General features: G+C 37.2%; 1 protein-coding gene and 1 non-coding gene across 3 annotated transcripts; both read right to left on the bottom strand.

The window, feature by feature from the left end:
- Positions 1–14,707: 14,707 nt before the first annotated feature.
- Positions 14,708–14,778, bottom strand: Trnag-gcc (transfer RNA glycine (anticodon GCC)). Its single transcript has one exon. It is a non-coding gene; the product is annotated as a tRNA-Gly (tRNA).
- A 10,532-nt stretch (positions 14,779–25,310) lies between these two features.
- On the bottom strand, positions 25,311–143,867 carry LOC134527622 (ABC transporter G family member 20-like). Of its 2 annotated transcripts, XM_063360468.1 has the most exons (16): positions 143,798–143,867; positions 84,531–84,668; positions 82,765–82,924; positions 81,557–81,711; positions 61,593–61,794; positions 57,049–57,183; positions 55,110–55,181; positions 52,030–52,133; positions 48,351–48,570; positions 45,133–45,310; positions 42,304–42,419; positions 40,345–40,415; positions 38,256–38,344; positions 35,392–35,568; positions 30,641–30,727; positions 25,311–27,528 (listed from the first exon to the last, which is right to left on the bottom strand). In XM_063360468.1, the coding sequence occupies exons 2-16, from the start codon at positions 84,653–84,655 to the stop codon at positions 27,314–27,316; spliced, it is 2,106 nt and encodes a 701-aa protein (XP_063216538.1). In that variant the 5' UTR covers positions 84,656–84,668; positions 143,798–143,867; the 3' UTR covers positions 25,311–27,313. The 2 variants fall into 2 exon arrangements, with proteins under 2 accessions (XP_063216538.1, XP_063216539.1); XM_063360469.1 differs by lacking the exons at positions 84,531–84,668; positions 143,798–143,867 and having other exon boundaries at positions 57,049–57,179; positions 82,765–82,862.
- Between the last annotated feature and the right edge of the window lie 312 nt (positions 143,868–144,179).

Raw genomic sequence — 144,179 nt, 5'->3', positions numbered from 1 at the left:
TCTAATAGAAACTCAACCAATCACGAAACAAAGACGATGCTCAGTTACTTACCCACATCTGGTCTCGGAATTTTACGCCATGAATAGATGTCTTTAGGTAACGTCCATAGATTAGCGTATTAACTAAGCAAAATTCTTTTTCGGCAGTCCTTTTTTAAATGTTTCGAATACTAATACATCGGACGTAAATAGCATAATATAGACTTTTATTGAAATTAATTTTCAGTTTATATATTATCCATGTTTCATATATTTTTATCAATCGATTACACTCATACCATTAGGTACATATATCCGAAGTGCCATTTTTATATATCTTTATAACGAGGACATTACGCTTTCCCAAAAAAAGTTAAATATTATATGATTGTCTAATAAAAATGTCTGAAAATAATGTGCTAAAGTTTCGTAAATAATCACTACTACCAAATAAACCTGAAAATAAATAAATTTGAAACAAATGTAAAACTGGCTCTCACGAAAATTAAAAATTTAGTGGAATGGCATCCTATACCTCCCGGGTACAGATAGAGTCTTTGTGTCAAATGTGTTAATTTTTTTGAGATCTAATGACCAAAAACGATAAACTAGGTAGAAATTTTCCAAAAGTCACCTCCTGTTCAGTACTGCGATAAGTATTACTTTATTTAATATAATTTCTTGGACACGCGCTTTTTAAGTTTTGCACTGCTTGTCAGGGAAAAAATTCACGGACGCAAATTAAAGAATAAAAATGAAAACTTAAACCAACGAAGAACAAGCCTGATTACGGGAACTGATGCCAATTCCCTAAATGTTGCATCTGTTTTGTCAACGAAAAACTATTACCTTCAACCGTGTTTTGTTGTTGAGTTGTCCATAATAACCGTTTATTTTCTTCGTTTTGTTCGTATATATGCTGTGTTGTCCAGGTTTTGTTTTCTGCCTGCATTTACTGTTCCTGTTGAAACTGTCACGTCGTTGTTATCCCACGGTGTTCGTATGTACCTACTGTTATTATTTTTTTCATGACTAAATTCCTTCCACGGAATTTTGTTGCTGTCTGATATTTATGTTTGAATTTGTAAGTCTGTGCTGTCGTTGTTTTTTGGTCCATAATACCTGTTTAGCTACATCGCTGGGTTTATTTGTTTGTCATGGCTGTTTTGGATTTGTTCTCTGTGGGTCTTAATTTTCGTTGTTGAATTTTACCATGATAAACCGTGCAAAACTGCAATGGTGTATGCCCAAGAAATTGTATTAAATCGAAATACGCCATTGCATGAATCATATGAAGAACGAGTTAGTATTCCTTGTTCCTTGTGTTGAGGAGATGATGAGCCGGACCGCAGACACCAGCTGGTCCTCGCCGTGCGGGCCTTCCTGGCCTCCTCGATGCAGTGCGTGGTGACGACTACGGCGACCCTCCATGAGCCGGCGCTCCCACGCGGCGTCCTTGCCCACGGGGGGCTCGTCCTGCGCCAGGACCCCCGGGTCCTGCAGCAGCGGCGCGGCGAAGGACACGCGCCTCTTCCGGCCGCCGCTGCGACCACAGCGCGAGCCCAGCTGCAGCGCGCGTGTCTTCCGAGCGCACCAACACCATCAGCCTGTTTGGACTGGCATCTGCCAGGAACCACTCCATATAGCCTCAGTGAAGATGGTATACAAGAACTGATAGAGTGATATGTAATATATATAATCGGCAATGAGCAAATTCATGTGTTCTCATGTTGCAAATACGTACACTTACAATACTAGACCCTCACAAACGTATAATTCCTAAAAATAGTGCTGAGCATGAAAAACATACATAAATTGTGTTTTTAACTACATTTCTTGATGCGAAACACACGTATTTCCCACATCCTCCCCTAGAATTCACTGCCGGAGCTGCTACGTCGAATGTCGAATCATGCGATTTGCAGAGCGAAATGTTAAATTATATATTGAAATGGCTCCGATAAAAGTGAAAAAGGAAATTTAAAAAATACCTAACCTCAGCTTTGGTCCTGATTTGTGACGGAGAATTTTATCATAATACTCTCCATCTTGTTAAAAATTCATCAAACAAGTAATACTATAAACTTTTTATTTGGCTTTGTAAACTTTGGTTCTCGTTATCAACCACACATAATAGCACCGTGGTTACACATAAAAATATACAAATACTGACCAATTTATATTATTTGCAATGACTCACTCGTTTAACTTCAATTGTAAGACATCATTTATATATTTAGGTAATTTTTATCTCCTAGCACCGGATAGGAATACATTATTATATTTTCTATACTAAATCTATAAAGTCTATAATTAAAAAAAATAGATATCCAAATACTTTCCAATCGTTTTAACAATGGCGCTATTTGTTACACTTTTTATATTACATTTAGTGAATATCTGTTTTTAAAAAAAGATTGTGATAGAATAGCAAACGAAAGGGAGGTATTTTGTTAAAAATTTCAGAAGAAGTCCAATATCTTTTTAATAATATTCATGCAATGGGAAATATTACTTTAAAAGAATTATAAGAACATACTACATTTATATATTTCACAAAGAATTTCAAGCAAGAAAGATGGATTCACAAACACAAAGAAAAACCAACCAGAAACAACCGATGTCAAATAGTAACTGCTAAGAAAGCATAGAGAATACCGGAGAAAGAATGAGTCGGAAAAAACATCGTGGCCTAAGCAAACACAGTCGTCATTTTGTGTAGTACCATCTTTCTTGTCCATTCCTGTGGTTCCTCAATGACATACAGTGCAAACCAGCAATAGTATATGCACATATTATTCTTTTACATTGTAAATAATAGTAGTTATGGAACGAGAATATGATAAAAAAAATGAAGTTTGCGTTTGAGATCGAACCATAAATTATTTTTCAATTATTTTTTTTATATAAAAATATATTAATTCCTAACTACAAAACATAAACAAGCGTTGAGTAGTTTAAGTACTTTATAGATAAGATAGTATCGTGATAAACCTGTGACTGATATTTGCCATCTAATTAATATTTAGTTTTTATAAATTACTGTAAAATCTAGTGGCATCCGTCTGTTACTTTACCAAAAAAATAATAAATTGTTGAAATTGGGTTTGATCATAGTTTTAATACTTGGAGAGAATATAAGTCTATAGCCATTTCAAAAAGTTTCATCGTGTCTTGATGGTGGCTTTTTAAATGGCTTGCAGTAAAAACGTATTATGTTACTAGACGATATTTATCGTTGCTACTGCTAAAATGTTTGTGAATATTAATTCACAGGTCGTTTTAAGTAACTGAAAATGAATAGTTTACAACAATATATGTATATCTTGCAGCTGCCAAGATTAATACGGTATAGCGCTGACTCAACTTCAGTTCGCCTCAGAACCCAATTCTACCCGGTGCGAAGTATATAATGTAGACCTCCATTTAAAGTGCCACTTAATACGTCCATGCTTCTGGGTTTAAGTTATTTCCGTATAAATAATGGTATTCCCGATGTTTTGGTATGGCTTGTTGCGTGCATCTTCCAGGGAAAGAAGCATATGAGCCCTGGTGTTCTGGCAAAGTATTTACATAAGGTTATTTACAAACGAGCTTTGATTGGCCCCTCTGGGTGACCATGATTAAATAAGGGTCTGGCCAGTCAGGACGCGTCTACTTGGTAGCTGGAGCAGCTTTGATCATGGATTATTCACAGCCACCCATAGCTCAGCTTAAAATACTGTTTAAGAAGAACCAAGCCTTAAGTTTTTGAAAGCCCACAAAGATGGCCAAGCTGTTAGAAATTACAGTAAATTTACGTACATATGAAATATGAATTCAGCTGAAAAAAACTAAGAGCTGTCCGTAATTTCAGATAGCTGCAACTTCGTAGAAACTATGCTGTATTTAGGCTTCCGAGTTCTGATTGTCGGTATAAAAAAAGTGAGGACATTTGTGGAAAAAATAGTTGTATTTTTCCAGTAGTCTTAACCAGTTTTTGAATATTTGCCCGTTTATCAAGATTATTCTTGTGGGTTCACGTTTAAAGTAAGTGAACTTAGTACCCTTAAATTTACGAAGATAACGATAAATGTATGATGATCACTGGATAATCTGTAACAAGAGTTCTTCGTCGATTTAAGGTGAATTTTTTTTATTAATGTACAACAAGGCCTGTGGGAACGTCGATTACAACATCACTTCCTCGGATGTGGCTTCAACCCAAGCAGCTAAGAGGCAACTACTGAGCGATGTCATTGTCGTACCTCATATTCTTCACCATCTGCTCTGCGCCCGACATCCCCAGCAGGACCATAAGCTCTTCCATCCGTGCCTGGATCTGGCTGTCGCTCATCCCGAATATCCAGCCGCAGTACTTCAGTGATTCTTTAAGAGTGAAGTTCATGTGTACGGCCATATCCTGCATTTACAATAATGCTTGAGTAAAAATGAAACTAAAGTACAATTATTTCAGTATACAAGTTTTCTTTTGCTTTAAATATTAATTTTTTTAATCATATGGACGCAACTGAGAAATTAATTCCAACTTTAAAAAATCATGAATTTTTCGCAAAATGTTTTAAATAGTTTTGGGAAGTTTCTGTGAATAATTGTAAATGGTGGCAGCGAATGCCAAAAACAAGCAATTTTGGTTTTATACGTATTTGGCCGCAAACACAACCCTAAAATGCTGGGCTCAGAAGTTTATGGTTAGCCATACGCTCATGCAACCTGCAACCAGCAGTCTGGTCTCTGCCACTAATTAAAATGTGACCCGTGTTGTCAAAATATCCTGTACTTTACGTGAGTTCTTCGAACTTGACATTTGGTTATCTAAAAGAAATATTTTTAAGGATAATTAAAATTTAGACACAAGAAAGAACTTAAATGTGTGAAGTTATGTTAAAAAAATGTAGAACAGCCATATGTTTAGTCAAAAGTATCTATTACATATTAAAAGGTATTAAATAATTTTATCTAAAGAAAAAATCTGAAGAAACAATGGAAGCACCGAAACAACAGTATAACATTGGACTCGCATTCAGGAGAACTCGAGTTTGACTTCCGATCCATCTGTACATAATTATTTCAATTACCCTTGGTTTTCCCGGATCACTCCAGACATATACGGTAGTGATGCCGAACTATAAACTTTACGATCTGATATTTAATCACCGTGTATACCTACTTCTAAATATTTTTTTTGCATTCCTAATTGTTTTATATATTTTTAACATCTCTGAAAATAATGAGAATAGCTAACATGTTTATGGGACATACATTGCTCCAAAATAGGTAAGGATTAAGCCCTTTGAATGGAGGTAACGTCTCAGGAGCCACCCTGTATGTGTATATCTCTAATGGATTAGTCGTTAAAAATAAAAAATTATAAAACAAAATTGTCAAATCTATTATTGTTTGAACAAAATCAATAATTGTTTGACTTTTTGATAGTGTCCAAATTCAAGTAAACTTCATTAAAATGTTTTAACGAAAAATACTTTTGTCATACATAAATATGAATTGCAAGTAATATGATATAATTATTTTTACCAAGCATTTTTTTGTTTTAAGAGTGAATTTATACACTAAAATACACAATTTTAAGACAGTTTTCTTAATGCATACCTTGCTTTGTTTATACGATCGTAATATGTGAATATTTTGTTTAACCTTTAATAAAATTTGAGTATATTTTTTATAAAATATGATTTTTATTAAAAACTAGCAGCCCGACCCGGCTTCGCACGGCTATACTAATGGAAAAAAATTAAGCCACATCTCCCATTTACAGTAATGGTAAATAAAAAAAAATTAAGTGAAAATTTATTACTATGCTGTATATTATACCGGAGAGAAAATAAATAGCACAGATGGTTTCCCGACTCGTGCACGCAACGTACAACTGATGTACCCGTACTTCGCTACAGCAGTCTACAGGCAGATCACTCTTGCGCCGCTCATTATACATGCCCCTCCTTGTGGGTACGCCACTGCCACGCGATGCCTGTTGCCATGGAGACGCAGAAGGCATGAACAATGCAAAATCCTGTTCTCATGCAGACAAAGTACCCACTGTGGCCTGGTTTTAACCACCCATGGGATCTTATTTTCGGAAAATGTCATCTTGCGTAACATAAGGTACATTACTGTGAAGTTTCAAGTCTGTAAAATATATATATAAACTTGAAAAAAATGGCAATTTTTGATATTTAAAGTACCTGCCAAAATATCAACGGTAATGAGGAATGCACTAACAATGACATAGTCGTTGCCATAGAGACGAATGAAGCATTAACAAAGCAACAGCCGTTGCCATGGTGATTTCCTACCAAAAACTGGAAATTTGTATATATTAAGCCCCCAAAACTCCCCTTGGGATCGGATTTCCGCAGAATCCGTTCTTAGTGAGCGTCTACATCACAAAATGAGTAACTATGCTAAATTTCAAGTCAATCGGGTGTATAATTTTAGAGATCTCGTGATGAGTGAGTCAGTGAGTGGTATTTTATCCCCTTGGGGATAAAAAATCAAAATCCTTTCTTAGCGGATGCCTACGTCATAACATCTACCTGCATGCCAAATTTCATTCCGATCCGTCCAGTAGTTTGAGCTCTGCGTTGATAGATCACTATGTCAGTCAGTCAGTCACCTTTGAGTTATATATATTTAGATATTAACTAAACATTATTTCTCACATCTCTCTAGATTACTTTAAAATGTTCAATTACAATTAAAGTCTGTTTAACTCGAAGCATGCGAGAAGTTTCAAAAACTTTTAGATAGTAGGCTTACCAAAGAATTATTAAAATTATAGCTGGTGGCACTTACAAAGCATATGCTTCCTGATTGGCCATTCCATCCGCCAATCAGAGCCGACCTCCGGTACTAAATAAGGCTCATCTGCATTCGTGACCTGTATAAATACAGTGCCAGAAAACCAGGCCTTTATGTTAATAACTAATTATAATGTTTGCAAATTACTGATGTCCATAAAAGTATGCCCCAGTTTCAATGGTATATTATAACAGTTTAATTTAAACTATTTATAACAAATCATAAATCAATTAAAGGTAAACTAACATTGATTTAAAAAAGGTTCAGTTAGTGCAGATTTAGTTATACGGCAAACATCCAACCTAAAGTCCAATTCTTCCCACAGATTGGTTAACACACTTCAAATCTGTATCTCATCTCTGACAAATCATTACGGAGCGGCGGAACGTAGTAACAATATTTTATAAAGTCCCAAAAAAAATCGCATGGCGTTATGTCAGTTCAACGTGGAGGTCAACGAAAAAGAGCTATGTCGTGACTACTATTACGACCACTCCGACGGCCAGGAATTTCGACGTTCAACCACTCTCGTACAAAGAGATTACAATGCAAAGGGGCTCCATCCTGTTGCCAAATAAAGTGAACAGCTTCAGACTCCACTAGTAGGGTGAGTGAGAGTGCCATTCTTTCGCGCTGCTAGACGGAAAACATTAAAGCAATATTCTCGCATGCGCTTTTACTAAATTTATTTGAGTTACTCTTTAATTGTGACCTTGAAACAACACACTACAACAATTATAATTGATACTTTAAAATGTAAATAATTATCTGGGACTTTTTTTTACTGACATTCAGTAGAACGTGGAAACATCAATCATTTAAACATACAAATGATCGTAACATAAAGGTAGAAGCACAACAGCAGATAAAAAATTTTATTTATATTATACTTGCGTAACTGCATAATACACTTTCAGTTCACAAGTCCCGCTCCTAGAAACAAGCTAACACAAGAATGTACATTAGAGCTATTCGGAAAAGCCCTGGGTGCTCGCCGTGACATAAATACCAGCGGCATGAAGCCTATTCTCTTCCCACGGACTATGCTCCCTCTGGTGCCGGGCTCAGCTAACACCACGCAAATCTCTCCCTTGTGCAAGTGTCGCCGCCCCACCACTCAGCTCAGGAGGGTCGTCTTGCACAGCCGCTCGCTCCCAGCAGGCCGTAGCTGTACACAACAACACAGCACAATCGTATATCTCCCTTGTCCAGGTGTCGCCGCCCCACCACGCAGCTCAGGAGGGTCGTCTTGCCACAGCCGCTGGCTCCCAGCAGGCCGTAGCGGTACACAACAACACAGCGCACTCGTATATCTCCCTTGTCCAGGTGTCGCCGCCCCACCACGCAGCTCAGGAGGGTCGTCTTGCCGCAGCCGCTGGCTCCCAGCAGGCCGTAGCGGTACACAACAACACAGCACACTCGTATATCTCCCTTGTCCAGGTGTCGCCGCCCCACCACGCAGCTCAGGAGGGTCGTCTTGCCGCAGCCGCTGGCTCCCAGCAGGCCGTAGCTGTACACAACACAGCACACTCGTATATCTCCCTTGTCCAGGTGTCGCCGCCCCACCACGCAGCTCAGGAGGGTCGTCTTGCCGCAGCCGCTGGCTCCCAGCAGGCCGTAGCTGTACACAACAACACAGCACACTCGTATATCTCCCTTGTCCAGGTGTCGCCGCCCCACCACGCAGCTCAGGAGGGTCGTGTTGCCGCAGCCGCTCGCTCCCAACAGGCCGTAGCTGTACACAACAACACAGCACACTCGTATATCTCCCTTGTCCAGGTGTCGCCGCCCCACCACGCAGCTCAGGAGGGTCGTCTTGCCGCAGCCACTCGCTCCCAGCAGGCCGTAGCTGTACACAACAACACAGCACACTCGTATATCTCCCTTGTCCAGGTGTCGCCGCCCCACCACGCAGCTCAGGAGGGTCGTGTTGCCGCAGCCACTCGCTCCCCGCAGGCCGTAGCTGTACACAACAACACAGCACACTCGTATATCTCCCTTGTCCAGGTGTCGCCGCCCCACCATGCAGCTCAGGAGGGACGTCTTGCCGCAGCCGCTCGCTCCCAGCAGGCCGTAGCTGTACACAACAACACAGCACACTCGTATATCTCCCTTGTCCAGGTGTCGCCACCCCACCACGCGGCTCAGGAGGGTCGTGTTGCCGCAGCCACTCGCTCCCAGCAGGCCGTAGCTGTACACAACAACACAGCACACTCGTATATCTCCCTTGTCCAGGTGTCGCCGCCCCACCATGCAGCTCAGGAGGGACGTCTTGCCGCAGCCGCTCGCTCCCAGCAGGCCGTAGATGTACACAACAACACAGCACACTCGTATATCTCCCTTGTCCAGGTGTCGCCGCCCCACCACGCAGCTCAGGAGGGTCGTGTTGCCGCAGCCACTCGCTCCCAGCAGGCCGTAGCTGTACACAACAACACAGCACACTCGTATATCTCCCTTGTCCAGGTGACGCAGCCCCACACGCAGCTCAGGAGGGTCGTCTTGCCGCAGCCGCTCGCTCCCAGCAGGCCGTAGCTGTACACAACAACAGAGCACACTCGTATATCTCCCTTGTCCAGGTGACGCAGCCCCACACGCAGCTCAGGAGGGTCGTCTTGCCGCAGCCGCTCGCTCCCAGCAGGCCGTAGCTGTACACAACAACAGAGCACACTCGTATATCTCCCTTGTCCAGGTGTCGCCGCCCCACCACGCAGCTCAGGAGGGTCGTCTTGCCGCAGCCGCTCGCTCCCAGCAGGCCGTAGCTGTACACAACAACAGAGCACACTCGTATATCTCCCTTGTCCAGGTGTCGCCGCCCCACCACGCAGCTCAGGAGGGTCGTGTTGCCGCAGCCGCTCGCTCCCAACAGGCCGTAGCTGTACACAACAACACAGCACACTCGTATATCTCCCTTGTCTAGGTGTCGCCGCCCCACCACGCAGCTCAGGAGGGTCGTCTTGCCGCAGCCACTCGCTCCCAGCAGGCCGTAGCTGTACACAACAACACAGCACACTCGTATATCTCCCTTGTCCAGGTGTCGCCACCCCACCACGCAGCTCAGGAGGGTCGTGTTGCCGCAGCCACTCGCTCCCAACAGGCCGTAGCTGTACACAACAACACAGCACACTCGTATATCTCCCTTGTCCAGGTGTCGCCGCCCCACCACGCAGCTCAGGAGGGTCGTCTTGCCGCAGCCGCTCGCTCCCAGCAGGCCGTAGCTGTACACAACAACAGAGCACACTCGTATATCTCCCTTGTCCAGGTGTCGCCGCCCCACCACGCAGCTCAGGAGGGTCGTCTTGCCGCAGCCGCTCGCTCCCAGCAGGCCGTAGATGTACACAACAACAGAGCACACTCGTATATCTCCCTTGTCCAGGTGTCGCCGCCCCACCACGCAGCTCAGGAGGGTCGTCTTGCCGCAGCCGCTCGCTCCCAGCAGGCCGTAGCTGTACACAACAACAGAGCACACTCGTATATCTCCCTTGTCCAGGTGTCGCCGCCCCACCACGCAGCTCAGGAGGGTCGTGTTGCCGCAGCCGCTCGCTCCCAACAGGCCGTAGCTGTACACAACAACACAGCACACTCGTATATCTCCCTTGTCCAGGTGTCGCCGCCCCACCACGCAGCTCAGGAGGGTCGTCTTGCCGCAGCCACTCGCTCCCAGCAGGCCGTAGCTGTACACAACAACACAGCACACTCGTATATCTCCCTTGTCCAGGTGTCGCCACCCCACCACGCAGCTCAGGAGGGTCGTGTTGCCGCAGCCACTCGCTCCCAGCAGGCCGTAGCTGTACACAACAACACAGCACACTCGTATATCTCCCTTGTCCAGGTGTCGCCGCCCCACCATGCAGCTCAGGAGGGACGTCTTGCCGCAGCCGCTCGCTCCCAGCAGGCCGTAGATGTACACAACAACACAGCACACTCGTATATCTCCCTTGTCCAGGTGTCGCCGCCCCACCACGCAGCTCAGGAGGGTCGTGTTGCCGCAGCCACTCGCTCCCAGCAGGCCGTAGCTGTACACAACAACACAGCACACTCGTATATCTCCCTTGTCCAGGTGACGCAGCCCCACACGCAGCTCAGGAGGGTCGTCTTGCCTCACCCGCTCGCTCCCAGCAGGCCGTAGCTGTACACAACAACACAGCACACTCGTATATCTCCCTTGTCCAGGTGTCGCCGCCCCACCACGCAGCTCAGGAGGGTCGTCTTGCCGCAGCCGCTCGCTCCCAGCAGGCCGTAGCTGTACACAACAACACAGCACACTCGTATATCTCCCTTGTCCAGGTATCGCCGCCCCACCACGCAGCTCAGGAGGGTCGTCTTGCCGCAGCCGCTCGCTCCCAGCAGGCCGTAGCTGTACACAACAACACAGCACACTCGTATATCTCCCTTGTCCAGGTATCGCCGCCCCACCACGCAGCTCAGGAGGGTCGTCTTGACACAGCCGCTCGCTCCCAGCAGGCCGTAGCTGTACACAACAACACAGCACACTCGTATATCTCCCTTGTCCAGGTATCGCCGCCCCACCACGCAGCTCAGGAGGGTCGTCTTGACACAGCCGCTCGCTCCCAGCAGGCCGTAGCTGTACACAACAACAGAGCACACCCGTATATCTCCCTTGTCCAGGTGTCGCCGCCCCACCACGCAGCTCAGGAGGGTCGTCTTGCCGCAGCCGCTCGCTCCCAGCAGGCCGTAGCTGTACACAACAACACAGCACACTCGTATATCTCCCTTGTCCAGGTATCGCCGCCCCACCACGCAGCTCAGGAGGGTCGTCTTGACACAGCCGCTCGCTCCCAGCAGGCCGTAGCTGTACACAAAAACACAGCACACTCGTATATCTCCCTTGTCCAGGTGTCGCAGCCCCACACGCAGCTCAGGAGGGTCGTCTTCCCGCACCCGCTCGCTCCCAGAAGGCCGTAGCTGTACACAACAACACAGCACACTCGTATATCTCCCTTGTCCAGGTGTCGCCGCCCCACCACGCAGCTCAGGAGGGTCGTCTTGCCGCAGCCACTCGCTCCCAGCAGGCCGTAGCTGTACACAAAAACACAGCACACTCGTATATCTCCCTTGTCCAGGTGTCGCCGCCCCACCACGCAGCTCAGGAGGGTCGTCTTGCCGCAGCCGCTCGCTCCCAGAAGGCCGTAGCTGTACACAACAACACAGCACACTCGTATATCTCCCTTGTCCAGGTGTCGCCGCCCCACCACGCAGCTCAGGAGGGTCGTCTTGCCGCAGCCGCTCGCTCCCAGCAGGCCGTAGCTGTACACAACAACACAGCACACTCGTATATCTCCCTTGTCCAGGTGTCGCCGCCCCACCACGCAGCTCAGGAGGGTCGTCTTGCCGCAGCCACTCGCTCCCAGCAGGCCGTAGCTGTACACAACAACACAGCACACTCGTATATCTCCCTTGTCCAGGTGTCGCCGCCCCACCACGCAGCTCAGGAGGGTCGTCTTGACACAGCCGCTCGCTCCCAGCAGGCCGTAGCTGTACACAACAACACAGCACACTCGTATATCTCCCTTGTCCAGGTGTTGCCGCCCCACCACGCATGTTTGGCCGAGGTCGATGCAGTCTGTCGGAAGTCACGCCAAGAATTCCCTGGTATTGCACCTGTGTCGCTTAATTAAAGTCTGCGCTTCACTTTGCAAGAAAGTGGGGATACTTCTGCTTCAGGGCCGAAAGGTTCCGAAGATGTCCGAAAGTGGGGTCAAAAATACAGATTTCGAGAACTCGGCGTTGCTGTTGGCGCCTGATTGCAGCGCTTTCTACTGGAGAGTGGCCGAAATAGAGATCTAGTCGACTCGCACATCTCGAACGAGACTACTTCAAAGGCATGGGGTTTATGGAGGAGACTGGTGGAGCGCTCTGGTGGCTCGGAAGAGAATGACAAACGAACTTTTATTGCGTGGCTTGCTAGAGGGCAGGTGTGTTGAGCAAAAACTCGAACACCCAGGGAATTAATAGACAATTCTGCCACTAGAGGTCAGAGGCGGTATGTTTGAACACCAGTGTCCAGTCCTTGAGACAGGCCATCGCTAGCCGGGGTTAAGCACCAGTCAATGCTCTGAGTGGTGATTCGTGGAATAGTGGGGAGGGGCGGGGTACTGTCTCGTGAGAATTGTCGTACCCGGAGTGTCTATACATGCTCGACAGCCCCGGAAAATTAGAATGGGGCATGATTGTAAGTGCTTACCTCTAGTGAGCTCTGAGAAATGGGCTGTCCTGTGAAGCTGCGGACACTGGCAGTCCTGGTCATGAAATTTGGGGTGAATTTCAATCGCCGATCGTGCACTGTGGTGGGGAGAATACGAAGTAAGATGCTAGCCTCGCAAAGGATCGGCAAAGTCTCAAATACTGGGAACGACTCGAGGAACTATCTGAACAAAAATTATGTGGGAGGTAAGAGTGAGCTGAAGAAGTTTAAAATCAAGCTCTCAAATAAATGTTAAGATGATAATTTAAAATTCAAATTTGTGCAGAATATAACTTTTGGCGGCACAATGCTTAATTAGATTCGGAGCTATAAATATTTATCTTGATACCATTTCACACCTATTTCACCCCTTAGTTTTTAAATTTCGCAAAATGTCACAATTATTGTGTATGGTAGTATTTGTATGTTTATTATTGGTATCCAGTATATTTCCTTATTATTGATTAGATTTGTATTTATACTTATTTATCTAAAACCCACTCGTTATCCTTTTGGTCCCTTAAGGGTTTAGGTAATTTCTTAAATGATAAAATTGTAGTTGTTTTATTTTTGTCGTGTTTATTATTTGTACTCAATATATATTCTCTTGTTTGTTTAGCTTAGGAGCAATAGTCATTTTAAACCATGATTATACGCATTTTTTTATCCCCTTAGGGGTTGAATTAAAAAACGCAATTTTTTTGTTTGTTTTGGTATGTTTATTATTGGTCTAATATTTTTTTCTTATGCTCGATTAGATTCGAAGATATAATTATTTATTTTTAAAATAAAAAAAATAATTGTTACCCTTTTTTACCCTCTTAGGGGTTGAATTACGAAATTAAATCAAGTTTGGATTCAAGTTAGTCAGAGACCTTATTAATGACATTAATTCATGAAAATATATCAGTAAGTTTTCAACAAAAATGTTACAAAATATATTTTTGTGTTTCCAATAATCCTAATAACCATTTACAATAGCTTTTTATCATCTCATCCAATGTACAATTTTTACCCGAAATGTTTTACTATTAGTATAGATTATATTTATAGTGGATGGCTGCTGGATTTTTGATATTCAAACTGTTAGCTAACTTTAATATAAATTGCAATCGTTTGAATATATGGGCATTCCTGAAGAAATTTAATATATAATATAAGATGTAAATATCGTTTTCCTTTTTTTCTTTAATGATTATTATGCTCGTTTCTATGACGTAACTCTGTAGGCGTTTAATATAGTCTTATGGTATTAAATTATTACGGCGCATTTAGATTCCAAAGGATAATGATTGGCAAGTTAACCTTCAGTTCGAGGTAGTACAGCAGCAATAATGGCACATTTTATGAATTCAAAATTTCACTAGGAGGCATCAACAAGCAATAGCCGTTGCTAGGATACGAAGAACGCATCAATAATTCAATCCTTTATTTTTTTTTCACATGCAGATGATGGAAATATCAACAATGCAACAGTCGTTGCCACGGAGATTACCGGGAAAACCTGATCGAATAATAACTGAAAACAAATTTCAAGCGAAGGACGTAAAGCTACTTCCACCAAACCATCTTAGAATCGTTGGTAGACTATCGGCTATCTGGTACAACATCGGTGAGTGGAAGGCCTTGAGTGGTTTTACAGAAAACTGAGAATTCACACAAACACCACTTTATAATATAAATTTCATTAAAAATAAAAAGAATAATTGCATCGGCCGGGAATCGAACCCGGGCCGCCCGCGTGGCAGGCGAGCATTCTACCACTGAACCACCGATTTTTTTTTTTTTTTTTTTTTTTTTTTTTTTTTTTTTTTTCAGTTTATTAGTTTATTGTGATATCATGTGCATGTACATAACATTACAGCTCACATCAGATTACAGTCAGCACAAATGGGTTACACGATACTGATACCTCGCCCCTGCGGATTAACACAGTCCCACACCATCTGTACAAATTTCAAAACATGAAAAGGTAATGTCCAAACCTCCTTCTTAACGTATTGTTTTTTACCATAGACCATCTGTCACGTCGTAGCTGGGATATGAAGTCCCGCATGAAGTATGGCACTCGAGTTTTGAGCACAAAAGCTATCAAATTCGCCATCAGCCACACAGCCGCCCGCCTCTTCACGGTAGGGAAGGCCGTGATGTCGAGGTAGCACATGCGATCCGCGCACACGTCTCGTGGAGGTAGGCAGAGCAGTCTGGAAAGTTTGGTTTTACACCACTCCCACAAGGGGCGCGAGAATGAGCAAGCACATATGCGATGGAGGGCGGTGTCACGGTAGCCACAGAGTTCGCAGTGGTCATCCTGGGATAACGCAATGCGTTTCTTGCGATAAAGGGTGGGTGTCAGGTCGTTGACAAATGTGAAAGCTTCGGCACGGAGATGAGTAGGTAATTCAGGATCAGAAACGTTTTTCCATATGTTCAGCCAACGCAAAGAAAGGATCTTATTCTGAATATTCGGCACAGCGGGTGTTGCTCGTCGCTGGAAACCATACAGTTGTCGTGTGGAGACATGCGTACCTTCGGGAAGTTCGGAAATCGTCGTGCGAAGGTGATCGGCGGCGGACTTGTAGTGTCGGGGTAGGCGCTCCCTGGCGCCCCATGCGGCTGTGTACAAAGCCGAGGAGCGACCACCCTGTAAGACACGTTGTATGACGCATTTCTGGAACAAGGCTCGTGCTTTTTGCTCATGCTCAATGAGTCCGAGACCACCTTTACTGACAGGCATCGTCAGCTGATCGCGGCTGACCTTGAAGAGGAATCCTTTCCAGATAAACCATCCAATGTATTGCCTGATTTGAGCTGCAATCGCAGCTGGCATGGGGAACACCTGTGCCATGTACCAGAGTTGTGAAAGGGAGTACATGTTAACGATATATACACGTTGGATGATGTTGAGGTTTCTAAGGTGTGACTCAAGCAGGCTACCACGAACTTTCCGCACCACTCCGTCCCAGTTCTCTTGAATGGTATGACCGACGTCACCCGTGAAAAGTATTCCAAGTGTCCTGATCGCATCCGTAGACACGAATGAATGCTGTGGCACAATCACATCTGGCGCTGCTTTCAGATTCAACACTTTGGTTTTCGCGAAGTTGCATTTTGCATGCGTTGCTTTGTGGAAGGCCTCAAGAATAGCATGAGCGGCCGTGAGTTCATGGTCACTACGCACAATGACCGTAACATCATCTGCATACCCAATGCACGTTAAAGGATTCCCTTGAATACTCAGTCCTGAGAGAGTAGAGTTAAATTTCCTTATAAGGGGCTCAATATAAAGGACGAAAAGTACCATCGAGAGCGGGCACCCTTGTCGGACAGAGGAGCGAATCGGAAATTCGTCACCAAAACAACCATTGATGGACATCTTCGAGGTTAGGTTCTCACGGAACGTGCGTAGGACAGCTCGAACTGTCGGAGGGAAGCAAAGGTGCTCGAGCACCCTGTCGAGGAAGCTCCATTGCACCCGGTCAAAAGCCTTCTCAAGATCAATGTTCAGGAGGGCGACAGCGCCCGGCGTTGTGCGCGCCAGGAGCTGCACATCGCGGAGCGCAGAAGTGCCATGTGTGATGGACGTCCCCTGCACAATACAATGTTGGTCCGGCCCGATGACATCAGACAGCGCTGATTTAATACGATTGGCATACACCCGTGCGATGATTTTGTAGTCAGCACACAGAAGCGTGATAGGCCTATAGTGGGCTACTTCACGTGGCTGTGGTACCTTGGGTATGAGCACAATGATTCCCTCTGTTTGCGTGCTGCACAGACGCCCTCGTCGAATGACCGTGCGCGCCATTTCGCAAAATTCCTCTCGAATCGTTGGCCAATAGTGCTGGTAGAATTCGTAGGGGATACCGTCCACACCAGGGGATTTAGTTTTTGGGGCCTTCCGAACGATGTGTGTGATCTCTTCGTCAGTTGGGTCGGCCTCCAGATGGTGCTGTGCTATGTCGTCAAGGCTGCTGTCATACACATCGAGGAATGACGTCCCTTCATCATAGTCAATGTCGTGGTCCGCATAGAGTTCCTTGTAACTACTCGTAAATGCTGCGAGGATGGTTGTGGAATCCCTTACGACCGTGCCATTCGCGTCCACAACCGAGCTGATGTGCCTTCGTGTACGCCTCTTCCGATCTCGCATGAGGGAGTGAATGCTAAGCCTTTCTTGCTGTAGCGCACTCTTGGTGTTATTGAATACAATGCGACTTTCCATGTTCGCTCGGTGTATGGCGATGATCCGTTCCTTAAGGCGACGGGCTTGATCCCTCGGATTGGTAACTGCGGTTGGATGCGTACTTAATTCCCGCAGGGCCCTCTCGTGCAAATAGAGAAGGGAGTCCTGCTCCCGTCTACAACGCCCGCCATGGTGCTTAAATAATTTGGCCAGACCTGGTTTGACGCAGCCATCCCACCAATCCGCTGTGTCCGCGTACCTCTGTTTACATCGCAACCAATGAGACCAGCGCCGATGAAAATCATTGTCCACTTCAGTTTGACCCAACAAGCGTGTTTGTAGTCTCCAGTAGTTACGCCCAGGTGTGGGTGAAACCTCCGGAGCAGCCACAGTACAAACGACCATGTAATGATCTGTGACAGCCACTGGCACCACATCATATGATCGCGCGTTGTGTCGATGCGTGCGGGACATATAAAACCTGTCTAGGCGCGAACTAGATGAATAGGCATGAAAGGTGTAATGTGGTGTGGGTACTTGAAGAATGTCGACCATGTCCTCCACATCAATGGCAGTAACGAGCTCATGCAGTGCCGTGTTAATGGGGTAGTGTCCACCAACGTGATCACTGGGTGTAATTATACAATTGAAATCTCCACCTAGAATAAGACCCGTGCCATCATTCCTTATAAATGGAAGGATTTCCTGGCGAAAAAATTCCTGGCGTTCTGTTCGACGCTGAGAGCCAGAGGGGGCATAGACATTCACACATTGTCCGATGATGCTCCTGCCAGTAGCGCTGGAGGGATTGAGCGCTATGAGTGTGCCAGAGATTATTCTCCCAGATGCGTGCGCTCTGATGTGCGTGAGTTCAAGATGGTTCTTTGTGACAACAATGGTTCCTCTCCCTTGAGGGCCGATGTTGGGGTACACATTATATTGGTCAAAATATGGTAGCCGCTCTAGCGCACACTCTTGTAAAAATAGTACGTCGATAGCGTGCGCACGTACAATGCTGTGTAAAGCATGAAATTTGAAAGGAGCTTCAATTGCACAAATGTTGACAGTGGCAATTGTTAAAACTCTAGTCATCCGCTACGTCTTTGCTACTAGCTACGTCATTCCCTCCCCCACTCTGTTCCGTTATGCAGATTGCGCCCCCCTTGATTTGCTCGATCGCATGCTGGGCAATGCGGAGTGAATATTCACGTTGTGAACGCGGGCTGTCCGGTAGGGCGGTGTCGCGACTTGGACTGCGACTCGCATGACGGGCCTTTTTGTCCTTGCGCCCGCTCGGGGGCCGTTCACGCCCACCGGACTTTTTGCCTGAGCGGGGGTTGGTGGAGTGCGCCTCCTGTGAGCATTCGGACATTCCGTCATCCTCCATGTCAATGGGCGTATCGAGTCGTATATCCGGGGCGGGCATGTCCTGTTGAGTCGGAGCAAGAGGTGATGCGGTAATGGTGGACAGCAGAGTTTTGAGTGGGACCGCCTCATAAGGCCTCTCCTCCCTGTCTTCTGACGTCAGAGTTTGTGCCGGCGGATGTAAGCTCGCCCCAGAGGTGGTGGGCCGGTCCCGCACTTCGTGCGGTTCTGTCGAGCGACTGCTCTGCGCGCCACTCTGCAGTGTCTGCGCCCACGTGCGCGGCGCGCCCGACCGCTCGCGCGGAAGAGTGGGGCAGGCCGCGCGGTGGTGTCCCGCCTGCGAGCAGTGACTGCAGGTCTGGAGTTGTCCGTCATACACTACGAACCCGTGATGCCCATCGACTACCAGCTGTGAGGGAATATTTTGATTGAGTTCCATTTTCACTATTCGTACCCCTGTCTTGGCTTTGAACTTGCGATACACCCCCCACATTTCGTCCACGCACGTGTGTATCTTTCCGTACGGAGTGAGCGAGTAAACAATCCGTTCATTTGGTACTTCCACGGGAATGTTTACGACCCGGACGGTTTTCAGGTTGTCTAGCGCCAGTTCTATGTCTACTTGTAGTGACTCACCGCTCGCTGCGTGTATCTGAGACGTTCCGCCGGTCTCTCGGATGATCCTCTCGCAGTGTAGTAATGATGTCAACTTCACAAAGACGCACCGTTGGCGTCCGTCGACCTGTACAGCAATCACTTCGTCATCCTGCAGCCCAAGGGTCTCGTCGAGCCATCGGAGTAAGTCCAACGCGAGCGGTTTGGTTTGACACTTCACGCGAAGGGTATCCACTCGTGGGGTCGGTTGGCAAGTCGCCATGATGGTCCTGCGAAAGTCAGTAAGAAGCCTTTAGAATACGTAACGTGTAAGCCGCACGACACTTAACTCGCTCTTGCACTAAACCAGGAGAGTAACAGCGCACGAGACACGTCGCGTCGCACACGTCCGCGCACCACGCGAGCACGGGGCGGACTGTGCCCGATGCTACACTATTGGTATATTGTTAATGTAGTTTCTTGTTAATGTTTATCGACAGCACTTAGCACAATCCTAGTTTTTTGGCGCGTTAGGGCGCGGTTACACGGGACCCTGAACTACTTCAGGTGAACATGTTTAAGTAAACACGTTTACAAACGTGAAAGTGTACGGTTACACGGTAGTTGCTGAAAAGTGTGTTCAGCTCTCAAACCGATTGTCTACTGTCAACGAATGAATGTGTTGTTGATCGTCTCTATTTTTTATCCAGAAAACGCGGGATTTTCTCACTTGTTTATAAAGTATTATCAGCAGAAATGGAATGTGTTTTTATATTGCTCAATATTTTTTTACAAATCGGGAATTCATACAACGTGCACAGTAAAATTTTACAAACTTATTTTTTATTATTTTTTGAGCGAGATTACCTATCTCAGTGTTAAGAAAATTAAGGTCAGGATCAATTAATATATATATATATATATATATATATATATATAATTACCTGCTGATTTTTTTTGTTGCATTCGGTAAAATATTTCTCGAACTTGTGCCAGGAACACTTTCCATCTTGAATTTCTGCAAAGGACTGTTTATATTCTAAACAGCCAATCAGAGGCTAATGTGGAAGATATGTCGATCTGAACTACTATGCCAACCTGTTTAAGTTAAATGGGAAATGGCCTCGAACGAAACATGTTCAGACTGTGTGTAACCGCACTCAACAGCTGAACATGTTCACCTGAAGTAGTTCAGACTCCCGTGTAACCGCGCCCTTAGATTGGAGGAGACATGATGTTTTTAGCTCATGTGGTTTTAGACATTACTGTAATTTCTTTTTTGTGCTAGCTATGCTCAAAGACTTGTAACGCACTAAAGCTGGGGTAGTGTCCAGCTTACGTGTTTTGGTTATGCTGGCGTCTGCAAACAAAAATTGTTGAACTCGGTTCCATGTTGTGGAATTTAACACCACAACGCTAATCATGCACCATATAATGGCGACACTTTCCGTGATGCGTTAATTCAAGTGTATCTGGCTTCACATTCAAACGAGACAATTCTGTTAATGAAACTAAGAAAGAGCATCGCTTCAATTTTTAAAATTGATGATCCAAAATATATTTGGGTGATGTATGGACTATACTCTCATAAATTAATTTAATTGATAAAATTTACTATGTTTGATAAGCCTTATACAAATATAAACAAATTTAGATGAAATGATAACGTGAAAAACTAAATAAAAATACGTGTGTGGGACTGACAAGCAAATTATAAGGTTCAGTTCACAAAACAAACACATGCAGGCATTACACCATACACTGTAACTATCGAACTCTTTTACAGTAAAAATAATAAAGTATTCAACTATAATCAACTAGTGTGATGTTGAAATAAAACATGAAAACAAATTAAAATTAAGTCAATTGCCCCAAAATTTTTGGGATTTTGAAAACTGATTTTGTATGGCATTTGAAGGAATTTATATAAAAAAAATATAATTCACTTGTTACAATGTAATAAAATCTTTATAAGTCGATTTTAACCTACTTCTAATGGTCGTGACGATTTGAAAATTTCCTTTTATATGTAATCCGGATGACAATACAATTATTTCATGACTATAGCTCAAAGAGATAAGGAGAGGGGTCATAGGTGCAAAAAACACTACTTTCGATCTGTGGGCAATATCCATGCGTATTGTGTAGGCCTATCTATAAGGCTGGACCATGTTGGCCAATTTGCCCGGTAGTAGGCTGCCCAGATTTCTACCCCCACCCAAATTTCGAAAATTATAAAATCGATTCCTTTTAGATTTGGATTGTTCCAGATCCAATGTGCCCGGGGGTTTAACAGTCCCCCTTCCACGAGGGGTGGTCACTTGTCCCCGATTTTTCGAAATTCCGGAAAATTGAAGTCCGTTCATTTTGATGTGTTCCAGAGGTCTTCAGGCACCAACCATCCGCCACCCTCGAATAAGCGTTTGGAGGGGGGGGGGGGGGGGGGGGGAATAAATTTCAACCATTTTTTTGGGGATTATGAAAATTGGTTTTTGTGATGCATATATAGGAGTATTACGAAGTGGGACGATGGTATGTTAAACAAACCCCCCCCCCCTTCCATCACCCCCCTGTTTATCAGGGGATTGGGTACTGGACCTTTTTAACGAAATGTTTTTTTCGTCAAAAAATGGTTAACTCGGTCATCATTTGGAGAAACATATCACAAAATTTATATAGTATTGACTTTTAGTTTTATCATAGATTAATATTATTTTCCATATAAGAATGATTAATAGCAATATGAGTATCAGCATGGTCTTTGTAATTTATTGTTATATCCATGCTTCTGATTACGCAAATTGATCCTGTGGTGCATTTAGAGGAATTTATAAAAACATTAATCATATATGAACCAAAAAGTTAAAAGCAAAATCATATTTTAGAAAACTAACAAATTACGCCTTCTATGTTGTATGAACTAAAATGTAAAAAAAAAAGTTATCTTTACATTTACGTAATTAGTTCAAAAGCTAAAAAATTAACTACAACTCTCTATAAATTAATTTTAAATGAGCATAAATTAAGAATCAATTACTAAAATAACCAAATATTTAAAAAAGAAACTGGGGTGCTTTATATCAGTTGTCTTAAATTTTATAACACTAATATCTATTCGTTATCAGATATCTTAACTTTTCTACTACAAATTGCTATTTTTAAGGACAGAGTAACTGTGAAAATGAAAGTGAGAGCCCCCCACGCTTTTTCTTTATTAAAATTATTTTTTTGTACTTGATTCTTATTTTAAACTTAGTAAAAAATACGTTATACGGAGCTGTAAATCATTCTTTCACTATTGAAAAAAATTAATTGAATTTAATGATAATTTTTGTCTTTTTAGTTCACACAACATAAAAAGCTTGTTATTTTAGTCCTTTAGGGCCCTTTAGCCCTTTAGGGCTAGAATTTCGGAAAATATAAAAATGGTTCTTGGTAATTTTCGAATTTTTGAAGGGGCTTACGCCATGATGAGCAGACTGTGTCGCAAGTAGCACTTATTGTTGAGACGGACTCCTTGCAGGTGTTTTGGTGGATGTTTGTAGCATAAGCCCCTCCCCTAAGTTATTTTAAGAGGCTGTCCTCAGCCTTGTGCGAAGGTTGGATTTTTTTTTTTGACATCATCTTCTCGACAGTAGGGAAATGTGTTGGGTTGTAGCATCTTAAATACGGTAGGAAGATGTTACATGGATGAGATTGCGGGGTTACGAAAGGAAAATAAGTTTGGTACTGCATTCTTCACTACAGGTTGCTTTTGTGCATGTTACGTGATATTCCTATTGATCGTGGTGCGGTTGTGCTGTCTACTGCACACACTGCTCTGCTTTCACGAGCCGCGGCCAAACACCGTTGCTCTAGCGTCTGGCTGTCTCTTAATGTCCTTTAATTACATAACTGAAGTTCACAGATAAATTTAAACCTAACATTATGTACTGATACATATTTCTACTGAAGTTATAGTAAAAAACCAAACAAATTTTATAATTAAATAATGTGTTAATACCTATACTTTCTTTAAAAAATAAATGTATCTTAAAAGTAAATCTCCGCTCGTCATTCTCAATACAAACAGCCATTTTCAATAGTTTCTCCTGATTTCATCTAATGTACATACATGTTTCCTTTAACATATTTTTTAAATATTATATACCTACGAGTCTTAATAATTAAGTGAAACTTTTTCTGCACGCAAACAAACTATGTTTTTAATTTATTACTGGAAATTATTAGAGGACTAGTAAAGTGCCGAAAGGCATACATACTATATTGGCGTAATTATTAACTAATTTTATTTGTGGATTTAATTTATATGTATATGTATAATATTTGTATTAGAATTTTGTATTATCTTTGGGGTCCATATTAATGAAAGATAAATTTACTAAAGTTTGCAATAGTGTTATCACGAATATCTAGGAAAACGTGCCTGGGGTTGCTGAAGTTTTTAAATTGGTTAAGAGCTTGAATATGACGTATTTAATAAACAAATATTGTGGTTGGACTTTGTTTAGCTTTTTTTCCATAATGACTCAACTCTTTTTTCTTCAGTTTAGTTAAGGTTCTCTGCACATTGCTACGACGGCGGTATAGATTAAGTTCGCTAGTGTTAAAGTTTTTTTTTTTTAATTTTATGATGGTTTTTGATTTGGACTTCAGCCCGAGCCGCTGGCAATGTTTTCAGGTATGCGGTGCATGGCTGATTGCACGCCTACCAGCAACCTGGTACAACTCCATTGTGCTAGCATAAACGGTAGGTAATTAATTATGGTATTGCTGTAATGAAGGTTAAAATACATTTAGAATAAAATAAGATTGGGCCAATAGAGGTTAAGGTTTTGGAGGTTTTGGAGGTTTTGTGTGAAATTAAAAACATATTCACAATCACTCCATTAAAGAAAATAAACAATCTTACCATAAATAAAATAATAACTTGAAGTGTGTCCAATACCCATACAAATCAACATATTTGAATTAATGGTGATATGTATTTTTTTATAGAGTAAATAAAATACAAATGCAGAATGAATATTTGCTACTATTGATTGTCTGATATTTTCTTAATATTTGCTCTACAAGATCGCTTACTTTACAAACAGGAAATTGGGTCGGTCGAGGTTTTCAATTACGATAAACTGTTCGTAAGAAAATAAATGAGGTATGTTAGTAATAAAAAATATCTATTGGTGAGTATAATATAAGAAATTAAAAAGTGTGTCAAATGTGTGTGTGAAAACTAATGAATTTTTTTTGTTTGCATGCCGAGTAGCACTCTATTTCGGGGGCTTTGTAAAACCTTATTTTGATGCTATAAATATAGGATTTTGAAGAAAATAGCACTAATGTTGTGCAGTCTCTGTGGTAGGTAAACATAACGTTTACGCATCTTTCTCCAAAATTCCAATCTCTAGATGAAATTCCTTGAAGCGAGCACAGCGATCACCATCACCACGCCATATTTGCTTATTCGTTTTTCCAAGATCCAGCATGTGCAACACGCAATCAAAATTTATATTTAAAAATTTTATATTGAAAAATAATAACAGGTTGACAGTTTCATAAATTTGAAATTAATTAATATAATTAAAACTCCTATATTTATAAGTAACATAAAGTAGCTTGTAAAGAGTTATTTTTTCCAAGGTTCTATTAAGTGAATCGACTAGGGAATAACTGTTCAACCTGTGTACTTTATTGCCCTTGCAGGTTCTAAAGTAGTTAATGCGTGTATAAACATTAAATGAATATTTAATAAAATTAATTCTATCATTATTTAAGTTGAAAATAGTAAAAATATTAAATTGAAATAAAAATTATGAATTTTTTTAATTTATGTAAAAAAAATTCGGAATTTGCGATTATTAAGTATGCATTTATTTTTTGTAAAAAATTACTTATAAACATGCTCACATATTTATTGTGATTCAATAATTCAATTTTCTTATTCCATTAAAGTAAAAGGAAATGCATGTGTGTTTCTGTTCCCATAATCTTCTGGCATACATAAACTACAAAAGCTTTTCTAAATGGTGACATATCTCCACCGGGTAGTTCACGAGAAGTAAGCAAAACCTATACTTGCGTATCTGCATGTTTCCCTTCCAGTTCGAAAAGTTCTCATTATGTCACTTCCCGGTACCAATAAATACAAGTATGTGTTAACACATATTTGCTGTTTCCTAAACATTTATTTCGCCATGAAGTTTACATGTAATTAGTGAACTATTAATTTAAAAAACACAATTCTGACATCACAGAAGCAGGAATAGAACTTGAACTCTTGAATTAAACTTATAAAATTAGAATAAAAATGTTTTATTTGTTTGTTTTGCGTTAACTTAGTATTTAATTATTTTGTTTTATTTTGTTAATACATTCCATAAAGTGCACATTACGGCAAAAAAATATTATTCTTAATCCATTTAATGAAGAATAAATAAACAAGTACAAAATTAGTTTTTTCACAACATTTTAAAATATAAAATCATGACATGTAATAACGTAGAATATAGCGAAATAAATTAAAATATAATCAAGGTATGTTACAAAATATACATGAACATTGCAAACGAAAAAAGTAATTTATAAAACAGTCTTAAAATAGTGGCACCTATATATAAACAACTCCGGAATTTTCAGTAATTTACACAATATTATGCTTAAAATTTTCAATTGATTTTAGTCTGCATATTAATATTTTGCTTGGTAATTTGTGTATAATAAAATATTTGCAGTTCTTGGATTTTTTCACTAAACTGTTCTCTTGCATTTACGTACACTTTTTAAAAACCACAAAGAAATACCATCCATAAATAAATTTTTAAGCAAATTTTCTTTAGTAAAGTATATTTCTTTTAATAATATTTACATGATACTGAATAATTCATGCTTTTCCTATTTTAAATATGAGCAACAATTTGAATGTGACATTAATTATAAGTAAAGCGGAAATTCAATATTAAGTTACTAAAAAAAAACACACATTAAAATCGTCGTTGTAACTACTAATTACGCAAACAAATAAAACAATAAAAATATTCTAATGACCTCAAAAAAATTTGAATGTGACATTAATTATAAGTAAAGCGGAAATTCAATATTAAGTTACTAAAAAAACACACACATTAAAATCGTCGTTGTAACTACTAATTACGCAAACAAATAAAACAATAAAAATATTCTAATGACCTCAAAAAAATTATTTAAAAATACAATAAAATTATGAAATATAGTTGACTTGTCCACAAAAGTTTAAATCACACTAATCATTGATATTAAAAGAGATTTTCACTGTAAATGAGGATTTTCTGTGTCAGAATTGATGTTGCATGATCTCAACTTAATTTTTGATTTCTTAGAGTACTATGTGTCAAATAATTTATGATCTGAAATTAAATCGAATCCACGCCATCTGAAATTCGCTAGAAAAACAAACATATTTTCTTCGTCATGTGTCTTCAGAGGTCTGAACCGCTAACCCTGTCTCTCAATTGACGAGAGTCATAAATAGGGACTGGAAAAATGTGCGTATTCAATGACCCTTAAAATTGACTCCACGATACTCTGAATACTTGAGCAAATGTTGCTTGTTCATTGGCTGCTGACTTTTGAGGTGTCTCAACAGGGTAACTAGGGGATTCATTAAATTTTGTTTGAAGGTCTTTAGCCAAGATTACTCTGTAGTAATAGTAAACTGACAGCAGAAGACGCACAAAGGTATAATAATTTGAATTTTTACCATATCACCAATTTTTTTCGGTGTCTAATCATGAAAAAAAATCCCAACACACCTACACGAGTCTAATTCAAGAGCACTTTGTTGTTATCCAAGAAGTTCAGAGCCCAATTCCATTGCAGCCACGGAGCGTCCATCGCCTCAAGCTTTTGTGCACAACCGTGAGATTCAAAACCAAAACAAGTACCAAAATAAAATCACAGCCAGCAGAAACCCAACACGATTCATCTGTAATGTGACTGGTCAGACGACCAAGTCACTTAATCAATTTTTATATTCCGTGTCCATCATGAACAATGAAATCGTATCGATCACTTCGATTCTACCCCACATCACCATACTCATTTGAGGAGTTTTTGTTTCGTCACCGCTTCCGTGGGCGAGGTGTAGGGGAAGAAAGACACGAAGTGACTCTCTGTGGGCGCCCTCCCGCGCCTCAGAGCTTCTTGAACCTGAAGATCACCAGGCACGCCAGCCCGAACACCACGGTCCACGCGAAGGTCATGAAGAGGCCGGCGTACACCTCGAAGTCGAGGATGGTCCAGCCGCGCGCCATCACGGCCCTCAGTCCCTTCACGGGCATCGTCAGAGGCGAGAGGACGCTGACGATGCGCACGGGCGTGTCCATGCCTTCCACGGGCCAGATGATGCCTGCAAGCAAGGCAGGAGGTTGTCCGACAGCTGTCCAACAGGTGGTGTGAATCCAAGCTAAGTAGAGGGAGCGCGGGCGTTCTGCTTCACTTTGGGAGAAAAACCAACACAAGTGACGTTAGATCAGTGGAAGTCTATTTCCTAGTGAATGCTTGTTTCTCCACATCTAATTGCTAAAAACAATTATTTGAATTTATTCTGTACACATTAGGCACATAGTTAATGACAAAATATGACATCAATGTATACCAGTATAAATTTGGTTGTACTTTGGAAGAAAGTGATACAAGAGATAATAATACATTATTTATACAAAATGAGACTGACAAAAGAGTTTTATTCGCAATACTTTGCATCCAATAAATTTAACAACTATCAAAACTCATGCTGGCCTTGCTTTCCAGAGGACTCCGGTTTAAGCCATGGTATGGTAAATGTGGGAATGGTTTCTTGCTAGTGGTAACATGGCTGATTTCTTATGATACATAAAGTGTAGCCTAACCATCTCTAATCAGGGGCGTACACAAGAAGCAGGATGGGGATGGGAGGGATATCTCACGCAATTCTCAAAACAAACCCATCAAAATCAATCATTCCCACCAGCAAAACGTAAAACTTGAAAGCAAACACAGAGCCAAGGGTTTCTACCAACCCATTTTCCTCTCCGCCATCACCCCCTCCCCCCCCCCCCCAGAATTGAAACACAGCAAACTCACTCCTGTCTACAGTAATATCATCGATGTCAACAAAAAGTTAAAACAAAAAATTAAATCTATTCCTGCTTAATTTTATTTTAAAAATACACTACTTTTCTAAAAAAAAAAAATGTGCCAGACTTTCAGTACTCGCCAGTGATGTGTAAAATGTGTAAACGTCTAACCTTGGTTACGAGCCAATTATTGTATTGTCATGAAGCAAAAAAAATTAAAATACAAAACTTGCATACGAAATTTAATTTTTTAAAATAATGCCAATTGTGATAAATAAATGAAAATTAAAAAAGGGAAAAATAGGTAAAAATGTATAACCTAAATATAATTCTGTTTAACATGCTAGTACTATTGGTTTCTCATGGTTTGCCTAGCAACAGGGGTACCGAATGCTGAACCTGTGAGGTTTTCCCCCTAGACCGGAATTATTATCACCTGCGTTTTTGAGGTTAAAATTTTAGTATGCACTAGAAATGCAATGAAAATAGAACGCATTAAACAACGAAAATTTAAGAGGTTGAAATCGCAAAGCACATGGTTGTAGAAACTGCTATAGCCACGTGTGGAACATGCAACCGTTCATGTTCCACGAAAATCTAGGGATATACTAAGCGTATTGCTGTCCCGAAGTAAATGTGGTAGTTAAATTATTTTGGAATATTTTTTTTAAACTATCAATTTAAACTAAAATAGTAATAACAGTAAATATTCGCAACTTTTTAAATACGTGCCTATAATTTATTTTCTAGGAACAGTGCATCAATGATATTAAAAAAATTTGGTTGGTTATTTAAAGCATTATGGACGCTGCGCTATATTTTCGTTATTTCACAAACCAAACGTTTCTGTCTATTAAATATAATAAAAAATTATTTTAAACAACTAAAAACACTGATTATAACACTAAGTGTAAGTATGTATAATTATGTTTGGTTAAACAAGAGAAATCATTTTGTAAATACTTACTACAATCCAAACTTAACATTATTGTGCTGATTAAACATTAAAGAGGTATTAATTTAATCACGAAATTATTTTATTTAACATGACGTCGAAGATATGTAGTCTAACAGTTCGTTGTCTATACAATATGATGATCGTTGCACTATCACTACTTTTCATTGTTAACTATGAGTTATAAAAATTGTAATGCCAGCATTTCAAAGTATTTTTAAGCTTCATTATTTATGTTTGTGGAAATAAATTATGACATTAAGTATTAAAGCATAGTTTTACTATTATAAAATTTAATTTTTTGTATGTATGAGTGATACAAATTCTGCAATATCCACGAAAACATTATGTATGGAAAAATCACGCGGGTACACCATCTTTTCCAGATTTCTGAGACTACCACAGATGACAGCACTGTGTTTACACATTTCCGTTATGGGCGACTTCCATTCCCATGACGAAATTACTCCTACCAAATGTCGTATACCGAGAGCTTAGATGTTTACACATTAAACCAACATACTAAAAATTTCCCAAATTCACCATATCCTAATTTATCCTTCCTAGTGCACTTTTTATTTTGTTTTGCATTACAATTCTTTTATTACGTTTATGTTAGTGTCAGATTTTTCACAAAATGTTTTTATTTCTTAATTTGTATTACTATTTCAATGAAAATGATTTTGCATTATTATTTACATACACACATTTAGGACTTTTTTCTGCTTTTTTGTAATGAATATTTAACTGCGATTCTCTTTTTAATCTCTTTTGAGAATTGTTTTGTCCTATAAGTTTAATTTAATTGTGTTGGCCTGAATTACATTATTTTAATGGATTTAGATTAGGTAGTCAGAAACTAAGGTTAATTTATTTTTAAGATAAGAGATTTACTATTGACATCTTACAGTAAATATAAAACAATATTTATTTCTCAAAATTGCACTTTTTTCAATTTACTTTACCAACACTTCATTTAATTTATTTCATTACATTTGGGTACATTTCACATCATTTCTATTGATAAATTCATTTAGTGTGATACATTATGATTCAATTTATTTCGTTTCATTTCGTTGTATTTCATTTAAATTTGTTTCGTTTCAGGTAATTTCGATTATTTCACTTTGATATGTAGAGGTAGGTAAAATTTCAATACATTTTAGTTTATTTCTTTGATTTATTTCGTTACATATCAAAAATTAGTTTCATTGAAATTCATTTCATTTCATATCGATTTATTTCATTTCAATGGTATTCTTTTGACTCACTTTCATATAGTTTCACTTTATTTCATATATTTCAATCTCACTTAATTTCTATTGATAAATTCATTTAGTTTGTTAGGATTCAATTTATTTCGTTTCATTTGGTGTTAAGTGTTGTTAAAACCAAAATTAATTCTAATAAAAAATAACAGTTCATACCCGTACTAAATTAATACTTACCACAGAATAACAGCAAAGGTACGAGACTTCCAATAGCAAGATAATTTGTTGTCTCTTCTCTATCACATGAGCACGAGATGATAAGACCTGTATGAAAAAAACCATCCTATTAAGGCAAGCGAAACAGCTAATAATATTTTATGTTTATTGTAAATACTCTTAACATGTGCTATATCCTAACTCAAAAAAGATTTAGGACAATTGTATCATGTAATAATTTTACTTATTTACTGACATCTATTTACAATACGTAAGTGTGTGTACGTACATCTATACGTATAATTTTCATAGACTCGTCCGTATGAATAACTACACTCTGTGTATTAAAAAGTGCAGTACACAGTGATACAATATCACGTCAAAAATAACGTAACATTCAGTGATACTGTAATATTTAATCTTTAAAACATCATTTGTAGTATAACGAATTTAATTTTTGCGTTATAAACAAATAATTATGTCATATTTTCATTCGGAATATATCTCAGAGGCTTGTTAAGCATGACAATTTTCAAAAACCACTGGTTTTCCATTAATCGTAGGTACCGTTTCTTTCCACTATATAACAATTTATATATACAGAAAACTATAAAATCCTCTGGTAAATTGATGGATAATCGTCCACAGATTAAGATTTACCCCAGTTAATGTCCTATGAATTACTTATTTACGTGTAATCGATGTGGCGTCACTATACCATAGGAGTTTAGTTGGCTTACCTTAATGGCTGCATTTACAAACCTATATAAAAGACTCCTACGTAAGTTATTGTGTAATTAATTATTATATATTCCGTTTTACTGCAAAGTATTCCTAGCTATATTTTAAAATAAGCTGGAATATACAACAACGAAACTTGATACACAATATTGACGCTTACCAAAAAGAAATATTTTTATTACTGTCTTTTTATTAAAAATAACGGTAACAATATCAACGATCGTGACGACATTACTTTAAACAATTCATCAATAGAAACGATCAGAATTTATTAAACAGTAAAAAAATAAACTTATAAACTTAAACTATAAACTTATAAACTTAAAATAAGAATTTTTGTCATAAATATCTTTCACATAAAAATTTTACATAAATATTAAAAGTTATTTATGTTAACAGAACTCCATATATGGCTGTGACCATACTCTAGATTGCGTATATATAAAATAACTGTTGCTTTGTTTATTGTTTATGGAGTCATTTAAAATTTGTACTTTTATTTTTTATTTTTTATTTTTTTTGGATTATAAATAAAAATATTAACGTAACAGTTAAACCCTATATTCGAACGTTCTGTGGGGTTCAACAAACACTATTTGTTTAATATATATTTCAAACGTATAAATACAATTGGTAACAGGTAACCTTTCCAAAAATTACCCAACTATAGTATATTGATTAAGTTAATCAATGATGAAGGAATTAACATTCTGAAAATAAAATATTTAATGTATTATTTTTATTTAATTTGTCTTAAACAGCCTTAGCCAAACTTAAAAATGAAAGCCAGATAAAAAATAATTTTAATTTACCAAATCTATTTGTATCTTGTATGTTTTTGCCATTGTTGCCACAAACACAAGTATATTCCTTTATTTTTTTATTTTATTAGTTATATTAGTTTTAAAACGTAAGATTAACAACTTAGCATTATAGCATCAGTAAAATCACAGCTCTCGTATACATGACTTAATATAAAATTTTTTTTTTTTAGAAAAGTCGTTATCTTCTTGTTTTTCATTCGTATACAAAATACAAATAACTTTATTTTGGTGTAATAAGATACTTCCTAAGCCTTGGCAAAAAAAATGACAGGGCGAATAAGTGTTGGCTGCAACTTGTATTAAAAATACTATGTTGCGAATTTCGGAAAATATTAATTTTTTTTTTGTTTCATGGTCCACAGACCTCAAAACCATTGTCAACTCAAAATTGTATATTTATTACTTTTTTGTGGACACGATAACTGTCGAAAATTTTTATAAATCACTTCCAAACTGATACATTATATATAATCATGGAAAATCTCGGTCGAGTTCGTTAATGGGCAATATCCGACTAAAGTGGTAGAAATGTAGGTTTTTTAAAAATAAAAGAAAAATCGCTGTAACTCCCATAATATGGAGTATTATATCTCGTAGGAGTAATGCCAAAGTATTTTGTATGAATAAAATTTTGATACGACCAACACTAACTGCAATGAGTTGAAAAAAGAAGGGTTGGAAGACAAAAATTATCGTAACTCCCTTCATAGGGACAACATCGAACTCATGTGAATTTGATATAAATCTTTAAGTGTTTGTCTAAAACTTTTGTCCGAAACAAATTTTCTTAAAACTAACCATAATTGCAAGGTGTTTAAAAAACTGAGGTTGGAATGAGAAAAAAAACTTTCCTACTCGGTAAACTATCGAATTCATTCCTACTTTGGTGTAAATGTCTAAATATTCACTACAACTATTCTTAAAATAGTTTTTGTTTACCCAACCATTATTTCAAGGGGTGGAAATAAAAGGGTTTACAAGTAAAAAAAAAATCATTATTTTTAATATAAATGTACTATCATATACGTTATAACTTATTGTCTGAAACTTAAACTTCATTTAAAACTTTGCCTGAAGAATGTGCCGTAAGCAATTTTTTTTTATATTTTCATCTATTTATAATTTTTTTCTTTGTACAACATTAGTAGGTAAGCTTAAATTTAACTAGAGAAAAAGGGACAGATAAAATTATAAGAAAGTAGGCAAGTGAGAGAGGTTTATTTCTTTATTGTTGTCTGCTTGATATTTATATTACCGCTGAACCGTTTTTAGAAATGTTGAGTTCAATATGGCTGATTTTTTGTAAAATATTAGTTAATGAGTGTTCCTTATTGCATATCCAGTTCATATCAAAGTTTAGTAATTAATATTTTCACAAATAACTAAAAATATTTGACTAAGGTAAAAATTCACATCATAAAACATTAAAATGCTTAATTAATTTTAATATTTCAGATTAAAAGACACTTGAATACCGATCCTTACACTGAAAAATTGATTCCGGGGACAATGTTGCTTACCGTGTATACAGTTTATAATGCATATGCTTAAAATAAACCAACATTGGAAATTGAAGAGTTTCAAATCACAAACACAATCAACTGCCTAGATTACTTTAATTTTTTTACGTTAAAATACAGTTGAATATGTTAACACAGAACATTTTCTCGTCAAAATCTTATACATATTTGCAAAAAAAATACATTTAGGCAATTAATTCTACAAATTGCCTCACAACGCTCCACCAATTCCTTTCCTTATTTTAATATATAATTTTGAAATACAACTGGATAGTAACGAACAGCTACCCAGAACATCAAAATGGTGGAGGGATTCATTTTTAAATAGCCTTTTAACCCTGAGCTATGTCCCTAAAATATTATCGCTGTATTCATGTACCTCCTTCAAGGACCCTTTAGCCCAGAGCATCTATGAAAAGAGCCTCTTTGAATATTTAGGAAATTTGTTTGAACTTCCGAATAGTTACGACGAACCTTTCAGAGTCGTCGTGAAATGACGTAACGTCGACTTCTACTTGCACCCTTGTGATCTTTCAGGGATTTCTTTGACTGTGTTTGGTAACAATTTAACAATCATAGATTGCTCATCCATTAAACTGCTTTCTACGTCTACTTTTATATTGGAAAAATGGTGAATTCGAGACTTAAAAAATTGAAAAATTAAAAAAAAGAGCGTGAAAAGTTTATTTCATGCATCCGAATCCTCGCTGGAGTCACAATCCCAAGAAGAACACGACACGACAGGCCCGGTACGCTCAGTAGCCAATGAAATACAAGGTCTCTGTGACGTCAACACGACAAAATACGCGCCCCGATGGTCCGCAAGAAGTTGATTCTGTTTCTAATTTCGTCCTGTGCCTCGCGACTGAAAGAAAAAATCAAAACTTACACAGCTGAACTTCAAAAATATTTACCTGTTTGGTAAATATTCATGCTGGAAAATGAAATTTCGATTTAAGTTTGGCTACACTTTAACATTTGAAATGCGACTTCTACCGTGTATTATGTTCATTTTCAATGTTTGTCATGTATGGCAGTGGAGTCATTGAATTAAAATAAACCTAAACTCTTTTTGTGGAAGAGACGCCTAAATATTATGTCAGCTATCAAAAGAAAATTAAAAGATTCCTATAGGGGCTACAATATTTTTGGCGCATTTGATACTGTATTTTATGGACGCCCCTTTGCTTGGAATGGTTTTCCGACAGCCATATAATGTTGTCATGGTATTGTGAACCTGCGCTATTAAATATGTCATGCTTAAAAATGTACGACGCCAAATGGGATTTGTCGTGTAATGTTGGTAGTGATCCAAACCGGTGATCGTTTACTGATCATAACTTTCAAAAACTGATGTCATGCTAGAGTACAGAGATTTAAAATTTTTCCCTGACTACAAAATTAAAATTTTTCTATTGTGAATGTGTTTTGTGGTTGCCATTTCCTTAAACATACAACAACCAATCCAAAACATAAAACTTTTGTTGTAAGAAAAATTAGTGTAGACAAACGTAAATTGAGTTTCTTACATTAAGTAATTAAAAAAACATATCCTCTTTTCACTTGGATGTTGGGTTGTACTTGAATGATCATTTGGTTATGTCTGCATCGGGAAAAGGACACAACGTTTCTTTTGAGAAACAGCAGATGTCCTTTCCAAATTTCAAACAAAGGGGTGGTTTCTGACCTAGCAGGATGCCGTTGATCCCTTGCAGGTAGATGATGACGATTGCGAGCGCCGTGCTGCCGATGCACTGGAACTTGTAGACGAACAGCGACAGGCTGACGAGTAACACGGCCTGTGAGGTCATTATCACGAACTCCGACATCAGGTAGCTGAGCAGCACCTCGTAGGACCTCACGCCTGTGGCAGCACGGCACAGCACTCTCTCTGACACAGGGAACAGTGATGAAGAGACAGGAAAATTTAGGAGAATCGATTTTGGTGTTCTAATCGGTTTTTTGAAGGTAAATCAATTTCATCCTATAGAAACACAACAAACCTGACACAAAACAAAACACACTATGGCATGATTAATAGTGACGTAGAGAGCCAATAAGAAGAAATAGAGGTAATATGCTTTTGTTGTAAAATAAATATTTTCAAGCAAAATCTATTTATAACTAATTAAAAAAATATGTGTCGCATCACATAGTGAGCATCGGTATAAATAAATCGGAGAAACGGTGAGAGATAGAATAAATCGATTTTTGAAGCAAAATCGATTTACCTTCATCCAAAAACAACACGGCACTGCTTGGAATCTGGCAGAGGTAACATTGATGCGGCAAAACAGTACCAAACGATTGATGTTTCGATTTTTGCTGCATAACTGAATCATAGATACTTATATCTATTATAAAAAACTATACAATTCGGAGAAGCAATTAAATGCGGTATGTAAATACGATGAACCTAGTTACTTCTTAAAAGTAAATAAAAATGTTTTCATTAAAACATTTTTTTAAGATAGAAAATATTAAAGCTAAAAAACTAAACGAAAAGTCTAAATCCAGTAGTATAGATAGTAAACACATAAAGATAACTCAGGTAATAACAAACCATTTCTAATTATTTACAACTGCTCTTTAAAATTCACCTGCCAAAATATTTATGGCATTTAGAAGTTAAAACTACAATTGATAATAATGCAATATATGGCAGCTTGAAAAGTGTGGTTAATTTAACATTTTAATTTATTCCTTTTCCTTGGATTCTGGCTTAATGCCCCCCCCCCCTTCCTCCCCAAATTAGCCGCAGCTAGAGCTGCAGGTACTACTAAAAATACTCATTTTGATTGGCCAGATTTCACTCCAATAATTAGCGCCCAGGACCAATCTCAGCTTGGCTGTGAATAACGCAATATAAATACTTTGCCAGTACTCCATTCCTGCAGTTGTTATTAGCCATTAAAATGGCTTCAATATGACATGACTAAGGTCAGAGAGCTTTTCATTTTTACATAAGTGAATTCATTCCAGGATAAAAGAAAAATGTTTTAACTATGGCTACTAAAACATATTATTAACGAGCAATTTTAATAACACACAATTTATAATTAAGTTGAAAATATTTGTAATATTTTACATTAAATAAACTAAAAAAACAAACTCTTCAGAAATCATTAAAATTTACACATCTGTATGGCCAATTTATATGTATATGAAATAGAATGTTGGTATGTATGACGTCGATAAACTCCGACACCGTTTGACCGATCACCATGAATGTTAGCACATCGAAGTGTTTTTTTCATGGAGAAGGTATTAATGCTAACCAATTTTTTGTAACTCACCACTAGATGGTGCTGCAGTGCATCAACTTATAAACCGTTTAACTTATCGCAGTGGATAAACAGAAAATCATTGGTCATAGAATTTCAAACAGCAATCGTATGCCATTTATCTATGTCCACCACAGTCCTATAGCGCTATCAATTTTGCTTTAACACGCAGACATATCACCCTGTGTTCAGCCCGGGAAACACCGGGTACTGCAGCTTGTATTGATATACGCTCATAAGAAAGAAGAGATTTAAAAAATTATTCCAATTAAATGGTCTTGTTTTGTTCGCATAAAAGTATGTATTTGGATTGAAAATATTTTTGGAAGTTAAATGTAATTTATATGCCAGCTATGCTGCTAACTTTTTTCTTCTTTAGTAATTTTTTTAGTTGTCAGAGCATTTTGATAGTAGTATTAAAAATTTTCTTACTTTTATTGGTGTTTGCACTTATAATTTAAAATGCTGAAAAAAAAACCTTACCTTGGGAGTTATAACAGTAACATGGATCATTAGATGGTTGCATTGAAATAAATGTTTATACTTTGAAAAGTTTTCATTTTAAATAAACCAAATTTTTTTTTTAAATATTTGCAATTTTTTAGTAACTTTAAAACATTGATTTTTATACTTTTTCAATCGGTTAATGGCCCCTTAACTCACGTAAGTACGAAACTATTAAATATTTAATTCATATTTTTAATGCAAAGAAGATATTATTTTAAAACATTGATACAAATCCACTAAGATGCACTTAATAGTATCGTACTTATAAGAAGTTCGTATTTATAAAGTAAAATATTATTGTAATTTTTCGTGAAAAGTACAATGTTGTTAAAACACAAAAATTTCCTTTTTTAATTTATGAGAGCTGCCCTTAAAAATCTGTTGAACACGGTAAAATAAAACCACAAAATCATATAACAGATTCAAATTATATGAATACTAATACAACAACATTATAAGTAATTATTGTGGTGATTGGTTGTATTTAATTTTATTAATATAGGGAAACAAAATATTTAATTAATGCTATGAAGTCCCCATCAATAATGTTCTGACTACATAGACAAAAACCTATTAATAACAACAGCTTTAGTAGAATATTGTAGGCCCTTGTAATAATTTACAATTCATATACGTTTTTAGTAAAATAAAAGCCACCTGCGTTCAGTGCTCCTAAAATATTACAGGCCTCGGGAAATGTTTCGTAAATGACGAAAAGGTTTATATACTAGTATACAACTTCCTGAACTATACAAAATACCTGCGACAAAATTCCTGTTAACCAGCCCTTGTCTTCGTTCCGCTGTTATGGCCCACACAGTCAATGCGACACCAAAGAAGAACATCATCCTGTAAAACAAAGCATGTTAAAACATGAAATATTTAAAATTAAGGTATTTAGTTAGGAACTAAATACGCCAATTTGGTTTCAGAAGTTACTATGAAATTACTATTACTTATATTTTTCTTCGTAACAACACAGTATATAATTAAATGTAATGCCTCAAATGCCTAATTGCTTCAAATAGTTTCACTTGAAAAGAAAGTGGCATTAAATATTGATTTATTGTCTTTAACGACCACGACTCTAATAATACTGTAAATACTCTCCATTCTGTAGCTTCATAAAATCTTTTAATCAGTAGTGTTCGTTTTAAGGAAGAAAAATTTCCAACATTAATAATAAAAGAAAATTGTTATGGCATAAAATTAGTAAATGTTGGCCTGTCCGGCCAATTATTTGTGCATGGGATGAAAAATAGTGTTTTAATTATTAAAAATTCATCTACGTTGGAAGGCACAATAGTAAATTTGATCTAAGCTTTTCAATGCTAGATGCATTGAGTTAAAAATATTCAAAATAATTTTCTTCAGGAAACATGAGAAAATGTTTTATCAATCATTTTGGAACATTGGACATCATTTGACATGCCATGTAAAATAGGATCTTAAATATATTCATAAGTTCATAGAAAATTCACCATCGTTTCCAGAAGAAATTGGTACTTCAAAGTTTGCCTATGGCTGTAGGCTGTGTCAAAGAGAATTTTTAAAATTTAGAAATGTGGACATTAGGGTTATAAATAAAATTCAGTTGTTTCCGCGTTATTTCTAGTTCGTCAATAATGAGAATCAAATAATTTAATATTATGTACCCAGTTAGTAATATAATTAAGGGTTCACTAATGTCTTAACTTTATAACTGAAGACGCAATGCCTTAAAATGTGATATAATTAAAAAACATGTCAAAACCATTATGAATACATTCATATCTAAGTTATTATTAATTTAATTTTTTTTTGCTTTAGGAAGTTATTTTAAATTTATAATTTTGAAAAAAAAAATTGTTTTTACTTATGTATTAGCCTCCATTCTATACCGTTTCGTTACTTCGTATTTGAAATTTTTTCGTGATGTAACTTGTATCGCAAAATCTAGTATAAGAAATACATGTAAGTGAGTCATTTAGTACTCACCAGTGATTTGTATCTAATATCTAACCTCGGTAACGAGAAAATTCATATGTTCACATGTAGCAAACAGACTTATAATATTATGTAAACGCGGGCACAAAATTTAACGTAACATTTTTCAAAATAATGCCAAGCTTGATAACTATACGATGGATGTATTTTCAACTTATTTTTTATGGACGTGAATCATACGTAGTTATTGCACCCACCACTAGAACTCGCTGAAAGAGCAGCTAAGTCGACTATCGAACCATTCGATATGTAGACCAAAATTTGAACTACATAATTAAACATTTTCGATAAAAGGGAAAAAGACTTGAAAAAATACTTAACCCCAGCTTTTGACCTATTTTTAAAACGAATATTATTAAAATACTGCACATATCGTTAAAATTCACTAAACAGTTAATGCTGTAAAGTTTCTTTTCGGGTTTGTGAACTTTGGCTCGCGCCATCCACCACAGTTGGCAGCACCGTGGTTACGCCTTTCCTTTCAACACAACTTCCGTTACATTCACAAAATTATTTCTACTTAATGCCTTATACCAAGAGTTGTGATGTTACACACTAAAACGTCCTTCATATTTTTTAACGTCTATCATGTTTACTCAAAGGCCGTTCATACGCCACAAATTAACTACAATTTTAGATTCACAGGGAGGTGTGTACAAAAAAAGCCCCGAATGCACAAGTCTTAGAAAATTTAAAGGTACTTTCTTACCCACGAGCTAATAACTAGTCTTTTTTTATACTTTAAGAAAAATAACATTATAAAAACGCTAAAAAATAAAATAATTTGTATTAGTTTATGTACAAATCTGTTTAATAATGTAAAATTCAAGTGTTATTTTTCCTTAATTCTTATTAGTACTTACACAATTAATGTGCCCGGTGCTGCGAAATTCAGAAAATTAAGTGGGTAGCTGCCATATACCGGATCATTAATCTGAAAATAAAACAATTTTTCAACCCCAATTTTATTTACATGAACTGGAAAATATAGCATATTTTTATTCTATGACAAACTTTCTGAAATTGTTTAAAACGCTGCAAAATTTTAAAAAAATACTACATTAGTCAATTCCATTACTAAGTTATACCAGAAATCTTAGTTATGCTTTCAACATATTATTTAAGAAACTAGAATTAAAACCATTTAGTTCTTTTCAGTAATCAAAGTATCAAAGAGAAACATTTAAAATTTGATCTTAAAAAAATGTGTTACGAAACGCCAACTATTTCATTCATTACAATAAAATTATTGTTAGAGTTTTACAACACTTAAAAATCAATCTCTCTTAAAGTTGAATTGAAACTTGTCATTATGTAATTTAAATTCAAAGGTAAAACCATTAAAATATCATAAAATATGTTACAAAATTTCACATAAAATAATTTGCGATTGGAAAGGCCAGAGTGCTCTGCAGGGTGAGTTAATTTGACTGACAAAATAAGGCTGTACGTTCATCAAGAAAAAACCATTTTAAATTTAAAAAAGACATATGTCCTTTAGTGCTTCCCTAGGCAGAAGACATTTCTACAACAATCGCAAATACTTTCTGTTGAAAGATTATTTTATAATTTTACTAAACTACATTTGGGTACCATCCACACACCCATTAAATTTTGTGACACAAATTTAAATATTCTTTTTAATCACTCAATCTTCATTCACACGTCAAAATTAACGTTTGGTAATAATTATTTTTTTCTAAATCATCCCTTAATGCGCTTGTACCTCACTCAACTGATTTGAAGCTGCTCTAACATGCTGGATGTAGTGCATGTTGCATACATACCAGGCGCTGCAATTATTTGTACTAAATATGACGCTAACATTCTTCGAAAGTGTTAAGAGTAGTAAAACCCATGCAGCCCCTTTTTTAAAAAGTTATCATCCAAACACTTAGAAATGCATATTTAATAATTTCTCTATTTTCAATTAGTAGTTGTTCAGCTACCATTTTAAAGGACTTCAGACCATAAAACAAATATGACTTAGTCTTCTTTTTTTCGTGATGTTCATGCGGTCAACGTTTTTCCGTTGAACCCAGACTAACTTACAATGCAATACAATAATTAACACTTTATCAATTTTCAAACATAATTATCATAATATATTCAAATTATGATATTAAAGTTTCACACGTTACACTTACACCTGCAACCTTTTTTCGTTCGTACCTCAGTTGAACAAAACCAAGTCTGTGTTGACAGTTATGATTCACTCAGGCAGTGCCAATCTTGAAAAATTAAAGCGTCTTATTTAGGGTAGTGCCGGTTAAATATTTGAACCCTTGCACACTATTATCTATAGTTTTTGCCAAATGTGAAAAAAAAAAGTTACGAGAAAAATTGATGGAAATGTAGTAACTTAAAAAATTAGAACATTACTACTGCACTACACTAAGTGCAGGATGAATTTAAGGGTTATCATAAAAATGATATTAACTGTAAATTTTACAATACGAAAAACAAATCATTATCTCATCATATGACTTGATTCATCCAAAGAAATAAATATTTTAAATTAATTTGTTTTAAAAAAATATTTGTTAAAATAAAACCAATTCATACATTACTAAAATTAACTTTCTGAAATCTTAATAAATAAATATTCTTTTTGGAATAAAAATGCTTTGCTTATTTAGCAATATTTCCCTTCCAACCAAGAATTTATTCAAATAACTTTAGTTGATCGATTCCCCCATAAACAAGCAAATGGCTTTTTGGCACACATAAATATTTTCTTCTCGTTACACAATATAAAACCCATTTTTATAATCATTGTAAAAAGGTTATTAATTAGAATCCATTAATAGCACAATACTCACCCTCACGGGGTTGTGTGCCAGCTTAGTGCTGTATCCACAAGATACAAGCATAAGCTCAGCAAATCTGTCGAATGCCGCTAGAATTTCTTGTCGAAGTAAAAGTCCAGTCGCATAATCTAAAAACATAAACCAAATATAAATTTCATATGTATTTTCGTCTCTCTGTAGCAAATGATTTAATTTGGAAACCGTTGAGGATTTTTAGTTGAAATACATACAATTCATTAATAGTAACTCGAGGGTATATTGGTATTTTTTAATATTTTAAACAGTACTAAATATATAAAGATATTTACCACCATATAATAGCAAAATATTATTTTTATTTCAATCGTGAAGTTAAAGAAGGGGATTTTTTATCAAAATGATAAATAAATTCGATGCACTTAAATATTATCTACAATCGAATTGTAAGTTTTATCCCGCTTATGGAATTCTTGTAAAAAACCTCATCACCTGCATAAACCACAAACCGTTGTGCCTCTGGGGTGATTGTGAGAGAAACGTGTAAAAAAATGTTTGTGGAACAAATCAAGCTTCCAGACAGACCAATCCCTGAACACCGGCATCAACCAAACACTGTCCCGCGTCTGGAGTGATTGTGAGGGAACCTAATCGCCAGCATCAACCACAAACCGACCCGCGTTTCAAGTGATTGTGAGAGAACTGTAAAACCGAAATGAGAATGGCTGGACACTGGAGCCAAATCCCGGGTGCTCACGACTGTGAGTGTAGCTGCCAACGTAAATTTATTTTTAAAACGTGAATTTATATTACTTATTACATTCTTGCAAACCATTTTAGTTTTTTTTTAAATTATTCTTGTAATGGGGAAGATTGATTTAACATCTTTTTCTTAAATACTTATGTGCTGATTTACACTGTATGTAATACAGAAACCTGAATAACTGACGAAGTGATGAATACTCAAACACACAAAAAACAAGCCAATATTAGCCGATGTTAAAATTTAACTGCAGGAAGAGAGCACTGAGAATTCCGTGGAAGGAATTTATTCAGTGGAAACCAGCAATGAGTTATGTCAAAATAACCCGCGTGTGCTAATACACGCATTATCAAACTGTTTATCTTTGATCTTTGATTTATACATATTTTAAAATATGTTTCATTATTTTCTGCTGAACGTTAAGTAATTTTTAATTCCGTTGTTCTGGTTTTTCTTTGACTCAAGGAAACATATTAATAAAGAATAAATGTCCATTTAGCAGCAAGTAATGTTTTCTTGCTTATAAGATAGTAGACACCTGCTACCTCACCAACGTTGGCGTGCCTGACTCAAAACCAGTTCCGTAAAAACCACGAGGCCCCTAGCCAGTTGCCCTTGGTCACCGCAGGAATAAACTTGCCAGACCAGATTTGCCATTTGCGTCAGTCACCTTTGCGCGCGAAGTTTGGACAACAGTGAGTAATAATCCTCTATCGGCACACTTCATCCACACCTGGACTAGATACGGATGTTGCAAAAGACTCTGCACAGATGTAATTAGCTTTACATCATCGATTACAATAGAAGGACTACTGTCACATTTCTACAGGTATTTCACTGATGCGCGTGGAAGACAAAATCATAATTCAGCAATTATTTTCAAGCCGAGGTTTTTTGGCTGGCTTAAAAGACGCTATATATTTTACTTAATGTTTAACTTTCTTTCCAGTGCTAGGACATAGTTTCATTTCTTCTGATCGTCTTTTTGGGACGCTATAAATGCACCAGAAGAGTGCTCGTAGATTTTTTTTTTTTTTTTTTTGCAAATCAAGACTCATAGTGAAATTTAGTCACCGTTTTCCCATGTTGGAAAGAAGGTGCCCCAGGCATACAGGGAATAAAACACGGCGAAGAAGCTTTAAGATTTCTTTTACTAATTTTTTTAAACCTCCCAAGGAAAGACTCCTAATTCTTCATTCTTAGTGCTGCGTGAACCATGGTATTATATTAGTAGTGTTGTGCAAAATATTTCTTGAACCCTAAAGTGAAAAACATCGACTTATAATTAAAACCGATTGTATTCTGTGTTCCTTTGAAACAGAATATATTACTTATGTAAAAAAACTGTTGATTTTCCATTTTGGTAAAAGCTGGACAAAATTAGGAGATCTCAAATTCTAACACGATGATATCTCCCGAAGCGAAAAAGAGAGGCTGAATTAGAGGATTAACTTGAACGTGGTATGATGGAAGATGCATAAGAAGCTTGATAGAACTTTAACCAATAGAGAATGTTCTTAATCCAGCATTATTTGTCATTTTGACATTGAAACAATTAAGAACTGATATATGTTGTTTAAATATAGGTTTTTTCATTATTAATTATATTTATTTTTATGCATGTCATATTTACTTTATTTTTCTATCTCTCTTGCATTGTTTTTATTTCAAAACTAATCCACCATTTTGCCCTAAAACGTCTTTTGATAATTTTTTTATAATTATTTGTTAGCTACAGTGAAGTTCTAATAAGACAATAGTGAAAGTATAGAATTTTGATGATATAAATAGAAAACATAAAAAAAATTACTATTTTGGAATAAAGTTGAATTTACCGTTTTTTCTTGCTTTTTGAAGGGAAATAGTAACTTATTGCAAGACATATTTTTACAAATAGTCTTATCGTGTGTAATGGCTTAGTATATTTGAGATATAATCGTTTATTTTGGTTCGCCGCACGGGTGAACGCCACATTTATACAATAAAATTAAAATTTTGCTGTCGCCTCGCATCCCTCCGCGTCGTCAGTGTCGCGCTGTTGAGGTTCCGTCGTCACCGAAACACGCGGGCGAGGGCTGCAGGAGGAGCGGAGTGCGACTCACTCGACATGTCCAGCCGCACGTATATGTTGGAGTCCTCCAGGGCCCCGTCCGACGGCCTCGTGCTGTTGAGGGCCCGCTCCACGAGGGCCTCGGTGAAGTTGCTGTGGAAGTGCAGGACTCCCCAAGCCCGTCCCTTGCGCGTGGCCTCCACCGCCTCCTCGGTGCTGTTGTAGAACTCCTGCGGCAAGCACCGCTCTCGCTCGCTCTCCTCGACAGCCACACACGGCGACACATGCCGACACACGCCACACACAACACATTACAGACATGTTTGAAAGTTACACTCAGGGACACATCGCATAGATGTTGGGAAAGTAACAGAAAATGACACATGTCATATGTGTCCTGGGAAAAATAAATACAGTGGCACATACCACAGATGGTGAAAGAAACTCTCAACGACAGATATAATCGATTTTGGAAAAAAATACACACATTGACACATACCTACCAAAATGTTGGGAAAGTTACACACAAGGACACATCCCGGAGATGTGAAATTTGCACACAACGGCATGCCCAGAAATGTTGGGAAAGTTTAAAAAAGTGACACATGCCGGAGAGGTTGGGGAAGTTACACATATTGTCACGTACCACCGGTGTTAGGAAAGTTACATAAAATTACACATATCATAGAAGTTGGGAAAACGTACACACAATGAAAAATCCAAATATGTTTTACTCATGTGCATGACCAATCAGCCTAAGTCCTGTCAACTTTTAAACACACTGATCATAAATTTTTCGTTGAGCCTAGGTGGACTTCTCTCTTGCCCTTTACCTCTTTCTCAATTAACCAAGAACGAGAGGGAGATCGGCAGAAGTTACGTGTTACGCACGCCAAAAAAAAGGGTCATTATCTTGTAAAATTCTATTCGTTGTCTATTTTTTTTCTTTTAATAGCGCTTAAATTATATGTATGGTTTTTATTATTGATTCGTAATAATATCCATTTTTAAAATATAAGTATATTAGAAAAATTATAATTGTCGAAATTTACGTTCATGTTTAGCTTGAAAGAGAGAAATAAGAAGTATTTTTGTGAAATTTTTCAATGAAAGGTATTAGATTAAACCACTGTCCTTCCCCTGACCACTCATTAAAGCCGTTCTATAAAAATATAACGTTACCGCCGAAGTAAATGGCCCAGGGCATCGAAGAGTATATGGCGACCTCTGGTTGGTGGCAGTGGCGCACCCGGGGGAAAGGGGATTCCTAGGAATCCTTAAATGAAGCTATTATTTCCACCGAAATATGTAAGTGATTTGAAATCAATAAGCGGGCAAAGTGGTTCTATCTCCTCCCCTCCATTAAAATGAAATTCTTCGTAAGCTCCTTATTGTTCGTCGAATATAACGGGAACTAATTGGTAAAGACCAGGAAAATTCACGCATTTATTTCACAGTTGACTGGAAATCAAAATATATATATTTATTTTTGATCTGTTTCTATGACTGACAACAATTTATGTAAAAAAAACTCTGAGCCAATAAGAAACCTTCATAAAAATGTTTTAAATCACAAGCAACAGATGTTATAAATATTCCAATGACCAGAGGAGTTTTGCCCAAGTGTACATATGACTGTGGAGTCTATCCTACAGGTAATTCGAAACGTAAATTTTTCCAGCCCCTGCACTGTAATGTTTTATGTTAAATGGAACAGAAATCTTCGTGTAAAATAACAGATATTTTTAGATTTTTATATTTACACAAAAACAACTGTATAACTACAAAATAACATTTGCAGTAATTCTGGGATAGGATTCTTGCCTAGGCATTTATGGTTTGTGTTGTACGAGTACCTCCAATATTCATTGTTATTTGTAACCCTTCCATCAATATATTTGCAGTATTAACTCCTCTCATTAATAGGCATAATAAAACAAAATGAAGTACAAATATTGATAAATCAATTATCTTTTTCATGGTCAAAAATATAATGCTTCAAACAAACATCAAATAAAATATAAAATGTGGCGCTAATTTTTGTAAGAAACACTTAGTATTTTCATTAAAAAACTTTTTAAAACATGCAAAAATAACCATGCCCACGTGTTGTAAAAAGGTTACATTATCTTTATTGTAATTTAACGAAGTATTCCTTGACAACTGGTTTCCAAAAGATTCTTTCTAAAAGTACAGAAAATTTTTTATGTGTGAACATCTTAGCTTTCGGTATACGGCATTTAGTGGGAGTAATTTCGTGAAAATGGACCTGGAGACGATGCACGGAAATGGATAAAAAGATGTCGGACCCACGTGTAGGTACATAAACCCGTATACAGTTACTTCGTAAAAATAAGGGGTTATAACAAAAGTATTGGTGTGCCAAATGTTACTACATGTTGGTGAAATTAACTTTGAATATATTTGGTAAATCAAACTAGTCATTGTAAATTAAACTTAAATTTTTCGGATACGTAGAAAAAATGGCATTACAATTAGTATAATACAAACTCTTCTCAATACATACAAGATTTAATAGCACATCTCACAACTGTAAAAGTTTTGTTTATATTTTTAAAAACATATTTCTGTAATAAGAATTTCAGTCAGTTCAATAAGGTCATTGTTTGTTTGTAGGACGCATTTATAGATTGATTTAATTCGTTTGGGTAAAAATAAATATACAAAATGTACTTAGTTTTATAATATGTGTTTTATAATGTTTCAGGTTTATATATTTTTAATGCTAAGGAAATATAAATTCTAACGTGTGTAGGAAATGTATAATATTAGCTTTTTAGTGAATTTTAACAACATCGACAGTATATTAATAATAATGCTTTGCAAAAATCAGGTCCACAGCCCGGGTTTAGGTTTTTCTTCAAGCCTTTTTTCGCTTTTATTGGAGCCGTTTATAATTATTTAAATTTTCTGATTGTATCGTCCTGCTATTTGTGCACGGTTGTGGCAACTCAGGTAGCGAATTCTAGTGGCGGTCGCAGAAATACCTACTTGTGTGATTCGCATCCAAAATATTTGTTACTTGAAATAGCGATTATTTTATTCAAATGTATATTAATGACCCTCTGCGTTAATTTCTAGATTTCTACGTTAAATTTCCGTGTCTGGTTTTCGTATTGTAAGTTTATTTGCCACATGGGAACTCGTGAACTCGCTCGTTACCGAGGCTAGAGGTTTACACATCACTGCCGAGCACTGAAAGCCTCCCCTGTGTAACGCTGGGGCCTGAAAGCTGGCCGCGGTACTCGCCTTGAGGATGATGGGCCCGTGCAGCTGCGCCAGGAACCTGCAGCTGAGGTCGCGGTAGCTGCAGCCGGCGTCGCCGAGCGCCGGCCCGCGGCAGTCGTGGCGCGCCGAGCCGCGGTCGTGGTTGACGACGGCGAGCCGCAGGTCGCGCGGCGTGGGCCCCAGCCCCAGGTACACCGAGGACACGGCCACGACCAGCAGGCCGAACGCGAATAGCACGTGGCTGCGCACACACGCACACGCGCATCAACCATTCCTGTCACAATGCCACGACGGGCAAACACGACAGGCGCGGCGACGTCACCCCGTCAAAAAGCCCGCATGGAATAGATTCTCTTACTAATTTTGTCGTGTCGTGCTGCCCGACAGAGAGCGAAACGGAAACCTTACAGAACCAAACTTCCAAGATATTCACCTACTTGGTAAATCTTCATGCTGGAAAAAAAAAATGAAATTTAGTTTTACGTGTGTGTGCATTTCAATATTTATAGCTTCGTTGCTTGCGTTCATCTGTTTGTACTTTTTATCGGATATCATAGTGTGTATGGACAATGTGGTTATTGTAGATTGGTAAAGATTAAATTTAATAATGGGCGAGCTCAGCGAATAACTATCAATTAATAAATTTTAGACTCATAGTATTCTATATGACATTGTTTGGAAGGATTACAGAAATCTGCCCAAAAAAAAAGAGCATGGGCTGAGATAGTATTTTCTTTTTCCCTAATACACTATTTTAAGTACATTCCATACTGCATTTTATGGAAGTATTTGACTTGGAACGATTTACTGACAGCCAAATCAGAAATCATCGGGTTAATGTCGTCATGACAATGTGACACAACGCTATTAATATAAATCGATACGACAAGAATGATACTCTAACTTAGTTTTCAAATATTAAATACGTTTTGCGATATAATACAACGTGTTTCTTATGTAGAAAAAAGTGTTTCATTTAAGCAAAAACTTTTTTAAACCATGGCAAGATAAATTTATACTAATATTATAAAGCTGAAGAGTTTGTTTGTTTGTTTGAACGCGCTAATCTCAGGAACCACTGGTCCTATTTGAAAATTTCTATCAGTGTTGGATAAACCATTTATCGAGGAAGGCTATGGGCTATATTATATTATCAATAACATTGGGGATCCTTACTAAAAGTCCAATTTAGAATCAAATGCGTTGGAGGGGGTTAGATACAACATGCAATACACGTACGCAGCGTGTGTTGACAATGCCGCATGCGCTAGAAGTTTATTTCCTATTGCCTATTTACATTGTTGCCACGCACTAGATGCCTTATCATTCTTAATTTTCCCATACAAGTAAAAAAACACCCGTGTGATATTAACAACGAAGCAATCAGTACCCTCATAAGAGTTCGATTAGTATTTAAATATTTTTTATCACTTTAAATCGCAAACCTAAACTATTGTGTTTTTCCTCTCTCTGTGTTTAATTTTGTTTTTTTATTGCCCTTTTTTTCAAGTATATATATTTTACAGATTTGAAACTTCACAGTAATGTTCCTTATGTTACGCAGGATGACATTAGATCCCAAGGGTGGTTAAAACCAGGCAACAGTGGGTACTTTGTCTGCATGAGAACAGGATTTTGCATTGTTCATGCCTTCTGCGTCTCCATGGCAACGGGCATCGCGCGGCAGTGGCGTACCCACAAGGAGGGGCATGTATAATGAACGGCGCAAGAGTGATCTGCCTGTAGACTGCCGTAGCGAAGTACGGGTACATCAGTTATACGTTGCGTGCACGAGTCGGGAAACCATCGGTGCTATTCATTTTCTCTCCGGTACATTATACAGCATTGTAATAAATTTTCACTGATTTTTTTTTATTTACCATTACTGTAAATGGAAGATATGGCTTAATTTTTTTCCATTAGTATAGCCGTGCGAAGCCGGGTCAAGCAGCTAGTCGAATATATTAATTGGACTTTATTTTGTTTTACTGTACGTATTATCTCGCGCAGTTTATACAGGAATGCTTTTCAGGTACTGGGACAAAACCAAACATAAATGCCCATGTACGAATCTGAACCCAAAATAACTGCGAACACTATTGTGTAGAGATACAGCGGTTTTGATGTTAATGTACAAATTTACATATATCTGTAATTTTACATGAATATTTTTGTTTCATTAACAAAAAAAAATACAATGTGTGAGTGAAATAAGAGTTCGCATTAAGTCTGTGTCACATACCTCATCTTTGAGTCTCTTAGTAGGTACGAGAGTAACCAGATCGATATCAGCTATTTTTTTTTTGTTTTTGCGAGCTTTTTAGAAATAAACAACATTTATAACTCATTCACGACGTGCCCTTTTAAAAACACAATATTCTTCGGCATTTTCCTTTTCAGTTCGGTGTTTAGTACATTATTATTCTGACATGCAAATTTGAAAAAAAAAAAAAAGAAAATATTGTTAAAATAATTACATCTACATTACATTCCAAACATCTTTATCAAAAAATAGTCTATTGTTTGTTTCCAGCAAAATCAAATCTTAATGGATACATTACTTACTAAAAGGAAACTGTGGCTAAAACACTTAACTCATATTTGAGTTGACGTTTTTTGGAATTCCATTCTAGACAATGTTACTTGGTTGTTTAGTGATTGATATCTCTGAACAACACCAGGCAAATTCAGGGAATGTTCCTTGAAAGGACAATTTATATCCCTTCTCTAAATAATTTTTTATCGTGTGTCCTTTCTAATATCTTCACTGCTAAAGATAATAAATCTATAAAATAATATTTGAATGAATTTTGTAACTTAATCGAGCGCTGTTTTTGTTTTAATCTTCGATGAACTATATAAAATATAAATTTACCTAACAAAAATTTTACCATCAATAGTTCGGTAGGGTCTTACTTATTATTCTACATAATCATAAAAACGAGTGAGGCATTTGCCATATCGTTACACAAGCTTCACGATGCCTTCTCCGAAGAAGTTAGCCACCAATGAAGAGAGATAAAAGGGCCAGAACCTGTATCTCCTTATTCCTCATGACGCTGCTGTGAGGTGGATGGACTAATCACGCGGCGCATTGTACCCCTCTAATCGCATCTCTTGCGATAGATATGTCTTAACGCGGGAGCCAGTGCGCCGCGTGATTAGTCCACCCGTCTCACTGCGGCGTGGATTGGGAGAGGAAGATACAGGCGCTGGCCCTGTTATCTCTCCTATTTGCGGCTAACTTATTTGAAGAAGGCATCGAGAAGATTGTGTTTCGATATGACAAATTCCTCGATCGTTTTGGTAACTATGTAGAAAAATAAAGACGACTCTGCTGAACGTTTTGGTAGTAAAATTATTATGTTATGTAAATTTGTATTTTTTTATAACCCAATGGAGGTTGAAAAAAAGCACTTGGTTAAATCACTTGGCAATTATGATACTGCAAAATGCAAACAAAGTATATTCCATGTCATGTTACTTGTCTTTATAGTATTTGAAAAGTTTTAAGAAGATAGCCAGTGGTACCCAAAGCTTTGAAGTTTGTATACGAATAATGACAACCACAGGAAGTTGTAAAAAATACTGTTGACATAAAAAAGTAACAGAACTATTCAAAGATTAGTAGTAGGTACTACTATTTAAAGAAAGGTCTAAATTGTGGTATGTAACATGGCGTAATGGTTGTATTACTTACGTTATATCTCTGCTGGCAACAACGAGGTTCTTGAAAATAAGAGCTCGCATATTGCCCGAGGAAACTAGCCCCTTTGACATCAACACGTCACTTCTTCCGGAACCCTATAAACAATTTAAATATCATGTTTTAACAATTTATTTTTTATCTCAAGTCATACAAAATGCACTTGTTTCATGGAAGAATATTAAAGATAAAGTAATTGAATTATTTGTTGTTAAATTTTTTTACTAAAACTGTATTTTAATAAAAATATTTTGGTCCCGAGCATATATTACTTTAAAACACGCAAACCAACTTATAATTAATTTTCAAAACAATGAAAATGTCGATGTCCTAAAGCCTGTCGTTTGCTAAGAGAAGAAAGACTTAATATGTTTATTAATCGTGCAAGTACCGCTATTTTATTTTACTATATGATGGTTTGGATATATTGCCTTTTTATTGTAAAATATATAAAAAAACATAAAAAAATAAAATGTAACAAATTTAAGTGATGAAATTGAAGCTAAGTTTAAAGTCGAGTTTTTTAATTTTATTTAATTTAAAGATATTTTAACCAAACTAACTTTTATTTCGTGGTTAGATTTCGGTTCTGTAAAGCATATCTAATTCTGTTAGTTTCAAAATGCGTTACCCTAAGGGTTTATTTAAAGCCATTAAAAAACTAGCATCGTGTTAGAAATTATAAACTGCAAGTCATCATTACACTGTTGAAAAAATTTAAAAATTGAAGATTATAATTTGCCAAATATAAACCAGTATAATTTATCTACGAAATGATATTCACTTTATTTTTAATCTTTTATCCTGAAATTTATTTATGATTTCAGGCACCTCGCGCTAAGTCTAACAGATATTTTTATACACATATTTTGTTATTCTATATGGCACTACACATTAAAAATTTCAGGATAGTGGTAATATAGTCACACAATGTGTTTACTAGTAATGACAGTGATCAATTATGCAAAAATAAAATATTAACATATAAAGTTTACGATTACCTATTCAGCAGTTTTGGCGTGATGCAGTAATAAAGCGACATACAAAAATGCAACAAAAATATTACTTGTCATATGAACGATTTATTTCTTGGTTGGTATAATCTGTAAAATATTTTGAATGGTTGTGACTTTTATTTATTAATTTAAATATTTATAAATAATTATAGTAATAAATAATATTATACAATATGTTAGTTTTCTAAGTGGAAAACATTCAGAGGGAAACGGTTGCTTAAAAATTAAGTAAGTTGTATATTTTTATAATGTAAATTAAATGTGCTGGTATATTATATACTACTTCAGTGAGTACAGATATATATTTACCTATACCTTCTAAACAATTGAATGGAATTTTTAATTTGAAGAAGAAAATATCAAAAACATGCTTTTTCCTTTTTCAGTATAGGTTAAAGATATTAATTTTTTCTCTTTACTGTTGCACTGAAGAAATGCTAAAAATGTTTTAGATTTTTTCACAATTTCTAAAGTAAAATTTAAAAAATTAATTAATTAAATTTAATAACAAATATTACAAAATTATTTACAGCAGAATCAGTGTACAGTTATAAATGTATATATTTAATGAGAATTGAAACCAAAAATCATACAAACATGAAAAGTGATAATTTATGTCTATAATTATTGATTGGTTTCTGGCCCCCTGCTTTAAGATATTCGGAGGTTTGGAATTTCTCTGTAACACTTAGTTTTACGCCCTTAAATATCCGAAACAATAATATTTATAAAAGGGGGAAAAATATTTTTTGTGTACTTTATTATTTATAAGTTTCTTTCCTCCCACTACAGTAAGCGATTATTTTCAATAAAATACGTGAACATTAATAACAATATATTTTCCTTAAACTTTTTTTCTTTGGTCCTGTTTTAACCTCTTGATTTAATAGAATCATTGATACATTTTTAATCTTTGTACAACTAAACTCTTTCTCCTTGATCTCACTAGCGTTAAAATTTTGACATTATAAACGTTAAAGTTTATGTTAAGTATACAATTATTGTTTCATGTCCAGTTTCAAACGAAACTTTTAGTTTATAGAGGTATAAATTTTCTTTGAAGAAAAATAATGCATCCTAATATTTCAGTATAAATTATAAAATTTTGAGGATTAAAAGATTAAAAGTATGCATGTTTTTAAGTATTTATATTATGCCCAGTTTTTTGCACTTGTTTTATTTTTTGTTGTTAATTTTTTTATTGGTGTAAGCAACCCTATCCATTTTCCACAGATAGCAAATGGAATTCCGAAACTTTTTTAGAGTTAATTTTAGGATTTGTATTTATATAAATAACTTCTAAAATCGAAACCTCTGATTCACTAAATTTGCAAATATTATATACTTACAAAAATAATTTTAAAGTTGTTTACACCTTTGGGGGTACGATTTTGTAATGACCGTGATAAAGTCTGCAAAATACATTACTATTATATTTTTTTTATTGTATTGCATTGCAGATTTGGCGTGATGCCATAATAAAGCGAAAAACAACCAAAAATGCAATAAAACATTTTTTGCACTCTGGATTATTTTATTGTTTGTATAGCTATAATCAGTTTAAAATTCCCAATAATAGTAAAAACATGTTGTTTATCTCAAATAAGACAACGCTAGTAGAAAGTTAAGTTTATTTGAGAATACTGAATCAAAGAACCAACAACATTTTGTAACTCAGATGACTCGCAGGTATGACACTTATCTCGCCTTATAAAATACATTTGTGGTAACATATTTTAATTGTGCCATTAAAAATAATAATAATTGAAATTTTCTTTATTAAGTACCAAGTGTTAATAAACGGAATGGTGGACAATATTTATAAAATATACATATGTGTATTATTCTTTCTGGATGAGAATTTTACGCACAGAAATTATATAAAAATTATATACTTATACTGTCCCATAATTCGTGTTAAAATAAATTTTTGCATTATTTTGCATTGAAGAAATAAAGTGTAAGGAAAGTCCTTGAAAAAAATTATGTTACACTGTACGATTAGTAGCAAAGCTAACATAAGTAACTTGTAAGTACAAATGTAGAATGTGTACTAACTTGATGGTTAGTTTCTTCAACGGCCAATTCCAAATTAGAATTTTCGATCTTCTGGTGTTCAGTTGATGTGTTCTGGAATCAAACATAGAAAGTTTTACCATTGTTATTTTAATACTTTAAAAAATCACTTTCTTAGCCCAATAAAATGTTCCCTTGTTTGTGTGTCACTTTAAAGTAATGTGTTTGAAAGTGTACCAATGTACCAATGCAAAGTTATGCTGCTGGTAACAAAAAAATTACGTTTTAAATGTAAATTTACATTTCAGGTACCGTTACAGTAAACAAAAAGTTTTGCATTGTCAATAAAATAGTGCAAAAACTTTCTTAATGACGAATTTAGTTATAATACTATAAATAAAAGTTTGTGTTGCAAACAAATATTTAAATCCTCAAAGAAATATTAATTTCTAATGAACCCCAATATACAAATATAATTTCCGATCAATAATTATAATAAATTATATTTAAGCTTAGATTTATTTAATTACAAACAACATTATTTAAGATATTTTCTTTATTATTCACGGTATACGGCAACAAAATATTGTTATTTACTTCTGTTTTCTTTACGATGTAACTACGTTGAAAAATAACTCAAGGCTAACTGTCGATATTATTACCTTTTTGAGAGAAATGCAATGGGCACTTTGCTGAAAGAAGTATTTTTTAACAAAAAACTTCTTTAAATCAGACCTAAATATATATAAATGATTACCATTTAAAATTTATTTATAGATAACAAACATAAAATTTGGTTTTACTATATTTTTCATAAAGTAAGATAATTTTGAAAATTATTTACTAATAATTTTTAAAAAAATTAATATCGCAATCGTAACACTTACATCATTTAAAAATTAGCCAAGAATACATTCACATGTCAATAAAGATTATTATTTTATTATAGAAGTATAATTGAACAATATTTACAAATAGATAACTTTTATGCATTTTTTTTTATTTTGGCTTTCTGACGTGTACTTCGCTCACATTGTAATAAAACTAAAAGCATTCATAGCTGTTCATAATTTATCCGTAAAAAGGGTTCCAATAGGATGCAATAAAATAATTTCTAGAATAATACCAGATGGTGGCAATTTGAAAAAAAAAATTGTTATACTACAATAAATATATTGTAAATAGGTACAACACGTAACTATGGATATTTCTGCATGTATGAAATACTATTTTTTAAAGAAAATACAGAGTATTTTTTACGAAAGTTAATGCACTACTATTTTAGGGGGAGCTGAATTGTTGCCCGTTGGATGGGCAGCCTTTCAGGATTTTTCTGGCAATGGTTTGTTTGTACAGTGACTGGAAGGGCAGCCCATCCAATTTCTGAAAACATGTTTCTTTAAGTGTTTAAATAATCCTGACAACTTGCCCCTTGGATGGGCAGCCCATCAGGATTTTTCTTACAGTAGTGTTTTTGAAAGGTTGTCTGAATTGATGCCCATTGGATGGGCAGCCCATCAGGATTTTTCTGACAGTGGTTAGTTTAGGTTAGGTTAGGTTAGGTTAGTTTAGGTTAGGTTAGGTTAGATTAAGTTAGGTTAGGTTAGGTCACTTTACAAACTAACCAATGTCAGAAAAATCCTGAAGGGCTGCCCATCAAAGGGGCAACAATTCAGACAAGCTTTCAAAAAACCACTGTCAGAAAAATCCTGATGGGCTGCCAATCCAAGGGGCAAGTTTTCAGGATTATTTAAACTCTTAAAGGAGCGTGTTTTCAGAAATTGGATGGGCTGCCCTTCCAGTCTCTGTAAAAATAAACCACTGTCAGAAAAATCCTGAAGGGCTTCCCTTCCAATGGGCAACAATTCAGTCGCCCCCTATTTTATACTTGAACTGGTGTTTCATTCAATATGAATGGAAAAAGAAAATGGACCGTGCTCGTGCACGTGCTGTGGAGCTGGTGCAGGGAGGCGGCACCCACCGGCAGGGGCTCGCCACTCTCCTGGCGCAGGCTCAGCAGCAGGAACACGTCCTCGAGGCCGGACAGCCCGTGCTTGCTGACCAGACTGGCGGGCGAGCCCTCCTCCAGCAGCCGGCCGTTGCGCATCAGCCCTATCTGGCGGGGCACAGGCACACCCGCTCGCATCTCCTCCATTCTGACCACTTTCACTTCAATCCTTAATAACTAAAGCGCCCGTTTGGAAAATTATGAACACAGCAAACACTTTAATAAATTCAATACACACGCAATTATTATGGAAAAAAACAAACAATATTTTCAATATTGCCCCAATTTTAATGATTTCTGATACGTATATGATATAATCTATACTAATATTATAAAGCTAAAGAGTTTGTTTGTTAGTTTGAACGCGCTAATCTCAGGAAACACCGGTCCGATTTGAAAAATTCTTTCAGTGTTGGATAGTACATTTATCGAGGAAGGATATAGGCTATATTATATTATCAATAACATTAGGGATACTTACTTAAAGTCCAATTTAGAATCAAATGCGTTGGAGGGGGTTAGATACAACATGCAGTACACGTACGAAGTGTGTGTTGACAATGCTGCAGGCGTTAGAAGTTTATTTCCTATTGCCTATTAACATTGTTGCCACGCACTAGATGCCTTATCATTATTATTTTTCCCATACAAGTAAAAAAACACCCGTGTGATATTAACAACGAAGCAATCAGTACCCTCATAAGAGTTCAATTAGTATTTAATACTTTTTATCACTTTAAATCGCAAACCTAAACTATTGGTTTTTCCCCCCTCTCTTTGTGTTTAATTTGTTTTTTATTGCCCTTTTTTCAAGCATATATATTTTATAGACTTGAAACTTTACAGTTATATTCCTTATGTTACGCAGGATGACATTTTCCGAAAATTAGATCCCATGGGTGGTTAAAACCAAGCAACAGTGGGTACTTTGTCTGCTTGAGAACAGGATTTTGCATTGTTCATGCCTTCTGCGTCTCCATGGCAACGGGCATCGCGCGGCAGTGGCGTACCCACAAGGAGGGGCATGTATAACGAGCGGCGCAAGAGTGATCTGCCTGTAGACTGCCGTAGCGAAGTACGGGTACATCAGTTGTACGTTGCGTGCACGAGTCGGGAAACCATCGGTGCTATTCATTTTCTCTCCGGTACATTATACAGCATTGTAATAAATTTTCACAGAATTTTTTTTTATTTACCATTACTGTGAATGGAAGATGTGACTTAATTTTTTTCCAGTAATATAGCCGTGCGAAGCCGGGTCGGGCAGCTAGTAAAATATATATGACGAAAATGATATTAATATGTGCAAAAAATAAATCTGCGTTATTTACTGATAATTTTATCAGCAGGAAGTTAAGTAACCGCAAAAGAAGATTATAATACAAAATGTAATTACGATACAGCAAATCTTTCAAAAATCTTTCGGGCATACAAACATGAGTAAACATACACAAAAAATAGGTTGTCTGTAAATTCGATTTACGGACGATAGTTTAACGTGACGTAATAACAAAACATTGAAGCAATGATTGCATACTTTTATGAATAAAATTGAATCATTTTTATTGAATTATCACTATTTTGTATGGATACAAAGAAAGAGTGAAATGAAATCTACAATTTAATTGATAAATTTACTTTTATTTGCACTCATTAATTCAAATATGTTTATAACTTTAACGAAGAGATTATTTTAAATATAACTTTTATACATGTTTGCTATTTAACTTCTTCCAATCTGTGTTATTCTGTTAAGGATACGACGATGATGGGAAAAGTATGAAACGAATGGGAGTGTTTGAAGTTTAATGTGCCTCGAAAAAGTCAAAACAATGGTTGTTCCAATCGAGTGGAAGAGAGATAGATGCGGTGCAAGCGTACGATGAGCGTAACGGGACAATGTGCGTAACGGGACACTTTTTCGTGCGTGCAGCCGGCGTTCATCGATTTATTAGACGTCACGTCAAAAATAACAGCAAAGTTTTTGGAAAGGAAATTAGTACAAAATTCTAAACATCATCAAAAGATTGCTAGTGACTGATAGATTTACAAAAAATGTGGATTTTGCACCCTTTTTCGTTTTGAAATGAACTTTCTGGGGTATAAGACTTTTTGGTAATTTAGAGTATATATATTAGTTAGGCACCTAAGACATCCACTGAAATATGGTGAATACACTTTAATTTAATAACCTAGGTTATTTCCCCTTATGTAGTTGTATTTCAAATGTAACTATATTGTTACATTTACAATTTATATTTAATACACATCTGTATGGAGAAGACTAATATTTGTGCTTCAATATACTTCTGTCTTCAAGGCATACATATCTCTTTAGCGTTACTTAATCAGTGTGTCAATGATGAGCGTTACTGTATATAGAATGATTGCCAGTAGCCGAATATCCTAACCCCAACTCCAATGTTGACAACACTTTTGTACTCTTAGATTTTGTAACTGATAAGAATTATTTTGTCGGGTCACTTGCGTGGCCAACATTTTATAGTAAAACAAGTGAGAAGCCTTTTTGCAAGTACTAAGTATTTGTGTCAGTGTGGCTTCAACGTAAGTCAGTGGCAGTTCAGTTAAAGAGACTTTTACTGGAAGACGTTTAAAATGAGAATTTAAGAGGCCACTCCAGTGTTTCAGGGGCACTACGCAACCCGCGTTAACATCATAAGATTCAATGCTATTTTAATTTTTCTTATAACTAATCAACTAATATAGATTTAGAAATGATGCTTGCTTGATATGTAAGACAACGATGCTCTTATCAAAGCCCCTTTCTTCAAAAACGTGGATAAATTATGGTTAAAACCTAGACAATAAACTTATGCATATTAGTAAATATTAGTACAAAACCATAATTTATGCACGTTTTTGAAGAAAGGGGCTTTGATAAGAGCATCAAAGTCTTACATTTCAAGCAAGCATCATTTCGAAATCTATATTAGTTAATTAGTTATAAGCAAAATGAAAATAGCATTGAATCTTATGAGGTTAACGCGGGTTGCGTAGTGCCCCTGAAACACTGGAGTGGCCTCTTAAGAATAAACTTTAAGCAGTTTAAAAACAAATGCATAAAGTGATTGTGCCTTATATGGCTCTGTTATTAATATTATTCACCAGTTGTTATCTTCATAAAACTATCATTTCCACTTAAGATCGCCTAAGACTACTCTCAGGTGTTTCCCTGAGTCATCTTCATTTATGTTAGTGGCCAGGGGTAAATTAAATTCTACATTTTATTCGCGCCATATTAACCCACAAGCTCCTTACATCAAACAACATTTGATCAACTTTTGTGTTCTTTATTATTAAATTTAAAATATATAAAACTCTCTTGTTTGATTTTATTTTAAATACAATTCTACTGTTTTACTCCGAGTTTGATTAAATTTCGCTTATTTTACCTTTAAAGCAAGAGGAAGAAAACACCCCCATTCCACTTTCCTAACTATTAACTCTTTCAGTTCTAAGGAATATTTCATCTTTCTTCCCCGTGGCCTCTAAATATTTTAATGTCCTAATTTACAAAAGAATTTGAATAAGAATGTTTATTAAATTATTTGTTTCGTCAGAGCATGGAAAAATTTCCAAAATAAAGGTTTGATCGAATCAAAGATAAGTAAGTACTTTAAAGACGAAGGCTAAATATGAAACTGTATACCACATAATTTCATGCTTTCAATACATGGTGTGATTGACATGAAAATTTATCTTTATGTTCATAAAAACTACAAATTAAATAATTTTTAGTAGAATAAACTTTTAATGTACAACTTGCTGGAGCTACCCGTGCTTCGCTTGGACAAATCCAGCCAGCCTTATCAACCCGGAACAGGAAATCCCTTCGAAGGTCCAGTACCTGCTGAGACATTCCAGTACATTCTCAAACATCCTGGAAAATTCTCGAACACCCTGAAAAATTCTTGATCCTTCTGTATAAACCTAGGACATACTCCGAAATTATGGAAAGTTCTATAAAATTATGAAATAACTAGAATGTTCTCAAACATTCTGGAAGATTCTATAGTATTATGGGAAATGTTATAACACCGTGAAACATTCTCGAATATTCTGGCATATTCTATAACATTCTGGAACATTCTGGAACTTCCTAGAATGGAAACATCGGACTTATTCACTCGATTCCTAGCTGCTTCACAGACTTCTCACTATAAGTCCATTTGCGATGCCCTCTTTTTACAGCCATAATTCCATACCGTAACCTTCTTTATGGATGGAGAATAGAGGGCTACCACACCATATAACAATCATGGGGCTGCGGCACGCAAGGACCAGCCTTAATTAAATATATAAATATATGTATATATACATATATATACAGACAGATTGAGAGAAGTTATTTTGTGGCTGTGTTAAGTAATTTTTGGAAATCTTTCGCAAAAAGCACTAAATATAACATACAAAAGAATTCGGGAAACCACCCTGTTTACGGGGCTGCTGAGGTAAAATACAAAGGTTTGGCGCGTCGGAGCGAGCTGGGTGCCTACCCTGTGCGCCTGGCGCGCCTCCTCGATGTAGTGCGTGGTGAAGAGGATGGTCTTGCCACGGGCGTCGCTGAGGTGCAGCAGGTGCCTCCAGATGACTTCTCGCAGCACCGGGTCCATGCCCACGGTGGGCTCGTCCAGCACCAGCAGGTCCGCGTCTTGCAGCAGCGCCACCGCGAAGGACACGCGCCTCCTCTGGCCGCCGCTGGAGGGCACCCACCGTCGTTCTTTCAAATTACTCATGCGACAAACGACATCCCCCGGACATACGCCATTGCAATTTTTACTATTTGTCATGATTACTTACTGGCTTAAGGGTCCTGGATTCCTTAGGGAAATGATTGCTAACTGAGACGTGTCGCAGCTGTAGCCGGTTCTAGTATCTGAGCGAAGCTGTAGGCCAGGACACCGAAATGGATGTGTGACGCGAATATATGCCTCTGCTCCTTACGGCAACCCATAGCCTTATCGTGGCGCCAGTGTTTAAACTAACATAGGGAATGTTGGGAGTTCTCACTCCCCAGATTTCCGACTTCTTGGGTGTGTCGGAACGAGTATTCTGGTAGGCTAGTAAGCTGGGAACGGGTGTCAACACTTTGGACCGGCGGAACGTCTATCGGCGGAACGTCTATCTAGGTGGTGTCCCAAGGCATCAGACTCAATGTGAAGAACCCATGATACGTAAGGAATAACGAAGGGTGGTTCCTCGGCGGTGGATTCTCTTGGCCTTGTCAATCCAGGCCCTGGAAAGGCTGTAACCTCCAGGTAGGGAATAACTCAACGACTGAAATGAAGGACTTCCACGGTCAGGTTCTGATATGACCTACCCGGGCTTTGGCACAGCTGTAACCTTCGGGCGGGGGACAATCCGAAATAATATTTCCAAGGACTTCCTTGGTCTCGTCGGGGTGGTCCTCCGCTGATGAGGCTGTCCGGGACAGCACTCTACCTGAATATGAAGGGTGCCACGGGACTGATACTTTACTGTGATAGTTCCCTGCTGAGGTTTCCTTTAATGGCTCTAGATAAGGATTGGAGATGGACTAGTGGTGTTAGTGGTCCTCCAATACTTGGAGTACACTCTGAGGAGTCCCCGCTCCGTTGACGAGTGGAAGTGTTGAGCTACTTAATGCTCGGGTTCTATTCTGCTGAGATAGTTGAGGTCGGATAAGCCTCGACTGGATCACGAGTAACTGGGCGACCGAGTAGTCCCAGGGATATGATAGATGTGGGACCGTGTCGGTGATGCCTTGGTTCCTTTGAGGGAGCCTGCTCCATTGGAGGCCTGGGGGTACACGGAGGGATGACAGAGGTTTAGTGGGGCTGAAGTTGGGATGGTCTCGACGCAGCCGCTCAGATGTCATTACCATGCCATGATTTGAAACAGTGTATCTGTTTCCCTGTTCCTAGAACCCATGTCCAGCATTGGTTTTCTGGCGTTGGGCATGTAAAAGAACCATCCAATCTCATAATCAGATTTATGCTCGGCATTGGATCAGTTGTCCGAGTGAGTTAGATTTAAGTGCAGGTGTGAATCTTAAAGCATGTTTGTCATTATTGTCGTAGGAATCCTAGTGTGTCCATAACATAGTTGTGTTCGTATATTTTCTGCCTGGGCCAATTTCTGTAGTCTGCCTGCATTTGCTGTTATTGTTAGATACTTGAAAATTTCGCGGATTCATTTCGCGATATGCTAGAGTTCAAATACGTTTGACATTTTGCTGCTTCAGTGATTGGGCAACAGTTTATTTGAAGTATTATGGGCCAATGAAAAATCTTTAAAGGAAGAATTATCGAATCACGATCATCCCAATCAACAGGTGTTACGGGTCGGCAACCAATGAGCAGATGTATTTTGTACGAGTGCATAGAGGATCATGGATTCTATCCTATAGGTATTTGAAATCGCGAATATTTCCGGTCTTTAGTTATTGTTGAAACTGTATCGTCGCTGTTATCCCGCTGTGTTTGTCTGTGTGTTATTTTTATGACAAAATTCCTTTCACGGAATTCGTGTGGTGTTTGATATTTAAGTTGAATATTTTTGTCTGCGCTGTCGTCGTTGTGTTGTTTATAATACCTGTTTAGGTACATCGTTGAGTTCATCTGTTTGAAATATCTGATTAAGGATTGTTCTCTGTAGGTTTATGTTTTCATTTTTATTTCATGATTTACATTATTAAATTGTTTTCATGACAAACATCAAAAACTGCAATGGTGTATGTCCAAAATATTTATTAAATCAATGTGATCATCGTGTCTAATCCTGAAAGTGGCTTGGCTTCTGCCTTCACCATTAACGCTTCAATAAAGAAACACTTGTCAGTGGTGACCGGACGTAAACAATTCAAACATTAGTATGTACTTCGGAGGCATAGGGTTTTATGTCCACTTTTGGACAAAATTCACTTTTAACCATTAATTTGACCACCGATTGACGTTCTTTCTATTGACATACAACATTTAAATATAATATATGTCAAAAATTATTTTATTATGGGTTGAAAATAGTTGAGTAAATGGATGAGGTAGTAATTAAAATTCTTTAAACTCTGGTATTGAGAAATTTTGTTTTTGAGACATATTGTGTTATGCCTCCGATCTACAAATATATTTTAAATACAATAAATAAAAATTCTGACTCATTTCAGTACGAAAATGATGAACATGACACTTACCATATACTTTTACACTAGTTCTACTTCATTCAGATAAAGAAATCTTAAAACACATTTAAAGTTATATATTATAATTACTATTTATTTTAAAAAGATTTTAAATATTATGTAGTACACAAAAGTAACAAAATTAAAAAAAAAAAAACAGATGTGTGACCTCTCGACAAAGAGGACCAAACAGTGTTTCTTGCCGAGTAGTAAAATTTCTTTTACATAAATTTGTTCATCCGTAAAAATCCCAGTAAGCTATCTGGTATGTTAGGCAGAATATAAGTCATTCATTAATTTTATTCCTTATTTATTTAGTCATGAAGGTATAAGTCTATAGTGTAGCTGTTTGATTTTAAGTGAAAGCCACACCAGTTTACAAATGGTTAGTAAAATAATGGTACACTTTTGATCAAATTTGGTTTTATTAGCGTCAAATGAACTCGCAATGTGAGTTTCGTCAAGCAAACAATAAATTTGTGGTAAATTTTACTCTAACCTTAAAATGTATTATTATCCAGGTTGGAATTCAGGAGAAATGGGAGGGTGGTGTTTAGTTCCCTTTTAACTACAAATATCATTATTCATTGATTGCACTTAAATCATCCCTAACTTCTTACCTCCGTTAATGTTACCCTGTGAGATGAACTATCTTTGACTGAATGTGTTATTATAAATGAATACTTTTTATTTTGCTGTTTTAGTATTTTTATAAAAAAATATTCTTAACATTTCTAATGTTATAAGTACTTTGTTCGTGTTATTTAACTATGGTAACTAACAATTTTTAATCTTTAAAATGGACCCCATTTTTTAAACTATGAGTATTTTTTCACGTTTTATGAACAAGAGATTACATGTAAAATTTTCCTTACGAGAAAATGTTTTCTATATTTCACAAAATAAATTTCTTACAAAGTAAATCATTATTAGTAATTGTTCTAGATAAAATATAATGTCAGGGATTCTTAAGAGTATCTGGTTTGAAATAGAAACGAACAAAATAACTCCTGGTGAAGTGACGTCTTTCGCGAAATTGGTCAATAGTTTTTAGTGAAATGAACGAAATATAGCTATAGTTTAATTTACAATTTTTTTTATTTATTCTAAAATAATGGAAAATGAGAGTCTGTTCTTAGATATATTTCGATTAAATACTACCTATGTGCCCATTACTATAGTGTGACTTCTGGAAACATTTTACAGTTTTTCGTTTCATGGTCCATAGACCCCAAAACCATCGTCAACTCAAGAGTGTTTATGTATACATAAATACAAAAATCTTTTATTCACACGATAACTGCCATAGTTTGGCACAAATCACTTTCAAACCACTACATAAAATACAGTTAAAGAAAATCTCGGTCGAGTTCGTTTATTTGCGAAATCTTACTAAAAGTTTAGAAATGGGGAAGATGCAAAATGTAAGAAAAAAAGGGGTTGAACGACAAAAAAAACCGTACCACAATCCAATCCGTTTTAATTCTTTGTTAACATTATAAATATGTATTGTCTAAAATGTTTGTCTAAAACTATTTTTGATAATAGTAAAAATTGCTGCAAGAGATATTAACATAGAGGTTTTAATAAACAAATTAATAATGTTATTACCAGAACATTATCAAATCTTTTATTGTTTACTGAAAAACGTGTAAATACTATCTGAAATTTTTAATATGAATTATTGATAGGACCAACTATTATTTCAAGTGTTTCAAGTTTCAATTTTGAAAAAAAAAATAACGTCCATAGTAGACGCACTATCATATACTTTTGAACCGAATGTTAAATGCATAGATGCTCCACTACCTGACTAATAACTATTATACTGGAGCAAGATCATTTTTTAGTTATCCTGTCCTGATGCACCACACAATATATCTACCCAAAAAAAGTTTCAAACCAATTAATAGTATTGTACAGCCATCGAAATAAGTTAGCCACAATACAAGTGTAGGCCTTTAAGTACTTTAACATTAAATGTTCAAGCAATATCAAGCGATATTTAATTTAATAACCCTTAAAACGTTCCTCTGAGTCACGTGTGGTTGTTTATTATTGTACTGCTTGAAAAACAATACACATTTTTAATCTTGTACAATACATTTTAACGTGTATAGTAGAGAATAGTTTTATAGAATGTGTAAACAAATTACTTTTTATTTTAAATATTATAAATTATATCTAAAATTTAAAAATAATTTACAATATTAACTGTTAGTGCAAGGAGAGGAAATAACAAAGGTTTATGAAGTTTGTTAAAAGGTATTTCATTCTGTTTTCATTGAACTAAAAAACTAAAACATTCAAAACATTTTCGCTACACGGATTATGTAAAAAAAAAAAAAGGGTTTAACCAATGAATTTTAAATACCGGAGAACATAAAGTGAGAATAATGTTAAAGGGTATTTATTTTTAAAAATTATTTATTTTGTTTGTTATAAGCTTTATCTCTATTTATTATTATATGAATGTAATATTGGTTTGTAAGTTCGTCCAGCATCGCCATACACACTATACCTACATTAGTTCTTTAAATGCTTTATTTATTTTAATCTTGAATATTTCCTTGGTTTGGATATGATATTATTACAGAACTATATTGCTGTTTGACATTAGTAATTTTAACACAAAATTTCCTACTGCCATATAAGATAGTACTTTTTAGAGGATTAGGCCTACAAGTGAGTATTCTATACTGTTCCTCCTAGCATCGGAACGTGGGAACACTCGAAGGTAGACTTGGATGAGTATATGTCATTGTCCGTGGCCGTGGAAATCATAGAATAAAGAAGGATACGTGTAAGTACGACTCTTACACAGGAAACTGAAACCATGCTTTGCGGCCCATGCGAAGAAAAAAACTGGGGTGGGAAGTTATAACTCAATAAGTTAGCTTTATATTGTCAATTTAACTTCTTGGTAGAAGATATTTAAATTGTGTTAAAAGAAACACTTAACAGTAGTATACAAATGTTCCTCCGAGATCAGGGTTAAGGGTGTGGTGCCGGTGCCGGGGTCCGCCATCTTGGATTGTGTCATCACGCCGTCCATCTTGGATGAGCGTAACGGGACGCAACGTAACGGGACATAACGTAACGGGACAAGTACATCACGGCGGCCATCTTTTATCCGCCATTTTGGATGACGTCATTGTGTTCTCGAAAATTCCGGCATTCTGTTTTCCGCCATTTTGAATGATGACGTCCCCGTTGCAATCTCCGTTACAGTCGCCATCTTTAAAATCTTTATTTATAATCCGATATTAATGAATTTTTTTAAATTATAAAAAAATTCACTAAATAAAATTTTAATAAATTTTTATAAAAAATATACTTTTACGACACGGAGTTCGGAGTCCTCGGTTCGAACCCGGTGAGGGCAAAAAAAAAATAAAAATGACGACCGATCCTTCCCCCGCGGTGGCTGCTGGCATACTGACTCCCACCACATTTTTCAAAGAATATATATATCGTCACCTAGTATGACGTCATGTCCGCCATCTTGTCTTTGATGCTGGAAGCCATCATCATTGTATCGTCGGCGAGAGTGCGCTGACGCCACGTTAGTTGAATTCTCACCCGCTAGAGTGCAGTAATCAATTATTACTGTGAAGCCTGCCATCTTGAAATTTAGACGCCATCTTGAAAATCCGTAATTAATTAGCTAGGAATTCGGGAAAAATTCCAAAATTAATTAAATAAATCACTCATTAATTTACATATTGATTCGATCCGCTCCTGTCCTCGGTTCGATACCCGATCGATGCAATAATGTTTAATTTTAAGTAAAACATAATAATTTCAATAAACCATGATCAACATTCGTAAAGAGAATCTAAATCCTCTACAATTATCATCCTATCAGACATCAAGACCACCATATTCGAAATGCGTAATTTTAATGCTAGAGATTCGGGAAAAAGTTCCAAATTCATTAAATAAATTTGTATTCTATATACTGATTGATTAGATCGACTTAGGTCCTTGGTTCGATCCCTGGCCGATACAAAACAACTTTAATATTTTTAAAAAGTACCACTAATGTGTCAGGTTTGAGAAAATAAAAAAAAACCGCAAGTTCTTTTAAAAAAAACTTTTATTACATAAATTATACACTACCACAAGTACAAAAAACACACAGACAAATTACCAAAGTTTCGTGGATCTCTCGATTCAAACAGTCTTCTTACTATACGGACACTGTCCTTTACATGACTTTAAATGTCTATTCAGTTTATCAGCTCGACATATTGGTACACCACAATTTTCACACAAATACGAATAAACGACTTCATTAAAAGGACAGTGATATATTTCGTGTCGTTGTGCACTTTGAATATTTGCCAATGTTTTGTTACAAAATATACAGCTTAATTCCGATGAATGTACAGCCAGTCTATCACAATTCCTGAGGTGCTGTTTTAATCTTCCATATTGTACAAACTTGCTTAAACACCTGTTGCACTGATATTTAATGCGTTCAGAGTTATTACTACAATTGTGTAGTACATAATCCCGTAATTTCAAGTTTTTGATCTTCTCACAGTACGTACAGTCGGGTGATGGAACACCGCTGGATGCTCCTTCCTTCATCAATGCCACTGGAACTGTTGACAACCATTGTAACACGGCTGAAATGTTAACTTCTGAAGCCGTTGAGGTCTGCTCTGCGGAAGATGTTGCACGCGTCGAAATCTCCTGCTGTGCTAAGAGAGCAGGTGTAGCGGTAGACGTCGTTGTCATCGTGCTCTGCAATAATGATGGTAGACCTTCGATCCAGGTTGGTGTAGATAGTGGTAATGATGCCATCGAGTTCTCAAGAATAGCTAGATACAGGTCTATTATGTTATACAAGTCTAACTATCCGATCCGTTCATCACCGCAGCCAGAGACGGACTGAAGTCCATATCACCAGGGTCTCACTTATATAGTCTCATCAGCTGGTACAACACATGAGTCAAAACAATAACCAGGTTCATTATACTCCCACTTTACTTTCTCGGAGCATTTTTTATAATGAAGATGTAAGCTATCAAGATGTGAAATTAGTTTTTTGCACTTATTGCACTGAAATTGTATTCTTTTTACATTATTAGAACAACTGCTTCTTTCATGTCTGCGAGCATTTGAGGTGATAGTAAATGATGCGTCACAGTATTTGAACTGACGCAATGTACGCTCTTCATTAGTTGAAGAATCCATTGCTGATGATGAAACTTCGGATGATGGTGGTATCACATCTGTTGAAATCTCCTCCAATGTTGACGTCGTCGTCGTTGCCAACGGGATCTGCACCATCTCCGTCGTAGCTGTTGTAAAGGTTCCCGTAGACGATGGTACAACCTCCGAGTTCGACGTTAAAGTCGGTAAAGATGCTATCGAGGTCTCAAGAACAGCTAATTGACACGACTCATGCACCGGAAGAAACAAACTAGGCGATCCTTACACCGCCGACGTCAGTAACAAACTGAGCGTCCTGCTGTCTAGGACTCGCTTATATACATGCACCGTATGGAATAATACGCTAGTCAAATCAAGAACCATCTACAATAATACTAGAGTCAAAACAACATTAAAAATAGAAGGAACATCAACGAAAAGGCAGCACATTTGGAAGCACCAACAACGAAAAGGCAGCACATTTGGAAGCACCGTCATCGAAAAGGCAGCACATTTGGAAGCACCGACAACGAAAAGGCAGCACATTTGGAAGCTCCGACAACGAAAAGGCAGCACATTTGGAAGCACCGACAACGAAAAGGCAGCACATTTGGAAGCACCGACAACGAAAAGGCAGCACATTTTGGAAGCACCATCGAATAAGGAAGCACATTTGGAAGCTCCATCAACAAAAAAAAAGGCAAAAAGGAAGCACAAGTTACGAGATCTAAGTCTTAGTTAGAAATCAGAATACAAGAAACAAAAACATTAAATTCTTATAATTTAAATTATTTATTTTATTTCTTTACATTATACAAATGCAAGTAAAACCAACCATTTTTGTATGAAGCCAGCTTTCCTCAGTTCCATGAGTATGAAGGATATTTCTTTTTTGCACGAATAGTTTTCTGCACAAAGCGAACCATGTAGAAGTCTTAGCCGGTCAACCAATATGTTTAGATCTTTCCATGATGTGTAATCATTTTCTTCTACCACCATCTTCCTTGCACGTTTATAATAAATATTATGATCTCTGGTGTTTTCCGTTTTACCACCAACCTCAGGGTAACTTTTATTTTTGAGACGGTGATCATCACAAGCTTGATCATATTTATTTAATATATCATGTCGTTTCCATCGTTTCGGTCTCAGGACACCGCCACATTCTTCGATCTTGTCAGCTTTAGGTGCTTCATCATAGTCTATGTAATTTGTCAACAGCCTCAGAGTCACTGTAAGAATCACAGTAGAAGGAATCGTCTTCACCCAATTTACCGTAATAATTCGATGTTGATGATGTTGAAGTGTATTCATCGTCTTCATGCTTCCTTTTTAGGAGTCCATCATTTTTACAAAGTACGAAAGTTTTTTTTTTGAATTCGGCTGGAATATATTCTCACTTTTCACGATAAGGGTTCTTCCATTGTCTTCATTCTTCCGTAAATCATCAATTTCCTTCAATTTAAGTTCTTTGTCGAGATCGGAAGAGCCAAGAAAATTATTGTCGTAATGCAGATCACTCTTCCTTAGTCTAGTAGATTCATCGTTGTCCTCTAGCTTGTACGCAGCCTTGGCGTTACAAGTTCTGCCATGTATTTTTAGGCTCTCTCTCCGCGTAAACGACTTGCTACATCGAACACAACTTATCATATTGCGCAGTGGTTTTTTAACACAGTCCTTCTTCTCGTGTTGACTTTTATTCTTTCTCAAGATAAACTCTTTGCTGCAAAACTCACACCTATGTTCTTTCGATATAGCGTCAGATCCCAAATTGTAATTCATATTAGTTACTGAGACTAATGCCAGATACCAATTGAGTGTTTTAAATTAGATCCATTACTTAAATAGAACTTTTTTCATATTTCATCAATGATAATTAATATTTCTCATGCAAAAGTACTTTATGCATGTAGTTCTGCTTTTCAACAACACATGTCGCCACATGTTGCTTGCAGGTAAATAATGTTTAGTTCTTTTATGCGGGATGCGGGATGCTCACTTACGATCGCAAAAGAAGGATGGCTTCGCTAGACTCCAAGGAGAAGGAAGTCCGTCCTTCCTGTTAGTGCTTCTTAGATTTCTTAGAGATTATTAATATTTGACTGAGAAATGATATTTTTTTTTAATTTCCACCTGATAAAAATATTGCAAGTTTTGATTAAGTAGCAGAAATTCACTAATTAAATGTAACCTTAAATAAATTAACATGACTCATTAAATAAAAAAAATCCTTCATGAAGAGATCAATTGCTCATCTGTAACCAGAAGCAATTGCAGAAAATCATCAAAATATTGTCAAGTATAATCAGGAGCACACGGAGAAAACCATCAAAATACTGACAAGAATATTCAGAAGCACACGGAGAAAACCACCATAATATTGACAAGAATAATCGGGAGCACACGGAGAAAACAGCCACAAGTTTTCTTTCTTATCATAAAATTACAGAAAAAAATTAATAAAAAATTAATAAAAAAATCACAACAAATACAAAACTGATTATGCTAGCTTGTGAACTTCTCATTGTTGAGCAAAGATAGAGTTCTAGTCGAAGCCAGAATCATGTGCTGCCTTTTCGTTGTCGGTGCTTCCAAATGTGCTGCCTTTTCGTTGTCGGTGCTTCCAAATGTGCTGCCTTTTCGTTGTCGGTGCTTCCAAATGTGCTGCCTTTTCGATGACGGTGCTTCCAAATGTGCTGCCTTTTCGTTGTTGGTGCTTCCAAATGTGCTGCCTTTTCGTTGATGGTCCTTCTATTTTAAATGTTGTTTTGACTCTAGTATTATTGTAGATGGTTCTTGATTTGACTAGCGTATTATTCCATACGGTGCATGTATATAAGCGAGTCCTAGACAGCAGGACGCTCAGTTTGTTACTGACGTCGGCGGTGTAAGGATCGCCTAGTTTGTTTCTTCCGGTGCATGAGTCGTGTCAATTAGCTGTTCTTGAGACCTCGATGGCATCTTTACCGACTTTAACGTCGAACTCGGAGGTTGTACCATCGTCTACGGGAACCTTTACGACAGCTACGACGGAGATGGTGCAGATCCTGTTGGCAACGACGACGACGTCAACATTGGAGGAGATTTCAACAGATGTGATACCACCATCATCCGAAGTTTCATCATCAGCAATGGATTCTTCAACTAATGAAGAGCGTACATTGCGTCAGTGCAAATACTGTGACGCATCATTTACTATCACCTCAAATGCTCGCAGACATGAAAGAAGCAGTTGTTCTAATAATGTTAAAAGAATACAATTTCAGTGCAATAAGTGCAAAAAACTAATTTCACATCTTGATAGCTTACATCTTCATTATAAAAAATGCTCCGAGAAAGTAAAGTGGGAGTATAATGAACCTGGTTATTGTTTTGACTCATGTGTTGTACCAGCTGATGAGACTATATAAGTGAGACCCTGGTTATATGGACTTCAGTCCGTCTCTGGCTGCGGTGATGAACGGATCGGATAGTTAGACTTGTATAACATAATAGACCTGTATCTAGCTATTCTTGAGAACTCGATGGCATCATTACCACTATCTACACCAACCTGGATCGAAGGTCTACCATCATTATTGCAGAGCACGATGACAACGACGTCTACCGCTACACCTGCTCTCTTAGCACAGCAGGAGATTTCGACGCGTGCAACATCTTCCGCAGAGCAGACCTCAACGGCTTCAGAAGTTAACATTTCAGCCGTGTTACAATGGTTGTCAACAGTTCCAGTGGCATTGATGAAGGAAGGAGCATCCAGCGGTGTTCCATCACCCGACTGTACGTACTGTGAGAAGATCAAAAACTTGAAATTACGGGATTATGTACTACACAATTGTAGTAATAACTCTGAACGCATTAAATATCAGTGCAACAGGTGTTTAAGCAAGTTTGTACAATATGGAAGATTAAAACAGCACCTCAGGAATTGTGATAGACTGGCTGTACATTCATCGGAATCAAGCTGTATATTTTGTAACAAAACATTGGCAAATATTCAAAGTGCACAACGACACGAAATATATCACTGTCCTTTTAATGAAGTCGTTTATTCGTATTTGTGTGAAAATTGTGGTGTACCAATATGTCGAGCTGATAAACTGAATAGACATTTAAAGTCATGTAAAGGACATTGTCCGTATAGTAAGAAGACTGTTTGAATCGAGAGATCCACGAAACTTTGGTAATTTGTCTGTGTGTTATTTGTACTTGTGGTAGTGTATAATTTATGTAATAAAAGTTTTTTTAAAAGAACTTGCGGTTTTTTTTTATTTTCTCAAACCTGACACATAAATGGTACTTTTTAAAAATATTAAATTTGTTTTGTATCGGCCAGGGATCGAACCAAGGACCTAAGTCGATCTAATCAATCAGTATATAGAATACAAATTTATTTAATGAATTTGTAACTTTTTCCCGAATCTCTAGCATTAAATTTACGCATTTCCAATATGGTGGTCTTGATGTCTGATAGGATGATGGTTGTAGAGGATTTAGAGTCTCTTTACGAATGTTGAACATGGTTTATTGAAATTATTATTTTTTACGTAAAATTAAACATTATTGCATCGATCGGGTATCGAACCGAGGACAGGAGCGGATCGAATCAATATGTAAATTAATGAGTGATTTATTTAATTAATTTTGGAATTTTTCCCGATTTCCTAGCTAAATAATTACGGATTTTCAAGATGGCGTCCAAATTTCAAGATGGCGGGTGGCACAGTAATAATTGATTACTGCACTCTAGCGGGTTTGAATTCAACTAACTTGGCGTCAGCGCATTCTCATATATATATATATATATAAACAAATTAATACAAATCATTTTCATAAAAAATATTTTTTTTGGATCTTTGGTTTAGTTTGTCACTACAAATGTTATATTAAACTATCTATATTAATATTCTTAATTACATAAAATAAAATGTATTTTTTACAAAAACAAACTTTTCTAATTGAAATCTTCATCAGAGTCAACATCCGAGTCGGCATCAACATCCGAGTGGGGATACAAGGTAGGGCCAATTTCAGTTTTATTGTCAGTGGTTAATGCAGGAGAGAGTAGTAAGTTTATAGCTTCCTGGCATAAACTCTTTAATTTCTTCTGTGGTAATTTTCTGATACTGGAAATGTAGGGATCGGAAGTAATCATTAGTCTACTAAAAATATCTTCCATGGTTTTGGTTCTGGAACACTTTCGTGAGAAGTCTTCACGATATCTTTTAATATCTTTGTTACGAGCTTCTTGAGCATCTTCAGATAACTGACCAATTGGCAACAATGCGTGAGCGATTATAATTGGACCATGAATTAGTACTTTATGCACCGAAGTTGGCATATAATACCAAGGGTATAGTTCAACAAATTTTCTAGCTGTTTCCAATGCATATACTTGAAACTTATCACAGTCCATATCATAGCCACTCGAAATAACTTGCAAAATCACATGAAAACGTTTGATTAAGATTTCGTCCAACCCTGTTATCGAAGCAGACACAGCCGAGTTTTCAAAAAAACGCCGCGCTGTATTCCCATCATTTGTACTTCCGTATCCTGGCTTTGGACGATCAACTGTTAATCCTAACCTTACACGAAATTCTTTTTGAAGGTTTCTCTTGCAGTTTTCAGTCATCTGCTTTTCTTCCACACTGCGAATTTGCCACTTTTTAATGCCAAGTCTGTAGGACAAATGCAAACAGCACTCAAAGAAACGTATCCAAGCATGTAATGTCGACAATCCAAACTTTATGTTTGCTTCATCAACCTTCATTTTTACAATAGAATCAATATCATTAAAATTTTTGCTTGTTGCTCCACACAGATAGCAACGTTGTGCATATTTCTTAAGATGTCACTGCATTGCACACTTTAGTATCGATCATTGTGAATGCCATATTGTACATAATCGTAATTTCTTTTTCATCGATTATAGTTTCGAATGGCACAAGTTTCTTTATCTGTTCTTCGAAGTGTTGCACTTCATCCACTGTCGTCTCTCTGTCTTCGTGCAAAAACTGAAGTCTTAGTGGTCTACAGAATCGTGTAGACGAAGACCTAGGATTCTTCCAAACTACTATTTTTGCCTTAGATTTAGAATCAACAGAAATAAGTTGTAATGGCACAACTGAAGTAAATAACACATTTGAATCTGATTTGCTGCCATCCACAAATGTCTGCTTTTATTCACTTTGTCCAGAACTTCCATCGCAACCCCACTTGCACATTAAGTTCGTACTGCTTACATTGTCTTGAGACAAACTTCTTATTATGTCAGTTTGGAGAAATAAAATGCGCTCAACAGTATGGTCCAATAATGCTTGTAAATTTACTTCTGCATTACTTTCTGTAATAATAATAGCCGTTGGAATTGGAAAACACCTCTTTTTTGCTTCCACTACTTTCTTATAGGGAGGACACAGATTACAATGATTGGCTATGCTCACAGATCTTATTCCTTGATATTGTCCTTTGGATAATTTATATTCAATCAAAAGGGGAAGTGCAGCATCATCAGATAGAGTATTTACAGTTTTTGATAGATACGATTCTCGATACTTGGAAGCTTTCGATGGAGTTGACAATGCTATATCTTTCAAAACTTAGAAGCTTCTAATTGTCCTGTAGAACGTAAGCTCATTTGAGCAGCATACGACAACTCGTTTGAGCTTAACTTTGCACGAATTTCTTCGGTCTTCCTTCGCTTTGATCTTTCACTGCATAAGATAAAGTCAGTAGAAGGACGACCGCCGATCTTGGTAGGTGAACTCTGAGAAGTACCAAGCAAAGTAAAGAATACAGGCGCATCAAGCCATTCCTTGTTTTTCTGAAAAAATATATCCTTGGTTCTACTGGCCTTTTGCCACATTTCTCTCATTTTATGAAACAGCGCTGAAAATGATGCTTTCTCAACTTCACGTACATGTATCGAGAGTCCAGTGTTTTCAGAAATTTTTTCTTCAAGTAATCTATTATATCAGTTAATCTATCTTTTAAATGCTTTTCAACTATTACAAAAACTTCTTTCCTCGTTAATTGTATTTTTGTGTATTCAGATACTGTAACAGAATAAAAATAAAATATTCTGTAAAGATTTGTAAGCCCTTTTCTCGTAAACTAGGTTGTACTAGAATCACAAGCAAAAATTTTAAACATGTTCTGGTGTATTTTTTAAAACACTTAAGTAAATAAATGAATAAAATAAGATTTTTTAAAGAATTTTATCAAATATTAAATGGCTTATTTACCTACATAGAATGACAAATGTTGCTTATTCAGTTGAAAAATGGACAAGATCATTAAATAATAACTTGTGAAGAAATACGTTTTTTTAATGAAAAATTCACAATTTCCAAGATTTTGGTTTATTCATATTATAAATTATGACTTGTTCTTATATTATGTTTATATTATGGAAATAACTGGTAATTAAAATAATGATTACATTAAGATGAGTTATAGCAGTAACCCTGCATTGTTGGAAACATAGGTTATGGCTGTAACCTTACATTGTTCGAAACATAAGTTAAGAAAGTATTATTTATATAGTTTTCAATATAATCTCAGTCATGCATAATTCTTAAGTAACAAATAAGCCCCGAAAAAAACCTCTCTTTCTAACATAACAAAGCCAAACGCATGACTAATCGGAAAATTTTGGAGGTTATGTAAATTTGTGATACAAATCTAAAAACACGCGCATGTGAAGGATAATACATAACAATTAAATAGGCAGCTAAAGGCAGCTAATTGTTGTGAATTTTGTAAGATGATAGATTTATCTAAAGGCATGAACTTATATCTTCGGGTTATATGGTGTTATATGCAACTTTTTATCTTATAGAAACTATAAATAACTAAAATGTCATAGTTTTGCAAAGGGCTTTGAGTTAAAAGTTTTTAAAGGAAGAATAAATTTTAATTTTGTAATGCCATAATAAAAATATAATCTACATACCTCCAGGAATGTCGTCCATGTCACAGAATAAAAATAACCACTTCACTTTCACGTGATTGAATTTCTGAGAAACGGTATTTTTTGTTGCAGTAATGCTCACTCGATACATTTTCCACGATGGCTGACTTTGAACTGAAAAAATCAAAGATAGATGCAAAGCCAAGAACTTCCGCTTTCGCAGATAGACACCCAAGATATTCCACTACCAACTCCACCAGTCAAAATTACTCTAGCGTAGAATTCCAATTTTGAGGTTTTGGCCACCTTTTCAGGGTTTGGCCCCACTGTGCGACGATACAATGATGATGGCTTCCAGCATCGAAGACAAGATGACGGACATGACGTCATACTAGGTGACGATATAAATGCTTTGAAAAAAAGTGGTGGGAGTCAGTATGCCAGCAGCCACCGCGAGGGAAGGATCGGTCGTCATTTTTATTTTTTTTTCCCTCACCGGGTTCGAACCGAGGACTCTGAACTCCGTGCCGTTAATGATTGTTTTTTAAATATTTTTCATCAAAATTTTATTATTTGAATTTTTTTATAAATTTTAAATTTTTTTCGTTAAAATCGGATGATAAATAAAAAAGTTAAAGATGGCGACCGTAACGGAAATTACAACGGTGACGTCATAATTCAAAATGGCGGTCATAGTATCCTTATTCCTAGAAATGGCTTACCGGAGGCTGTAGACATGGATGCTTAAGCAGTTTTTAGGAATTTGGGTTCTTTCTAGGGCAAAACGACTTTTGAGGATTTTCGAAATCCTAATTTTTGAATTGTAGAATTTTTTGAGATTTATGGGCGGAATATTTTTCCAAAAATATGGAAATTTTGACGGATTTTGAGGAATTTTGGGCAAATTTTGCCCAATTTTGGACAATTTTGGCGATTTTTGAGGATCAAATTCAAGATCAAAGGTCAAGGTCACGAGCATCCAAGATGGCCGCCATGACGTCACAATCCAAGATGGTGGACACCGGCACCGGCACCACACCGTTAACCCTGATCTCGGAGGAACATTTGTATACTACTCTTAACAATGAGTTCTTTTTTAAATGAAAAGAAGCATGTTATATTTAAATGAGTAGGAGATGCAGTATTTTTTGTTATGCCAAACCACATATTGTTTTGCTACCAGCACAAAATTAAATAATTTTCACTGGGTTGTTTGCCCGATAATAGCTGATGCACTACTTCGTACAATCGATGTAGCTTTGTTGGTAATTTAGTAATATATTAGTAAAGCAGATAGCTAGCGGGTGTGACCAATACTACTTCAAAAACTATATCTCTGTCTCGGCAATTATAGTTTCTCCTGCGTGCGTGCAGGAGGCCAGGAGCGACACAGGCCGCGGGCGGACTGCGACAGATCTAGGCAGTTGGCGCGGGTTCCTGACAAAACACACGCGGCCAGACCGCGAGGACAACTCCCACAGCGTAACTTCCCGACCACGTATCCTTGGTGAGCTAGTTCCAAGTCTTCCTTGGGCCCGATAACCGCTAGTTCCCGTCACCTGCTTCTGAAGCCGTATTCACCTACGAAGGCCATCTTAGTGCGTTTCCAGACCGCACTCAGAGGCCTGGCAACCAGAACTCAGTTCACCTCTGCCGGCTGCAGTTAGTTCTTAGTTGTGAGAGCGTCAATCTTGAGTTTAGAGCGTTCATTTAAATTTTAAATTGGGAAAAGTTATAAATATTTCAAACCAATAACATTTCCTGCCACATTTGTAGTCTTGGCATGCACAAGAGGACGGCTGAGGTAACGAACTAAAAGCCCTTTTAAAAATTGTTAAATATTTATTTGGGAAAATCATTAAATATTTATTTTTGCAGTTATCGTTAGCTTAAATAAGCAGGAGTTTGCATTCTAACTTGAACTGATATATTTTAAACTTCACTGTTAATTATTTATGTAATTTTATAAATATTTTATTTTTATTTAAGGAACTTAATCATTAATGCTTATAACAATTCAGAGTATGCCATAAATGTGATCATTTTGTATATCATAAATTGTTTGGTTTTCGTGTTCACTTTTGTCATAATAATACAAGTTTTAGAATACGTCAAAAATCGCGTTCGTAATAATTACAACCTCCATTTTAATTTTTTCAGGCAAAGAGCTAAAAATACGATCTTTCACATATTTTCAATGCTTTATTTCATTCATATGTCAGCAATACACATTTTATTATTTTGATGTTACCAGTAAATAATTTTAGTTCCTCTTTAAACAGTGTTTTTACACTTGAGTGAGTTTTTCATTATATTATTTATTTTTTTCATATAAAATTATTCTTTATTTAGTATTGTATGTATTTTCTATGGTAAGTTCTTTAATTGTTAAAAAATATATAACTAAATTAGTAGTGATATTATGAAGTAGTTTTAAGTTATTCATTAATGTATTCAATGGATAAAACCATTCGAAACATTTTCGCTGCATGGAATATGATACAATGTTTATTCGATCAATTTAAAATTTGGAAAACATAAAGGGATGTTTAGTAAATTAAGTTATAAAAAATTTCCACAAGATTTTAGATGTTTCCGGAATATTCCAGAGGAAATAATCACTCCAAAATCTGCCTTTGCCTGTAGGCTGTGCCAAAATGTGTATTTTAATGTACTGATTAATAATATAGTAAAAATAATTAGTACCAAAACGTTTTTGCACATGTTTTTACACATGTTTTTACACATTCGTTGCTGTACGTGAAAAAGTATTCAAGGTATTGTATGACAAATGCCACAATGTTTTTCGTATTCAGTACAAGATAAACAAACACAAATTTCTCACAGGAAAATTTTTAATGGCAATTTCAAAGATATCGCTAACTACGGGCTTACAGTTGTTTTGTAGCCATTTTTTTTTAAATAAAAGCGTAGTACAATTAATAGGTTGAAAAAAAATTGTTATGACAAGATATCTTTTGTGGTGCACCAGATGTTCCTGAAGAATAGAGATTTGTCATGTAGTGGAGCATCTATGCAGTAAATATTGTTACGAACGTCAGCAGAGCTGCGGTGCGCAGGTGCAGCGCTAGCTGGCTGACAGGTGGCCACTGCAACATGAGACATGCTGCGCGCACCTGGGTCGCCGTTTCCCCCACTCCTTCCCAACGCACCCCGCGCGGCGCTGATAGTTTGACATCCAAAACCGGACAGCTGCGGAGTTACGCGAGCCGCCGACATGTGTTTCGAGAGATTTCTGCCGTCGGGTCGGCGCGGAATGACGCGACAGGTCCCAGCCGCGCTCGTAAGTTCTAGAAATTTCGTCTGTGATATATAAAACGAGGACGCCGGCCTCAGAGTTCAGTTCAGTGAAGTCGGGAGCTTTCCCGAGGTGGAGTTTCCGGGCGATAGAGTGGCGAAGTCCCTGGACGAAGGTTCCAGGGAGAAGAGTTCAGTTCCGGGTGATAGTGTCGCGGGCGCGGCGGAGTTCCGAGCGAAGCTCCGAGTGAGGCGTCGAGTGGGATCTCGGCGAAGGGGAAGTGCGACGGCGACGGCGACGGCGGAGTCCTGCGACGGAGGTCCACGAGGGGTGCGGCGGCGAGAGTTTCGCCATAGGTGTGGCCCAGCGAGGTGTGCCGTGTGTAAAAACGAGTGACTGAGGAAGCAACATTTTTGAGTACAATTGATTAATTGGGATTTTTAGATTATTTGCTAGTAATTTAAATATTGGCAATAAATAAAACTAAGTCTGTGTAATTAAATCTTTGATTGGGCTATCCTTTACGAACCTAGTAGTTTCCCACGACTATTTATTTCATTTTTAATAAATCATAATATTAAAGGCAAAGTATTTTGATTATATTTCCTTGGCTTAAACTCTGGACTTCTTCTATAATCATTTAAGTCAGGCATTACTTTCAACGTATTTTTTTAAAATGAAATTTAACTGATTGAAAGTTTTATTAATTAGTATAGAGAAAATACTTAGAAAATCTAAACAACATTTAAAATGTAAAATCCATCTCAATTTCTTGTTAACTTCAAAACTGATATTTTGAAGGATTTTTAGGAACCTGAATAATTTATTAGTTTTTCTTCAACAGAAAAAGTTCTTAGCAATGGCGTATGTCCAAAAACTTACATCAAGTCTGAATAACTGATTCATCTTCTGCAGTGCGTTATTAAACAAAACGTTATTTATACTGATGAATTTTTTAAATTACCTCAAGTTCTTGGTCATGACATCCGCATCCGGAAGTTCCAGCAGCTCCAGCAGATACTCTGTTCTGTTCGCAACCTCGCTGGCTTCTATCTCGTATATCCATCCGAAATACCTAATAGTGTCTCGAATCGTGAAATTGAGGTATAGAGCTGTTTCCTGGAAATTGATAAGAAATTGTTTGTACACAATCTGAAAAAGTAAACATTTTTTCATAGTGAAGAAAAACACCCAAATTATTTAATTCAATTTAAATTATCTACATTATGATTACTAATATTAAAATAATTAACATCCCAACAAACCCACATAAATTAGTTTACATTTCCTGAATATGACAGTTCTTTTGGCGAATCGTAAGCCAATGATGCCCTCGAACGCAAACGCCAGTAAATGGTCTATATTCTGTGTTTGTTCTATGGCTTTTTTTCACTGATCCCTACCAGTCCCAAACACACTCAGAGTTCACCTCTGGCTCCTGTAACTTCGATATCAGAATTTAATCAGCATTTTGCGAGAATCTATGCATTTTCAAGATTTTAGCATATTTTAAATGCCAAGCCAACAATTCGTTAAATTAATATGCCCTGGATGTGCAAAAATCTACCCTTTCCGATGAATTTCTGCAAGAATGTTAACAATATTAAAAATCTAGCCCAACCTACCTTTCACTTGTATACGACACACTCTAAATTTTATTTTGTAAATGGAACAGAATTATTTATGCAAAATTACAAATATTTAAAAATTTGCTTATTCACACGAAAAAAATGTATCACTACGAAAAAGTGTTTGCAGTTATACATGATTCGGAATCTTACGCAAGGAATGTACGTTTGCGTTGTTCCAGTACCTCCAATCGTTCCCTGAATATATTTCTAGTATTAACTTCGCACATTAATAATCATAATAAAACAAAATATAGTCCGTTCACTAAATATTCAATTATATTTACCACGGTTAAAAAAATATTGAAACATCAATTAATAATAAAAACATTGGTCAGTTTTCGTAACAATATGTACCTACTATCTCAAAAAAATGTATTTCGTACATGCATACATATTGTAGTATAGAAACTATTTGTTGACAACTGTTTTCCAAAGGAATATTTTGTAAGAGTACAAAAAAAATATTTTTTTTCTTGTGCATCAAAAAAAAAAAAAGACCGAAGTGACACTGACGCAAGACTGACCCAGGGTCGGCCCTTACCTGAGGCATGAAGCCGAGCCTCCTGCCAGGGATGCCAGAGCCGGGCGCCCCAGGCTGGTAACCCATGACGGCGATGGAGCCGGAGTCCAGCTCATGCTTGCCAACCACGCAGCTCAGAAGCGTCGTCTTCCCGCACCCGCTGGCGCCCAGCAGACCGTACCTGCGACCAGGACGACCAAGCACTCTGCACACTTCACCTCCCGTTCACCAACACCTCTGCACTCTTAGGAGTCACACTGAATTCACGTCGTTTCCAAACGAAGGAAACACATCAAAACATCGTATAGTTCATTATTACAGATAGCTCGATATTCGTAAAAAAAAAAAAAAAAAAAACTAAGCCGTATTTCGACTTCAGATTCCTGATTTAAAAATAAAAAACACACATACGTGGAAGAAATAAAGAGTGTTTTGGATGGATTCCTAAAAAGTCTATGTATGTTTCTATAACATACCAAGATTTTTCTTGGGTTTTCATGTTCAACGTATGAAAACTTGATGCCTGTAAATTTTCGAAGATAACGGTAAATCTAGGAAGATTTCTGCATAATTTGTAACCAGGGCTCTCCAAAAAATTCAAGGTGAAATTTTTTTTCTGTATGGTTTAAAATTCTCCAGGTATCTTTGTTTATTTACGGACATCTTCGTAAATATGTGGACACGAAGTTTACTTACTTCGAACACAAATGCTCAACAATCAGCTCTGTGTACTAGTAAAATAATCAAGAACTTGTTAAGTTTATAGTCAGAATACAGCATAGATTCTACGAATATCCAATTATTTGAAACTACCAGGAACTTTTCGTTTGTTTTAGGTGCATTATTTGTTGGAAAATCCGTTAATTTGAGATTTTCTTTTGTAACGGGGGTAGCATGGACCCGAATACTTAAAGAGCCGTTGTAATGTTAAAGTTAATATTGGAGGGAGATATTCTTGTTGTGTCAAATTTAATTCACTTTTTTTTTGTTATCAAGAAAGTATTGCGGAGTTTTGCGGCCACTATATTCGGAAAAGAAACTGTCAGATAGTTTCATGGCAACGGTCCCAGTTTGGACTGCCCTTCGCCATCACATGCTTCATATGCACTCTTCCAGTATTTTTGTTCTTTATAGGCGAGGAAAATAACTTTTCAGATTTTTTATTCAAATTAATTATACCGCAGATTAAATCAAATTCATTATTTTAAAAGCACATGTATTTAAACAGTTTTTCTTTGCTGTTTGTTACATTGTTCTACTACCATAATATGGTTTGAAACTAAAACTTTACTTTGTATCAATGGCTGAGTTTCCACCGAAGTGTTAATATTTTACTGAAATATATTTATTTAAAACCAAAATGTCGTTGAATGTAATGTAAATTTGCAGATGCTTGTTAAAAAAACTAATTTCACTTGTAGCAGATCATTTTTCTTGATAAAGAAGTGTGTTTAAAGTTTAATTAAACAATTTGTAACAAAATTAATAATAAATCATCAGTGCACATTTATACAGGTACCTTGAGCTGTATGTAAATGAAAGTATGCGTGCGTGGACAGGAGCGTACATGTATTAAATTTCTGGGGAAGGGGGTGGGGGAAAATAAAACCACATATACCGCTACCTTCTTTCACTTCCTCCAACGTGTGGGTATTATGGCTGAAAGCGAGCGAAAAATGAGGGGAAGAGGGAAGGCTTCGTCCTCGCAACCTTTGTTAATAAAGAAATGAAATCACAGTAACAACCGGCTGGAGAAAAGAGCGTGTTGAGATATTGTCGTCACTTACACAGTTCCGTAGCGGACGTTCATGTTGAGGTTCTTGAGCACGCCGACTTTGCCGTAGCTCTTCGTGGCGTCCCTCAGCAGCACGGCGTGGCGCGCGCCCGGGGCTGGCATCGGGGCCAGCTGCATGGCGACCAGGGACCTTCAACACACCAGCACACGTCCCTCACTCCGAGAAGTCCCGCCGTCCGTTCATATCTGCTTAGGGTCTGTGCGGCCTTCTCTTGATCAAACAGCTTGTACAGGAAGCACATTCAGAAAAAAGAAGCACATTTGGAAGCCCATTAAAAAAATGAAACACATTTGGAAGAACATTCGACAAAAAGTATGCACATTCGACTAAAAGGAAGCACATTCGATAAAATGGAAGTACATTCGACAAAGAGGAAGCGTATTGGATGCACATTCCAAAAAAGGAATTATATTTGGAAAACATTAGACAAAAAGGAACACATTTGTCAAAAATAAGCACATCGGACAAAAGGGGAGCACAATTGGAAGCACAATCGATAAAAAGGAAGTACACAAGATAAAAAAGAAGCACAGAAAAAGAAGGACGCACATTAAAAGACAAAATTTGGTAGAATACGATTCCATTAGTAGAATACGATACTACAAACTTGACTGTGCACATTTAATGAAAGGACGTTCATTTACACAAACATTGAACTCAGTAGGATACGACCTTGTTAGTAGGATATGATTGATCGCAGGATACTGATTTTAATGTTCGTGTAAATAAACGTCCTTTTCATTAAATTTGCATAGTCAAGTCAGCAGTATTGTATACTACGGATGAGATATTATCCTACTAAGTTGAATTTTCGTCTAAATGTGAGTACTTTTCGTTAATTTTTTTTGTCCTTTGTTCTTTCTTTTTATCGAGTATGCTTCCTTTTGAACGATTGTGCTTCTAATTTTGCTTCCTTTTGGTTTAATATGCATCCTTTTTGAGGAATGTGTTCCGTTTTGTCGAATGTGCTTCCAAATGTGCATTCTTTTTTCAAAGGTGCGTCCAAACATGCTTCTTTGTTGTCGAACGTGCTTCCGTTCTGTTTTATGTGCTACCGTATGTGTTTACTTTTAGTCGAACATGCTTCCAAATATGCTTTATTTTTGAAGATTGTGCCTCTTTGTTTGAATTTAGTTTTGACTATTGTATAAATGTAAATATTTCTTGTTTTGACTTGCATATTATTTCAGCGGCCGCGTGTATAAAAGCGAGTCCCAGACGAGAGGACCCTCAGTCCTCCTCTGACAGCGGTGCAGTGAAGATCGGCTTGTTTGATTCAACTCACCTATTAGTGCGGTATCTGGGAATACTTGAGAACACGATGACATCATTACCATCATTATAGTCGACCAGGATGGACGTTATACCATCGACGGTGCCGACTCTGTGTGCAGCGACAACGATGGTGCGCAGATCCAGTTGGCATCGTCGACGACAACTACGAAGAACTCGATGGAATGTGAACAATCGTCACCAACAACACTAGAGAATACTTAAAAATACGTGGTTTTACCAGCTGAAGAGACATTTCTGCAAAACCACTAGCATCAATGATGTACATCGGCATCTTTCCAGCATCCGTTACCTTGACAAGAATTTTGTGTAACAACAGTAATTCACGTCGACACGAAAAGAGAGAATACGCTCGTAATCTTTCTCGCAAAACGTTTAACTGTCAAAAGTGACGCAAGCATTTCACAAGGAATGGTAAGTTGAAAAGACACTTGAAGAAATGTTAAGTCACTGCTGTTTGGCTTAAAGTAAAGATTTCGCGGCAAAAACTGTGTATTGACGCGCTTAAGAGCACACCGGGAATTGTACTACGGCAGATATATCAGCATCCGGTTCGAGCCTGAAATGTTCAACTTCATCGACTAGACATCCTTGCAGTTACTGTGATTCGTAGTTTCCATTTGCCTATGATGCTTGAAGACACAAGCATATTAATATTTGAATAATCATTTTCGTATGAAGTTTCGCTCCGATAGGTTTGATGTTTGGTTTATGCGTATTTATAATTTGAGACGACACACGTAAAACTATAAATGTGAAGTGCGTGTGCCTACTGTGTAACTGGAACTACCTGCATCAGACATATAGACTCCTCGGTTAAGGTTGTAGGCACGTGTGCGTACAAGCATACGAGCAGGTGCACAGCAACCGATTGCGATGAAGCCTGGACATGAAACTAAACACAATACTGTGTTTGGCGCATTACAGGTAAATGATAATGGATTCTACTTGGCGAAATCTGTATTTAACAGAATTTTGAAATAATATTATCATAATACATTGTATGAGTAAAGTGATATTTTTCTTTTATTGACGATACAAACGTAAAATTACCAATCAACTTACCCATGAAGTGGCAACGTACAGAATTTAAAATATAATTTTTGACTGGACTGTTATATGGTAAACAGCATGGGCGTAGATCCCGGGGGGGCCAGGGGGGCCCGGGCCCCCCCTGGAATTAATGGGCCCCTCCTTGGGGGGGCCCACTTCGTGATTTTAAAGTTAATGGTGTACACAACATATATATATATATATATCAGATTATTATTTACAACGATGACAGACACTTTGACATGCTTTACATTCCTACCTTCGAGTTCCGTAGTTATTTTCCCTTACCCCTTCTGCGAAAGCCATGGTATGGAGTTTTCCAGTGAGAACTTTGAAACCCTTAATTCCTAGAAACCGTCCATTCCAAAGGACGAAGCTAGGGTAGGGTTCCGTTAGCATTTCCTCCCCATTGTTACCCACACTACCTTGTCCTCTGACACGACAGTATTATAGGTTTCAGGTAGTCTGTTTTTAAAGTGATTTTGCTCTCGTGTGCGCCAGTCTTCTGCTTTCTTGGCAAACATCAACATGGATAAGTTCGTGACGCGGAAGAAACGGAAAACAGAATCTGATTCTCACCTGGTAAGCTTGATTGTTTTATAAGAAGTGACTATTATTTAGGTAATATATTTTATTTAAGTGATTATGTAACGTTATTTTTTCCAGTAAATAAACAACTAAATACTTTAACAGTAATCATAGCAGAATTTAGTTTATTTACGAACTGAACTTATATACCATTTTCTGGAATTTTTTAGCTCATCTCCATTCTGTAAGGCTAGCTGCTCTGTACGTTACATGTGAATATACAGGGAATAATTTTTTTTCCTCGTCAATATGGAATTTAAAATCACTCCCCTTTTATTATCAAACGATAATTTTCACAATTCATGGCCGATAATCACTTTATAACATTTGTTATTTGATAACTGCAACACTGCACGAGTAAACAGAAGTAAGAGTGAGAAAGAAGTATTTAAACGTTACACATCCGTATTTAAGTTAATAAGGAAGCAAACGCGTCTCTTTGATAACTAATCAAGTGGCATATTTTAACTAAATAATTCACTGCCAAAATACTGATTATACTAAATATAAGCCGAGAAATGTATGTGGTTCAATTAGCTGTAGGATAAATTTCATAGTTCTATCTCCGAGATTTTTCATTTCTGTGATTAAGTTTTTTTCTTTTTTACCTGGTTGATGCATTTACTAAATAAAATAGTCTTTAAGGGTTTTAATATGATTCGATCGCTCATTTGATGTTGATCCGTTTATTAGCTTTGGCGCTTTGGGTTTTTGGGGCGCATCAAAAACTGCGAACAAAGAATTTCACGAACAGCATTTGAATCGCAGTAATTATGTGATTTTGCATAAAAAAAAACCGACAAAGTGCGAGTCGAACTCGCGCACGAAGGGTTCCGTACCATTATCTATAAAAACGGCAAAACAAAATCATGTCTGCTGTATGGGAGCCCCCCTTAAATATTTGTTTTATTTTAATTTAATCATTTATTTTTAAATTGAAATTAGAATAAACACTTTTGGAAAATGGTAATGCATGGGTGGGGTGTTATCTATTTGCATTACATTCACGTATATTATTTATATAGATTTTTTCATGGATATTTTATGTATTTAGGTTATCAAATTATTCAAACATGTTTGAGAGATCACTTTTTATAGTCATTAATTAATAATTACTAAAACATATGTTGCTCTGCTTTATTGTTAATATCACTTACGTAAAAATAAAGTGTATAACATACGAGCTTATCATCAAGAGAAGAATTGTTTCGGTTGACCTCTAGCGCAAAATTCTTAAACCACAGAATTCACGGGCCCCCCCTGGAAATCCTACAGATTTGCGCCCATGGTAAACAGTATCCGTTAAAGGATTCAGTAAATAAGTGTAGGCCTAATTTCAAGACTTTGAATACTGTAATTTACAGTTTTAATTAAGTAAATACGTCTGTTAAACACGGTAGTGAGAAACGCTGTCTCTGTAAGAAGAAGACTTTGTCAGTAAAGGATCTGACTGGTCTCTGTCTTCAGTAAACCGATTGAAGCCGAGAATTAGTCAGTTTAAGCCAATGCATAACTTCATGTTTGTTAGATTTCTAACTTTTAGATGTTTTGCTGCAGTAGAGTAGAAATTATGTAATACAATTTTTATCTTTTATTTTGTTGTTTTATTTCTTGAACCTGTTACATTTATAATAATTTCTGCATCAGTTCAGGATCAAACCAATGACAGGAATCGAAAGAATCAATCATTATTTTAATAACAGATTTTTTGATGATTTTTGGAATTTTTCCCAAATTTCTCACTAAAACATTACAGAATTTAAAAATGGCGACCAATATAGATAACAAGATGGCGGATTCCCTGACAATAAATATTAACTGCATTCAAGAGAGTAAAAAATAAACTACTATCAGAGCAGCGCTCTCTAGCAGACGAAAACAATATGGCTGCCATGGCTTCATACTGGCCGATGTTATATCTGCCTTGGTATTAGTGGTGGAAGTTCAGACTTACGGTGCTTTCCGTGGAGGAAGGATCCATCTCTTATTTTAATAGAATGACCTCGCCGGGTTCAAATCCAGTAGCTTTTTATAAATGTTATTATCAAAATATAATTACATATCTATATTTTTTATGAATCATAACATTTTTATTATATTTCTAGCGCAAAAAGTTAGGACATTCAGAATGGTGGTCCGATTTAAAAAAGGGCGTATAGATATTTTTATTAAAAAATGTTATTAATTTATTTTGTTATTAAATTAAAAATTTCCTTCGTTAATATCGAATAATAATAACGGCTTTTCAAGTTGGTGCCGAAAAAATATATACAACGATGGTGGTTCAGGTCATGGTCAAGGTTGAAGCTCCTTACCAGAGGCGTATTGGAGGCTTGTAAATGTAGAATTTCAGCCTGAATGGGGATATTTCAAGCCTCTAGCATTTTTAATGAATAAAACGGGAAAATTCTCTCAAAACGCGAGTATTTCCCGTGAAATTGTAAATTTTTTATGAATTTGGGGAATTTTTAGTTTCTTTAGGAATTTTGAGGAAATTTGAGGAAATTATACTCAAAAATGGCTACTTTTATGTCACAATTCAAGATAACGGACTCCGGCCATGGCAGTAGTTGGAGTAACTATTATATAGCCTACAACTTGTATGGTATGAAAACATATTTTAACTTATAAATTTAATCCTCTCCTAATTTCCTCAGTTTTCTTTGCTGTCTTAAAATATTTTTGTTTTCTGCTTCATAAAAATTTATACTCATCATTATATCAGCCGGAATGCAGAGTGTTGTGGACAAAACCTTTTTAAACACAAACTTAAACTATAACACTGTTAGAAAACATTCTCTGGGCTTAACTTCCGTTGATAGCGTTTTTATCACATTATTATAAACTAGAGTAAAATTAATGAATTTACTCCGAAGAATTTACCTGAAAGTAACGAAATTTTTTCGAAATTTAAGATAGCTGTATCTTCGGGGGAATTTCGACTTCTGATATCTGTGTTTATTTGTAAACAAGGTAAACACAAAAGTGTGAAGAAAAAGGAAGATTTTTAACAGTAGACTCAACACTTTTTTGAAAGCATTATTCATTTAATATGTTTGTTATTGTTGATTCATGATCAAAATACTTGAAGTCAGCACCCGTAAATCTACGATAATAGCCATAAATTAACAAAGATCCATTAATAAAATGTAACCAAAGTTCTTCAAAAATTTTAGGTCAAAATTTTTTACGGTGATGAAGCAAGTAACCTCAACACATTTCAAGAGAATTGAGAAAGAAATAAGGCCAACCTGGCATTTTCTAAAGTCTAAGGAACTACTTTGCCCGCGGTTTCCTTTCAGATTATTTCAATTTTTTGGTGGGAATGAATGATTTTTAGAATTAAAAAATACAGGGGGGGGGGGGGGGTCCAGACCTCGGAGCGAACTCTCTGCGTTCATGGAAAACATATCCTTTTGTGATATATACTCTTAAACGCAATGCATGATTATTCACTATAATCTAACGCCAATAAAAGAGATAGTTCCTTACATCATATAAGGAAAAAAATGGTTCTAATTCCAAACATTGACGAAGTAGTTCGACAAACGGGAAACGCCTTACGATGAAGAGCTTATTGTGTATGCGGAAGGATGAAGGAGATCGCTCACCAAAGGACTGCACAAACACGTATCATGCGTGATGCTTCTGTTATCAAAGATAACCGTGCGTAGTCTCATAGCAACATTTGCGGTACACTGTTAAAATTTTACGAAGATGGCTGGTTAAAAATTATTGAGGGATCTTCTTAAAATAACGGCTTTATTCGTAAATTAACGGAAAATTATTAACTTACTATGAATATGAATCCAAAATAATATCAATGGTATTTTAACAAAACATTCAGAAATTGGCTAAGTCTTCAGTAAGAATACCCTTCTTGAGTAGCTACACATTTGTTAAGATCGAAACATACAAGTCGGAAGTAAAAAACAGCGTAGTTTCTACAAAGATTTAGTTATTTGAAATTACGAAGAAATTTATTTTATTTAATTTAAATTATTCGTTGAAAATTCCGTAAATTTACTGCATTTTCTAACAATGTTCATGATCGTGCGGTTAAGGTGAAGTAGACGGTTACACTATTAAACATTTACATTAAGATTTAAAACATTTTCTTGGGCATACACCTTTGAAAGTTATTAATGCATGCCATAGAGAAAGCAAAAAAAATATAACAAGAAAATTGAATAAGTTACACACGCACACAGAAAGCAAACCAAAATCAAAACAATAAATTCCGTGGAAGAAATTATTCGGAAAAAATTACCATAGCATAGATGAACATTGAACTGACAACAACACGCTCGTAAACAAGAACAGAAAAATAAAAACACACAAAAACCTTAGACAACACAACGACAAACAGACGAACACCACGATGATACAAACCAGGTAATCTGGACAACACGGACGAACATAGTCGGCTTCCTATGACAACACAGTTGCGACGGTTCAGGTACTGATCTCTGTTCCCGTCAATGGCACAAACAGACTGATATTGGACAATAGAGAAACATGGGTTTCACTGTGTTTGACCCCCTCACCTACCGCAGCCAATGACAGGCAAAGCACTCACCTGATTGGCCGAGCACTTAAGAGTCTATGTTATTGACTAGTGACGATCGAGCCCTAGCTGCGGACGAGAGCGGGAGTGTTATTCCCCTCACTCCTGCGCTATGCCAAATTCCACGAAGATTAAACAATGCAAGAAGTTTCTAGCTGCTGCCCAAGAAGTGCCAGAGCCCAGCTCGGAAGATGCGCCTGGAGCAGCACTCGCGTGGAAACATGAGCCGCACATGCCAGCGGATGCAGACGACTCCATGTTCTGCGCTGAAGTGGCGTCGCCCGGGAGACTGCGTCAGTGACTCCGGGGATATCACAACCTAGAAGATCCAGCCCCCAGTTCTTCCAGCGGAGCACAAGTGCTGGTGTACATGTGGGACCGACGGACCATGGACATCCTAGAGAAGTTCATTACCAAGAACACACATGCTTTCGCCCTGTCACCAGCCCCATCCCTATAGGTGCATCACATTTAAGCATCTACCAGACAGTCATGGAGTGCGAGGCCAGCTGTATGCGCGCGAGCGATGGGGCCCCTCCACCTTCGTCTGCCCCAGAACTTCACGAGACGCCTTACGTCTGTGACCTGCGCGGCGACGCGGACAGCCCCCGCCAAGAAGAGGCACACGGACCCAGATGCTCAGGAAGCGCCAGGCAGCATGTGGAGAAGGCACCCTGGCACTGTGTCCTCGGGGACGCCAGAGACTGAAGATGTAGCCGCAGCTCTACGCGGCTCCGGCCATGCGCTGGCGCATTCACAGCAGGACCACAGGGCGCCCCGCGGGACTCTACAGGACGGCATGGCCTCCGCCACCATTCAGGAGGCCGCTCGCCTACTGGAGGCCGGTGTCACCACCAAGGTCGCCCGACACGTGGCGGAACCGGCCCGCACCAAGAAGCAGCTCCCCAAAGACTGGCGTAGCCCTCCTACCAAGACTACATCCCGCGCGGTGCAGTACTGGGTTTAGCAGGAATGCTGGCTGCAGCGAGTCAGCCGTGAGTCGCAGCCCCAGCCCCTACTCCCGTCTGTGGCCCACGCTCTTGGGCAGTTTGTGAATCACACAACACCTAGTCTTACACAGTAAAAATTAATTAAATACCTGTCCCACAACTTAAGACATATACCACCAATTAATAACTAACAACATGTTAAATAAGTACTAAAATAACAAACCTGAACAGATGCCGCCAGCTATTCAGATAACTCAATTTCCCTACACCCTCGGGGTCACACCCCTCATTGGTTAGTTCCTCATGAACTTAAAATTAGGTACACAAAGAGCATAGCGATAACTAATCAGGCCCTCTTGGACACAAGTTTAACTCGCTGCTTAACAGCCCTTTAGCCTCATTGCGGACTCCGGGGCTCGATGTCACTTACAGGTACTCATCCCTTGGGTCCGCCATTGCGATCATGGTAGCCCTGTCAGTCGGCCAGAAATGGCTGCCGGGGATTGCTTCATGAAGCAAGCGATCTGAGCCTATTGGCTTATGTATCGCTGTGAGGAGTGTTGGTTTGCAACTGAGTTCTGTAGTAAATTTGTTCCTTTTTTAATTAAAGGTATCCTTATATTTTAGAATTAATTTTTGACTGAAAATATTGTTATTTCTGAGAATAAATATTGACTCCTTTAAAATCCTTTAAATTGGGTGTTGTTCCTGCATGAGTTGGATAGCATATTATCAGTATTTTATGACTGATGTCCCAGGCATGTTCAGCAAGTCCATATTTTTTAGTTCCAACCTTCTTTATGTGGCTTTTGTGCTCTTTAATGTGTGTTGAAATGGCTCTGCCAGTTTCTCCGTTGCACATACATCCATACATGGTATCTGATAAACGTAGTTCTGACATTGAAACTTATTTTTGACAAGTTTTACTCTGGTAAACCTACTTATGTTTGTGAAATTTGATATTTAGTAAGTTAGAACTGATAACATGAGGAAAAAAGTGTTTATTGATATGGTTTCATTCTAATGAATACTAAAAAGATCTTTAACTTGTTTTTATTATGATTAAATTTTTAGAAAAAAGTGTCAATATCGTTTAGAAAAAAATCCAGATATTTTATTGGGAATTGCTTGGCTTCTGGGTTATAGCCGCACCGAAGACGAAAATATCACCAAAGTTTTGGTCAACGTTGCAGTCGCCATCATCAGGGAGCAGTTACATACTGAGGTTATTACAAGTTCACCTGCAACCCAGGAGACAAGCAACTCCAGACAATGGCCACGAAAAACCACGATCTTTACTAAGGATATTTTTGTCCATTTGAAAGATGCATGGAAATAAAATCGTGAATTAGGTCTGTCGTTCCAGGTTGAATACAGCCGGCTGGTTAAAAGGACGATGGTGTAAGTTACGGTATCGAAGAATACGAGATAGTTAAACGAGTTTGAGATCATGATTGGAGAATCGCCTTGCAAACAGCATAGCCGGTTTTAATCAAAAACAGGACGTAAACTGGAAGTGATTCCCTGCCGCGCCCACGATTTCCCCACTCCCCACTCCGTGAGTCAAGCCGTCTCTTATTCCCGGCAGGACGATGCCCGCATTTCCCCACAACTGGGGGACGGGAGGTTTCCTCCGGGTACTCCCACCCTCGCCTTGTCGCCGCAGCGGCTTGTGAACAGAAAATATATCGTAGATTCCTACAACACATGCTATTCTTATTTTCCCGTTTCGAGATAATAGCGAGGAATTGTTACGAAAATCGGTCCAAAGTTTTATATTTTAATTGAGTTTTTATTTTAATTTAAGTAAAATTATTTTAAACGAAGGGGAAGGATTACCAAATATTTAATAATATGATTTTGTGTCTATTTATGTGAACAGTGTTACTGGAAAGATATTCAGGGAATGGTTTAATTTTAACTATTGGACGTACCCAGACATCATATAGCATAAGTTCCCAGGTAAGAATCTGAATCCAGTATTACTACGTACATCGTTTTTTAGTGATAAAATTGTTCACACGTAAATGTACAAATCTACAAACATTTGCAATTTGACACGAATTTTTCGTTCAGTTTTCAATAAATAATAAATAAATAATCGCCTCGTAGGCATCCTGCAGGATGCGGTCAGCAGGAGCGGGGCGCCACGGGCAGACGGAGCACAGGACATGCAGGACGCAGCCGGGATGTCCTATACTTCCGTACATTGCTGGTATTGCTACAGTCCTTTTAACATGAGTCGATGCGTTTATGGTCCAGGTCAATTAATTGTTCTCAGACGCAATTCAATTTATTTTTTAAAAAAAGTAACGGTTTCCACCCTTTTAACAAATTGCAATTCATTTCTGTAGATTAGTACATTAAACGATTAAGTAACGTATTGAATTCATTTTTTGATGTCGCAACAACTACACACAAATACTTATAATAAAATTGTTCGCGGTGAAAAGTCATAAATTTAAATAATAACAATAATTGGAACTGCTATTTGTATTATTTAAAACTAGAAAATAATTAATGTTTTTAATTTTTTTTATTTGTTTGTCTGTTTGAATTTTGTTTCCGGCAACACTTAAAAACTAATGAACAGTATATAACAATAATTATATTTTGATTTTTTATGTGTATGTTTTCTGTTTAATCTAATATATACTAATATTGTAAAGCAGAAGAGTTTTTTGTTTGAACGCGCTAATCTCAGGAACCACTGGTCCGATTTGAAAAAATCTTTCAGTGTTGGATAGTACATTTATCGAGGAAGGCTATATGCTATATTATATTATCAATAACATTAGGGATCCTAACTAAAAGTCCAATTTAGAATCAAATGGGTTGGAGAGGGTTAGATACAACATGCAGTACACGTGCGAAGTGTGTATTGACGATGCCGCAGGCGCTAAAAGTTAACGACTATTTCATTGTTAGTGCAGTCCTCATCACCGTTGAAATTTTGCGGGTACTTTAAATATCAAAAATTGCCCTTTTTTTCAAGTATATTTATTTTACAGACTTGAAACTTCACAGTAATGTTCCTTATGTTAAGCAGGATGACATTTTCCGAAAATTAGATCCCGTGGGTGATTAAAACCAGGCAACAGTGGGTACTTTGTCTGCATGAGAACATTATTTTGCATTGTTCATGCCTTCTGCGTCTCCATGGCAACGGGCATCGCGCGGCAGTGGCGTACCCACAAGGAGGGGCATGTATAATGAGCGGCGCAAGAGTGATCTGCCTGTAGACTGCTGTAGTGAAGTACGGGTACATCAGTTGTACGTTGCGTGCACGAGTCGGGAAACAATCGGTGCTATTCATTTTCTCTCCGGTACATTATACAACATTGTAATAAATTTTCTCTGAATTTTTTTTAATTTACCATTACTGTAAATGAGAGATGTGGCTTAATTTTTTTCCATTAGTATAGCCGTGCGAAGCCGGGTCGGGCAGCTAGTTTGGAAATAAAATTGAGTGTGTCACTAAAAATGACAGGTGCGAGTAGGTATTTAGATCTTACAGAAATTACAGTATTGATTTTGTTTGAGGAAATAAAACTAAACGTTTCATACTTATCTTTTTATTTTTTAAACAAATCTTTTAATGTTTTTTTAAACATTGATACATTAAAAATGTTATTAAGTAAATGAAACACACAAGTCATGTCAGTATGAAAGACATTTCCGCAGCAACACGTGTGCAAAACAGCATTATATAGACTACTCAGACACACAATTCCTGTCGCTTCTGTGTTTGAGACATTTCGGGCTAATTGGGAGGATATATGTACGGATTTTAGCCCTGTAAGCATTACATTAATCAAATAAAATAATCTGTTATTTTCTTATTCCGTAACCGCTTGGATTTTATATTTATTTCAAATTACGGAAAGTGGAAAAGAAGGGGGGGGGGGGTTCAGAAATCATTTTGTCTACGTTACTGTGCCGGCTTAAAGGACATGAACACAGCAAAACATTATGTAAAAATACATAGAAACTAAAAATTTGTTTCAATGGTCGTGTTAATTATTCTGTGAGTCCTGGTACATATAATAATATTATTTCCCTTTGGTTAGTATTCATAGGTTACGAGAAGTTACGAGTTCTGCTTTACTGTAAAGCTAAACCAAAAAAACCTACCTTTATTTACCCAAGAAATTAATTCATTTGAAAAAACTTGCTCCTGTTCTTATTTAGTGTGAGGATTTTGAACTTCAATTTCGTTTTTTTAAAAAATGCTGAATTTTGGATTCATGTTTGGCAGGTTAATGAAATCCGTGATTCAAGGTTTTATCTACTGTCTTTTTAATAAAAGTAAAGAATTTCATGTGAGCCAACGGAACCAGCCTTATTCATGCGGGTTGCTGTTTAATTACTAGTTAATGCCGCATTATATTGGTGGCAACAACAGCAAATGGCTGTGCACAACGTTCAAACTGCGTATTTAAACAGAATAAAAAAATTAAATTATTTACTAATATATGCAAGAAGTCACAAATATTTTACACGGAAATTTCAGTGAAAGTTTAGGTTCTATGTGCTAATCCATAATTATTTGACGTGGTAGTAATTTTTTTTATCCATACTGTTTATCTTACATCCATTCCTGGCATTCAAAACCACTTGATACTGACTATATGTATTTACATTAATTATTGTCTAATTAAATAAAAATACCATTGATCATTTTATATTTGTTTATTTGAACTAAACATATTGCAATCACTATATAAATTTTTTTCAAATGCAAGTTTACATACAAATAGTGGAAAAGTCGCGTAATGCACAAATAAAAAAATAGCAATACCTCAAAACATTAAACCAAAAATGAGGTTTTTATAAGTGGACTAAAATGTTTATATTTGACATAATGAGAGGAAAAAATCGTTCAATACACTGGGTCTTCGTGCAGTCATCGTTGCCAGCTGCACGTAAAGTCTAGCCACGGATTTGTTAGTAACGACTTTCATGAGGAAAATAAAATGTTGTCCAACAGCTTATCCACAAATCGAGGAATATTTGTAAACCACTTTTTTATTTCTGTATCGGAGATGGCAGCCTTCACCTATACGCACAAGGAATATACATTTTTATTGCTTGCTTCACCTTTATACTCAAAACTTTTTTTGAGAAAACTTTGCTTAAATTAACAATTATGTATTCCACAACACAACTCAGACGTTGGTTAGTGTACCGTAAATATGCTCCAAAACAAAATTTTCCTAATTTTTAAAATAAATTCTGTAGTAACTATCGACAAAAAAGATTTTTTTTTGTTTTGAAAATACTAAAACAAACATAGAGCAATTATTTTATGGAATATATATAGGCTATAAGTTTTTTAAACGTGTAAGTTAATTGAAAAACATGGAGTTCCATCATACATAGTGACTTTTATCTGTAGCGAAATATGTTTATCTCCATCCTCGTGTATCTTTTTATTTTAGGAGCAACTATATATATTTTTTCTGATTTGTGGTATATGTTTTCTCATTGGCTGAGTAAATTGTGGAATGAGAATATACCTCTGATAGCAACCCATAAGAAAATACATGTTGCAAATAGGAACAAAATGTATCGAAACGTAGCAAGAATTCAAATTTAAACACACCGAAATATCAGTTAGCGAAAGATTCAAAAATAGCTTAGAAATACACAACATAGAACCGTAAGAATTCTCGAACAACTCATAATAAATTTAACTGTCATAAGTTATAACGACCATAACTTAGAAATACACAAGCTGTAGCCATCATAGCTTTACACTTACAAATAAGAAACGTTATAACTTAGAAATACGTTACTTAGTGTTGTCTCAAGTAAGTACCACATAAAAAATTAAATTATAAGTTTTGACAGAACCTAATTAAAGCAATAGCAAGACTTGGTATCAAGTCTGTAGGCTAAAGCCCTTAAGCGACAACTGCCACGTAAGCCCAGAAACAACTATCCATTAAACTCCTCTCTCCTTGTAAAAAAAAGAATACAGTAAAACTAAACAAGACTAAACAAAACAATGTGATTGCATAGTAATTTATTATGGCTGTTTGTAACAATAAATCAATGAGATGTTTACATTTTTTTTAAAACACTTTTAACTCATAAAACTTTTTTAGACATATGGCATTAGAAATGAAATAGGGATCGAGTGGGTGCAAAATTTCCCATGTTAATAATTTCAGTCAAAATGATATCACCCCTCTACCCTTCCTTTTCCGAGCCAACCTCCCTCATCAAACATCACCCTTCTTTCCTATCTGCATAGCAAAGCATCATATAATTTAAATTATTTTTAGTTTGAATTTCTTGCTTATGAGATATTAACATTATTGTCAATACTTCACTTTATGATACTTCATAATAAGTATCTTTCTAGCTATTAAACAAACATCTAGCACAGGTATTTGAAATAATATGAACTGTTTCTATAACCAGTTACTAACTACAGTCACTTTAATTTAAAACTGACACCCACTTCGTAGACGTATTCCTCCGTGGGCATTACAAACATCTTCACCTAAGGAGAAAGCTAAAATGTTTGAGAAATCTCCAGGGTTGAAAAAATATATAATAAGTTTTTATTGCACAAAATGCATTAATTAAATGTAATACACTTATATATAATCTTTGATATGTAGGTAACCTCTTAGCTCTCCGTATACGGTATTTGGTAGGAGTAATTTCTTGGAAGTCAAGTGGAATGGAAATGTGTAACCACATGCTGCTATCTACGGTGGATGGCGCGAACTAAAATTCACAGAGCTAAAGGAAACTTTTACTCTTTAGTGAATTTTAACATGATGGTCAATATTTCTGTATATATTTTTATCGATAAGCAGGTCCAAAGCCAAGGTTTAGTTTTTTTAAAAGTCTTTTTCGCTTTTATCATAGCCGTTTCATTATATAGTTTAACCTTTCGCTTTCGCTTTGCAAATCGAACGATTCGAAAGTTGACGTAGCTGCTCCGGCAGCGAATTCTAGCAGCGGGTGCGGAAACTGCGTGTGATTCGAATCCAGAAATGTAGTCGGAAACTAAATTGTATATTTGTCATACTCAGCATTATTTTAAAGAATTGTACGTTGAATTACGTACTCGAGATTCGTATTCTGTGTGTATTTGCAACATGAGAACACACGACTTTGCTCGTTACCGAGGTTAGATGTTACACATCTTAGCGAGTACCGAAAATCTCTCTCACACTTATATGTTATTAAGGCTTATTAAGTCTGGTACTCACTTAGAATGAGTAAAAATGTCTTATTCGACCAAAATATACGTGGGTTCGAACAATTCTAGTAAAACATTGTTTCCGAATGACAATGGGATTCAGAATTTGCATGTCGGTTCATCAAAAACAAATAAGTCAATAACTTTAAAAAAAAATGTATTGTCCAAAGAGCTCGTTCTGCCCCATCTTCAAAAGCGTTTACGATCCTTCGTAAGTATTTATATATAAATATGTATTCCAACCTACTTTATTGTAATGCAGCTGCAGCCGATGTATGTCCGTTAAGTTCTGACATTTTTGTATTTTCCTTGAAAACATGTATTAAAATAAACGCGACTTTATTTTTTTTCCTATCCCTGGCTTTTAAGTCATTTCGCATAACGGGTCAGAGTTCGTTCACATGGATCGCAGGCTTTCCCTCCCCCCCCCCCCCCCCCCCCCCCGGACCGGTTCTGGTGTCCTGTTACACTCGCTTTTTTGTAGCAGTTTGGGGTATATCTTCATCAATTAGACAACCAGTTCGCAGGTATTCATGAGTGGGTCGAACCCATCTATTTTGCAAATATCGTATTAACTGAATGAACCCTTGTGAATAAACCCATGACTGATAGTAAAGAATAAAAACTATAAACTATAACATGAAAGCCATTTTTCGTATCTCGTATGACACAATGGCCTAATTAAAAAGAGCCATTTTAAAATACATATATTTTCATTATTTTAAATTTGTTTCAGTTAATCAGTCTGAACATTGTACAGAAAAAAGAGAAGACTTCAGGAAACGGCTATGTACAGTTTTTAATTTAAGTCTATGTTTTAATTTCTTTTGTTTGTCTATTTGTGTGTATTTTTTAATATTCTATAATTTTGTGAGCCCATTTTATATTTATTATGTTTTTAGTACATATTTTAAGTTCGCAATGTATAAAAAAATATAAATCAAAAATCTTATTATGGTAAACAAAATAAAAACAATAAATAAAATATGAAATAGAACGTTTCAAAACTACAGTACGCCAATAACTAAATAAAAATTACTGACAAGCAAAAATATAAAATGTTTCATACAAAAAACTTAACATTTTTTAATTTATAAGTAACTTTAGACTAATTTTGAAAAAATTCATTTTATCACTCACTTAGTATACCGCTGGATGAATAGACTCCAGTCGTATAAAATAACCAGGTAACTGTGTTGATGAGAATGCTTGACTATCGTGGAATGATAAGAGGTTGTTTAACAGTATTGTTGCAAATGGCGTCGCTTTTCAAATTCTGGATCAATCATTTTATCAATGTTTTGTTATGACGTTGTCACGTTAATCTATCGTCCGTAAACCGACTTTACAGACAACCAATTTTTTTACTTAATGAATCATGGCATTTTATTCAAGGATACATTTAATTTGTCAATTACTGCTACTAAATCAGCACTTACAATATTTTTATCAGGTGGAATAAAAATAAAAATATCATTACTAAGTCCAATAATATGTGATAAGACTGATGAGAAACACTATCACGAAGGACGAACATCCTTGGTGTCTAGCGAAGCCTTCCTTATTTTGCGATCGTTAGTGAGCATCCCGCATCCCACATAGAATAAATAAATAAATTTTAGACTCAAGACAACGCATGACGATATCTCATGCCAATAATCGGGACTACTTGCAAAAAGTTATTTTGCATGAAATAAATTTACTCTCGCTGCTGAATGGAGCTATTGTAGCTAGTTGGAGCCGCGTATTATTGAAGCCTAGCAGTCTCGTATCTACGTAGCCTTGTGTTGTGTCTTAAAATAATTTTATCATTTGGAATTAAAAAATGAAACATCCATTACTCAGTCAAATAATATGTGAGGCATCTGAGAAGCACTAAAATGTAAGACGAACTTCTCTCTCCTTGTATAGCGAATCCATCCTTTTCTTGGGATCGTTAGAGAGCATCCCGCATCTCACATAAAATAAAACAATAATATTTACCTGCAAGCAACACGCGGCGTCATCTGTTGACAAGAAACGGGACTACTTACAACATGTTCCTTTGCATGAAAAAAATTAACTCTCGCAGCTGAATGGAGTCCAAGACAGAGCTAAGTAGTCTCGTAGCCGCGTAGCCTTGAGTACTGGATGCTGAAGCCTCGTAGACTTGTAGCTAAGTAGCCAAGTAGCCTCTTAATCTTATCACGTAATGTCGCTGGAACAGTTGGAGCTAAAGCGAAATTTCAGCCGAAGACAGATGCAACAATTGGAGCCTTTTAGACATGTAGCTTCGTAGTCAAGTACTCATGTAGACAAGCAGTCCTGTAGTCTCGTATCTTCGTACCCTCTTGGTCTTGTAGTCAAATAGCGCTAGGCCTAAGACTATTTGGAGTCAAAGACTTTTGACGTCATTGATTGTTGGAGCCAAAACACTGTTGGAGCCAATGACTGTTGAAGGCATTGTATCCTAACGAAAAAAATAAAGAACATGACCTACTGAGTTAAATGTTCGTAAAAATGTGCATCCTTTTCGTTAGATGTGCTTCCTTTTTGTTGAATATGCTTCTGATTGTGCTTCCTTTTTTTTATTGTGCTTCCAAATATGCTTCCTTTCGTTGATTGTATTTCCAAATGTGCTAACGTTTTGTAATTGCGCTTCCAAACGTGCTTCCTTTTCGATGATTGTGCTTCCGATTGTGCTTCCCTTCGTTGGTTGTGCTTCCGATTGTACTTCCGATTGTGCTTTCTTTCGTTGATTGTGGTTCCGATTGTGCTTCCTTTTTGTGATTGAGCTTCCAAATGTGCTTCCTTTACTTTGATTATGATACTGATTGTGCTTCTTTTAAAAAAAAATGTTTTGGCTCGTGTATTAAAGTAAATGGATCTTGATGTGACTAGCATATTACTCCGTCGGTTGCGAGTTTATAAGCGAGTCTCAGAGACCAGTACTTTCAGTTTGTTATTGTCGTCGACGGTGTAAGGATCACCTAGTTTGTCTCATCTGGTGCATAAGTCGTGTAATTACCTGTTCTTGTGAACTCGATGGCATCTTAACCATCTTTAACGTCAGCTTCGATGGAAGTTGTAGCATCCATGGAGACCTCGATGATCGCGACGACGCTTGCGACGTCCTTGGTGGATGGTTTACAACCAGCAGTGCAGAACCTGGCGGCAGAGATGTCGATGACAGCTGAGACCTTGACGACAACGGAGACCTCGATAGGCGTGACGACGTCGACGCAGAACTCGATGGAATGTGTGTCATAGTTAGTGTCAACATTAGAGAAGACTTCAACAGTCGTGGTACCACCAGCAGAAGAGACTTTAATGCCAGTAGTGCTGGCTGCAGCATCGACTTCACAGCATCGGTGTCATTACTGTGACAAGATTTTCTCGAACAACAGTAATGTTCGACGACATGTGAAGAGAGAATGTGCTAACAATCCTCCTCACAAAAGGATTGGTTCTGAGAAATTTCATAAGTGGTTTTACAGAAAAGATAATATGAAAACGCACATGAAGACATCCAGAGGTCGTGCTGTATGGCAGAAAGTACGGGTTTCGCCACAATAGCGATGCATTGATGTTCATAAGAGTATGCCAGGAATTGGTACAACTGCACAAACATCATTATCTGGTTCGTGTCTGAAAGACTTGTCTTCATCACCGCGGTATCCTTGCAGCTACTGTGATATGTCTTTTGCATTATCCCATGATGCACGGAGACATGAGTGGAGCAAATGTGTGAAGAATCCTACTCGTACGACGTTTCGCTGCGATGAGTGCTATGTTTGGTTTACACACATTGACACTTTGCGACATCATATGAAAAAATGTGAAGGTGAAGTCCGTGCGCCTACTGCTGAACTACCTGCAAAAATATCGACACCTCACTTTAGATTGGAGACTTGTAAGCGTACAAGCAAGAAAACCGATGTGCAGCAACCGATTGCTATGACGTTTGGACATGAAACTAAACCCAAGACTGTGTTCGATGCTCTACAGGTGAATGATAATGGCTTCTATTTGGTACAATCTGCATTTTGTGGATCATTGAAAGACTACTATTATCTAAATACATTTAGTGAGCCTAAAGACATTTGTAATTATTTTGACGATATAAGACAGAACATAGTCATTCAGCTTACTGATGATGTAGCAACAAACGGACCTTTGAAATATAACTTGTGGTTGGATTATGTACATGGTAAGCCGTATCCGTTCAAGGAAAAAGTGAAGAAGTGTCTTTCAAGACATCGGCTGCTGTAATTTACGATTTTGACGATGTGAAGCATACTGTTAAACATCGTGTCCAGAAACTCTGTCAAGAAGAGGAAGACTATGTCAGTAAAGGATCTGGCTGGTCTCTGTCTAGTATAAAAGAATTGGAGCTGAGAATAGTCATTTCACGCCGATGCAGAACTAAATTATAATTTAATTGTTAACTTTTGCAAGTGTATGTGTGGTAGAATAGAAATTATGGAATAAAATTGTGTTTGTAAAAGAACTTGTGTTTTTTATTTCTCGAACCTATCGGTTTTGTGGTGTTTTTAATTATATTAGTATGCTTTTAACTTGACTTATATTTTTTGCATTGGCCAAGTATCGAACCAAGGACGATAATCCAACAATTAAACATAGTTTAACGAGTGATTTTTTGATGAATTTAAAACTTTTTCCCGAATTCCTAGATACATAATTACAAATTTCCAAAATGATGGACATAAAGATTTGCTGAAAGCGGATTTATGTGGGACTTAAGCTACTTTTAGGATTTTGAACATGATTAATTGATATTATTATTTTTAAAATAAAATTAAAATATTTGCATCGTTCATGGATCGAACCATTAACATGAACTAATAGAATCGATCAGTAAATTAACAAGTGGTTTATTTAATGAATTTTGGGAATTGGGTCACAATTATAGGTCAATAATAACACAATTACAAGATGGTGGATGTGAAATTCTAGGTGGCGATATATACCTTGGCATTAGTGGTGGGAGATCAGTCTGCCGGTGGCTTCCGTGAAGCAAGGATGTATCGTAATTTTTTTTTTAAATTTTGACCTCACCGGGTTTAATCCAATGATGTGAGTGCATGTTAAAATAATATTTAATTAACAAATTAACATCCAACTAATTATTATTTTTTCATTAAAATCGGATAATAAATAAATATTTTCAAGATAACATCCGTAACGATAATTGCAATGATCTAGAACCCAAGATGGCGTCCGTAACGAAACATAGAACGATTATGTTATAGTCCAAGATGGCGGATGTAACGAAATGTGCAACATTTCTAGAATCCAAGATGGCTACCTTAACGTAACGTGCAACAGTGTTTTTTATAAATATTCATTAAATTTTGATTAATAATTTTTATATAAATTTTAATTTTTTTAAAAAAAAATTAGATTATAAATATAGATTATCAAGATGCCGGTCGTAACGGAAATAGCACCGGTGATGTCATAATCCAAGATGGCGGTCATGGCATCCTAATTCCAAGAAACGGCTTATCGGAGGCTGTAGACATTGATGCTTATGCCGTTTTTAGGAATTTGTTTTCTTTCTAAGACAAAAATATTTTCAGGTTTTCAAAATCCTAATTTTGTAACTATCAAATTTGTTAAGAATTTTTGGCGGAATTTTTTTCGAAACAAAATGGAAATTTTTGCCGATTTTGGAGAATTTTGGGTACATTTTGGCATATTTTTGGTAAATTTTGAAGGCGAAAGGTCAAGCTCATCCAAGATGGCCGCTGTGACGTCACAATCTAAGATGGCGGTCGGCTCCAGGCTCCACCTCCTGGCGCCTGTCCCCAGACATACATTCGTATACTACTACTAAGCAACCTCGCATCCTACTTGGCAAGAGAGTTAATCTCGAATACCCTAGCATAGTAGTGCAGCAAAGCAAAATCAGTAAGAAACGGAATGATATTTGCAATAATTATTTAGCAATGAAGAGTAAAATAAATCCCAAACATGAATATTAGCTGATTTGCTATGGAATATGCATGGAATGTCGCACTTTGCACAACTCATACTTAAATACATGAAATAAAAATATATTTATAATTATTAAAATGACAAATTTAAACATATAACTATTAGACAAAAATAATTATGACCATGTAAACATGTCCCAATGTGTACAATATTAATTTTTTTAAATATTATAATTGTTGTCCTATGTTATAGCATAATAATAAAGTAATATCAAACTGGGGGTCATGAAATAATACTTTCAAAATGGTGTAATGTTCTTTATTCGTTTTTTAAAATTATTTTAAATAAATTTGAAAGTTTTTCTTTTTTATTGTGAAAATTAAAGATTTTTAAGTTTGCGGCTGTAACGATCACTGAAACGATGACATCATAATTAAAATTGTTGGAAAAGACTAAAAAAATAGATGGCGAAAAACAAAATGACGGATATGACCAAATATTTCAAAATGGCGGGATCCAAGATGGCCGCAGGTTCAAGGTCAAGGTCATGTAATATGGCAGCCGTGACGAAAAAATCTAAGATGGCAGAGATTGGTTCCAGCTCCTCGCACCGGCACTAGGTGCCGAAGGAACACTTTTGTACTACTAACCCCTATTTCCCTTTCCTACCATTTAAAACAGTATTTCAGACAACCTAAATGAATTTCTGCACACTTGAAGTTAAAAATGAGAAAAACACTACTATCTACATTTGATTTTAGTAAAATATTAATCGAATGTACGAGATTTGGAAATACTATTTTTCTCTCGCACCTCCTCCCCGCCCCCTCAAAAAAATATTTCCCAATTCCCTGGGCAACGCCGAGTACTTCAGCTAGAAGTTTATATATTCTGTGAATGTTAAGCCACTTCAGAAGTCTACAAGTTTAATCGTGTTTATAACCTCAACACAGACACGCCTACCCTCTAGTTAATTGTCTGGAAACTCCATTTCATCAGCTGTTCCAGATCTCATTCTGGGAAAAAGAACTTCTAGATGAAAGTATTTTACGTAAATCTAGCACAATAACAAAATCGTGGTAACAAAATTCTGTGCATTAAAATCAAAACTATTATTTTAATATTATTTAGTTTAACAATATATTTCCGGGTAAAATAATGTTTATTGTAGGTAAATTGAGTGTGACAGTTTGTTTGTATGTATGAAGTCAAAAAAAATCAAATAAAAAATTATTTCCATGTTATGAATCTACACGTATTCTTAAAAAAAAGTTAATAAGTTATGTTGATATTTTTAACTCAAACCGGAAATAAAACGACGAAAATAAGTTATTTTTGGCTTAAGCTGATCAAAAGACACAGTTGTTAAGAGAGAAATATATATAGCGCGCCAGCACGTGTTGCACTCGTGAATTCAAAATATGCTATAATGCGGGTGCATATAACATATATATGTGTGTGTAAGATGAGTCCGAACTCGACTCGACTGCCGTTTCATCACATAAACTAAGTTAAAAACATTTCAATCAATATGGTTTAAATTTCTTCACAAGACTGGTAAAAGCCTTTGAAGTCGCAGCTAACAGGTAGTTTTTGAAATTAATAAGGAATCTATTAATGATCAAACGCCAAGCGTCTACATTCTATCTAATTGGAGAAACTTCTGCAAATCTTGTCACTGAGTAAAATTATTTAATGGAAATAGTGAATGGTAACACCCTTATATCCCATTAATTTAAGTGACGCAACGAATGTCGAGGTTTTTGCAGGCTAATTATTAATCAATATATCCAAAGTAACGTAAAAGATGGCCTTGTTGTACTACCATATACCCAGCCGTTTTCGTGAGAAACTAAAATAAATCTTGAGATCGAAATACTTTTATGCCTGGAAGGTATGCAACACCCACAACAATCTTTTTGTAAAAGTTGCCTAAAATAAAGGGCACTTAATGTTGTGTGGTGTACACTCCAATAAAGGTATTTTGAAGAAAACATAACGAAAAATAAAATAAAACAACTGTAGATTAAACTTAAAGCACGTAAAAGTGAATAATAAACAAAGAATACGTGCTATCAAACACAACAAGAGATAAATGTAGTACCACCTTTATATATGAGTAAATAATTTATCATTAAACATAACTTGTTAATTAAAGTATTTTTACTTTAGTTACCACAGTTCACCAAACTTAGCATGTAAAGTGTAACGAATGCATCCTGAACCTGGAAGTTACCACGCCTCAAGACGCAGCCACTGGAACATGAGATCCCGGAATACATGCTTGTATAATAGCATAGACATTCACTTAATAGATGTATTATTGTTTATATAAGTGAAACAGTTTTATAACACATGTAAATTTAAAATTCAACTCTCAGTGTTTAAGTGCTAAATTTTGTGAACTGTGAAATATAAGGTAAATAAATCTTAAATTAACAAGCTATGTTTTATGACAAAATCTTTGCCTCAAAAAGAAAGGTGTGACCACATGTCCTTTGTGCTGTTTGGTGACACCTATGTTTTTTCAGAATTTAAGTAAATGTGGGGCCACTTACATCTGCATTTGTTTTAATGCCGTTATTAGTTTAATATTTTCTTCGAAATACCTACATCACTTAACAATAAGTTGTCCTGATTTTAGGCAGCTCTTTCAAAATACTTGTTGTGACTGTTACACAACTGCAAGGAGTCGAAGTATATCGTTTTATATTTTATTTTCTCGCGAAAACGGTATGTTATATGATAGTAGAACAAGATTACATTTTCCGTTACTTTTCACATCTTGATTAATAATTAGCTTTTAAAAAACACAATATTTCTCCGCGTCACTTTACATAATTTTACATCATTGACACGATTAATATTGTTTTTAGAACTTTCTCCAATAAGATAGCGTGCAGACGCTCGTCGTTTGACTATAAATAGTTTCTTTATTATTTAAATAAAACTACCTGTTCAGCTGCAAATGCAAAGGCGTATACCAGCCTTGCGAAACACTTTAGATTGTAAGTCTTTTTTTTTTTTTTTGTTTCATGTGACAACAACCCTCCAGCCTAATTTTTTCGGCCTAATTTTGACACATCTGTTTAGTAAGTGAACTTAATTTTTTTTCTAAAATATATTTTCCTTTAATTAACTTTGCCTTCAATTAACAGATTTTTCATTAAATAAATCCTTATTAAAAATCAGACATAAATAAATATTTCGAACCTGAAATAAATTTATATAGCAGTTTTTATAGTGATACAATGTTTCCTTGTTTTTATTTATTACCTGTACTTGCAAGGCCAGGATCCACAGCCAGTAGGGTATAATTGTGAATTCCTTCACACACATAAATTTGAAGGAAACAATTAGTGTGTTCACAAAGTTTACCACTTCAAATTGTAGGATGAAAACAATGAAAAATTACTTAAGCTCTATCTACAGGTGCATGTATATTTCAACGTTGTTATTTTTTTCGTGAAACCTTCTGGAATCTACTATAACACACTGTAAACATCTGTAATATTTTGTAAATTTAAGTACAAAACAGCTTGTATGTTCTCAAATAATCTAAAAGGAACGGTTCCCTACAGGCCAAATAATTTTAATATTTAATTATTTTCATAGAAATTATAAAATATCCTCGATAAGAATTACATGAGCTTGATGAAAATAGTAGGTTATGTACTGCAACACAAGTGAAAGGTCCCATGTAAATGCATTCTGTTATGCTTCCATGAGCTAAGAATTAAATCTATTTTATTTGTAATTTATTTTATACATTATGTTTTTAAATTAGTGTCGGACACAGTTTAAATTTTATAGGAAAACTTGCAACAATATAGAAAGTACTCGATAATGTATCTATTCAGGGAATAATGAATTAATGTTTAGTCCTGCGACCATATTTTCGTCACCTCCTGCAGCAAGGATTAAGTCGCTTCGATAATCGTTTCATACAACGTTTTGTATAATTTAAAGATTTTTATACATTTTGCACCCACGTCTAGAATATACTACCGGAGCAAGTACGTTGACTATCTAATTATTCCATTTTCAGACTGAAATTTTAATCTATATAACGAAATGACTTCGATAAAACCGAAACAATACTAAACCCCTATTTTGCACCTGATTAAAACTAGGATATTTGTTAAAACAATGACCACCTTGTTAAAATTTACTAAACAGTTAATACTATAAAATTTACTTTTGTATTTGTGAACTTTGGTTCGCGCCATATACCACAGACGTCAGTACCGTGGTTACAAACTTCCGTTCCATTCACGAGATTACTCCTACGAAATGCCGTGTACCAAGAGCTAAGATGTGAAGTTGTTAGCGTTGTAGCAGCAGGGTGTTTTTTTAACCTAAATGTTTTAACCTTGTTCCATGACTTTCTCGCGGTACCACAATGCAGAGTAATTGGGACCAGCCAATTTCTCACCGAACAAACGCGGTTCGAGTCGTAACCTCTAATGATGGAGTAATGAAACATTGTAAGTTATTTATGTTTGTGACGTCACACATTGCCATTTCCGGTACACATAAATTTTTTTTACGATGTTTACTGAATTGAACTTGGAGCGGAGTAAATGTGTCACCAATCTAGAAGTGAACACGGTGATTAAAGTAAGTTTTACGTGCAAAAATTGTAAGCAAATGAAGTTAATTGAAGTGATAAAGAGATAAACGTAATATCTAGGTACTTTGGTTTTAGTTAACTCAAACGAGTTAGCAATGTAACGTGAATTTGCGAGGATGTTATTATATTGGTTATTTATATTGGTTAGATACTATATTACCTAGAAATATTACATTTTATCGCCCATGTAATTTGTGCGAATAATAAGAAGGTAAGTGTTGTGTACTTAATCATGATATAACGTTACGGGTAACTTAAAGCAATGAGAACTTTATGGTGAAATGACATACGTACCTCCATTAATATATATTTTTTTGATTTTTTTATGCCAGTAATATATTTTTTTTTAAATTTATAGGATATTACATGTCACTGTGATTTCGTTTCATGGATGGAAAAACCCACGCAGGTTTTTTATGCACAAAGGTAGGAAAATTATGTGTGATAATTTTCAGTAAAGCTAAAGTTAAATAAAAGCCATCCTGTAAACTACCTTTTAGGTTTACATTCCCGATCAAGTACGAACAATTAATTGAGAAACCACTATCTCTAGAACAATATTAATTTATCTAGCTGATCATTTACCTACTAACGCCCAAGTTTATAAAAACACTGAACTAATTGTAAATACCTATCTTGAAATTCTATAATGAATCAAGTAATTACATGAGATTTATTTGTCAAACTTACCAGTCAATATTATCTTGTGTTAACAATTGCTTAGAATTTATGTATAACTTTAAAAATCAATTGTCATAAAAAATTGATCTTAAAATGCAAATAGAAGTAATCTTAATTTCATTTAAATTTTTGTTTAAAATTTTCATAATTTCTTCGAAACTGTTTAAGATACCCCAATACAACAAATAATAAATTATTCCTGAAGTAACTATCTAAAATTTCCTTGATATACAATTGAATAACAAAGACAAATTTTAATTTATTTTTTTATATAGATACAAAAAATTTTGAAAATATTATATTGCTATATGTATACAACTTGCGAACAGGAAAAAACAATGCGGTAATTCGAAAACCACATATATAATATTCGATTTTATTTGTTATTATTTTTGTATTGATTCGCCTTGAGTATATCTTTTGTAAGATGAGATAAAATACATCTTGATCAAAAAGAAGGTATGATTTTAGAAAAGTTTAAGGTTGCACAATTATTCTATATTTTTTAACTCCGTGTCTCAAGGCTAGACAACTCAACTCGTAGCTCAGAACTGACAGGTAGATGCATAGACCAATATTTTTTTCTATACGTTAACAAAATATTTCTTTGAGAACTAGTTGCCAAGAAATCGTTTTCAATGGTAATACAAGAAAGATATTGTAAATACGGTTATTTTTTTAACAATATATGGAATACGTTTTTCGAGATAGTGCTGAGTATATCTTACGACTATTAGCGAATAATTTTATATTTAAATTAATTTTTTATTCAAACTTAATTTTTTTAGATCATGAAAAAGATAATCGGATATAAAAAAAAATTCGCCTAATTTGTTGTATAATAATGCTTATTAGTGTGTAATTTATACTGGAAAACTATTCAGGAAACGATTTACAAATAACTTTAAATAATATAGATACTGAGACAACACAAAGCATAAATGCTCGGGTAAGAATCTGAACTCAGTATTACTGCGAATGTCAGTATCATGTTGGTTCGCGTATAGCATTATGTTTCCCGCCCCCCTCGCATTGTCGCGTTGTTTACGTCACGCGCGTGGCACACAGCGACTCGGCTTTCATTCCCTGTTGACGTTGTTGTACACAGAAGTTCATTTTGTAAATTTAACTGAAAAAAATTACTTAAAATTACAGATGTTTGTAAAATTTGTACATTCACACGAAAGCAACAGTATTGCTACAAAAAAAAAAAGGTCCACAGTAATACTGGGTTCAGATTCTTACCCGGGGACTTATGCTTTATGTTGTCTCAGTGCCAGTATTTGTTAAAGGTATTTCTAAACCATTACCTGAGTAGCTTTTTAGTCTTAACTGCGCACATTAATAAGCATAATAAAACAAACAAAAAGGCCAACGTTGAATATTAGATTATATTTTTTATGGTTTAAAAGAATTTATGATTGTATAAAAAAATCAATTGAAATTTTTTAATTACCCATTTTTTTTAAGCGTGGCCAGAGATATTTAGTATTGTTACCAATAACTTATATCAAATAATAAGCAAAAATAACCATAAGAATGTGTGGTACCAATTTATAATATTTTTGTTGTGTATTTACAAAAATTTTCTTGGCGAATGGTTTCCAAGGGAATCTTTGAAAAAGTAAATAAAAAATCTATAAAAGCCACATGCGTACTCGTCAAATGCCCCACACTAGTCCGACCACCGCTATTCGCCTATAGGTAATGTTCATAATGTTAACGAGATATTAAATATGTATTTCCCCTCTCTTATTGGTATTAAGTTTAATAACGTTATCACAGGGCCATAGAGAGTTAAAAGAGGCCCGGGCAAATAATTTCGTCGGACTTCTTCCTTATTATTTAATTTATACTTTATAAAACCTATAACTAAAAACTAAAATATCAACACTGTAAAATGCAGCAAAACTTATGAGGATTCCCAAACATTATATTTCTAATTAATTTCCAACTTACGTCATATCAGGTCAACAAAAGCATTTTGGTTGTCATTATGTCACGGACCGTCTCCATGGGCTCCACTACTATGAACTAGGAATCGGACACCCATTTATAAACTGTTACTGCTAGTATATTCCAAAATTTAATTTTGATATTTGTGCTTTCTTCTAAGGTAGTAGTTTTTTTTTTTCTTTTCCTGTTGATATTTTCGTACTGTAGTTCCTTTCTGAAAAGATATAATGACTATAAATTTTTATTCAGTAGGTCGATACATTTTATTTTTGATTTGGCAGATTTTTAACTCAATTTTTTTTAATTAACACTTTGGAATGAGATATTTTTAATTTTTATGTAACAGACTAGAAGTAATTTCTGAAAAATTTCAATTGTTATCATGTTGTTAATATTTATATGTAATAAATATATATATAAATAAAAATGTATACATAGAATTCTGATTTGAGAATGGTTTTGTTGTCCAGGAACCGTAAATCTAATAACCAACTAAAATGCATCCTATGGTTACGACTGCAATAGGTAAACTTTCTTCGTATTCCGCCTTAAACGTTTGAAAGGTTATACTGTATAAGTCAGGAGGGGGGTTGTAAACTTAAAATAGTATTAGCTGATATGGCTTGATAAGAGTCTCTGAATTCGACGACTAACAGGGAATTCTAAAATTAACTTGAACGACTGGAATTTATCTCGACTTCAAGTCATATGTTTACCTTTATCTCTAAAATCAATATAACACTGACGTTTCAAACTAAACTTGAACTTTGTCCTGAAAACAGATATCTGATCTCAGTTTACTTAGTCTTTGCCAGAAAATTTTTCTCAATTGAAAAATTGGCAAATCACTTATATTAGCAAGTCACTTATTTTTAAGTGATTAATAATGATCATTTTTGTTTACTTTAACATAAAATAACAACAAATACTTATACTGTCATTTGAAATGGACAGTTTTCAAATGCAGTACCAATAATATACGTATCGTTCTGCCGTTGTTTTTTGTCAAAATTGTTTGTAAATAAACTGCATGTGTTTGTAACTTTTCGTAAACCAACATCATGCGATGCTTTGCAAGTAACATTCGAGAAATGGGTACCACTGTTACTACTTTTGAGGAATATCAGATCTGAGACAAGAAACGTGACCCAGATCTTACTCCTAGTTCACATTTACGCATTGAATAATACCATGTCAAGGTATCAAATAATATAATCGTCACATATGATTTAAATTAGATAAACATCCCATTAACAATTTAGTATTCTGAGATTTAAGCTTTAGATAACGCCGATTTAAGATATTATAAAGAACTAACCCTTGTTTACGGCATTAAAAACTTTGTAAATTTAACCACTAGTTTACTAATATTAGTAAAACAATCGTAAAATATTATATTTTAAATCTTACTTAATAAATTATTTAAAATACATCAATATTTGAAATAGGTTATTTGGGTTACATTAGTTTGTATTTATTAACCATAAATAATTTCCTCTTCGTAATCTTCAAAAGTACATCGGAAAAAATATTAAAGGAAAACCTTTGTTGGATATTTTTTTTAATGATAATTATATTTATGGCACAATAATTAAGAAATCGAACCAATTTAAGTATTTTAGTAAAGTATAACATTTCATTAACCCAAATTAACCGATTTTAAAAAGAGACATTTTATATTATTCGTTAATTTCCGTCCAAATGACTGCATATATGCCCCCACAAATTGTTTACAAGTTTGCTAGCTCACAGTATTATTTATATACAGAAGGCAAGATAGATTAATAGACTACTAGATAAAAGAAATAGATTACTAGGTCTCTGTCTAGTATTTCAAAACTACTGCCTTATATTTTCCAAACTTAAAAATCAAATTATTGACTATAGCATAATCTATGAAACAATTTCGTACCAAAATATAACTCAAAACGAGTGTGCCTCCACGTCCCATTAGCTAACAGGTGAATTTTCTTTATCATTATGAGTACTTTTTAAACGTTCTACAGGGCGTTGCAAACAATAATAAAGCGAAGGAACTGCTTCTCTGCTTCTGGGTTCAGACCACATCCGTGGAAATGATTGTGTGTTCAACGTTTTGACATGCTTTGGCGCAACAAACTTCAATGGTGTTAAACAACTGAAGGCCCGTTCTGCTGCACCTAATAAGCAAACTCATCCTGAATGGTCCGACCCTCCTGTATTTACGGAGGCCCGCAGGGAAGGTTAATGTTCCTATATAAACACTGTGCCAGTACACTAGGCATTGAGTTTATTAATCACCCTTGAAGATAGCTGCAAAAATTTATACTGAAACATAGGTCCAGGATCATTTCATCAACGGGACTTCCACCCAGAAGCCTAAAAGTAATTACTGACCCTGACTACGAAATACTACGATCTAATTATAAAGATGTAGAGATAAAACAACTGAAGCTAGTTCTTGGATAAAAAAAATTATGAAACCTAACGCATAAAAAGCACTAAAATAAAATGTTTTTAGCTGACTTGAAATATTTAAAAAAAAAATCTTTACGAAATTTTTGTGCTGTTTGAAAAATTAATTTTTTGTCACAAAGAATCTGTTTAATGGTGACGTCAATATATTCCTGTCATTAACGAGCCACTTATTTTAATTTAAAAAAATATTTTTTCTTGTTAACAGAAAATTCATGATATATTGACAAATTATTTTGTGCGATGAAGGAAAAAAAATATTTATTTATTTATTTTGCATTTCTTAGTCAAGAATGGTCGTAATCTTTCACTTGAAACCATACCAGTGAAATATTGTTCGGTCCATATGAAATAATTCATTATTTTACATACAACTAGCTGCCCGACCCGGCTCCGCACGGCTATACTAATGGAAAAAAATTAAGCTACATCTCCCATTTACAGTAATGGTAAATTAAAAAAAATCAGTGAAAATTTATTACAATGCTCGGCGTCGGCGGTCCCTCTCCCACCCTCCCCCTACCCCTGCCCCCTACCGCCACACCTCCCCCTCCCACTCCCGCCACACCTCCCCTTCCCAATACCACAATAACCTCCCCCTCCACCCCCCACTACCACCACACCTCCCTCTACCACTCCCGCCACACCTCCCCTTCCCACTACCACTTGCAAAATTTCAACGGTGATGAGGACTGCACTAACAATGAAATAGCCGTTGCCATAGAGACGAATGAAGCATCAACAAAGCAACAGCCGTTGCCATGGTGATTTCCTACCAAAAACTGGAAATAAAAAAAAAATTAGGGGTGGACTACCCCTAACATTTAGGGGGATGAAAAATAGATGTTGGCCGATTCTCATAGATAACGGATAAGCACAAAAAATTTAATCAAAATCGGTCAAGCCGTTTCGGAGGAGTATGGCAACGAAAACTGTGACACGAGAATTTTATATATAAGATTTATTTTGTGATTTTATTTTGCCAGTGTTTTAAACTGAAACAATAATATTACCAAAGTTGATAGTTTGAAAATGTTTTGTGCCAATAATGATTGGAATTTTAATTAAAGGTCAACCCTACGCTACCAGAGAAAAGAGTTTAAAGAAATTTTTGAAGTTTACTTTTTCCTTATTGAGATTTGAAAATTATTATTTATTTTACTAAAATAAAATTATTTTATGTAGAAAAAACTTTAACTGCTGACTTTCGCTACTAAATTAACATGAGCAGGCTCTTTCTGTCAGCAAACTATTAACTTTAACATCTTTTCGTTATATTGTATCTTCTGAAACTTCTTTTCCAAAGTATTATAGAATATAATACAACAATAGCTAAATTTAGTGCACGAAATTGAGAGTTAAAAATTTTTATTTAATTATTTGTATATAGCTCTGTCCCAAAACAAATTCTTTTAAGAATATCAATGACAAAAATAATTAAAATTGGGTTTTTCTCTAACTGCAATATTGTTGTTTCCGTGGGTTTTTTAAAACCTAAATTATAAATGTTTACAGCCACACCCATAAAAGAAAAGCGTGTACGATAAAGACTACATACGAAGTTTTACAAGGTTTTATACTACACGAGTTAATTTTCTTGGTTCATGCTGGGATTTTAATATAAATTAGTATTCAATTTTCTTAAAACCATTTTTAAACAATTATTCATGCTTATATTATGAATGTATTTAAAACAAACAGCAACAAGCCGAACTAGTAAAAAGTTGATAACTAAGGACATTACCAAATATACACCATCCAGGGAGGAACAATGTGCGCTTGTTAGCATCTCAGTATTAAAAGAAAATGGAAGGTGCTATTTCGTGGATATAAGTAGTATAGGATAGCCGGTCCGAAAACATGGCGCTGGCGCGTGGATTGTGATTGTCGGTCCGCCATATTGGATTGTGACGTCACGGCGGCCATCTTGGATGGTTGTGACCTTGACCTTTGACCTTGACCTTGACCCCGGCGGCCATTTTGGATCCGCCATCTTGGATCCGCCATTTTGGATGACGTAATTGTTTTCTCGAAAATTCCGCCATTTTGTTTTCCGCCATATTGGATGATGACGTCACCGTTGCAATTTCCGTTACGTCCGCCATCTTTAACTTTTTTATTTATTATCCGATTTTAACGGAATTTTTTTTTAAAAATTATAAAAAAAATTCAATTAACAAAATTTTAATAAAAAATATTTAAAAATTGAACTTTTTAGACACGGAGTTCGGAGTCCTCGGTTCGAACCCGACGAGGTCAAAAAAAAAATTAAAAATGGCGACAGGCTCCTTCCTCAATGGTGGGTGCTGGCAGACTGACCCCCACCACTGGTACCAATGCATATACGAACTTACACCCCCCCCCCTCCACCCCCTACCCCTCCCTTCCTAAAAAAATTATTTTTTTCACATACGACGACCAACCCCTCCCCTTTTTTAATTTATTATTATTTTTCACCGTAATAACCACCCTCCTCCACCACTCCCTCCCTCACTTTACCGTCATTCGCACCCCTACCCTCCTCCTCACCCCTATTCTACCTTTCAAAGTATAAATACCGGCCGCAGGACCCGGGAGCCTTCAGTTTTTTGCCTCAGTTCCTCCTCCGCTACCGAGTACCTACTTCGTTCCGCGGAGACGTCCGTCGACGTCGAGTACTTACTTCGTGTCGCGGAGACTGATGTTTAATTTTTTTTCACGTAATAAAATAATCATGGTTTCGCTTGCTGAAATGCGTGATTTCATCGGTGAACTAATCACAGGATATGAAGGGATGTCGTTCGATCAAATTCGACAGTCACTAACTGCTACCATCATAAGTACCCTCGAAGCATTTCCCGGATGCGAGGAATTCATCCTGTACCTACACCACCGCATCCTGTGTACGGTGGAGGCGGCCATAGAGCTACAGCAGCAGCAGCAGCAGCAGCAAGACGCACAAGACTCCGGCATCGAAGAGTGAGGTGCCATCGTCGCGGCATCCTCGTAACAACATGTCGACGTCGGGTGACAGCGTCGTCGAGGGCCATCGTCAGAGCCCATCGATGTCGCCATCGTCCGACACGTTTTGGACATCTTTCGCAGAGGGGCCGTGGCAGCCGCACGTCCCAAACGAGGACGTCTCAGCCGTCGTGACGCGACAGCTGCCCCGGAGATCGTCAACGTGGTTCGCCCAGAGGACATCTTCTATCAGGTACCCAGACTTTGTCGACCACGTCGACCACGTCGACGACGACGACGACGACGATGACGAAGATGTCACCACGTGGTTCTGGGACCTCTGTCCGGACCCACGCCCTCACGAGACTGAAAAGTGTGCCTTGTTCGACAGCAGACAAGAAAACTATTCTTTCGTACGATCAGGACAGCAGTGTGTTCAATATCAAGTGTTTTATTACGGTTCCACTACCGACGTGTTCGCCACGAACATTACGTACTTTGAATCGTGTCGCGACGACATGCACTTTAGGCTTAAATGGGATTCCAAGGATCCCTTCGGTACTGTGAAACCTATAATTGCATATGACTGTACGAACCCAAATTGTGTAATCAAACTATGCCATCCGCAAGCGTATTTTCCGTGTTCGATTGATGAACTAAAGACATCGAAAATCGGTAATCGTAAATATCGATACAGTGAACAGTGCGGTGGACTAAAACATTGTAGGTACATGTACCACGATGATTTAGGATATTGTTCAAAGTTTGAGACGCCTTGCTGTCGTGAACTGTGTCCCGTGGCCAGATCAAAACTATTGTGTGACGCTAACTTTAACGCGGCAATGCATATTCATAGACAATGCAAAATTCAACCGTCATATACTTTATAAATATTATTATTTTGAAGTTGTATATTTTATGCAGTGAATCTTTTTAATCAAAACGTGAACGAAGAAAAAAAAATTGTCACGTTCTTACAATTATTTGTTTTTTTGCACCTTTGTAAAAAAACTTTGTAATCAAGAAATATTTTTTTAAAAATGTATATCTACAAAACTAAATTAAAATTCTTATAATGTTTTTGTTGTTAAAGTATGTATTAAAAAAACTTGTTAAACAAATGAATATAAAAAAAAAATCTACGTCTAAACGGCACGAAGAAGGTACTTGGTAGGGGGGAGGGGGAACTGGGACAAAAACTAATGTGTGAGCGATGTATATATATGTATGTACGAAACGCAGAGAAAATAAAATGGAAAAAAAATTTTTAATGTTTGTGTTTTATCGTATTAATAAATCCTCCCAAGTCACTATACACACATTGTTTTTAAAAACAAAAAATTATCTCTTCATGTTTATACTTGAAAAAAAATTATACATATTTATACTTGGAAAAAAAAATTAATTCTTTTCAGCTTTATACTTGGAAAAAAAAATATTCATCTTTATACTTGTAAAAAAAATTATACATATTTATACTTGTAAAAAAAAATTATACATCTTTATACTTGTAAAAAAAAATAATTCTTTATGACTCTATACGTGTAAAAGAAAAATAAAATTCTTTATACTTGGAATAAATAATAAAAGTTATTCTTTATAAAATAATTTTTGTAATACATTGTTAGCACGTGGCGACCAGCACACGAGTCCTTGAAGAGGACGTTAGGTCTCTGCACCCAGCGTCGGGTCCCACGCTCCGGCGAGCCACATGGAGAGGGAAGATGCACCAGCATGGTCCAGGGGAGAGAGGAGGGAAATTTTTGCAAACTAAGATCTTCACCACCTCCACCCCGCCTCCACCGCCGCGGCCAGGGGACGCTAGGCCCCCACCACCGCCGCGGGCGCTGTGGAGGGGGTAAAAGTCGCCTCACTGCACCGGCGACCGCGTAACAGAGCAGCCGCGCTTCTCGCACGCTCCCCGCATGACGCATATATACACGTACAGAAATAAAAAAAAATACAATTTATTACATACAAAGATTTATTTACACACAAAATATGTTTTACACACACAAGTATTTACACAAACTCATTGTTTTAAAATATCCTTTTCATCAATCCACGAGTCAAACTCTGGTCCATGATGCAACCATCGTATTAAGGCCTTACCCTTCTTACGCCGTAACACTTTTTCAACGAGAAAAGTATCTGGAAATTTAGTTTTCATAATCTCTTCTCCATAAAACGCCCCTGTTATACGTTTTCCTTTCAGATCCTCGAGAAAATAAGTACGCGGATACGTATTTTTTATTCTACATACACGAAATAGTTCACCAGTCCAATTCCCCTTGTAAGGTCTGTGAAAAATTCCGCGATTTTTCGAAATCCGCACAATGTCGCCGATATTCGCTTTTTTCTTTCGTGAATCAAGTATATTCGTCTTGGAGTACACAGTTCGAAGCAGTCGATTATCCTTTACGTCCTTCGGCTTGAGTTTCGTTGTAGAATGCACAGTAGAATTGTATTCTCGCACGAGTTTAGGAAGTAAACTCAGCCACTTGTAATTACCGTTCGCTGTAAAATTCCTATACAGTTTATTCTTCATCGTACGAATCACACGTTCTGCCATTGACGCTTTGACACCGCTAAACGTAGAATAATGCGTAATGTCAAACTTTTTCATCAATGCCTTGAATGATGCATTGTAGAATTCTTTCCCGTCGTCAGTCTGCAGTAACGAAGGTCTTCGTTTATGTTTCAAAATATCCGCCATGGCACTCGTAACTTCCACAGCGGTTTTCCGTTTTAAGGGTCTAGCCCACAGGAACTTTGAATAAGTGTCTATGACTATGAGAATGTACCTGTAGCCCTTGTTCACACGCGAATACTCAATCATCTCGATCAGGTCAGACTGCCAATTGTCGTCTAATCCTTTGATTTTTATTTTTCGTCGCGGATAATTACGTCTTGCGGGTTTATGCAACTCGCCCGCAATGGCAAACTTTGACATGATCACTATTCAATATATCCTGCTTCCCGTAATTCTTCAAGTATGGAAGTGATTTCGTTGCTGTGCGAATTATTTCCCACGCTCTGAGATGCCTGTAGCAGTCTAAGACGATCAACTATTTCATTGGGGTCGTCATAATATACATAGTCCAATTTTCTACCAGTGTCGAGTTTATAAATTCCGGCCCCTTCGATGTCTAAGAAAAGACTAGCTATCAAAGGATATTTCTCATGTTCATAATCTTTGAATCGACCTGTTTTCGGGTCATTTTTCGCGTAAACGGCGTTGGAAGCATCTAGCAATCTTCTATATTTTCGCAAATCCACCTCTGAATATCGCCGCGGTTTTTTACGAAACAAAAGTTCGCATAATCCGCGAGTAAGTTTTATCACCTCTTTGTCACATTCAATATTATCGCCGGACACGAAATGTACTTCCTTCGAACCAAGGACCCATTTACTACCTCGTTTATGCACGCCATACGTCGCATCGCTGTTTCGAGGCACAGAGGAGGCCAGGTACTCGCTAGCGAGAGGACCGACTTCGAATCCTTTTTTATTTCGCGGTTTCTTCCTAAGAGTTCGACCGACACGAACTTCGTCTTCGCTAGTAGATACGTTGGAATCGTCTGTTAATTGTGGACTTCGCTTTCGTTTGCCCGCGGACGTAGTTGACGGCTCCTCTTTTACCTCGATTTTAGTCGGTTTCTCGTTTTCGACGCTCCCTCGCTTGGCTATGAAGCTATCCAGACGGGCACTCAAGGGCTTCAATTTTTCCTCTCTTCGAACCTCGTCGCTTAATCTGTGTTGCTTGGCGAGCAAGTACTTTGTTCGTATGGCCTCGATGACTTCGTGCAGTTGCTTAGCCAAATCGGTGTTAACATCCATACTGTTTATCTCGAAGCACCTTTAGACACCAGACGTGAATTAAGTTTTGACAGAAGCGACTTTAGGTCGTCGCGTCTTTGTGCATTCGAAACTTCGATCATGTCGCGAATTCGAGAATCCGAAGCTTCCACGCGCTGGTCTACGGCTACGAGGTACACGATTATTTCGTCCTTTGCGCGTTTTATTTCTTGGCCGAGTAGCGAAATGTATTTACGTATTTCATCATCATGTTTCACGGTGCATAGTTCGGTACGCGGAGCTCGACTGCTACGTCCAAATTTCGAAATGCTATGATTCATGTTTGACGATAAACTGATCGAAACCCTGTCTGTACCTGCCCTTATATAGAGGTAAGTCCTTTACGATGACTAGAAATCCGTGATCGTCTTTCCAACACAAGGAACACATGTCCTTAAATTCCTGAAACGACATGTCGGTGTTTACGTGATCGTCGTAAGCGTGGCGTAAATTAAGTTCGTCCATGCGAAACAAAACTATGACATTCGCATTATCACGCAGCAAATGTTTGGGTATTCTACCGTACGTCTGACACAGGTATACGCAGTCTACCTTGGCGTGTCTGCCCATGGAAAAGTACTCTTGTATTATGCCTTGTTTCTCACAAGCCACATCATCGAACACAAACACGGAATTAGGCTTTGCCTCGTCGGTAGACACCACATCGGTATTATCGCTAAAAGGAAAATACTCCAGACCATCCACCGAGCGTAGAACAGTGGCCAAGCGCTGGTACTTTGGCTGTTGCAACGACTTGGAATACAAGTAAACGTTCTCGAACCGAAGACCGTTTGGCTCCTCCAGTAAACTCAGTAAAACACACGTCTTGCCACAGTTTGACGGTCCTGCTATGATGCAACGTACAGTGGACGGTAATAATATACCATGTCGCGATTCACGACCGACAGTTTCATCGTCTTGCGTAATGCACATTGGCAAACAAACATCTTGCTTGACGACCTGCATCGTACTGACGTAAATCCTATAAGAGCAATCGTATATATTGATTTTAGGTCAGTTGCATGTAATGTCTCGAAGAGGCAGGAACAAACAACACATTGGCGCGGGACTCGTAAACTCGCTGATAAACAACCTACCATTCGAGCTACACATTCCCGGCTACAGATTTTGCGGCCCCGGCACGAAACTAGCGAAAAGGTTAGCTCGCGGTGACGTGGGCATTAATTCTCTGGACGAAAAGTGCAAGCAGCACGATATCGCATATTCATTAAGCAAGGATCTGGAATCTAGGCACAGAGCAGATCAGATATTGGCACAGGAAGCCGAAGATATAAGCAAATCGCCTGCCGCGGGACTAGGAGAGAAAATCGCAGCGTGGGGCGTATCTAAAATCATGAAGGCAAAGACGAAATTAGGAATGGGTGCTCGTCACCGGACCAGGTCTCGCAAGACCAAGAAGCGCAAGATACAAAGATCCAATAAGAAAAAGGGCGGGTTTTTACCGCTGCTGGTGCCTGCGATAGGTGCACTAGGCGGGATCGCAGCAGCCGCGGCAAATATCGCTAGAGCGGCCAACACTAGCAAGAACCAGCGAAAGCAGTTGGAGGAAGCACGTAGACATAATTCAAGCATGGAAGCCATTGCCATCGGTAAAAAAAAAAACGGCGCAGGACTGTACCTACGACCTCACAAGGCAGGCCGAGGCATGAAAAAGAAACGTGTAAAGAGAAAATCCTAAGTTCCCTGCCGAAACGACCGCTCACCAACGTAGATTTAATAAAGTACGCTCGAAAACTTAAAATACCAAATTTCCGTGGCGTGTTTATGCGAGACACTTTGCCCAGCAAGCCAAAGACACGTGAGTGCGCCATAATTAATTTAGACACGTCGGCGGGTCGCGGCACGCACTGGGTGGCCTATGTAAAGACGGGAAAAAAAGCAACTTACTACGACAGTTTCGGTAATCTACGCCCTCCGCCCGAACTTAGACGGTACCTGGGTCGGACCACTACGATGTTTTACAATTACGAAACGGAACAGAGGCCTAATCAAACAAACTGTGGTCACTTGTGCTTGAGATTTCTGGCCAAATAGGAAGTATGAAAAAACAAGTATATTTTTTCTTATATAAAATAAACGTACAGTAGCGAAAAACAATCAGTCATGTCCGTAACACTCATATTGACAGGTCGTAGCTCGCAGCTACGAGCCACATTCAACCCGCCTCTGGATTTAGTCGGGGAATGGTGTATCGGACTCGTAGATTTTCAAACTTATAATGCCATACCTAATATCGACGAGGAAAACTGCAAAATGTGCTTCTTGAAAAGTGATGGAACAACAGCTCAGGAAGTTGTCATACCTACCGGCGCATACGAGTTGAGCGATATTACAAATTACATCAAGCAAGCCCTGTCTCCAAACACAATTTTCGAATTGCGAGATAATCCAAACACGCTACAGTGCGAACTTTACTGCAGTGAAAATGTCGACTTTACGAAACCTGGCACCATAGGTACCATGCTCGGATTCGAACCGAAAATATACGCAGCCAAGACCTTGCACGTCTCCACGCGACCTGTAAATATCATGTCGACAAATGTAATACGCATAAACTGTAATTTGGCAAGTGGAACGTACCTCGACGGAAAACTAAACAACATGGTACACGAGTTTTCGCCGACGGTTTCGCCCGGATATAAACTGGTCGAAGTACCGCAAAGTATCATTTACGCCCCTGTGCTCGCCAAAACAGTACACGAAGTGGTAGTGGACATTGTCGATCAAAACGATAAACTAGTAAATTTTAGAAACGAAGAAATTACACTACGTTTACACTTGAAGCGATGGGACTGATATTCAAGACCTATAAATCAAATAAGCGACACGAACCCAGGACCAGTCTGTTGCGAGGCCGCGGCGCGTTAACACCTCTTAACGTTAAGTATCTCCGCAGTTTAGGCTACAAAGTTCACAAGCATGGAAGATTATTTAAACGTGTCAGAAAAAGCTCAGTTTAGCGACGATGTAAATAAATTTGAATATCACTGCTACGCACCCTACCTCCAAGGGCCGTACATGCCCGGTAGGGAAATACGCATCCCGGTACAGAAACAAGACGTTTATACTCTACCCTGCCAATCGTTTATTCGTATAAGAGGCACGCTGACAAAGGCGGACGGAACACATCCCACAACTGCATATTTCGGTCGAAACGGAATATTACATTTATTCGAACGAGTTATTTTCGAATTGAATAATATTGCGATCGATGAATCGTGGGACTTGGGCATTACCGCCACGATGAAAAATTACCTGTCTCTGACACCGAACGACCTGAGCGCGACCAAAATCGCAGGGTTTGGAATGGAACCCGATTTCAAAATTCCCATCTACGAATCTGGAAAATTCGAAGTTAGCATACCGCTTTCGATGCTTCTCGGCTTCGCGGAGGATTACAAGAAAATATTGATTCAAGCCCGCCAAGAACTCGTGTTAATTCTAGCGACATCGCACCTGAATGCCGTCGTGGGAGCACCCGGGAACGACCCCCAGCCGGTCGCAGTCACCGTCACGAGCACCGAGTGGTTTGTTCCGCACATAACCGTCAGCACGAAGGAAAGAGTCAGACTTTTAAGTTACGTCAAAAAGGACAAGACGGTCGAAATTGCGTTCAGGAGCTGGAATCTCGTAACGTGCCCCTTACTGACCCAGAATAGACGCAATCACTGGGTCGTCAAGACGTCGAGCAGTACGGAAAAACCTAGATATATAATATTAGCTTTGCAGACAGACAGACAAATGAACCTCAAGACCGACAGGTCGGTGTTTGACCACTGTTTTATGGAAAATGTAAAATTATTTTTAAACAGCGAAAGTTACCCGTACGTGGACATGAACATTGATTTTGAAAATGGTGGTATTTCCTTGCCGTATCACATGTACACGCAGTTCCAATCTTCGTACCACGGACGAGAATCGCACCCGATTCTGAGTCCAGACACCTATAAAACATTAGCTCCGCTAATCGTATTTGACGTGAGCAAACAAGACGAATCGATTCGCAGTTCTATGATTGATTGTCGATTGGAAATTTCCACGAAAGATGACGTACCGCCACTCACAACGGCGTACTGTCTAATCCTACACGACAGAGTAATTAATTACGACGCGTTTTCAGGTCTCGTGAAAATATTGAACTAGATATAAATACAACTGCATGTATCATCCCATCATCAGTCGGTTTCAGGATGTACTGCAACCTGCAAGGTTTCCAGAGCCAAAATGGGTTCGTGCTCAAGAAAATTGCCGTCACTCACGACGGCCGGACTCGAACCCGCAGCTTCCGACCTCCGTATCCGTGGAAACTACTAGACGAAAAAAGTAAACGGTCGAACGAATGGCTATGTAAATATTATCACGGACTAGAGTGGGACGAAGGAAAAATTCCGTACCACCAAGTGAAAAACACACTTCAAGACTTACTACTGCAAAACGAAATAATCTACGTTGCCGGACCCGAACAGAAGAAATGGCTACGAGAACTGTGTGACGTCGGAGCAGCTGAAATCGTGGATATACAGACCGACTACGGCTGTCCTTCCCTGCGCAAACTCTGTGCAATGTACGAAGCCAAGCATCCAAACGACAAGTTTGAACGTGTCTGTGCCTGTTCAAACTCGCAGCTAATGCAGAAATGGCACGCGCAGCAGTGCGAATAACTTTTTTTTTTTAAATATTGGCAAACCCGATTTTTTTTGTCAAATATTGGCACACCTGAATTTTATTTTTTTTTACTATAAATAGCTCGAAAACCGTGCTCTATCAATCAGTTGACGTTCGGACACGATGACGACGTTTAACCCGGAAACCGAGTACCTGAGTGCGAAACCAGACTACAGCTGTATTGAATACAGTTTCCTGGACGAAGAAGAAAATCTACGCACGTATACGGAAATATGTTACGGTGGAGTACTACATTTCCTAATGGCTCATTCACCACGCAGTCATGAGCCATCCCAACAACAAATAAACTGTTGCGGGGCGGAAAAGTGCGTCGTGTTTAACCTCAGACCAACATCCGTTCTTCCATGCACCAAGGAAGAAATTCTCGGTACAACTCTACACGCATCCGACTGCACGCCAGAAGACTGTAGCGGTATCGACCCCGGCACCCCGGGCTGCAGTGAGCAGACCAAACCCGTGGCTACGAAGCGCAGCGACCTGTCCAGACCTGAACTCAAGACTAGGACTCGTCGTCGGCCCTCTCCCAGACTCGAACCGGCAACTCGGCGCCGCAGCACCAAGAAACGTGGATTGAGCGTCGATACGTCGCAGATCTACAGTGATAATGCTACGGACTGTTACGAATTTGATTCTGTAAAAACCATTCGTACCGCCCTGTGTTCTGTACTCTCTGCCTTGCTAGATGTTTTGAAGTAATAAAAAATAATGTAAAACTATTGTAATGTGTTTTACTTATTTATTTATCCTTCCGTTTAAAAAAATAATAATGTGGGATTGAAAAGGTAATCGTAAAATTAAATATATATATATTACAGTCAGTTATGTAAATATGAAAGTGATGAAAATAACCTAATCTATAAAGTTTCATAATATATAAATTTTCAATAACTTAATATTTTTTTTTCCTTTGGAGCAAAGTGAGTATCGTGGTGAATCTTCCAGCTGCCAGGAGCTGAGTGAATCTGATTGGCCAGTGGATATCCCCACCATGCCGTCGGCCCTAGGCGGGGATTGTCAGCCGCCCTCCCGATTCCCGCAACATTCGCTCCGCCCACTTTTCCCCATCCCTTCCCCTGATTGCAAAAAATCGTCCCGACCATGCTGCAGATTTCGCAGGACCTGATTGGCTTGGACCTGTAACCAAGGGGGGGAATTTACCTATAAATTGGCGTGTGAGACGTCAGGGGCTTCACTTTTGGTCTTGCCGCCGTCGCCGCATGTTCCCGTTTGAGCTTCGTTGCGACTCCTTCCGCCTCTTCAACTCCAGCAGCTTGGTAAGTACAACTTCTCCGTAAATTTTAACTTTGAAAAATTTTGACGTAAATTTTAACTTTGAAATTTTTCGGTACGTTTTTAACTTTGAAATTTTTTCGTAAATTTTAACTTTGAAATTTTTCCGAACGTTTTCAACTTTGAAAATTTTTCCGAACGTTTTCAACTTTGAAAATTTTTCCGAACGTTTTCAACTTTGAAATTTTCCCGAACGTTTTCAACTTTGAATTTTTTATTTTATTTTAACATTACGGTTTCGCGTGTGTGTACGCCTTCGCTACGTCCTTCACTCAGTCAGCAAGCCTAACAGCTGGCCACTGGGTGAAGGCCGCTGCTGAGCCAGCTAGTACGTGACGTGGTGATAACACCCGAGCGAGCGCGCGCACGGCTGACGCGACACCTGCCGGCTCCCCGGCCAGCCGGCCGGCAGAGAGAGAGTAGAAATAATAATAATAAAGAAGCAAGACGTACGCACGAGGAGTAGTAACCGTCTGTTTTTCCAAAAAATAAGTTTCAGAAATTATTACAATTTCCGTCTCTTAATTTTTCGAGTGTATTTATTCTTTTTTCACGCCCATGATTGGTACTGCCTAGATTACGTGTGCGAGTGGAATTGTTTTAGATGTTACGTCTGCGTTAGGTTCAGTATTAATATTTTACAGTCGTGATCATTACAATTTTTTTGTCTAGTCGAAATTATTAGAGCCATCAGTTGCAGTATATTACATCTTGAAATAATAATATTTTTTTTCCCCGGGCACGAAATGTTAGTTATTATTCATGCATGAACGTCTTAGCTTGCGACAAGATGGATGTCGTGTATACCCGTGTCCTACCGACGGGGGCAGTGCGCGCAGAGCGTGCCCTCCCCCCTCCCTGCTTCTCCCCACCACCCGTGGTGCGCGGAGCGATGTTTCCACCGTGCCGTGCGGCTTACGTCTGGATAGTTACCGCGCACCGCCGCATGGAGCACTCAAGTCGGCCTGCCTGCCCCCTCGCCTGGCCCAAAAAAAAAAAAAATAACAGATGCATGCGCACTTGCTATCATAATCAAATAGAAAAAAAATATTTTGTTTCATAAAAAAAAATAGAATTTTTTTTATATTTAATAAAATACAGAATATCTAATCACAACTAAATACAAAAATATACCCAAAAAAAAAAAAAACAAGTAAATTACTATTGTAGTACATTTCGTAAAAAAAAAAAAAATATTGTATGTGTGTTGCAGGTATTCAGTGCTTCTCCTTGCGTCGAGCTACTCCCCAGTGTGATCCGCTTGGAGAACGCCTGTCTGCCCTCTGGAGTCCTGCACCGTTCCTCTTCGATTCCGGTCAGTACATAAAACATAATATTTTGACATCAGTGTCTTTGCGCCATTTTGAAAAAAAAAAATTTTGAGTGCTAAGCCAGGTGGTCTCTTTTCTGTGTTACAGGTTCCTGTGTGCTGTACGGCGTTCCAGCCCTCCTCGTTGTGCGTGCGTGCAGTACACACAGAGTCGTTCCTGTGTTCTTCTGGTGAGTTGAATTTAATTTTTTGCCATGCATGTGTAGTTGTTTCTGCGCGCGTATAACTGTCTTTATGCAAGTGTATTTTTTTCTGTGTGTGTGTTTGTACGAGCGTGTAGCTGTCTTTATGCAAGGGTATTTTGTGTGTGTGTGTGTGCGTGCGCTCGTGGTTGACTTTATGCACGTTTCTGTGTGTGTGTGTGTGTGTGTTTGTGTGTATGTGTGATAATTATGTTGTTATTGTATTACTATATTGTTTCCGTTGGTGTTACAGACTTCATCATGAAGAGGACCGCATCTGGAGTTCCCGTGGCAGCCGGCCAGCCCTCGACCTCGGGAGCCTGCCAGCCCGCCTCGGGAGCCCTCCAGCCCTCAACATCGGGGCCAGCACAGGTATGTGCACCAACACCACCAGGGCTTGGGTGTGCTTTCTGTGGCAAAGGTTTTACCAATACCCAAAATGCTAGACGGCACGAGAAAGTGTGTGCAGCTAATCCTGGCCGCACTGTTAACAACCAGTGCCATACTTGCGGCATGACAATAAGCCGCAAAGACAGCTTGACCCGCCACATGCGAACATGTGAGGGCACCGTCGAGCACAGCACAGGCTCGAGATGCCAGTTTTGCGGACAGCATTTCAAATATACCCGTGATGCCAGACGCCACGAAAAGAGCCAGTGCCAGTTCAATCCCGACCGCGTTTCATTTAGATGCACTACATGCCAGGGTGAATTTACGCGTAAAGACACGCTGTTTGTGCACATCAAGACGTGCAAGGGCCTGGCTCCCAAGAGACGGCGCACGGACGAGCCCTCTGGCCGTCAACAGCCCGACCCCAGCACTCGTCCGCAATACGTGGCGAGTGTGCCCGACCAGGCTCGAGTAGACTTGGAGGCGCAAGCGCCTGACCAGGCTCAGGTAGACTTGGAGGCAGGCGGTACCGGGTTCGTTGAGGCGGAGACTGCGTTCCGCCGCAACTTGAAAACGTATGTCGCAGAAAATAATGGTGCGACAAAAGACATTTGTACTTACATGGCTCAAATGAAGAATAACCTAATAAATCAGATAACCAATGAAGTCAATGAAAATGGTCCAGTAAAATTCAATATCTGGCTTGAGTGCGACTATGCAAAGCCTGCTCCCTTCGATGAAGGTGTTGACAAAAGAGCGTTCAAGACAAAAAATATTCCCATATATGAGGTAAGCGAAATCGAGGAAGCAATTGATGAAAGTATATTGAAAATATGCACGGAGGAGGAGGACTACGTCAGCAAGGGATCCGGGTGGACCTTGTCTGTTGTGAAGCGAATCCAGCTCCGCTTCAACAAGCTTGTCCCTCTTCGAGTCTCCTCCTACATCGAGCTGCCTGCTGTCATCAAGAACCGCGAGGCTATAATAAACCCCAAGAACCTCAGTGACAACATGTGTTTCAAGTGGGCCATACTGGCGCGATATGTGGAGGGGGGGAATCCGCGGCGAGTTGACAAGAGGTACCACGACCTGGAGGGAAAATTTAATTTTTCAGGTCTTGAGTTCGCTACCCCCCTCCACCAAATCAAGATCTTCGAACGGAACAATCCCGATGTTTCCGTCAACGTCTACAGCATTGACGAGGACAACAAGATCGCGCCGGTGCGTGTGGGGAAGGAGGAAAAGCAACACCATTTCGACCTCCTCATGCTGACGAGCGAAAACAACTCTCATTTCTGCTTTATAAAAAATTTCTCAAGACTCGTCCGGCCTCAGATCACCGCCCACGATCATAAAATTCATGTGTGTAAGAGGTGCTTCACCTATTATGATGACCAGCACCGAGTTTCAGGACTGTCAGGGCAGCAGTGTCTCGACGCGCACAAGAAATTCTGCAAAACCCATGCTCCCGTGCGCGTCGAGATGCCGAAGCCAGACAAGAACGGCCAGCCCCCAGTCCTGGAGTTTAAAAACTATCACCACATGTCCAAGATGCCAATCGTTGTTTATGCGGATTTTGAGGCCATGCTAGTGCCCGTACAGACATGCCAGCAGGACCCCCAGAAATCCGGCACTCATGCGTACCAGAAGCACGAAGCATACAGCTATTGTATCTATGTAAAAGTCGACAATAGCGTGATCCCAGCCACGCTCACTTCCTCGCTGCCGCAAGAGCCGATTCTGTACAGGGGTCCCGACGCTGAGGCAAAATTCGTGGATACGATTGTTGACATTGGAAACCAAGTAAAGAACATTTATGAGACCAGCATGCCCATGACGACGCTGACGGCACAGGAGTATGCCAGCTTCGCCGCAGCCCATCAGTGCTGCTACTGCAATGCGGTATTTACCATGGGTAATTACAAGGTGCGAGACCACGACCACTTCAGTGGGAAGTACCTTGGCGCCGCCTGCAACAGCTGCAATCTTCTGCGCAGGCGGCCCAAGAAACTCGTGGTTTACTTCCACAATCTGGCCTATGATGAGAAGTTCATAATAAAACAGCTGGGCTTCGACAACAAGGAAATATTCATCATCCCCCACACGCAGGAAAAAATGATTACCTTCTCGAAAAGTCTGGGCAACAAATTCTCCGTACAGTTTGTCGATAGTTTCAGGTTCATGGCTCACAGTTTGGCGTCCCTTGCCTCGTACCTGCCAGCCGACCAATTCACGGACACCATGAAATTTTATACTCGTGACGAAATGGCCCTCGTCACGAGGAAGGATGTGTTCCCGTATGACTATGTTTCCAGCTGGGAGAAACTGGACGAGCCGCAACTGCCACCACAAGATAACTTTTATAATATATTAAATGACAGCAACATAACTAATGATGACTACGAACATGCAAAGGCAGTGTGGGAAACATTCGGCTGCGTGACCCTGGGCGACTACAGCGACGTCTACCTCAAGACGGACGTGCTGCTGCTGACTGACGTGTTTGAGAACTTTCGTCGGCTGTGCCTGCAGACGTACGGCCTTGACTGCAGCCATTACGTCAGCGCACCAGGGTTCGCGTTCGACGCAATGTTGAGGCAGACGGGGGTACGACTTGAGTTGATGATAGATTACGATATGTACATGTTCGTCGAAGCTGGGATCAGGGGTGGGGTCGCGCAAGTGATAAAGAGACACTGCAAGGCGAACAACATCTGCCTGCCCCAAACCTACGATCCCAGCCAACCATCAACTCATGTTGCGTACCTGGACGCCAACAATCTGTATGGGTGGGCCATGTCGTTGCCTCTTCCAGTCAGCGGCTTCAAGTGGGTGGGCGCTGATATCGACGTGATGTCGATACCTGACGAGGGGCAGACGGGCTACATCCTTGAAGTCGATGTGGAGTATCCGTCTGCCCTCCACGAGGACCACAAAGATCTACCGTTCCTGCCCGTCAGCCAGTGCCCACCCGGATCGCGTCAAACTAAATTAATCACAACACTGGAATCCAAAGAAAATTATATAATTCATTTTAGAAACCTGAAACAGGCCATCCAGCACGGACTGAGACTCAGGAAGGTGCACAGAGTCCTCGAATTCAAGCAGCGTGCCTGGATGGAGCCATTCATTACGAAAAATACGTTGAAACGACAGGCAGCTACAAACGACTTTGAAAAGGAATTCTTCAAGCTGGCAAATAACTCCTGCTTTGGCAAGCTCATGGAAAATAAATTCAAGCGGCAGCGTATGGAGCTCGTATGCAGCGAGGCGAGGCTCCGAAAGGTTATTGTCAAGCCAGCGTTCCAGGACCGAACCATCCTTGATGAGTCTCTGACGCTGGTGAGACTACAGCAAGAAACCATCTTTCTTGACCGCCCAATATATGCGGGGTTCGCGGTCCTGGACTTGTCCAAGACGTTAATGTATGGGTTCCATTATGACACAATGAAAGAAAAATATAAGGATGACATCACGCTGGCGTATATGGACACGGACAGCTTCATATACGAGATCAAGACGCGCGACTTCTACCAGGACCTTGCCGACGACGCTGCGCTCCTGGACGAGTTCGACACCAGCAGCTATCCCATTGACCACCCCTGCTACTCACCTACGAACAAGAAGGTAGTAGGCAAGTTCAAAGACGAGTGCAGTGGAGTGGCAATGGAGGAGTTCGTCGGCCTAAGGGCAAAACTGTACACCTACAAATACAATAGTAATATCACAAAAAGGGCCAAAGGTATACAGAAGTGCGTGGTGAGAAATAAAATATCGTTTGAAGATTTTCTCGAGGTCCTGGAGAAGCACACGGAGAAGCGCGCAAACGTCCGGTCCATACGTTCACATAATATGGTCTTATATACAGAATGCTCAAATAAATTAGCACTATCATGGCACGACGATAAACGCATAATATGCGACGATGGAATTCATACATTACCGTACGGATATATGGCCTGAATATAATTATATACATACGCGAAAGAAAGAGAATGCTATAAAGACTGAATGGTTTTTAATGAATTTTTTTTCTCCACATAAAAAACCTTATAACATGAAATGTTGAAACTTGCGTCTGTGTTCGTACGTTTCGCACAGGATTCTCTGTCGGGGTCCCAGGCTTCTGCTGTGGTAGCCGAGAAAATGACCTTGACGGGAATCTGAACCGGAATGTGCGAGCACAGAGCCGGTGTTTGCCACTTGCTAGCCACTCATGTACCTGTTGATGATGTTGTACATAGCCTTCACCGTTGGATTTTTCATCGTTGGTTTCCTGAGTCCGCTCGTTGTAATTGTGTTGCACCCACACTGTTTCGTGGTGCTCTTTTTTTTTAAATTTTTTGCACCTAGATTTTTTGGTTTTCTGGTGCTATTTTTCCTTGTTTTGTTCATGCACCCACACACACTGTTTCGTGGTGCTATCTTTTTCATAGATTTTTTTTTTTGCTCCTACATTTTTATGGTTTTCTGGTGCTTTTTTACCTTAATTTTTTGCACCCACGCTGTTTCGTGGTGCGTTTTGTTTTGTTCATGCACCCACAATATTCGTGGTGCTTATTTGGTTGGATGGTTGGGATGGAAGTGGTGGTGTTTTGTATCCTCGTTGTTTTGTGGTGCAAGCATTTTCTTGGTTGGTTGGTTGGGATGGAAGTGGTGGTGTTTTGCATCCTCGTTGTTTTGTGGTGCAAGCATTTTCTTGGTTGGTTGGTTGGGATGGAAGTGGTGGTGTTTTGCATCCTCGTCTGCTCACTAGGCGACTGACGTCACTAGAATGTGTCAGCTTCGCTGCGATATAGCATTTGTGGTTGGCGACGAAGATTGCATTTTTTTTTTGGTTGGTTGGTTGGGATGGCAGTGGTGGTGTTTTGCATCCTCGTTGTTTGCGATGCTACGTTTTTTTTGGTTGGTTGGTTGGGATGGCAGTGGTGGTTTTTATGCACCCTCGTTGTTTTGTGGTGCAAGCATTTTCTTGGTTGGTTGGTTGGGATGGAAGTGGTGGTGTTTTGCACCTACGATGTTTTTGTGGTGCTACGTTTTTTTCTTGGTTGGTTGGTTGGGATGGCAGTGGTGGTTTTTATGCACCCTCGTTGTTTTGTGGTGCAATACGTATTTTTTTTTACCGATGCGTTTTTTTGCACCAATGCGTTTTTTACACTGATGCGTTTTTTACACCAATGCGTTTTACACTGATGCGTTTTTTTACACCAATGCGTTTTTTTTTATGCATCGATGGGCTCCTTACGCCGATGGTGTCAAGACGATGGGCTCCTAACATCGATGGTGTCCTAATTATGGGGTCACTACGGTGGGCTCCTATCATCGATGGGGTCATGACGTTGGGCTCCTTACATCGATGGTGTCATGTCGATGGTGTCAACGCTGGACTGTTACGCCGCTGGGTTCCACATTCGTTGGCATGCAAGATTTCGGCGTTGTGTGTCAACGATGGACTGTTACGCCGCTGGGTTCCACAGTCGTTGACTTGCAAGATTTCGGCGTTGATACATCGTTGTGACTGGACAATTTCAGCGTTGCTATGTGTTCATTTGTTAATTTAAGCACGTGCTTTGTGTCAATATGGTAGATCTTTCTGGTAGGCTTGCATCGTTGTAATGGGCCACGGCTAAATAGAGACGTTGTTCATAAGTACTTGACTACATATGTGATGTATATTGCATATATGGAGGCAAGGGGCTTGTGCGCGACCAGCCTGTTTAGCGGTGTCGGTCTCAAGCCCGTTCCGAACGCAGAGAGCTGCGATGCAAGCTTTTTGTTTGGTTACTAATATTCTGTTTAAGTTTTTAGCAGGTGAGCAGTTGCTGAGATGGAGAGAGAGAGATTCAGCGCGAGGAAGAGAGAGAGAGTCGGTGAGATGGAGAGAGAGACGGCGGGACGAGCGTGGGCTGCTGACAGAAAGACCTGCGAATCTACACACATGCATACATGTTAAATAAAATATGGATATATATTTAATTGTATATGTTAACGAAAATATATCTGTAAAATTTTTGAACTTTGAGTTTTATTTCTATACTACTAATACCCTTGTTTTTTAAATTGCTAATTTTTTTATATAATTTATGCTAAAAATAATGTAAAATGATTATTATATTTTCATTTTTTTTTTCGAAAGAGTATAATTGTTAGACTTTACAGAAAAAAATACAATGAAATAAAGGTGAAATGAAAATAGACAATTACATTGGTTTATATATATTTTTTATTTACATAATTCCATCACCCCTCACATCAGTCGATGACATTGGAAACAATATTTACAATTGCAATAAGGAATAGAATAATTAAACATCACTGTAGTAATAAGGATGCTCATAGAGCCACAGTTTCAGTAACTGGCTATTACAATGTGCACAGTGGAAACCATTATAAAATTTATCACACATTTCAATTTGGTTTCCGTACATCTTTAACAGTTTGTTGAAGCCAGGACAGTTGCCTTGTTTACGTAGGTCAATTACATTGCCACTGCACAAATCACTAACAATACGTTTCTGTTCATTACCGCGGACGTAAACAACGTCGTCTTCCGGCTCGACGAGATCACGTAGCACGGATGTAAGTTGTTCATAGTCCACATCACCTTCATTCCACGAGAGTCCGTTCACTTCATAGGTCAGACGTCGGTTCTCGCGTTGAGAGAATCTGTCTAGCTTAGTCCAGTCACACGGCGGTTTAAAGATGTATTCGCTAGTCCTGGTTTCTTCACCGCCAATGACGGACGTCACGGACAGTTGCTTCACTACAGGCCCCTTTTGGGACGTAAGACACTGGACGTTGACAAGAAAGAGTGTCATATTGTCGTTACTCACAGTTACGCATACGACGAGGCTGGAGTGACGTGGCTAAGATGCTGGCTCTGCAGAAATGCTGGAGTGGTACCTAGATGCCGACTGTGGCACGGCGCTCAGGATCTAGGCTGCTGCTGCCTGCACGCATCTCGCCGCTTCTTGCACCATGACTTCATGTGCGGTGTGTCGGGGACGCTGGAGCTTCCTCTGTCGCACTCGGTGCATGGTAGACAGTCTTGGATGTCTGGGTCTAGCTGCAGGTACACCGGCAGGAACTTGTAGACGTATCTTATCTCGTACGGGGCGTATACCAGGAGAAACTCCTTTGGTAGGTAAGGTAACTCCGTCTCCTTATCCAGTGCCGCAAGCGTGCGCACTTTACCATATGCTAAGATGGCCGACAAGATCTTTGCTCCGCTCGCACAACATGCAAACATCGTCTTTCCTTCAGGATGGGAGCGACTGCAAAACTGACGGCTCCCGGGTCCTGCGGCCGGTATTTATACTTTAAAAGGTAGAATAGGGGTGAGGAGGAGGGTAGGGGTGGGAATGACGGTAGGGTGAGGGAGGGAGTGGTGGAGGAGGGTGACTATTACGATGAAAAAATAATAATAAATTAAAAAAGGGGAGGGGTTGGTCGTCATGTGCGAGAAAAATAATTTTTTTAGGAAGGGAGGGGTGGGGGGTGGAGGGGGGGGGGGGGTGTAAGTTCGTATATGCATTGGTACCAGTGGTGGGGGTCAGTCTGCCAGCACCCACCATTGAGGAAGGAGCCTGTCGCCATTTTTAATTTTTTTTTTTGACCTCGTCGGGTTCGAACCGAGGACTCCGAACTCCGTGTTTAAAAAGTTCAATTTTTAAATATTTTTTATTAAAATTTTGTTAATTGAATTTTTTTTATAATTTTTAAAAAAAAATTCCGTTAAAATCGGATAATAAATAAAAAAGTTAAAGATGGCGGACGTAACGGAAATTGCAACGGTGACATCATCATCCAATATGGCGGAAAACAAAATGGCGGAATTTTCGAGAAAACAATTACGTCATCCAAAATGGCGGATCCAATATGGCGGATCCAAAATGGCCGCCGGGGTCAAGGTCAAGGTCAAAGGTCAAGGTCACAACCATCCAAGATGGCCGCCGTGACGTCACAATCCAATATGGCGGACCGACAATCACAATCCACGCGCCAGCGCCATGTTTTCGGACCGGCTATCCTATACTGATATAAAAATATAAACCTTTCAACCAAGAACAGGTTATTTCTTTTTTCCTGCTGGGAACTGGAATATAACCGGGAAACACACAGCGGTTTGGCAGCCAAAGCCAAAGGCGACTCTTGAATACTTAATGCTAGTGTTGGAATTTCCCACAGCACTGATTCTCAAGGACTTTAACGCTGGAATCACGACAGTGCAAAGAGCCGCGATGCAGAGAACGCGATGCGACAGAAAATATTGCTTTACTGTGATCACGGAGGTAGCTTTTAATGAAGTGAGAATCAAAACAAACGAGATGTAAATTTGTTTTTGCAATAACATTCGCACTACACATATACGACAGTCTTCAAATTTTACAGAATTGTTTCAATGGACCAGCTTGAGAAATTTGATTTTTTATAAATACTAAGTGTTTATAAAGGAAAACTGTTTAGGCAAGAATATTTAATGATTTTACATCTTAATTCAATTAAAAAAGCTCAAAAATACAAAAATTGTTTATATTATTCAAAATTTTCACTTTAAATTTACTAACAACGATGCTTAAAATTATAAATATATTATAAATTATTATTATTAGTAGTAGTAGATTTACGGACACTGTGTTCACTACTTAGGAGATGAATTGAAATGAAAATTTTTGGTATATTAATAAAACATTCAAAAAATTTAAGAACACTCGTATTTTGTCCAACTGTGTGTTGACCTTGGTTTAGAACGAAACATACAACTCGGATGTCGAAATACGGCGTGGTTTCTAAGAAGATTCAGATATTTGAAATTACAAACAACTCTTCGTTTATTTGAGTTAAATTATTCGTTGCAAAGTTCGTTCATTTACTGTAATTCCTTAGATTATAATATTTGGGATGCAAATATTCAATTATTCTAAATCATAGAAGAGACACACAATTCAGTATCGTCGTCGCACCCCCGCGATGTCGCGTCCGCGAATACTGTTGCGCAGATGTATCACATGTGTCAAACGTGAGTGACTAGAAAATTATTTTATTCGTATCGCGTCCATTACATCGCGTCTGTAACGTTATTGCGATTCCATCGCTGCACTACCTGGCGTCACGTGTTGTGTGTAGCACCAGCCGGGAGAAACCAACCTCACAAATCGTAAGTAATTGTTTTCAAACTAACACTTTTAAGACTAGCATATATGCACTAGTTAAAGCAAGGTATAATCCACCACATTAGATTGGATTGCAGATAAAACAAATATTATTTTAAAAAATGAGAATACATAAGACATTAAGTTTGTGTGAATCCATCTGCAGAATCATGGGCTGTCCACGAAGCAATAAAAGCTGAGAAAATATTGTAATTATGAATATCTGCTTAACGACAAAAGCTTCATAAAAACTGTTCAATTAAAAAGATTTAACACAATTTTTAATTACCTAAATTCATGCTAGTATTAAAACATAATTTTTAGGGCTGGTAAGGGAAAGAATTAAGAGACATAAATAACAAAAATTATCTCAAGTTTATATTCTGCTAACAGTAAGAGCATGCACCTATTGTTTTAAAAGCGAAAGTCAGCATTGATCTGTTTTTGTAACATAACAATGTGTTTTGAGCAAACACTGTTAACTAGGTTAAAAATGTGTGTATAAACGTAATTAAAATTTTGAGTTGTTAGTGGTACTGAGCTTTGAAATGTAGCATTTTCGGGCGCTATCATGATCAGTTAGTTTCTCTTTCAATGTGTAATATCTTAGCTCTCGGTATTCGGCATTTAGTAGGAGTGATTTCGTGAATAAAATGGAAGTCAATTTGATTGTAAATGTGTAAAAACGGTGATGTCATCTGTGAAAGTCTCAGAAATCTCGAAAAGGTAGCGAACCCGCATGGTTCAAAAGTATATAATGCTTTTGTGATCATAACAGACTTAACACCGCGCATACATACTTAAATATAAAACTTCCAAATGGTGCAAATATCCTTTCATAATTTATGTTGGAATTTATAGTCATAAAAATAATAATGAATACTCAAATACTACGTTAGCACACATGCATTTCAGTTTTGATAACTCTAAGTAAATATAAAAATGTAGAGATAGCGCCACGTTAGTCAATAAACAATTGTTAGACTACATATATTCAACGCCATGTTGAATACAAGAATTGAATATAAATGTTAAATCTTAAAAGTTGAATCATCTTAATAAGGTTAAGGTTTCTTTGTTGTAAATATTTACACAAACTAAATGTCTAGAGGATGTGAAGGAAGGACACGGGTTTAAGTAGAGCTGTTATTTTCGTTATTACTTCTCGCAATCGTTTTTAATAAATTTAAAATTTGTCATTAAAAAAGTTAAATTTTAGTTGTTAACTTGGGAGTAATTAGGTGACATATCACTTATACCTAGCCTATTCTAGATTTAATGATTACACATTATTGTTTTTGATTGCTCTTGATAGTAAAACAAAATATGTTGGTCGCAAGAAAGATTTGAAGTAACTTTAAATTGATTGAAGTTACTAATAAAATTAACCCTCCATCTTTTCTACTTTAATAACCTGCGTGAGATATTTTATATATGTGAATAAATCATCTGATAACGTATTACGTCAAATTTTTAAAGCTACTTGTAGCTTTAAATTGTAAAACAGTTTTCCCACAGAAAAGAAAAGGTTCTGTATATTATATCATATGATTCAAACTGTGGGGGTCTTAAAACATTTTTCGCGATCTATTTATTACAATTATACATACGTCGTGTGAATTTAGAATATAATGTTAGACATTTCCAGTCAAGGAACGGTAAATATGTAATTTCAAATAAAATCGTATTCGAGGTCAGTTAATAATTTAAACATTAATTAAAACATTTCATTTATAAAAGCTATAAGAATAACTGACTCACACGTCAGTGTAGTTTTTGTATAAATTTGTATAAATTAACCAAATAAAAATTTAAATTTTTTGATTCAATGTTTCAAAAATTCTTTGTATAAAAGTAATTAAAACTTTTGAACCCACCACACAATCATTTGTAATACATTGCAAAAACTCTTAATATACAATCTTTATAAATTAAAATAAATTTTTTCTTCGGCTTTATTAAATAAAAATTAAATAACAATGTAGTACATAGTAAAAAAACAATTCTTTCAGGCGTTTGGTTTAGTTTGATGTAAATGTTTTTAAGGTTAAATTAATTTGTCAATTAATACAAAATAGTTAGGAAATAGTATTAAAAAATATAAGCACATACCAATGAACATAAAATTTATATTAGTAAAACCGGTTTGAAATGTACGAAATAAATTTAAGAATATGAATTATTCATTAGATAAATTTCATTAGTAAAAAATATATGAAATATATTTATTAAATATTGTAGGTAAATGTGTCAGAAATAACTCAAATTTAATAAAAAAAATTATATTAAATAGTTCAAAATACAAAATTTATAAAGGTATTAATTTATGATTTAGGATTTAAGTTAACAGTATCAACATAACTTACAAAAAAAATAATGTTAGGAAACAATGTAATGGAAAAAATTTACAAACGGAAATGAAAAAATTTCAGGAAATCAGTTCATAACAGGAAATTTGATTTTAATAAGTTCAGTGGTTATAATTGTGTATGAGATTTAAAGAACATTATTAATAAAATATTTAACACGTTTAATTATATAATAAAATTTACTTAATTAGTTTTAACATATTATGATAATGTAAAAATAATTTGCATATAACTAATTACGTTAGTAATTATTTAAATAAAATAGGCTCAAAATACTATATTTTATTATTGATCAAGTCTTCCGAATCTAGATTTTAAGATCAAAAATTTCTGATAGCCAATATTAAATAAATTTCTAAAGTAAAAAATATATAATTATTGAAAAAAATAACACCAAAAAAATAAAAAGTATTTGAAAATCCTGCAAAGCAATAAAAACTATTGAACATTTAAAAATAGTAAAAAATAGTTTGCTTTTATTTCTTAAATATTAATAAACAAGTTATTAATATCAAAACATATAATTGAATGCCTAAAATACTGAAAAACGTTAGTAAATAATTTGAATGTATTTTGGATATTTTTTTAAAAATTATTTTTTAAATTCCAAAAATAATTTCTCTTTAATGTGTTGGATTGACATTACTGTTTTTTTTAAACAATACATCCATTAGTTTGTCTTGCTGCAATTGCTTAAAATATTATTTGTTAATAATTTTAATTTTAATTTAATAAAATTTGGGGTTCAACTTTGTTAATATCTCTTAAAGCATATTATTCTTCTAAGTAATCTTTAATTTGGTTTATTTACATGCAAATGGAAATCACCGTACTGAAAAATAATGTTTTAAAGAAAATTAATATTGGCACCACGCATTAAATAGAAAATAAATGAAATACAAATAGCTTTCAAAAGTAAGTTTAGATTTTTTGCACGAATTAAAACATCAATATAATTTAAGTTTTTATAAATGTTTAGTTCATTTTTTGCAGTCAATTAACGCAGTTCATTTTTTGACTATAACTCGAGTTTTACAAATTTATGTTCATTACTTATTTCTAGCACGAGTTATCCACTGAAGTCACGTTAAAATTTTAATGAACTAATTATTTATTTACAGCAATATAACTTAAAATTTAAAATAAAACAATATTGATTAAATCTGTCCTGGGATAACTACCTAAAAGCGTTTCAGTTTTTGCAAATAATGTTAATATATTTTAACGTTAAATTATTTTAATTAAAATTTTTTTGAGTTTAATTATTTGGTATAGAAAGAATGAGAAAAACTATTTTAAATTTAATATATTTTTGGTTGTAGTAAAATAAATTTTTATAATAATTACAAATCACGGAACCAGTAGCATTTTCGATCCACACAGTTTAGTCTCTTAAAATCTGTTTAAATTTTGCGTCTTTCATGAACTCTTTATTCATTCATTAGTCCATGCCCCATATTTTTTATGTACAAAGAAAAACCACTGAAAAAAAACTCGATCTCGAGAAGTCGGCATTCAAACATATCCACGGGGCGCGAACTGTCATTTAAGTTTTGCAGTTTTATTAAGGTGCCTCCGCGTGGAGTCAGCGAATGAACTTCTATTGTGCAATCGGCCCGTGCGCACCCTCGCGTGTTCCTCGCCCCGTCACACGTGGCCAGTGCCACCCTCCGCGGGGGATGATGCGGGTGTAAGTTGTTTACCTGACTGACAGCGCAACCGACGGAAGCGACAACTGAGCAGCGACGCTGCCGACCGATCCTGAGCACTGCCACCGACCTCACTGGCCGCCAGCTCTTCGCTCGCCGGGTCGCTGAGAGTCTTAGGGGGGGGGGGGGGATGAGAAAATCACTCGTCGATAACACGTCCTCGCCAAACTGGTTCTCGAGAACTTTGCCGGTATTCGAATCCTGTTCCGCGGTGCCTTGTTCAAGGTCAGTGCCAGTTCCGCGGCTGTCGAGGGAAGCGGTTGCGCGGGGCAAGCACCACTTCTCCCTTTCCCTCTCTTCCCTCCTCTTCTCTTCCCTTTCTTACGCGTTCTAGTGGTTCGACGCAACAGGCTGCTTTCTCTCGCAGCGCGGTCAC

The sequence above is a fragment of the Bacillus rossius genome, chromosome 1, assembly GCF_032445375.1.
Source record: "Bacillus rossius redtenbacheri isolate Brsri chromosome 1, Brsri_v3, whole genome shotgun sequence".
Classification (NCBI taxonomy): Eukaryota; Metazoa; Arthropoda; class Insecta; order Phasmatodea; family Bacillidae; genus Bacillus; species Bacillus rossius.
The sequence above is the reverse complement of the archived record's forward strand: the minus strand, read 5'-3'. Positions and strand labels throughout refer to the sequence as shown.

Excerpts from the sequence above, each read along its gene's own strand:
- LOC134527622 (XM_063360468.1), bottom strand. The coding sequence starts at position 84,655 with ATGCAGCTGGCCCCGATGCCAGCCCCGGGCGCGCGCCACGCCGTGCTG. Across the intron at positions 82,925-84,530 it reads AACGTCCGCTACGGAACTGT|GTACGGTCTGCTGGGCGCCA; the intron begins GTAAGTGACGAC and ends TCCTGGTCGCAG. Across the intron at positions 57,184-61,592 it reads AGGCGCGCCAGGCGCACAGG|ATAGGGCTGATGCGCAACGG; the intron begins GTAGGCACCCAG and ends GTGCCCCGCCAG.